The sequence below is a fragment of the Dama dama genome, chromosome 15 (genome assembly GCF_033118175.1).
Source record: "Dama dama isolate Ldn47 chromosome 15, ASM3311817v1, whole genome shotgun sequence".
In the NCBI taxonomy this organism is placed as follows: Eukaryota; Metazoa; Chordata; class Mammalia; order Artiodactyla; family Cervidae; genus Dama; species Dama dama.
This window is the reverse complement of record NC_083695.1, coordinates 60,578,051-60,689,904: the sequence shown is the minus strand read 5'-3', so window position 1 is coordinate 60,689,904 and position 111,854 is coordinate 60,578,051. Positions and strand designations below refer to the sequence as shown.

Here is a 111,854-nt window from a genome sequence, read left to right as displayed (position 1 = left end):
ATCTACGTGGCGCTGCATCCCGCAGGCATCTCAAGGAGGTTGCGCAAACGCCCAGGGCCGTCAGCCTACAACTCCCGGCAGGCAACGCTACCGGGCTCCTCTCGCCCTCGGTGACCGCCGGGTTCCGTAGTACTCTGGGCGTTTTGTCAGTGTTTACGGTTACTCGACCAGATTAGATGTGGGTTGCAGACCCAGGAAATAAAGAATCATGGGCCTGTGCTATACTCGGCTCTGGGAACTTCGCTTTGGGTCCATCCTTAGCCCACAGGAACCTAGATATATTTGTAGTTTCCTAAGTGATGATGTGATGATGGCCAGATGGGGTGGAAATTTAGCAGGCCTCCTTAAGTGTTCCTCTGCTTATTAACCTACCTTCTTCCTCCAAGGAATCGACACATCTACAGCTTAGATGAATGGTCATCTCATCCTGCATAGCCAGTTGTCTACTGATATCTCCTCTCAGATGGCTCACCAGCATCTAAATGAATCTATCCAAAATGGAACTCTTCACCCTAAGCCCCTTACCTCCACCCTGATCTTTCTGGTCTAGACAGGTGGTTCTAATCAGACCTTTGATTCCTTTGTTCTCCTTGTCCAATGCAGACCTGTTGGTTTTATCACTTGTGCCTACCACTGTAGTCCAAGTCTCTTTTATCTCTACCCTGAATGACTCCTTAATAACCTCCTTAACAGGTTTCCCTACTTCTGTTCTTTTCCATTCCCATCTCTTTTGCTTAGCAAAGGGAAGGCACTTTTTAAGAACAGAGCAGACCATGCTCTTCGTGTACTTTTTAACCTTACATTAGCTTTTCATTGTACTTGAGATAAAATCCAAACTTCTTACCATGTCCTCTGTGGTCCTTGTCAAGACGGGGGAAATTTTTAGGATAGGTGAACTATTTTGAGTTCTTATTGCTTGACTAATGATGAAATTGACAAAATACAGGTTAACAGGAGAAAAAAACAACATAAAGTTTAATTGGAACAGAGGGAGTCTCATAGAAATGGGACCTAGGAAGTGGCAAAGCAGGCAGCTTATAACTTTAACAAAGAAGCTATAAATTTGTGAAAAATTGACATGACAGCCTTAGTTTTGGGTGATCAATTAGTGAAGAATCTATAAACAGTTTAGGTTTGGGGTAGCAAATTAAAAGTAACAAGATTTGTTTAACTAGGCTTCTTGCCTGAATTCCCTGTCTCTGGCCAGAGGATGTCCTTTTACCTCCAGATGCGGGGAGTGCGCCTTTCCTGTGAGAGATTATTTCCTTCTCCTAGGGATACAGAGAGTCAAAGAATCCCTCTAGCATTGGCCATTTATTAAGTAATGTTAATTCCAAATTATCAAAATAATATCAAGGGACTGTCTCCTGAGAAATCTGTATGCAGGTCAAGAAGCAACAGTTAGAACCGGACATGGAACAGACTGGTTCCAAACTGGGAAAGGAGTATGTTAAGGCTGTATATTGTCACCCTGCTTATTTAACTTATATGCAGAGTACATCATTCGAAATGCCAGGTTGGATGAAGCACGAGCTGGAATCAAGATTGCCAGGAGAAATATCAATAACATCAGATACGCAAATGACACCACCCTTATGGCAGAAAGCAAAGAAGAACTAAAGAGCCTCTTAATGAAAGTGAAAGAGGAGAGTGAAAAAGTTGGCTTAAAACTCAACATTCACAAAACTAAAATCATGGCATTGGTCCCATCACTTCATGGCAAATAGATGGGGAAACAATGGAAACAGTGACAGACTTTATTTGGGGGGGGGGGGCTCCAAAATTGCTGCAGATGGTGACTGCAGCCATGAAATCAAAAGATGCTTGCTCCTTGGAAGAAAAGCTATGACCAACCTAGACAGCATATTAAAAAGCAGAGACATTACTTTGCCAAACAAGGTCCATTTAGGCAAAGCTATGATTTTTCTAGTAGTCATATATGGATGTGAGAGTTGGACTATAAAGAAAGCTGAGCACCAAAGAATTGATGCTTTTAAACTGTGGTGTTGAAGAAGACTCTCAAGAGTCCCGTGGACAGCAAGGAGACCAAACCAGTCAATCGTAAAGGAAATCAGTCCTGAATATTCACTGGAAGGACTGATGCTGAAGCTAAACTCCAATACTTTGGCCACCTGATGCAAAGAAATGACTCATTGGAAAAGCCCCTGATGCTGGGAAAGATTGAAGGCAGGAGAAGAAGGGAACAACAGAGGATGAGATGATTGGATGGCATCAGTCACTCAATGGATATGAGTTTGAGTAAGCTCTGGGAGATGGTGAAGAACAGGGAAGCCTGGTGTGCTGCAGTCCATGGGGTCACAAAGAGCCAGACACGACTGAGCGACTGGACTGAACTGAACTTTGTGGTACAGTGGTTAAGAATCTGCCTGCCAATGCAGGGGACACAAGTTCAATCCCTGGTCCGGGAAGATTCCACATGCCTCAGAGCAAATAAGTCTGTAGACCACAACTACTGAAGCCCATGTGCCTAGAGCCTACGCTCCACAACAAGAGAAACCATCTCAATGAGAAGCCCACACACTAGAGAGTAGCCCTCGCTCCAGGAAACTAGAGAAAGCCTGCACCCTGCACACACCCGTGTGTGCGCATGTGCCTGCTAAGTTGCTCCAGTCATGTCTGACTCTTTGCAATCCTACGGACTATAGCCTGTCCATGGGATTCTCCAGGCAAGAATACTGGAGTGGGTTGCCCTGCCCTCCTCCAGGGGATCTTCCCAACCCAGAGATGGAACCCAAGTCTCATGCCGCCTGTATTGACAGGCAGGTTCATTACCACTAGCGCCACCTGGGAAGCCCAACAAAGACTCAGTGAAACCCCCAAAATTAATTAATTGATTGATGAAAAATATGGCACCAAGGTACATTTTGGGGCAGCCTACCATGGGCCCCAACACTCTACTGATCTAACCTTGGCCTGCACAAACAGCTCCAGCCATTACCACGTTCCAGAGTTTCTAAGTTCTTTCCTTCAACTATACCTTTGTATTTGTATATCTATACAGCCAGACCTGTACCATCTCCCTACAGCCGTCTAGTTTGGCTCCTTGGATGCCTTACCCATTCTTATCTTTCAAATCTCAGCTCAACTTTCTCTTTAAAAAGGCCTTTCTTGACTATCCTATCTAAATATATAAACATTTCTCCTATAATTTTCTATCTCAAGACCCTCTTTATTTCCTTCATAACTCTTATTACAATCTATAATTACATTACAATATATTGTCTATCTACTTTTCTAGAATGTAAGTTCTGTGATTGTTTTGTTCAATATTGTTTTCCCAGTATCTTGAACGGAGCCTTACACAAAGTAGTCACTAAATAAATGAGTGTGTGCATGCATGCTAAGCTGCTTCAGTCATGTCCGACTCCATGTGACCCTATGGACTGTAGCCCACCAGTCTCCTCTGTCCAATGGGTACTTGAAGGAAATTGCCTAACTTCTCCCAACTTTGGTTTCCTTATCTGCAAAATGGAGGTAATAATGATTACTATTATTGTAAGAATTTAAATAATAACATATATAGGAGAAGGAAATGGCAACCCACTCCAGTAATCTTGCCTGGAGAATTCCATGAACAGAGGAGCCTGGCAGGCTACAGTCCATGGGGTTGCAAAGAGTCAGGCACGACTGAGCAACTATCACTCACACTCATTCTTAGTAGTGCCCTTCCTAAATACCATGGGGAATACAGTAGTTTCTAGAGAAGCACTTTGAGCACTCAAAGCTTTGTTTTCTAACTGTGTTCCTCAGCCACCTGCCTTCCAGTTACTCCTGTGGTTCTAGTGTATATTTTCTGAGAATTAATAGCAATGTTTCGAAGCAAGGTTTCACACTTAACCGTGATTAATATAGTTTATGCCTGCATATGCTCTAGATTTGGAGGATGGTGATACATTTGATAGGAGAGAGTATTTAGATTAGCTATTGTTATATGCATTTTGATACATTTTTAGCTTCTCAATAAAAGGTGATTTCATGCTTCAGTGAATTCTTCACAGATTTTAAAAATAATGTATATGTGTAAATACAAGTATTTTACTAGAAAGTAAATGTCTTTAAGGAATTCCAGATGTATAACATGGCCCCATAACTTTCTTCGTGCATAAGGAGGCTAGATAAATGGTGCTTGATGATAATGTACTCCACCTCCTATTGGAAAATTAACATTATTTACCAAGAAGAAACTAGGGGAGTAGGGGGCAGAGATTTGCATTGCTGAAGAGTCAAAAAACCACTGAAGATAATTTCTACATGCAAGAAGGAAACATGTATATTGAGAGCAAAGAGAAGAATGAGTGAAGGTGCATGATAAAGCTTTTTTTTTATAAAGCTTTTTTTTTAATGGTGAAAACTTAATGGTTCATTACTGTTTCTAGAGTTTAACTTCTAATGGGCAAGCTGGGGATTTTAGGTACAATGATCCAGTTTAGTTTCTCAAAGCCTAACTGCTATAGCCACACTATAGAATCTCTTCCTATTAGGCTGCTACTCCATTGAAAGGTTGCAGCTACCTAGAATTCTTTTTAAGAACAAACTGTGGTTATTTTTAAGTTGTTGCTTTGAGGGAACTGAAGAACCTAATATAGCCCCTGGCCAGTATTGCTCCGAGGTCTCAAGTGTTATTTCTCTGGGAAACTTCGCATAAGGTATAGGAGCTTAAAAGTAGCTTTGTCTTCTTGCCTTAATTCCTAGAAACTATGTACTGGGAATTTTAGGAAATAAACTATGATTTGAGGAATTCAAACACATGGCCTATCTTACTTTCATTTAATTATTTTGAACAACTGAAATCTTGCTAGACGCTGGTTTCTCTGAGTGGGTCTTTGTAGCCAACTGCTTCTTATTCAGTCACCTTTTCAGTAATGGGCTCTCAGATAACCAACTCCTTGGTTCTTGAGACAGCATTCTTTTTCTATTAAGATGTCAGTTCTGTCTTTGAATCCTGACTGGATGTCTCTGTTCTTACATTCTCTTGGCTTTTCTTCTTTGATCCACTTGTCAGTGTTATCACTTGACCTCCTCATGGTTTCCTATTCAAACCAGAGGGAGTTAGGTAGTTGATGACCAACAACTCCTGCCTTGTGGATCACGTTTTATTAAATTCTGCTTTTGCTGAGATACTGAGCATACTTAAATAACAACCCAAACATTTAAGTTTGGATAGGAATGGGTTGGTTTATCAAGTAGGACAGTGTACTTGTCCTTTAGGAGGAAATACTCAAGAGAGTAAAGGAGAAGATGAATGGGAATTTAACTTTACACGGCTTAGGACAACATGACTGACTGAATAAATGAAGCTAAAGTTTCTCCTGGGTCCCAGAATTCAAACCATATTTATAAATGTATAATTCAACTACTGTACGGTTTAAATGGGCTTATTGGGCTAGCCTGGGAAATAATACCGTTTTTACCATTTTCTACAGAGAAAGTATTTTCCAATTTATGCATCAGACAACTCAATGAACTTGTAAAAAACAACCAGTTTTTATGTTGGAACTATCTGTGCAGCAGTTTCTTTACAGTTGTACATAAAGTGTTTTTACTGTAAAATTGAGTTAATGTATACAAATAGACCTTTATGCCATAATAAAGTTACTAGTACTTACTAAAAAAAAAAAAAATATATATATATATATATATATATATATATAAAGTACCTGGCACATGATAAGCCAAAAACAAAAAAATTTCTTCTCCTTTTCTTTCTCATTGGTAAACATCTAAACAATACTTAGGGAATTCCTTGGTGGTCCAATGGTTGGGAATGTGCATTTTTACTGCTGGGGCCTGGTTAGATACCTGGTCCTGGAACTAAATTTCCACAAGCTGGCCTGCATGGCCAAAAACAAAAACAGTGTTTACACTAGCAATCGTTTGAGTTGACGCAAGAAATTCAAGAGTCTCCATTTGGTAATAGTTATAGCTGACATTTATCTAGGGTTCTCATGCGTCAGACTATGAAATACTTTGTGTGCACCATCTTATTTAATCTTCAGGACAACTTTTTGAAGCAGAAACTAGTATTTCTCACTATTTTATGAAAAAGAAGCCAAGTTAGCATATTTTCTATAGTCTACATCTAATAAGTAACAGAGAAGGACTTCAGAATTCTTTCTGAGCCCAAATCCCAGGTTGTTAACTGCTATCTTCCTCACTAATTTACCTCGGTTTTTCGTGTGGTCAGTGTGGTTAGTGTTCTTGCACCCCATTTTCACCATACGCTTATTGAGTTGCTTGTTATGAGCCAGGCATTGTATAAATAGGTTGAATTGTAGTTCCTGCTCTCAAGACCAAACCTAATGGAGATGGCTGGGGTCTTATGGACATTTGTGAGAGTTTTGTTACACTAGGCAGGTTATTTTACACTGTCTCTGTAGAGCTCAACCTACTCAAACTAATCAACGCCTCTCTCTTGAAAATTTGCTCATGTTTAGAAATTATTTTTAATACTCTGAGAATAGTTAACGTAAATTCTACCAATGCAATATCATTGGCCTTGTGCATGTCCTGGCATTTTCTCTTTCAAGAGCCTGTATATTTCCTGTAAAAATTATTTTTAATTGAATTTTATTTCTCTGAAAGTAAAACATGGACATTATTTTAAAAGTTAAATACGTTCTAAAGGGCTTATAACAACAGCAACAAAAAAGCTATTTTCCTGCCTTATCTCACCCCAGTTGCTCCAGACCTCCATGTCAGAAATAACTACTTTCAACTCAACTACTTTTCTAGCATTTACACATATTTCATTTCTGTAAAGAATTTGTATATACTATGACCTTTTGATTAATCAATTTTCAACTTTATTTATTGACTTCCTCTTAACAAAAGATAGAATCTTACCATCCCCTCTGCTTTCCCTTTGCCATACACTCAATATTACAATTTTTCTTAAATCAAAGACCTGTGTTTAGGTTATATGCCTATTCATAGCTGAGCATTCCAATCTAGTGAGATTATGTTTCCTTTGCTTTTTGCCTATCCTAAAGTTAATGTTGCCCAATTTTGTTTGATTAGCTTTCCTTGCCTTCTTAATTCTTCCTATATCCTCTCAGTAAAACTTTCCACCAGTTCAGTCACATTAGAAATCTATCAGTTTCAAATTGAGCTGCTTACTGTCTATGCCTGTACCGGCTGCCATCCTAGGGTTTCCCTTGGTTATTTTCGTTGTTGCTCTTGTTTGGCTCCAATGTGCTGAGCGGCACATTGGAGATCATGTTTCTGGATCTGATCTGTGTACACTTTCTTGGTTTACTCTCTTATTTACTCCTGTAACTTCCTGAGAAACAGTACAGAGGAGATAAATTTCTTGAGAACTTGCTTGTCTGAAAGTGTTTTTATTCTACTCTGACTCATGATTTCTAGGTAAAGTATACATAGAATTCCAGATTCTAAGTAGTTTTATGTCAAGTTTTTTGTTTTTTTGAGGGGGTGTATTTAGCTTCCTACAGCTGCTGTAACAACTCACAGGAAACTTGTTGGTTTTAGAACAGAAACTTATTCTTTCACAATTCCACAGGCCAGAAGTCTGAACAGAGTTTCACTGGGTCAAAATCAAGCTGTCAGTAGGGCCAGACTCTTGCTGGAGGCTCTCCGGGGAGAATCTGTTTGTTGTGCCTTCCAGCCTTCTGGCGGCTGCTAGCTTTCTGTTGCTTGTGGTGCATCACTCCAGTGTACTTCCATGCTTTCTCCTCTATGTGAAATCTCCTTCTGTCTCTCTCTTATAATGATACATGTGATTACGTTTAGGGACTACCTGGGTAATAGTCCAAGATCGCCTCATCTCAAGTTCCTGAACTTAATCACATCTGCAAAGTCCTTTTTCATTTCATACAGTAACATTCAAAAGAATTAGGATGTGAATCTTTGGGGGTACAGTTATTCAACCCACCACAGGAAGGATATCATAAAAGTCCCTTATTTATTCTGATGTTGTTCTGTTAAATGTCTTAGTGCTGATGAGGATTCCAAATTTATATTCTAATGGATTTTTTAAAGAGCTTTGGTTAGCCAATACAAAGATCCCAGATAAGATTAAATGTAGCTATAGTCTGTTTTCTATCAAAAGTAGATTTCTCTTTCTGTGAGCTGCCATATGGGACTCTCTAGCTGTCAGTGGTTTTATTGTATAACCCATTTATATTCATCACAAACATAATCATCTAATATTTGTGTAATTGTCTGGGTTGTATAACTTGAGTTAGATTTTTGTGAGAACTCATAAAACATGGCTAGAGTAGGAGATAGTGATTATTCATTAATTACATTCTCACTAATCACTTCAGAAATAACAATGTTGGGCTTTGAAAAGCTCTTTCACTGATTAATCAATATTTGTTCTATAATCAGTATTTTGTCCACAATCAGTAATTGTTCCACAAATACATTTAAAATCTCAGTGTGGAGCTATTACCTCACATATACTAGGATGGCTATATTTCTTTAGAAATGAATAATAACAAGTGTAAGAATGCGGAGAAATTGGAATCCTCATACACTGCTGGCAGAAATGCAAAATGGTGTGGCCACTTTGCAAAACAGTCTTGCAGTTCCTCAAAAGTTTACACATAGAGTTACTGCATAAATCAGGAATTCCACTTCTAGGTATACACTCAGTAGATTTGAAAACAAATGTCCACATAAAACTGTACACAAATGTTCGATTGCAGTGTTATTCAAAATAGTAAAAAAAAAAAGTGGAAACAACCCACATGTCCATCCATTGATGAATGGATTTTTTTAAAATGTGGTACATCTAAACAATGGAATATTTACTATTCTACAATAAAGAGAAATAAAGTACTGATAGATGTTTCAATACAGGTAAACCTTGAAAAGATTATGCTAAGTGAAAGAAGCTGGACACAAAAGACCACATTTTGTATGATTCCATTTATACAAAATGTTCAGAATAAGAAAGTCCATAAAGACAGAAGGTATATTAGTGGTTACCAGGATCTGAGGGAGGACATAGTGTAGTGATGACTACTGATTGGGTTTCTTTTGGGGGCGATTAAAATATTCTGGAGTTAGATAGTGGTGATGTTTGCACAACCTTGTTAATATACTTGAAACCACTAAATTATACACCTTTAAATGGCAAATGGTATGGTATATAAATTATATCTCAGTAAAAAAATTCTTCAGCATGATTTTTGGTATCTGCAAGAGAAGTACTTCTGCATCTTCTCTGCAGTGATTAATTTTTAAACACAAAATGTGCTTCTGGCAAAAATATGACTCTAGACATAGACTTACATCCTTCACAAAAAAAGAATTTGTTGTGCATCACAGATATAGATTGATTTTTGTTTTGTTTTTTGTCTTTTTGGCTGCACCACACAGCTTGTGGGATTCTAGTTCCCCAACTAGGATTGAACCCAGCCCCCTGGCAGTGAAAGTGTGGAGTCCTAACCACTGGACCACCAGGGAATTCCTTGTAGATTGATTTTTGATCCATGGTTTGTTGAATAGGGAATTCCTTGTAGATTGATTTTTGATCCATGGTTTGTTGAATCCAAAGATGTGAAACCCGTTGATTTGGAGGACCACCTATATCATACCATTTTGTATAAGGAATGTGAACATCTACAGATTTTTATATCCATGAGAGTCCTGGGACCAACACCTGTGAGAACTGATGGATGACTGTATATACCCAAAAACATTGAAAACTTACATCTGCCCAGAAACCTGCAAGTAGATGTTTATACCAGCTTTATTCAAAACTGTCAGAACTTAAAAGCTGACAAGATGTACTTTTAGTAACTGCTATATCCAAAGAAGTTAATACTGTTCAGTGGTAAAAAGACATGAGCTACCAAGCCATGAGAAGACATGGAGGAAATTTAAATATGTGTTTCTAAAAGAAAGAAACCAATTAGAAAAAGCTTCACACTGAATAATTCCAACTATATGACATTCTGGAAAGGCAAAACTATGGAGCCAGTAAAAAGATCAGTGTTGGCCAGGGTTTGGGGGAGGTAGGGATGAATAGGCAGAGCACAGAGGATTTTTAGGGCCGTGAAACTACTTTGTATTATTCTATAATGATGTATACATGTCATTATATTTGTCCAAATCCATAGGATGTCCAACACCAAAAGTGAATTCTAATGTAAACTATGGACTTTGGGTACTAGTGATGTTTCAACGTGGGTTTATCAATTATAATAAATGTACTTCTCTTGTGGGGGATGTTGATAATAGGGCAGACCATGTACATGTATGGGTGGGTGTATTTGGGATATCTTGGAACCTTTCTCTCAATTTTCTTGTGAACTTAAAACTGCTCTCAAAGAATAGCTTTCAAAACTTTTTAAAAAAGTATCTTTGGTCATTTCACAGAGCTTTAACTTTTATCATTAAAATAAAGAAAAGCGTATTAAATAGGCATCCTATTGTCCTAGTGCAAAATTGTATTTTGTTGAAATATAAATCTGTGTTTTGTTCTCTCCGTATTTTCTTCCAAGCAGGGAGCTAGGCCTTTTTGAAGAATAATTTAAGGATGGCAAGTGTTTGCTACTATCTTGGACTTTCTATGTGAAACCTGTTGGAAGTTATTAGTAATCTGGAGAACTTAGAGAGTTTTATATAAACCACCAGCTCACAAACATCTGATTTTCCATAGTAATTAGTTTATACCTATGATTATTACTATAGTTTTTATGTCCTTAAGTTTTACGCTAATAACTATGATAGTGGATATGATTTTACAACCATGATTTTAAGTGGTATAAGAAATATCACATTGTTTTATTTAAATGACATTAAATGTGAGTTCTGCTTCCACCTGGAAACTTCAACCTTGATTACTCTTGCAAGTTCCTCACACAACTCACACTATGCAATGTGCAAAGGCCCAGGGGTTCACACAGAGAAAAACACGTGGGGAGAGCCCTCCACATTTTGATTTATGAGTTACTTCTGATATGTCTGTTGTGCAACTTGCCTCTTAAGACTGGGAACTTTGCTGCTTTGGGGCCACCATTAGGACAAGGGCATTTTTGCTCCAGAACTTTGAAGACAGTGTTTTCTAGGTTCTGCTACTGCTGAGAAGTCTAAAAGTCATTCTGACTCCCAAACATTTGTTGGTGGCTTCTTTTTTCTTTCTCTCTCTCTGGAACCTTAATAATCAGCTCTCTCCCTCCAACGTGCTGAAATTCTGTAATAATCTGACTTGGTATGCGTCTATTTTCACCCACCAAACTGAGCATTTGGTGGATCCTTTCAGTTTGGCAACTCATTTCCTTCAGTTCTGGAAAATAATTTTGACATATTCATTGAACATTTCTACTATGTTTTTTTTTTTCCTGTTCTTTCTTAAATTCCTATATGTGTGTAATAGATTCTCATTACCTAGTGATAACTATTAGTATTTTTTAATGATGATTTTCCTTCTTTCTTTTTTAATACTTATTTATTTACTTTTGGCTGTGCTGTGCTGGGTCTTCGTTGCTGCAAGGGCTTTTCTCTAGCTGTGGTGAGCGGGTGCTCCTCTCTAGCTGTGGGGCTCGGGCTTCTCATTGCGGTGGCTTCTCTTGTTGCGGAGCACAGGCTCTAGAGCGTGTGGCCGTCAGTAGCTGTGGAGCGTGGCCTTAGTTGCCCCGAGGCATGTGGGATCTTTCTGGACCAGGGATCAAACCTCGGTCTCCTCCATTGGCAGGCAGATTCTTTACCACTGAGCCACCAGGGAAGTCCTACTAATATTTTGATATATTTTTTCCAATATCTATACTTATATTTTTAATAATCAAAATCATAGTTAAATATGTAGTTTCACATCCTGAATTTTTATTTAACATAACTTATTCTTCCAAGCTCTAAAATTGTCTTCATAAATATTTTTATTTGTATGACCTTTTAAGGCTCTTGAGCAACATCTATGCTATTCAGAGTGAATAATTTTGGGAGTAATTGACTTTAGCTATCATTTTCTCTTTTTATTCTTTTTAAAATTTTTTTCTTTTCTGTTTTTAGCTATAATTTTCAGTGATTGCCAGAGAGAACAACAACAAAAAAGTCCTGAAATGCTTAAGTATTGATATCTATGGGGTATGAATGCCAAAGAGAACAACAACAAAAAAGTCCTGAAATGCTTAAGTATTGAGTATCTCCAAACCCAAATTTTGGTTACTATTTATAGTGCATTCTAATAGTAGCATCTCAATAGCAAAGATTAGTTGGAAGAGAAAGGGAAAGAAGTTTCCAGTACTCTGACTGTCAAATTCCAGAACATTCCAGACTCCCTCTTGTCTTGAACCTTTGTGATTGATGTTTACACTGTCTAGAGTCTTTTCCCTCATCTGTTTCTATAATTGGCTCCCTCTTACCTTTCAAATCTTAACTTGAATATCACTTCCTCAGAGAATCTTTCCCCAAACTATTCTGTCTAAAGGAGACCCTTAAGCTCTCTAATGAAACCCCATTTCTTTCTTTCTCCACATAGCAAAAGGAGATGTTGAAATTTTACACTTCATGTTTCCCTTTATCAGCTGTACCCCAGGACTTTTCCCCTGGAGATAGAGGGTGTCCCGGAGAATTAGGAAATGCAAAGAGAAAAAACAATATTCAGTATGTGTAATTTTCAAGCTAGGCTCTTAAGGGGAGGCCCTGAGAAGAACCTGAAGTAAGGTAGTAACAGAGGGAGAAACAGGTAACTGCCCCTCCACAACTTTCAACTCCTAAGTGGTACCTTGGACGGACAGAAAGTGATGTAGAAGGAAGAAGCTAATGGAGAAGCTAAACACACTCACATGCACACGTACAGGAGAAAATCTGGTGAAGAGTTAGCCCAAGAAAAGGGCCACAGAAGCTGGCTGTCCATTGGCAGCTACCTATGTAGTCCAAACACTGAACCCCATGCTCTGAGCTTTCATTGAGCATCCACCTAAACTGTCCCATGTGCACACTCAACAGCCCAGGGCATGCATAAACCCTCTTAATATAAATGGTGAGATCTTTGTTATCTTGCTCCACCCAGAGAGGCAGTAGTGATGATGGAGGGAAAGTCCCAGAACTGTTATTTGGATGGCACTGACAGCATGAACTGAGGTGTTGGAGAAGACTCTTGAGAGTCCCTTGGACTTCAGGGAGATCCAACCAGTCCATCCTAAAGGAGATCAGTTCTGGGTGTTCATTGGAAGGACTGACACTGAAGATGAAACTGCAATACTTTGGCCACCTCATGAGAAGAGTTGACTCACTGGAAAAGACCCTGATGCTGGGAGGGACTGGGGGCAGGAGAAGAAGGGGACAACAGAGGATGAGATGGCTGGATGGCATCACTGACTCAATGGACATGAGTTTGGGTAAACTCCAGGAGTTGGTGATGGACAGGGAGGCCTGGCGTACTGCGATTCATGGGGTCGCAAAGAGTTGGACACAACTGAGCGACTGAACTGAACTGAACTGACAGCATGAAGATCCATCGTAGTTACTCTAATATTATTTTAATCACATTATATAGTTATATAAAGTATTAATTTACATGTTTATCTCTCTTACTATAGTATCAACCCCAAAAGAATAGAAACCTGGCTGCTCTTTTCTCTGAGGTATCCTCAACATCTAAAGCAAAGCCTGGGCCTATATTTGTTGAATGGATAAATCAAGAGTACTCTTAACTATAGAAAATATGACATATATTTTTACATTAATATTTCGAGTACTGCACATAAAATAACTCAAACTTACCATTAAGGACTAGCAAATAGGAGTCATTTAGGAAAACTTTTAACAAATTTTTAATTAATAAATCACTGATCTATAAACATTTTAAAAAATTCATATTGCGTTTAGGTATTTTATTACCATACTACTGTACTTAAGACTAATATACATTTATGAAACTCTTTATGATGGAAAATTTTAAACATATACAAAATCAAAGAGAATAGCATTATTATATCCTCCAGACATCTATTATCTTGTTTCAATAATTATCAGTTCCTGACCAAGATTTCCCCTCTTCCCTCATCTTTCACTGAAGATGGAATTATTCTGAATCAAATCCTAGGCATATATTATTTCAGTATGTATCTCAAAGGACTCTATAAGAAAAAAAAAAAAAAAGCTGCTGTGACCGGCCACTAACATAGCCCCCAAAGTAAATTATTTAATATCATGAAAAATCTAGTCAGTGTTCTTAATTTTCTGATTATCTCATAAACATTTATTTTTCACAGTGGGTTTGTTCAAATCAGGATTTAAACAAGAACCAAGCATTTCATTTGGTTAATATGCCTCCTCTTGCTTTTCATTTTTTAAAAAAATTTATTTATTTTTGCTTTCCATTTTTGAAGATCCATTTTTGAAGATCTTATTGAATTGTTGAAGTTTATAAATCATAAGCTAAATTAATTTTTAAAAACTGAACACACTCATGTAAAACACACCCCACAAGCTCCTAGCATTCTTTCTTTCAGTCATTGCAGACCCCAGAGCAACCACTAACCTGATTTCTAATATTACAAATTAGTATTGTCTGGTTTTCAACAGGGCTTGAAAAAGCATGGACTCATATAGTTTATTCTCTTTTTTGTTGTTGTTGTTGTTGTTTTTACTCTTTGGGGGCTGATTTCTTTCATCAGGTTTGTGAAATTCATTCACATCATCCAGTATTCCAAAGTGTGACTATTCTGCAGTTTATTTTTACTATGCATTTTACTGTTGACGGCACTTGGATTGTTCCCAGTTGCGGACTATTAATACTTACGCTACTATGAATATTCTAGTACATGCATCTTCGTGGATATATGTTCACATTTCTGATGAGTATACAGCTAAAGGTGGAATTGCTGGGTCATAACATACACATATGTGTAGCTTTTGTAGATACTAGTGAATGGTTTTCCATGCCTATTTGTCTCATGCTATTAACATATTATCTCAATTACTATAGCTTTTTAAAAAAAAATTTATTTATTTATTTGGCTGCACTAGGTCTTAATTATAGCTTGTGGGATCTTCAGTTTTCATTGCAGCATACAGGAGTTTTTAGTTGCAGCATGTGGGATCTATTTCCCTGACTAGGGCTCCAACCAGGGCCCCCTGCATTACGAGTGCAGAGTCTTAGCCACTGGACCACCAGGGAAGTCCCTATCTCAATTACTATAGCTTAATAGTAACTTTTAATATTTGGTAGTGGGAATTTCCTGACAGTCCAGACATTAGGACTCTGTTCTCACTGCTGAGGGCCTGGGTTCAATCCCTGGTCAAAGAACTAAGATTCCACAAGCCTTGTGGTACAGCAAAAAAAAGAAAAAAGAAGAAAAGAAAAAAATTTGGTAGTGTAAATGTTCCAGATTCTGTTTCAAGATTGGCTTGGGTCTTCCTGGCCCTTTGCATTTTCATTTAAATTTTATAACAGCTTGTCATAGCTCACCAATTCCAACTCCCTTTTAATTCACAGGCTTCTCCTTCCTCTCTTTATTTTGCAATTTATTTGCAAAGAAGAAATAAATCATTTGTTGTGTAATGTTACAAACATTCTAAACTTTGCCAATTGTATCTTTATGGTGTGATTTAACAGATTTGTCCCCTGTTATTTCCTATAAATTGTAGTTACACCTAGAGGCTTAGTAAGATTCAGCAAACATGTATTTGACAAACACTGTGTAAGCATTGTGCTTGCTGCCAGGTGAGATACAAAAATGACTAAGAAATCATTCCCAATCTATTGCTTCTTATACATACGGAAGATTAAGATTCAAGTAAGTGCCTCTAGAGAGTGGTTATTTCCAGTAGGGTATGTGAAGAATGGAACTGAAGGAAAGTTTTGTAAAGGCAATGCCTTTTCAACAGCGGTTGAAAGAGCACTGACAAGTTCATGTTGTTGTAAGCATCAGCTGGGGGTTTCCCAGGTGACTCAGTGGTAAAGAATCTGCCTGCCAATGCAGGAGATGGGAGTTCGATCCTTGGGTTGGGAAAATCCCCTGGAGAAGGAAATGGCAACAACCCACTCCAGCATTCTTGCCTGGGAAACCCCATGGACAGAGGAGCCTGCTGGGCTACAGTCCATGCGGCTGCAAAACAGTCGGACACAACTGAACAACTAAACAACAACCTAGCATCAATTACCTGTGACAGTTGTGTGATTTGGAGTTGGTGAACAGGCAGGGGTAGAGGCTAGAACGATGGAGGTGAATAATGGCCCCCCAAAAGACATGGCTGTGTCCTAAATCCAGTAGCCTGTAAATGTTAACATTATTTGGAAAAAAGTGTCTTTGTAGATGTAGTTAAGGATGAGACAGGATCATCCTGGATTACCTTACTGTGCCCTAAATACAATGACAAATGTCCTATTAAGAGACAAAAGAAGAAAAGACACACACAGGAGAAGGCAATGTAAGGATGCCTATTGGAGTAACAGGGCCTGAAGCCAAGGAGGTTGAAAGAGGCAAAGAACAGACTCTCCCGTAAGACTGTCTGTAGGGAGTGCCGCCCTGCCAACATCTTAATTTTGGCCTTCTGGCCTCCAGACTGTGAGAGAATAAATTTCTGTTGTTTCAAGCCACTAAACTTGTGGTAATTTACCATGGCAGCCACCAGAAACTAAACCAGATGGGCTGGAAGGAGACTGCAACATTGTGACATCGTACCTTACAGCTCTAGGAGGGCTTCCTCCTTTCTGCTACCTCAGTTATCATCCCTCCCGGGTTTACCTTTAGCTGAAACTAAATGGTCAAAAAAGATCCCCAAGAACCTCACTGATGAATTATCCACTTAAGGGATCCTTCCTCCATTCCCCTTAGAAGCAATAATAGGATTCAGGACACTGTTTTTGGCTGCAGTCTCGGGTCTGCCACATCAGGAACCTAAAAGCACTTAAGTTAGGGAAGTGTCTCTGTGTGTGTTTTCAGTCTCTCAGACGCTTCCAACTCTTTGTGATCCCAAGGACTATACCCCACTAGGCTCCTCTGTCCATGGAATTTTTCCAGGCAAGAATTCTGGAGCAGGCAGTCCTTACCTCCTCCAGGGGATCTTCCCCACCCAGAAGATCTTCCCCACCTCTCCTACATCTCCTGCACTGGCAGGATTCTTTTTTTTTTTTTTGGTGGGGGGGGGGGGGGTGCTGGGTCTTCACAGCTGAGCCAGCTTTTCTCTGGGTGCGGGTGGGGGGTGGCGCTACTCTCTAGTTGCAGTCTGCGGTCTTATTGCAGTGGCTTCTCTTGTTGCAGAGCAAGGGGTCTAGGGCACCGTGGGCTCAAGAGTTGCCACCACAGGGCTCTAGAGCACAGACTCGATAGTTGTGGCACTAGGGATTAGTTGCGCCCCAACATTCGTGATCTTCTCCCATCAGGGATGAACCCATTTCTCCTGCATTGGCAGGCGATTCTTTACCACTGGGTCACCTGCGAAGCCCCAAGTTAGGGAATTGCTAACCCTGATTGCGCTTTTCTTAAAAAAAACAACAAAAAAACCTGTAAAATAACGTAAAGGAAAGTTAAATTCATAACAACAATTACATTGTTCTTGGATGCAAAACATCATAAAGTCATCGAGAAAAAAATCTTACAAATAGTGCCTGAAGTACACTGAATACTAGTAGTACTACCCATACTTTATTATTTTTTTTTAATGTAGTAATAGTACAGAATGGTAGTTTTTATTCTGGATTTGTAAATCCAGGAAGGCCTTGTTTTGCGGTGGCCGGTCCCATGTCCACCTAGGTCTCTGAAGGGTTGCTAGTTTCCCAGGGTGGAAACTCCCCTCAGGTCGCGGCCTCTCTCTGGGGGACTCTCGCGTTTAACTTCTCCCCAGTCCCCTAGCCCACAGTCCACGTCCCCATCGCGCTCTAGAGGGAGCCCGCGGGCCGCGCGCCAATCGCCGATTTATTTTGTGGGAGGTCGCCTCGCCGGCGGACCTTGTTCCAACACCTGCACCGCCGGGACCGACAGCCAATGGGGGCGCCTCCGCAAACATGGCCCCTTGTGCCCTCACAGTATTCGTGAGTCCCCTGCCCCCGGCTAACACAGACCAGATACACATAGCCGCCCTCACGCGTGAACCCGGCGTGACCCAGCAGGGTCCCTCCTCGCCCGGGGAAGCCTGGTGGCCCGGCTCCCGCAGCCCCCCGGCTACATTCCGCCCCTCCCGCCAGCCGGTGTCTCGGCCGCCCGCCGTCCACGCCTTGTCGGGCTCCAGGGAAAACCCGGAGAGGCGGCCGCTCGGAGGCTCCCGGGAGGCGGCGCGGCGCGGCAGACTGAGCATGCGCAGTGAGCGAGGCCGGCTCGGCGCAAGAAGGAAGCGTTCGCGGTGATCCCGGCGGCTCCGCTGGGGTATGCGGTACCGGCTAGCGTGGCTGCTGCACCCCGCGCTGCCCAGCACCTTCCGCTCGGTCCTCGGCGCCCGCCTGCCGCCCTCGGAGCGCCTCTGTGGGTAAGCCGAGCGGAGCGCCCGGGCCCTCGGGGCCCGCGGGTCACGGTGGTTTGGAGCTCGGGTTGCAAAGTGGTGATTCAGCACTTAAAGCCGCCGCCGCTGCTTCCCCTCACGCCGCCGATCCCGGCGGCCTGGGGCCCGGGCGGCCGCGCTGAGGCCGTCCGGGGGCCGGAAGGGCTGCTCGCGGGGCGGCAGCGAGGAGCCTTGCCCGGGAGAGAAGGGCGTCCCTCAGGCGGTGAGGACGGACGGAGGCTGTGACCCGGGTCACCCGGCGTGTGTCACAAGTGCGGGGGGCGCGGGGCACGGGCGCGGACAGTCACCTCGGCCCGCTCCCGGCAGCCGCTCCGGGCCGGGCCACTCTCGGGGGAAGTCTGCGTGTGAGGGGCCAGGAACTCGAGGCGGACTGTTCCTGGCCATGGGGCAAAGGATTCGAGTCCGGGGACACCGCTTCTCACCTTCCTCTCAGCCCCGCTTTTTCCTGTGCGGACTGAGTTTCCACTCCCGTTTGGAAATGCCAGCCCTGGGAAGTGTAAAAGTTTGCCTGCCTCCGCCTTAGCGAGCAGCCGAGTGTTGGCTTTCCTGTGGGGGGACTGTGGGAGCCGAGAGACACCCTGGAAGCCTTTACAGTGGCTCCCCCGCTTTACACCTGAGACCACCGAGGCCCAGAGAGATTGTGTGATTTCCCCACAGATGCAGAGCTTGTGGCAAAAACCAGGATTGGGACGCAGGTTTCCGCCATCCGGTGGCGTGCTCTCTCCACATGACTGTTCTGTGTACACTAGAAATTTTCAGCGTTGTAGCGAACGCTGAATAATAACCTTTACTGTGAATAAAGGGGAATTGGCAAAGATGGGCAGTATTGTCTTGCCCTACTTAGATACACTATTTGAACTCCTCCTTTGGTTTGAAAAATACCCTGAATCTACTAAGTGCAGGGCACAGTGATGATCCTCTGTGTAATGAACGTGGCCTGCCTTCAAAGTGGTTGGAATGGATTGAGATGCCACGAGAGTATAGCCAGTAAAAAGGGGTGTACTTGAGAGGGTCAGAAGACTGGGCAGTGTGTTTGAGGATCACGGTTGTGGGGCAAAGATGGGGTGGTCTGGGCTGGCCTTTGAAGGAAAGGTGCGTGGGGATGGGTAATCTTTCCTGGGTGTGCATGTTTGTCTGTGTTGGGAGCACAATGAGCAGATTAGTCAGAGCCTTAAAGAATTTCCTTTGGGGAATCAGGAGGAAACAAGTACTGTGCTATAAAAGTAGGATGATGTTAGCCTGGCCGTTGGATTTGGGTTGGGCTCTTTCTAGTGAATAAAAGGTAGGGAGCCATTAAGAGTTTTTGAGGTGGGAAGGGATCTTAATGAAGACTGCTAGTTTAGGATTTAATTTGGTGGCTGTGTGCAGGATTTTAAGGGAGTTGAAACTGGTTGGGACTTAGTCTTTCCTGCCTGACCTAGGAGAGTAGTAATGGTTCTAAAGGAGGCCAAATGCAAATGAAGAATCTGTGGAACTTTTCCCTCTTCTGTTTCTCACTACACCACAGATTCCACTACAACATACAGAAAGATCCCTGAGTTGAGAGAGGGAAGTGGGGGTGCTGAACGTAGGCAGGGTACGTCCCTGGGCCTCCTACATGTAAGAACACTTCTTTTTTTTTTTTTTTAAGAACACTTCTTAAAATTATTGCTAATAGGTTGTACAGAATTTGTGATTTTTAAAGAAAGCATCAATTTTAAGTTTACACAACTACAAAGTTTGTAAGTTCTACTTATAATTCCATTTTCTTTTTTTTCTCCTCCTGTTCCTCACTTTCACTGATGAAGCCCAGGGCATGAACTTCAAAATAAAGTGGTTCTCAGAGAGGGAAATTGGAGATTCAAAGCACAGTAATTGAGATCATCCATCTAGAAAGTTCTTCACTAAAAATTACTGGCTGAGGCTAGTAAGGAAAATGCAGGTCGAATCAAAGGGGTCATGGTGTAGTTTTAGGAAGGAGCATACTAACATCTGAAGTTACCATATATTTAAATCTTAAGGAAGGTAACCAGTCCTACTTTGCATAATAGGAATGTGTTAAAAGATATGGTTATGTAGCTGTTTACTGGAAGAACTGGGATTTAACCCATGTCTGTATGGTGCCAGAGCATGAGCTCTGAACTGTTATTTTATTCTGCCTCTGAACTGTGGTATTCGAGAAGACTCTTGAGAGTCCCTAGGACAGCAAGCAGATCAAACCAGTCAATCCTAAAGGAAATCAACCCTGAATATTCATTGGAAGGATTGATGCTGAAGCTCCAATACTTTGGCCACCTGATGCAAAGAACTGACTCATTGGAAAAGACCCTGATGCTGGGAAAGATTGAAGGCAGGAGGAGAAGGGGGCAACGGAGGATGAGATGGTTGGATGGCAGCATTGACTCAATGGACATGACTTTGACCGAACTCCAGGAGATAGTGAAGGACAGGGAAGCCTGGTGTGCTGCAGTCCTTGGGGTCTCAAAGAGTCGGACACTACTTAGCAAGTGAACAACAACTGCCAATGTTTGGCCATTTCTTTCCTGTTCTAACCTTTTGAGAAAGAGGTGGTCTTAAGGCATTTGTATAAGATTAATTCATTTAGAAAGCAGCCTTATTTTTCCCGTTGTAGCCATATTGGATAAGTTGGGGCTCTGCCAGATTATCTGACCCTGGGGGAACCTGCAAGTCATAGCCTAGTCACCGGCAACCACTTGAAACACCTGAGCATCAATCATCTCACTTTACCGGTAGCTCTATTTGCATTTCTTTGTTCTACAGGCTTAGGAAACAGTGGTATGCCAGGTGGGACTACCTGTTGAGATTCAGACTTTTAAACCACTTTCAACCAAAACAATGACTTTTTAACAGTTTAAAAGGACAGGATGCCCTTGAATATCTTTAGCCACACACTTTAAAAGTTGCGTTCTACTGTCTGCCTTAAAGGTTAGAGTTGGGCATGGTCTCATTAGGTAGTAATGTGGGGAGCAGAAACTCATTATATGTTTCCTTGAGAATTGGTATCCTTTCCATTTTTTGTTTGGTATTTTAGCTCTCCTAAAGCAGGTACCACAGGCTCAGCCTACCTTTCAGCCAGGATGATAAGGCTAAAGCACGCTCCTTCCATAGCATTAGCTCCTTTAAGGTATGTTGGGTTCTGGAGGCTTGGGTAGGGTATTCCTAATTCAGTTGTTTTTGTCCTCACTCTTTTCTGTCTGTTCAGTCAGCCTTACTTAAATATCAATATTCTGTAGTGATTATTCACTGTGCTCAATGCTGTGGGGATGCAGGGACAGTTGATAAATTCTGTTCTCAAGGAGCATTCAGTCAAATTGGTTTGAGTAGTTTCACTCCTTCATCTCTGACATTTTACTGAACATCTCTACTTTTGTGTTCTGTTCCTTCTTTCAGTTTATTTTGAAAAACAACTCAGTATTATTATAACAGTATTCTTTTAAAATGGTACTTGTAAAATTCTTGTAGAGTTAAAAGCTATAATAGCTTTTGTTCCTCCCAAAGAACTATGTGTTCAATATTTTCTCTTTGCCTGTTAAGAATATGTTACTTAAAAAGAAGTATGACTCACGAGCTGTTCCCTGAGGGGAAGCTATCACACTGCCTGACTTTTATCCCATGAATGAATCAGTGGTATTCCTTCAAAACTGGTTTTCTCTGTTGATTTTCCTAGTTTTGCATATGTTGGTGTTATCATTTCCTTAGTTTAGCTTGAAAATTGGAGTAATCTTTGAATCTCTTTCCCCTTCACTGCCTATTCCCAAGATCAGACTCTCGAATCTTTCATCCTGAAGTTTCTTGGAGTAGATTTTATCATCCATCAGAATCGTAGTTCAGGCCATACTAAATCTTCTGTGACATCTCACAGCTACAAGTTTTATAACTGATTTTTTTCCAGCCTCCTGTCTCTCTATTAGTTGATCCTTATCATCATATTAGTCCTACTAATACACCACTTTTCCCATGCTATTGACTTGTTTAGACACCACCAGTGGTTCTGCCCTATTTCAAGATGAAGTCCAAACTTCTTTTTTTGTTTTAAATCCAAACTTCCTGACCCAGCATTTAGGCATCTCATAAGCTGGCTTTAGCCCAACTTTTCTACCCAGCTTCACTCGTCTCCAGTCAGACTCACTAATTTACTGATTCTTGCACATGACCTGTTCATTCTCATTCTGGAATGCCCTTCCCTCTTTTTTTTCCCCCTCTTTTCTTTATATGACTAAATCTCTCCTCCTTTTTAGACACTATAGAGGTCACACAGTTATCTTTCCTTTTTCAGAACTTAATGATTTTAGGATGTTTTGAAATATTCATTTGACATTTAACCATATACTGCCTCATTTATATACTCTTTTAATTATTTAATATTATACATGTCTGAGTATATAGGATGAAAAAGAACAACAAAATGAATACCTGTGTACTCACCATCCAGTTAAGGAAATTTCAGTAACTTTGAACCCCTCTGTGCTCACCTCCCATGGAGAGATGATGTTATCCTATATTTGGATAATCATTCCTTGATTTTTCTTTATTGTTTTATTAATTTTAATATATTCCTAAACAGTGCATTGTTTAGTGTTGTCTGCTTTTGACCTTTATGGAAAATTTTCTTCTCTGAATTACTTCTTTTCATTTAACATTGTTTCTGAGATTCATTCACATAGATTTATGTGTTCAGTGTTGAAAGACAATCTTCTGTGAATATGTCACTAATTATTTTTCTATTCTGTTGTTGATGGAGATTTGAGTTGTTTCTTTTTTTTAAATTTCCTATCACAAATAATCCATGTGGTAGGCTTAACCCAGTACCCAATCCTCTCTACCTACATTCACTAGGATGCTCATCCAGTCACATGTACATGCTTTGTCCCATTTGTAGCCACTAACCACATGTGCTTATTTAAATGTAAATTAACTAAAATGAACAATTCTGTTCCTTAATCACCCTATCCACATTTCAAGTCATAAGTGTCTTGTGGCTGCCATATGGGGCAGTGCAGATACAGAACATACCCATCATCACAGAAATTTTATGAAACTAACCTGATGTGTATTCGGGCAATTGTCAAATATATATCTCTAGCCAGAACCTCTCCCCTGAATTTCAGATTGAGGTAATAAATTTCCTGCTCGACATTTTCCTTTGGATGTCTGATATACATCCCAAACTGATCATACCCCAAACCTCTCTCCAGATCTTCTACCTCATCACCTGCTTCTGCCACAGTCTTCTCCCTTATCTCAGTTAAAGACATCTCTGCTCTTCCACTTGTTTAGGACCAGCAACTTGGAATCATCCTTAACTACTTTTTTGTTCTATGTCCCTCATCCAGTCAGTCTGTATATCCATATTCAGACTCTTCTCACTGCCTGCACCCTTTTACCCGGATTACTATAATAGCCTCTTAACCAGTTTCCTTGCTTCTGCACTTGCCATTCTACATATAGCCTGCTCTTGTCACCACTGGCAGCATGATCTTTCTGCCAAGTCATATATCTTTGCTAGGGAATATAGAAAAGTGTGTAGTTGATCCCCATTTTGTTCAGATTTAAAGTCCTTTTAATGGTCAAGAAGGGCCTGTGGGGTCTGGCCTTTCGATACCTCTCTGATCTTATTTGCAAAATGTTCTCACCTCATCCAGTCACACCGGCTTCCTTGCTTCACTCCATCTTGCTCAGATTATTTGCACTGTCGTCTTGCCCAGAATGCTTGTGTACCAGTGAGGTGACAGTGGGCTTCACAGAGGAAATGGTATTTGAGCAAATGTTTTTGAAGGAAATATAAAATTTGGATGAACAGAGAGGGGAAAGAGAGAGAATATTTTAGACAGAAGGAATGGTATTAGCAGAGGCTCAGAAGTATATTGTCCAATTCACAATATAATCAAGGGACGATGAGATTTTATCCTAAAGGAAATAGAGAGCTTCAGATCCTTTTGAGTAGTAGAGTGACATATGTAAGCTGTGTTTTTGGATGATTAATCTGGCTGTATTGGGAAGCACAGTTGAAATGCAGGCAGAGATCGACAAAGGATAAAGAAATAGTGCAAATAACAAGGAAAGGAGAGTGTCTGCAGAAGATATGTGTGAAAGAAGATGCAACAACTTTGATTGGGTATGGGAGGAGATGGAGGAATCAAAGAGGCCTAAGAACTTGGGCCTGAGTAACTTTGAAATTAGCTAGGAGGGATCACCATGCATGCTAAGTCACTTCAGTTGTGTCCAACTCTCTGCGACTCCAACTGTAGCCCGCCAGGCTCCCCTGTCCATGGAATTCTCCAGGCAAGAATAATGGAGTGGATTGCTACACCCTCTTCCAAGGCTTCTTCCTGTCCCAGGGATCGAACCTGCGTCTGTTACATCTCCTGCGCTGGCAGCAGGTTCTTTACCACTAGCACCATCTGAGTGGGGCTTCCCAGGTGGCTCAGCGGTAAAGACTCTGCCTGCCAACTAGAAGATGCAGGTTCGATCGTTGTGTCAGGAAGATCCCCTGGAAAAGGAAATGGCAACCCACTCCAGTATTCTTGCCTAGAGAATCCCGTGGACAGAGGAACCTGGTGGGCTACAGTCCATGGGGTCGCAGAGTCGGACATGACTTAGCAACTAACTAAACAACCACCACCACCAGTGTAGGAAAAGCTCTTCTGGAATGATTCAGCTGTAGGCAGTGGGAAAAGTCCAGCCAGATGAGATGTCAGTGCTGCCGGGTGGGTGACTGGTGTTCTAAAGAGGACAGGTTTGTCACGTGCAGCAGCAGAGCATGATAGTGCAGGCAGGTTGACACTTCAAGAGCTGGCTCTGTGGGGAAGTTGAATGACTTGAGGCCCCTCAGGGCTATGGACCAGACTGAGCAGTTCTAAAACCCGGCAAATGATGATCCAGTTTGTAGATCGATAGCTCAGGGAAGAGTTCAATTGAAAAATCATGATGTAGGACTTCTCTGATGATCTAGTGGTTACAACTCTGCACTCCCAGTGCAGAGGGCACAGGTTTGATACCTGGTTGGGGAACTAAGATCCTGCATGCCACACAGGGTGGCCCCTTCCAAAAAAAATAAAATAAAGATTAAAAAAAAATCATAATGATCCTTTGCCCAGCATTACAAGCTACTTTATTTTAGGATGTATAGAGTTACATCTGGGGCCAGGAGCTCTGAAGGAGCAAGAGCCCCTGTAATGGTGTTCCTGGCACATAGTATTGTGTCTTGCTCATAGTAGGAATTCATTATTTGTTGGATGAATTTGACAGGGACCTAGGCTCCTGGAAATAGGAAGCCCTAGTGATAAATGTAATTCAGCTGTTGCTTATAATTTGCTGTTTCTGTCCTCTAAATGTCAATGTAGCCAGTAACTAGTATTTGTGTGTGTGTGTGTGTTTCTTATTATAAAGAAATTAGAGGCTGTAGTGTATTTCCAAGATTTCTTCCTGGTCTGAGTTATTCATAGGGACAAAGTGGCTTCAAAAGGGATAGGACATGAGACAGCACAGTGTGGTGGAAAAGAGCTCTCCCTACAAAGGGTCGGTTCAGCTGGATTCTAGTCTTGGTTTGCCACGAGCTTGGCTGTGTGATTGTGGGTTGCTGGACTGATCATCTTTAAAGTTCCTGCTAACTCCATGAATCTGAGACCTCATGTTGATAAAATCTCTAATCTCTGTTAGAACCTCAGAAGGAATTTTGCCTTGCTCTCTAGCTGTGCCTTGGATCTGAGAATAAGCAGGTTCTCATATCATTTGAAATCATGATGCTGGTATAATTGAATTGCTGGCAGTAGAGATTGTATTGTTTTATGAAGTGATATATAATAAATAATATTCCTTTGACAACTCATCTGATATGTATCAACATTTGTAATCAATTGGTGCTCTTAATTGTTTTAATTGTTTAAGTATCTCTAGTTTCCTTTGTAGTATAACAATAAAGTCTCAATCAAGATCAGTTTATGAGGAATAATAATGCCTTTTTCTGTATGTATTTGTTTTATTTTTAAAATTTTTGTTGAAGTATAGTTGCTTCACAGATAATACTTCTTATTTTGGAGGTTTCTGTCACAGAAATCGAAGTTCACTTGCAATAGTAACTGGATAAAAAATATCCAACAATTCAGTGGCTGGCATAACGGGCTCTGCAACTCGTTTGTTTGTTTGTTTTTTCTGTCTACAAAAGAAAATGGCTTGTGGGGCAAGCCTGGTGTATAGCTGATTTTCTTAAGGAATGAGATTCTGGATTCAGTACTTGAACTGGTGATTTTTTGTTTTTTTTTTTTGAAGAATACATGACATGCTACCTGCATGTTGTTAAACATCAAACATCCTGCCTTTTAAGGAAAAACATAACGAATCTATTTAATACATAGCTAGTTTAAAAAATTTGTATTTATCGAAGTAATACAGGCAGTTTTTAAGAGTTCAGTAGTACTAAAAGGTTTACAGCAAAAACAGCAGTTCCTTTCTCTTACCCTGTCCCTTAATTTCTGCTCCCCATAGGCAACCACATTCAACTCTAAGCTTTTTATTTTGAAATTTATTTTAATATTTTCAAATAATATGCTAATACTGTTACTCTTTGATTTCTTCATTTTAGAAATTATCTGTTGATTTGTTTTTACAATAGATGGAGATTTAATTTTTTTTTTTGGCCCTACCTTGAAGCTTGTGGGATCTTAATTCCCCAACCAGAGATTGAACCTGGACCCTTGGCAGTGAAAGCACAGAGTCCTAACCACTGGACCGCCAGGGAATTCCCTAAATCAAGATTTAACTCTCTTCCCTTATCCATCCTTCTGACAAGTTATATCACAAATTTTGGATATAGTAGTCTTCTGTATTTACATTATTATGACTTGGCAAATAATATTCACTACTGGGCTAAATAGTGTAATCTGATTACATTCTTTTTCTTGTTCATATTTTTTGTCTTTGCGTTTTGTCATTTTTTGGTTACTTATATTTCTGCTTCCCAGTTGCTCCCACAGCCACTTAGTACAATTTCCCACATGACAAAACTTATTAAATGATCTGTTGATTCCATGTTTTCCCCTTGGAGTCTTTCCTTCCAGACGCTTTCCCTTCAGCTGCAGTCTGGACTAGTTTTGCTCCAGGCCTGCAGCAAAGTGGTTGCCTGGAATTTCCCTTTTGTTTCTGTCCTGTACCAAATCTATTTCCTGAATCTCATATTTTGTTCTATCTTGGTTTGCTCCTTCATTCAAAAGATACCTGGAGTATTTAAAACATGTATTCTAGTAACTACTTGAGAAAGAAAGCATGTACAAGATAACTTTTTAAAATATCTAGTGATTTCCTAAACTGAAAAGCATAGACCTGAGTTTTAGTATGAATCTGCCTATCTGTAAAATAAATCTACAGAGATGAGAGAGAGGATCTGAATGGCTTTCACTCTTCCATCTGGAGCTAGAGTTGTAGAATTCTGAATACTTGAGAGTGAAATGATTTTACAGATTATTTAGCAAATGGTTAAAGCAACAAATTTTTGAAGAGACCCTTTGTGGAACTTTGACAAAAAAAGACCTAAAACTTTTGCTTGTTTCTCCTCTCTTTCAGTTGTTCTTCTCAGACTTCCACTATATTTATTTATTTTTTCAGCTTTATTGAGATATAATTGACATACAGCATGGTTTAAGTCTTAGGTATAGAGCATAATGATTTGACTTACATATATCCTGAAATGATTACTACAGTAAGTTTACTGAACATCCATCATTTCATATAAATACAAAATTAAAGAAATAGAAAAGAATATTTTTCTTTGTGATGTGAATGCTTAGAGTTTACTCATAGAACTTTCGCATATAGCATTCAGTTCAGTTCAGTTGCTCAATCATGTCCAACTCTTTGCGACCCCATGAACTGCAGCATGCCAGGCCTCCCTCTCCATCACCAACTCCAGGAGTCCACCCAAACCCATGTCCATTCTGTCGGTCATGCCATCCAACCATCTCATCCTTTGTCATCCCCTTCTCTTCCTGCCCTTAATCTTTCCCAGCATCAGGGTCTTTTCCAATGAGTCAGCTCTCTGCATCAGGTGGCCAAAGTATTGGAGTTTCAGCTTCAACATCAGTCCCTCCAATGAACACCCAGGTCTGATCTCCTTTAGGAAGGACTGGTTGGATCTCCTTGCAATCCAAGGAACTCTCAAGAGTCTTCTCCAACACCACAGTTCAAAAACATCAATTCTTCTGTGCTCAGCTTTCTTTATAGTCCAGCTCTCACATCCATACATGACTACTGGAAAAACCATAGCCTTGACTAGACGGACCTTTGTTGACAAAGTAATGTCTCTGCTTTTTAATTTGCTGTCTAGGTTGGTCATAACTTTCCTTCCAAGGAGCAAGCGTCTTTTTAATTTCATGGCTGCAGTCAGCCTCCACAGTGATTTTGGAGCCCAGAAAAATAAAGTGAGCCACTGTTTACGCTGTTTCCCCATCTATTTGCCATGAAGTGATGGGACCGGATGCCATGATCTTAGTTTTCTGAATGCTGAGCTTTAAGCCGACTTTTTCACTCTCTTTCAGTTTCATCAAGAGGCTCTTTAGTTCTTCTTCACTTTCTGCCATAAGGGTGGTGTCATCTGCATATCTGAGGTTATTGATATTTCTCCCAGCAATCTTGATTCCAGCTTGTGCTTCCTCCAGCCCAGCGTTTCTCATGATGTACTCTGCATATAAAGTTAAATAAGCAGGGTGACAATATGTACTTGATGTACTCCTTTTCCTGTTTGGAACCAGTCTGTTGTTCCATGTCCAGTTCTAACTGTTGCTTCCTGACCTGCATACAGGTTTCTCAAAAGGCAGGTCAGGTGGTCTGGTATTCCCATCTCTTTCAGAATTTTCCACAGTTTTTTTGTAATCCACACAGTCAAAGGCTTTGACATAGTCAGTAAAGCAGAAATAGATGTTTTTCTGGAACTCTCTTTTTCGATGACCCAACAGATGGCAATTTGATCTCTGGTTCCTCTGCCTTTTCTAAAACCAGCTTGAACATCTGGAAGTTCATGGTTCACGTATTGCTGAAGCCTGGCTTGGAGAATTTTGAGCATTACCTTACTCGCGTGTGAGATGAGTGCAGTTGTGCGGTAGTTTGAGCATTCTTGGCATTGCCTTTCTTTGGGATTGGTATGAAAACTGACCTTTTCCAGTCCTGTGGCCACTGCTGAGTTTTCCAAATTTGCTGACATATTGAGTGCGGCACTTTCAGAGCATCATCTTGTAGGATTTGAAATAGCTCAACTGGAATTCCATCACCTCCACTAGCTTTGTAGTGATGCTTCCTAAGGCCCACTTGACTTCACATTCCAGGATGTCTGGCTCTAGGTGAGTGATCACACCATCGTGATTATCTGGGTCATGAAGATCTTTTTTGTACAGCTCTTCTGTGTATTCTTGCCACCTCTTCTTAATATCTTCTGCTTCTGTTAGGTCCATACCATTTCTGTCCTTTATCGAGCCCATCTTTGCATGAAATGTTCCCTTGGTATCTCTCATTTTCTTGAAGAGATCTCTAGTCTTTCCCATTATATTGTTATCCTCTGTTTCTTTGCATTGATTGCTGAGGAAGGCTTTCTTATCTCTCCTTGCTATTCTCTGGAACTCTGCATTCAAATGGGTATATTTTTCCTTTTCTCCTTTGCTTTTCACTTCTCTTCTTTTCACAGCTATTTGTAAGGCTTCCTCAGAGAGCCATTTTGCTTTTTTGTTTCTTTTCCATGGGGATGGTCTTGCTCCCTGTCACCTGTACAATGTCACGAACCTCCGTCCATAGCTCATCAGGCACTCTGTCTATCAGATCTAGTCCCTTAAATCTATTTCTCACTTCCACTGTATAGTCATAAGGGATTTGATTTAGGTCATACCTGAATGGACTAGTGGTTTTCCCCACTTTCTTCAATTTAAGTCTGAATTTGGCAATAAGGAATTTATGCTGTGAGCCACAGTCTGCTCCTAGTCTTATTTTTGCTGACTGTATAGAGCTTCTCCATCTTGGCTGCAAAGGATATAATCAGTCTGATTTCAGTGTTGACCATCTGGTGATGTCAATGTGTAGCATAGAACAGTGTTAATTATATTTATCATGCTGTAAATTATATTCCTAGTACCTATTTTTCTCATAATAGATATGTGTACTTTTTGACTATCTTCATGCAATTCCCCCTTCCCCCATCCCTCTGCCTATAGTTACCACAAATCTGATCTCTTTATCTATGAGTTTGTTTGTTTTTGAAATGTAATTGATCTCCAACACTGTTGCTGTTACACAATATTATAAATTGATATTTCTATACATTTTAAATGATCATCACAGTAAGTGGTTACCATCTCTCATCATACAAAGATAGTACATACTTATTGAATATATTCCCCACACTGTACATTACATATCCATGACTCATTTATTTTACAACTGGGAATTTGTGCCTCTTAATCTCCCTCACTTATCTCTCTTTTTCCCCACCGACCCACTCCCCTCTGGCAACCGCCTATTTGTTCTCTATATCTGTGATTCTGTTTCTGGTTGTTCATTTGTTGTGTTTTTAAGATTCCACATACAAATCAAATCATATAGTAGTATTTGTCTTTCTCTCTGACTTATTTTACTTAACGTAATACTGTCTAGGTCCACCTATGTTGTTGCAAATGACAAGATTTCATTCTTTTTTATATAGTTGAGTGATATTCCATTGTGTGGGATATACACACATATATACATTTATCTCTCATATCTTCTTTATTCATCTATTGATGTGCACTTAGATTACTTCATAACTTGGCTATTGTAAATAGTTTTATAATGAAACGATATATCCAATAAGGGATTAGTATCCAAAATGTACAAAAAACTCATACAATTCAACATCAAAATATACAGCCTGATCAAAAAATGGGCAGAGAATCTAATACTTTTCCAAAGAAGACATAAAGATGGCCAACAAGCACATGAAAAGATGCTGATTGTCACTAGTCACCAGGAATGCAAATCAGAACTACAATGAGCTATCACCTCAGATCTGTCAAGATGACTATTATCAAAAAGACAACAAATAAAAAATGTTAGGATGTGGAGAAAAGAACCCTCGTACACTGTTGGTGGAAATTAAATTGGTGCAGCCACTTTTAGCATCCACCAGTGGATCTTTGCAACACTTATTACTGTACTTAATGGTAATTATTTCCCTCTTTATTTATTAATTAAAATTCTGTGAGAGAGAACTTTCTCCCTCATTTGTTCACTTATTCATTTTTATCAGTATGGATTCACAGATATTTATTTTATTCTATTGGTTAAAATTCACTGCTGCCATTATTTGTTACACAAATTGTTCTAGCTTTGACCATTAGGAGCATCTTTGGGTTGGCTACTGTATACTTTCAATAAGTCCCATCTTTTTTAGAAAACTTCTTTACTTCTGGTTCCACAAGATGTTTCAGGCTCATCTTGTATTTTCTTTGCCCTAGCCCTGAGGTCAACCGCTTGTTTCCTTTTGTTGGAAAATGATGTCTAAGGATCACGATCTGGGCATTAGATGTAGTTACAGTCACTGGGTGTTATTGCTTTTAGTGGATGGTCTAGCTATCCCCATACATACACGTATTTATATTTCTAAATCTGTATGTATCCTAAGTCATGAGTTTGTGTTGGTATCTCTGATTCTAATTTAGTATTACAAAGCTTATTTTAGTCTTTTCTTTTTCCTTATTTAGAATTTCTTCTTCTGACACTGAGTATACTGAATTTCATTATCTACAATTTGTTTACTTATTTGATCAGTTCTGGTATACATATAAGGTACTTTCTTAACCCATACCTCTGTAGGAAACACTTTTGATAACTATATCATAACATTTACTTACAGTTCTTTCTATATTGTATCCAATCAAAATACTATTTCCCAATTAGTTGTTAGTTTATTTCTTTCCCACCCTCTTCAGTATAATTATGTTAATTTTTTATACAGCTAGTTTCTCTCGTATTTTTATTTTATTTAGTATTATTATTTTGCACATTCACATTGACTGATTTAATGGCTTATTTTTTTTAATGGCTTATTTTTATTGTTTTTATTGCAAAATGTATATATATATATTATGACTTACCATTTTAACCATTTTTAAGTGTGCAGTTCAGTGGCACTAACTGTATCACATCAGTCTGATTACTTTGTTTGCAACCATCACAACCCTCCATCTCCAGAACTTTTTCATTTTCCCAAACTGAAACTCTATCCAACAAACTCCCAGTTCCCCCTTCCCCTCAGCCCCTGGTGACCATGATTCTGCCTTCTGTCTCTTGTCTCTGACTACCTTAGATATCACATGTAAGTGGAATCAGACAGTCTTTGTCCTTTTGTGACTAGTTTGCTTCACTTAACATAATGTCTTCAAGATTCATTCATGTTGAGATTCTGTAAACTGTACTTGTCAGAGTCTTGGGAATTCTTGATATTATCACTGCTACTAAGGGGCCCTGAGACGGAGACTCTTGACTTCTCTGCTCCTCTTGAACCAGAGTAGTTTTGTTTTATGAATTCTACATCTATAAGATTTCAGTAGAGGAAAGCATATTTTTAAAAAATAGTTTAAGAATAGTTAAGAATTATGAATTCATAATTATTCACATTATGAATAGTGTTCAAGCCTCTACTTTAATACTTGGTGATCAGGTGCTTCTAACAGGACCTGGTCAGTGAAGACTATATTTTAACTGTTCATTAGTTACATAAGCATCAGTGACTGTCCTTACGCCTTCCACCATTAGACTTAGTTTTGCCTGCTGAGGCAACACAAAGTGGGTTTACTCGTTTTCCTAATAGCCTTGAATATTTGAAGATTGTTTTTATAGACTGGTCATGGTATTGTGAAAGAGTCCATTCTGATACAGATCCTTTGGGCACTGGGCGAGAAAATAGATAATTATTCTTTGGCTTGCATTGCTTTTGGGATTCTGGAACCACAAGACCTGAACTCTGCCATTTACCTCTTTGTGACCTGGTAATCATTATTGTCCTATTCAAGCGCTTTTCCTCAGCAGCAGAATGAGGACAATAATAATAGTTATCTCACAAGTTTTTGGTGAGAATGAAATGAGGAAATGCATGTAGTGTGTATGTCTTCATCATATAGTTCAGTTAATGCGAACTAATGACAATAACAATGCCACCGTTGCTATGAAGAGCAGAAGTGTTATGTATTTATTTTATTTTTGAATGCAACAGCAGGGCTATAATTTCAAAGTTGTAGGCAGCCACCTAGATGGGGCTTGAGGGAGAAGTTTTTTTTTTTTTTTTTTTTTAAGTCTGTATCTAAATAGAATCAGTGTATTAAAAAACAGATATCGCTTTGCAGACAAAGATCCATATTGTCAAAGCTATGGTTTTTCCAGTAGTCATGTGTGGATGTGAGGGCTGGGCCATAAAAAAGGCTGAGCACCGAAGAATTGATGCTTTCGAATTGTGGTGCCAGAGAAGACTCTTGAGAGTCCCTTGGGCTGCAGGATCAAACCAGTCAATCCTACAGGAAGTCAACCCTGAATATTCATTGGAAGGACTGATGCTGAAGCTGAAGCTCCAATACTTTGGCCACCTGATGTGAAGAGTCGACTCACTGGAAAAGGCCTTGATGCTGGAAAAGATTGAAGGCAAAATGAGGAGTGACAGAGGATAAGATGGTTAGATAGCATCATTGATTCAGTGGACATGAATTTGATCAGACTCCAGGAGATAGACAAGGGAGCCTGCTGGGCTATAGTCCATGGGGTCACAAAGGGTCAGACATGACTTAACGACTGAACAACAACAGCAAGCCCGTTCAAGTCCACTGAGTTTTATCTCTTCAAAGATTCTTTCTGTGCTGAGCTGAAAAGGGTTTAATACAAAGAATAAAGATGACTTAATAGTCTACTATTCAGAGATAGGACTTTCCTGGTAGTTCAGATGGTAAAGAATCCACCTGCAGTGCAGGAGACGGTTCAATCCTTGGTTTGGGAAGGTCCCCTCGAGGAGGGCATGGCGTCCCAATCCAGTATTCTTGCCTGGAGAATCCCCATGGATAGAGGAGCCTGGCAGGCTACAGTCCATGGGGTTGCAGAGTCGGACATGACTGAGACTAAGCACATCCATAGATAACCTTACTGAACATTTCTGTGGGTATCATTCCAGGGATTTAGTCACTGTACATAAGTTAAGCTTTTTAACTTAATGGAGTGGTTGAGAAGAACATGGTGTTTTGATGTCTAAAGACTTAGGTTTGAATCTTGGTCTTTTTATTTAATGACTGTGTGGCCCTAGCCAAATAATGGGAATAATGGGATCTACCTAGGGGTTTGTTGAAGGTATAATTCCCATAAAGAATTTGTACTGTATAAAATATTGACTGAGCATCAGGAAGAGACTGTCCCAGTGCCCTGGCTGTGCTCCTTTTAAGGCAGATCCTATTACTTGTGCCTTTTCACGCTGTTCATGGGGTTCAAGTCGGGAAAACAGAACATCAAGACTGTGTATTGTCACCCTGCTTATTTAACTTCTGTGCAGAGTACATCATCCGAAATGCTGGGCTGGATGAAGCACAAGCTGGAATCAAGATTGCCGGGAGAAATATCAATAACGTCAGATATGCAGATGACACCACCCTTATGGCAGAAAGTGAAGAAGAACTAAAGAGCCTCTTGATGAAAGTGAAAGAGAGTGAAAAAGTTGGCTTAAAGCTCAACATTCAGAAAACTAAGATCATGGCATCTGGTCCCATCACTTCATAGCAATAGATGGAGAAACAGTGGGAATAGTGACAGACTTTATTTCGGGGGGCTCCAAAATCACTGCAGATGATGACTGCAGCCATGAAATTAAAAGACACTTGCTCCTTGGAAGAAAAGCTATGACCAACCTCGACAGCATGTGAAAAAGCAGAATTACTTTGCCAACAAAGGTCCGTCTAGTCAAAGCTATGATTTTTCCAGTAGTCATGTATGGATGTGAGAGTTGGACTATAAAGAAACTGAGTGCCGAAGAATTGATGCCTTTGAACTGTGGTGTTGGAGAAGACTCTTGAGAGTCCCTTGGACTGCAAGGAGATCCAACCAGTCCGTCTTACAGGAAATCAACCCTGAATATTCATTGGAGGGACTGATGCTGAAGCTGAAACTCCAATACTTTGGCCACATGATGCAAAGAACTGACTCATTAGAAAAGACCCTGATGCTGGGAAAGATTGAAGATGGGATGAGTAAGGGATGACAGAGGATGAGATGGTTGGATGGCATCACTGACTCAATGGACATGAGTTGGAGTAAGCTCCGGGAGTTGGTGATGGACAGGGAAGCCTGGTGTGCTACAGTCCATGGGTTCACAAAGAGTCGGACACAACTGAGTGACTGAACTGAACTGAATTACTTGTACACTGTTTTGCTCACTCAAGGACAAGGTTTCTACAGACTACTCTCTTTGTCCTGCATAATCAGTTTTCCCCCTCTCTTCATTTAAGCCTTTTCTGATTAGACCTTTAAAAATAAATATGTGAGAGTTTAATGCATAGAGCTTTTTGTGTTTTGATGAGGTTGTCTCCTGGCTTTAAGTGGATTAAATTGGTTGCAGTTACACATTGTTTTTGGATGTTCAAGTCAGAACTATAAACTTGGGTCTTTCATCCTTAGCACTGTTGACATTTTGGGCCGGATAATTTCAACATGAGCATTATGCTGTACATTGTAGAATACTTAGCAGCATCCCTGGATCTATTCACTAGTTGCCAATTGTACCCTCCCACTGTGACAGTTCAGTTATGACACATTGCCAAATGTCTCCTTGGTGAGCAAGTGGTTCTGTTGAGAACCACTGATTATAAACAGTGGCCCGCCTCTAGTGATTATAAAGGGATAATTATTTACCTGTTTTTCTGTGGTCTTATAAAGTGACATCCTATTACCAGGCTGTCAGGGAGATGACAGTATACAACTGGAATTAGCATGAACATCTGTTAAGAATGTTAATAATAATAATATGGTGGTCTATTTGCTTCTTACCACCCTAGGAAAACAATAATGGTGATTTATAAGGTTACAATTTTAGGTGTCTACCATGTACCAGACACTGCCTGAGAGTAGTTTGTTTGTATCTGTTGTACAGGAGAAAACCTGTAAAGGCTGTCCAAGGCTGATGCAGCTGTAGGGGCCTCTGTCAAGTCAGTGCACCCACATGAACATTTCACATGACCCTTGACTGGCAGTATCAGATGAGGCCCCGAAGCCCTGTTTGACCAAAAGAGTTCAGTCGGATCCAGGATCTGAGCAAAGGGGTCATTTGGTAAAGGTGAGGGTATAGAATTACTGAACACTGTCTGGAAGTGGTCACTGAGTCAGTATTAAGCATAGAGAATCATACAAGGCAGAGGACAGGTGAAGCTTTCTGAACCAATATTATCTGAAGAAGGTGGGACTCTTTTTCTGTCAGATTCAGGGTGCACATCTTGGTGGAACTGAGTGCCCCTGAGATACACCACTCTGTGTAGAATGTGAGTGTAGTTTGCTTTCTTTGGAGGGCTGTCTTGAGAGAGTTAGTTACAGGTTATAACTCTTCGTAGATTGATGTGAAGTAATCTTCAGAGAACATGTAGGGATCTCTGAGCCGTCCTTGCAGTTCTGAGATCATGGAGGAGGATGATCCATACGTAAAATTTACATAAAATACGTAAAATGTTCGCTTTATATAGTATCCATTTCTGTTTGTTTTAAATTAAAGAACCCCTCTACTTCAAATCCAGCATTCAAAGTTGTTGTTCAATGTAAATGTTGAAAATTATTGATAGGAGAATTTATTTATTCAAAGTTTAATCATTTTGCTTTTATTTGGATTGCACTTATTGCTTGTTATTATTCATTATTGGGAGTGTCAAGTTTTATTTTAAAATCTTCTCTGGGGTCTAAATTACCGAAAGCTTGCTTTCAAAGCAGACATAGTGAGTAAGGATTTATTAAAAAGTTTAATACATTTTATTGTTGACTCTGTTAACTGATGTTGTGCTTTACCTGGATCTCCTAGTTGTTGTGGCCTCGATGACATCAACAGAAATAATTGTCTCAGGACACACCTGAGAAGGTTCAGGTAATTATTATGTTACAATTAAACATAGTTAATTGTTCAATTGTTAATAGTTCAATACTATTTTTTCTTATGAGCCTTCTTAGTTTAGCACCTGTTCGACATGGCTAGCTACTTTTCAGTCTCCAAGTGGTACTATTTCCAAGGTGACTTTTGGTGATCTTTCTAGCCTTGAGTGATTCATGTATCTCCCTTCTCTTTTATTTTACTGTTTTATGATATTTTAAAAAACCCTGTTTTAGCTTTTAATTGAAATAGAAGTGTTCAGCTTGATGAATTTTAACAAACTGAATATACCTGTATAACCAACATGATCAGCATCTCTGAAGCCCCTCTCATTTTTTCTTCTATTCACTACCCCTTACCCGCAAGGGCAGCCATCATCCTGACATAAAGGCATAGCTTGATGTTACTTCTTGCACTTTAAGTGGGAGAAAAAAGTATTTACTCCTTAGCATCTAACTACATTCACTCAGCCTTGCATTGTGTGCTCAGTTGCTTCTGACTTTTACAACCCCGTGGACTGTATGTAGCCTGCCAGGCTCCTCTGTGCATGGGATTTTCCAGGCAGGAATACTGGGGTAGGTTACCATTTGCTTCTCCAGCATTCCCAACCCAGGAATAGAATCCATGTCTCCTGTGTCTCCTGCATTGGCAGGTGGACTCTTTACCACTGTGCCATCGGGGAAGCCCAACCTTACATTAGTGAGATTCGTTCTTATTTTTTTGTTCTTCATTCTAGATTATTCGTTTTCATTGTTGTATGCTATTGTATTGTGTGAACATACCACAGTTTATCTGTTCATCGCTGATGGACATTTGATCTTTCTAGTTTTGGCTCTTATAGATAGTATTGCCATGAACATATAAATGCATTTCTTTGGGGGCATATATCGAATACATCAATTGTTAGGTCATATTGTCAGTGTATACTACACCATTCTTTGAAAATGGTTATGTCAATTTGCATCCCCACTGGTAGTGTATGAGAGTTTGGGCTACCCTCTGACTTCTCTGTCACTGGTATTTTTTAACTCTCTTCATTTTAGCCAATCTCATTGGTATGTAATGTTATCTTAGAAAATTTCCTGTGGCAAAAATCAGCTGTGAATTTGAGGCATCTGGAGGCTTTAATCTGTCAAACCAAGCTCATGCACGGCCCAAAACCTCGTTTGTTTCTCTTCCCCAAGTAGAGTCCTTCTTGAGTCAAGCATGATCTTTAGACTGCACTCAGAATGAGCAGATACCTCCAGAGAAGAAAGCAGGTGAAGATGCTATGGTTACCTCAGACGGCCCTCCCCTCTGGCAGTTTAGCCAATCCTCACTGCTTCCACAACTCTCCAACATCTTTGGAAATATGATTTTGTAGTTTTTGTGGCTTTTTCTAGTTACTGAAGCTGAATCAGTTTGCTGTGACCTATTATATCCTACCCAGAAAAGGAAGTTGTTAGTAGGTTCTTGGGATTTTCTGTGTGCTCGACTATGTCACCTATAATGTTAGTTTTTTTGCCCCTTTCTTTCTCATCTTTTTTCTCCCCCCTTGCATTATCAGACTGGTCATAATTACCGGTACAGTGTTTAATAGATGAGGTGATAGTGGCATCTTATTGCAGGGATGGTAAATGAATACATTATTTCACCATTGAGTATAATTACTGTAGTTTTTGTTGATTTTTTTTTTAGATGAAGGGATTCTCTTCTATTTCTAGTTTGCTGATGTTTTAAAAAAAATACGTGAATGGCTATTGAAAACTTTTTCTGCCTCTACCAAGATGATTACATGATTTTCTCCTTTTTTCCCCATTCCCATGGCTGAATGTACGCTTCTGAAACATAAGTCACCCATAACCTTACCACATCTACTGTAATATTATTTTCATATTCCCTTTCATCCATGAGACAGTTCTATACAGAGAGACAGCTCTATTTAAACCTGCTGTACATTTAAGCCCACCATATATCTTCTATTTTATTTTTCATTAGCAAAATAGATAACATAGTTCTCAGCCCAGAGACCACTTTGACAGATTGGAACCATTCTTTCAGGCTCCCACCACTACCTATCTCTGTTTTATACAGGGAGGAATGAGTGAAAAACTGAAAAATTTCCTTAAAGCATTATTTTGATCTGTTTTAATTTTTATTTCCTTGTTTTTATTATTTGGATTTTAAGGGAGGAGAATGGGGTCAGGGAGGGGCTGAGTGGGTGGTAACTGGGAGCTGGGGAAGAAAACTCCTTAGGATTTCCTTAAGCATCACCTGCTCCTCCTCTTCCCACGCATCCTCTTTACAGTTCCAGCTTTCCACAGATGAGTTGTGTGAATCCCTTGGGCAAGTCACTTAGTCACTGAGCTTTTGTTTCCTCATCTGGAATTGAAGAGAATAGCCATGAACAGCTGCTGTGACCTGCCACTTAGGGAGAATGGAAAGCTTCAGTGAGCAGTTTGTAAAGCATATCACACTTTCAAAATGAGAGTGGTTGTTAGGAATAGTTTTGTACAGTGGCATCTATCTCACATTTTCTAACAACCTGAAAGCTACCTGTTGAAAGAAGGATGCTTATAACACCCTCAGTCCCCAAACTACAACTGAAAGAAACCTGTAGTTCCCTGAGGCAAGAGGTATAAAATGGAGGTTTTCTTCATTTGCTTAAACCTTCATAAAATTAATTGTTCATAGCTAACCTTGTCACTTTTGGAATGAACAACCATTGACATGTATGTACCAAAACTTGATCCTTGTAAGGAAAGCTATGACAAACCTAGACACCATGTATTAAAAAACAGAGACATCACTTTGCTGACAAAGGTCCATATAGTCATTTTCTAGTAGTCATGAACAGATGTGAGAGTTGGACCATACAGAAGGCTGAGCGCTAAAGAATTGATGCTTTCAAATTGTGGTGCTGGAGAAGACTCTTGAGAGTCCCTTAGACTGCAGGGAGATCAAACCAGTCAATCCTAAAGGAAATCAACCCTGAATGTACACTGGAAGGAGTGATGCTCATGCTGAAGCTCCAATACTTTGGCCACCTGATGCAAAGAGCTGTCTCACTGAAAAGACCCTGATGCTGGGAAAGATTGAAGGCGGGAGGAGAAGGGGATGACAGAGGATGAGATTGTTGGATGGCACCACCAACTTGATGGACATCAGTTTGAGTAAGCTCCGGGAGCTGGTGATGGACAGGGAAGCCTGGAGTGCTGCAGTCCGTGGGGTTGCAAACAGTCAGATATGACTGAGTGACTGAACTGAACAAAACAGAAGATTCATTGATAGGATTTTGTTTATACCCAGGTTTATGATCTCTCTGATGCATGAAGTGAGATACACTGGTCCTGTAACTGAAGAGCCATGGGGTAGATGGTTCCCTGAGATGTTAGTTTTTAGATCAAGTAACATGAATAGTGTTGAGGGGTTATGTGGTTTTATAGTGAGACAGCAAAAACTCATACCACCACTGGCTTGAAATTCTGTCTTAACTAACCTCTGCCTTGAATGGGGAAGAAAGGGTGTTTGTGGGATGGTTCTGATTCCAGACATTTTCTCTCTGGGCACCTCCTCCACATTCAGGAGAGCCAAAGGTAAGCTTCATTTCCGCCTGTGGTTTTGGGAGTGGGTGGATGGATTCCACAGAAGGGAGGTTTTGATTTATAATCTATTAGCCCAATCATTTACCTGTTCAGGTTTATAGGTCATCCATTTAAAAGTTAGTAATGGATCAGGTCTAATTTTAAATATGTCTGGGTCTATGGGACTGGGTAGGGAGCAAACAGCAAAGTAAAATTGCTCAATCTTCTATTAAACTGGCTGTGAAACACATAGAGATATGAGAGAAAAAGACTTTAAAGGGTCATCTGAATAAAAGATTATTTGCATAAAAGTGTTTCTTTTTTATAGGGATTTTTAATTGATCTATTATATTTGGGAATTTATTTTTTTGCAAACCTGCAATTTAGGCCTAAATAATGGTCCATGATCTTGCAGTGGAAGTCCTGGTTATAGTTCTGTTAACATCACAGTTGTTGAATGCCTCACAGTTTTTCTTCAGCACCATTCTTTTGCTCAGGTATTCTGTTCCTCTTGTTTGGCATGCTTCTGCTCACCTGCTGTCTTCCTGTCTTCCATCCTAGAAAGGGTTAGATACCCCTTTTATTATTCCCACAGTGCCCAGGGATAACTTAGTCCATCTAAAAAAATAATGACTTGTTTTCATCTTTGTCATAAGTCTGTGTTCCTTTAGATCAAGGGCTCTGGTATCATCTTTGTGGCCAGCATACATGGTGTGATGTCTGCACCTTAACTGTTTGGACATCAGGACACCGAGGTGGGAGAGGACTGGGAGTTAAGAGCTAAGTCCTAATTGTAACTTTTTGCCCTGTGATCTTGGAAAAGTGATCTTCAATTTCCTTACAAGTAGCTCACCTTGTTATCTTGTTATAATACAGATTCTGGCTCAGTAGGTCTCTGGTGGTTTCCAAAATTTTGCATTTTAACAAGCGCCCAAGAAGAGCTAGTGCTGCCAGTTCAAGAACTGCAGAAAACTAGACAACATCTAATGGCTTTTCCAGCTTTTACCATCTGTAATTTTAGTCATTGTTTTAAATTCTGAACAGAATTGCAAGCTATGCTGTAATTATTAAACATCTCTCTGTCTCCAGTTTATCAGAATGCAAAACACTGGCAATTCTGTGCCTTATTATGAAGTTGTAAGACAATGTCTGTAAAATTGAAGGTAAATTTACTATTCCCAAGATTTTGACTTTGACAGGTTAAAAATATCAAATAGATGTCTGGAAAAGCATTTGAGTTAGCACTAGCGTGTCATCTAAATGTCGATACTTGCTTGCTTGCTCTTTGTTTGATGCATATTGGAGAACACTTGCAATAAATAAAATGCTAATGAGGGAGCTGAAATGGCTAGACATGTGATCTCCTGAGTATAAATACAGAGACAGGCAAGCTGTTGAGGAATTCATCATCAGAGGAGGAGTTCCTGATCATTTCCTTTAGTTCTCCAGAAGGTGAGAATCAAATTATTGTAAGACATATTGATAGAAATGCTGTAGGTAAAAGGCAGATTGTGTCAATTGAATATGGATTGCTGGGGATGGGGCTTGTTTGAAAACATTGCTACTGTTTCTTTTGAGTGTAACTTCCTCAAGAAGTCAGATATTTGACTTGGGAGCATTGCCAGCTTAGAAATTTATAGCTCTGTTGATCTTGTGTACAGATGTTGAAAAGTAGTTGAATTAATTTTGATTTTTTATTTACAGAAAAAATCTACCTCTTCCACACCAGGAGTATTAAACAGGCATAGTTTCAGTGTCCAAATGAGTTATATATGTGCCTGTGATGGGCTCTGATCACTTTTTTCCCCTCTAACAAAATGAAAATCTGGACAAGAGAAATTAAACCCTGAGGAAAGTACAGAATGTAGCATATAGTTGAGGATGGGTATCTTAATTATGATGAAATTTTCACCTCCTACAGAATAAGACAATTTTTCCTACCAAAGTGATCTGTATTTCATTTCCTAACCGTAGTTGCGGATTGAATGGAAGTTTTAAAGCTTATTTATCATCCTCATCATTGCATTTTAATCATTTGTGACCCTTGGTTCCCCTAAACCTAACTAGCTGGGACAAGCATAGTAGAGGGATTTGGTTATAAGTGGTGGCAGTGAAACCAAAATGAATAGCCTTTGGTTTTTGCTCCTGGAATTCCAGCCCTCTTGCTCCTTCTGGTGGAGCTTCATAGGACGGAGCTTAGGCGTTTTCTGTGGTGCACATGGAGCTTTTTTTTACTGTTGCCTTTTAATGCCGTCCTTTTTGCTGGGGGTCTTTTTTTTTGGGGGGGGGGGTCTTAATGGAGGTTGCCTCGTGGCTTATTTAATCTTAAATAAGATTATTTAAATGGAACTCATTTTTGAGGTCGTAATGTATGTTGAACCCAAATTGAAGTTTTTGAAGCCAGCTGTGAACCAGAGGTATTTGCTGCAGTCCAAACAGATTGTCTTTTGGGAAATACCTTAACCAGGATTATTATTGTTACGACCCTCTTTGGAGGCTTTAGCTAGAACATTTTTTTTTACCCTGAGAATTGTTTTTAACAATACAAAACCATTTTTAAAGACTTTACATTTAGACATTTTAATTTGTCTTTGATATTGAACTTAAGTAGCTTATGGCTAATGAAATAGAAAGGAGTTGTTAATATTATATAATATGTGTAATATATAATATTATGCCTTTTCACTTCCAAGTTGCTTTTGAATTTTTCATGGTGGCCTTATGACTCCAAAATGTTCATATTATATTTTGTTTTGTTTTTAAAGAAACTACTTTTTACTGTAAAATACAGCAAGATTATTAATACTATAAAGTACTTTTTTAAAATCAGTATTATATTTTATATATAAAGTGAAAGAGGAGAGTCAAAAAGTTGGCTTAAAACTCAACATTCAGAAAACTAAGATCATGGCATCTGGTCCCATCACTTCATGGCAAGTGGATGGGGAAACAATGGAAACAGTGAGAGACTTTATTTTGGGGGACTCCAAAACCACTGCAGATGGTGACTGCAGCCATGAAATTAAAAGACGCTTTCTCCTTGAAACAAAAGCTATGACCAACCTAGACAGCATGTGAAAAAGCAGAGACATTACTTTGCCAACAAAGGTTCATCTAGTCAAAGCTATGGTTTTTCCGGTAGTCATGTATGCATGTGAGAGTTGGAATGTAAAGAAAGCTGAGTGACAAAGAATTGATGCTTTTGAACTATGGTGTTAGATAAGACTCTTGAGAGTCCCTTGGACTGCAAGGAGATCCAACCTGTCAATCCTAAAGGAAATCAGTCCTGAATATTCATTGGAAAGACTGATGCTGAAGCTGAAACTTCAATACTTTGGCCACCTGATGTGAAGAACTGACTCATTGGAAAAGACCTTGATGCTGGGAAAGATTGGAGGTGGGAGGAGAAGGGGATGACAGAGGATGAGATGGTTGGATGGCATCACCACACAATGGATATGAGTTTGAGTAGGCTCTGGGAACTGGTGGTGGACAGGAAAGCCTGGCGTGCTGAAGTCCACGGGGTTGCAAAGAGTCAGACGCGACTGAGTGACTGAAGTGAACTGAGCTGATGATGTATAGTATTGTGCTCCAGAATTCCAGATACTCTCCTCAAAAGAAGATCTAGGGGACTTTTAAAAATTTTTTATATTGGAGTATAGTTGATTTGCAGTGTTGTGTTAGTTTCAGGTATATAGCAGTGATTCAGTTATACATATATCTATTCTTTTTCAGATCCTTTTCCCATATAGGTTGTTAAAAGCACTAAGTAGAGTTCCTTGTGCTATACCGTAGGTTAGGGGACATTCTTAGTAAGAGTGAACCTCTTTGGTTTATCAGTTATTACCCAGAAGACTAGTTACTGATGATTTCATAGAGAAAGATATTCTGATAAAAGCAAATTAGATTTTCCCTTCCATAATCTCCAGAGATTTCTAACACAAAAAAAATTGAAATTTTATCCAAAATTAGTTGCATGCCTGTTTATGTCCCCTTTGCTTTACCTTTATTATTTTTTTTAGAAATTTTATTTTTTAAACTTTAGTTTTGGCTGTGCTGGGTCATGTTGTGGCTCACAGGTTCTTCGTTGCCATGAGCAGGATTTCTCTAGTTGCAGAGAGTGGGGGCTACTCTCTAGCTGGGGTTCCTTTGTTGTGGAGCACAGTCTCTGGAGCATGGGCTCAGTAGTTGTGGCACACAGGCTTAACTGCCCCAAGGCATGTGGAATCTTCCCGGACCAGGGATGGAATCCAAGTCCCTTGCATTAGCAGGTGGATCCTTAACTACTGGACCAACAGGGAAGTCCTGATTTACCTTTAAATCTGGATGTCTGTCAGTTGTTAAGGGGCAGTTAGATCCATTTCTTTTGTGTTCCGGGTGAAAAGCAAATATGTTAGCACAGGATCATTTTTTTCCTGTGTAGTTTTGGAAAATTGTTTTGCTTCACCTGATTTGTATTTTGACCTGCTAATACAACAGGCTCAATTTTGGTCTCTTAAGCAGTTCCCAGCATAGACAAAAGTAGTGTTTACTCTTAGTCTCAAAAACATACATATTGCAGATTTGGAAAACCCGTTCATTGCACTCACACAAACTTATGGGTGCAGTGAAGGGGTGGGTCCCTTCCCATCACTGTAACTCCAGGGTGGGTCCCTTCCCATCACTGTAACTCCAGCCTTCCTCTAGAAGAAAGGAGAGGACTAGCAGTGAAGGGGAAGTTCTTTGTAAGAGAAATTATCTAACATGTCTGTTACGATCATTGAACTGTTCCTACTGTGGCATTCAACTCTTCACCGGATTACAAAAATTTCTTGGGGTCCTTCCAGCTCTTCGTTTGTTTGTTTTTCTGTGTTTACTTTTGCTGCCTTCATAAGACAACCCAGGTCTCTCATTTTTATTAGGCCTTCAGAGGATTTTTCCCTCAATGGTGGTGTTCCCTAGGTTCTGAGCAAGTGACTGTCAGTCCCGTGAGTTCCAGATCTCCCCTGTCTCTGAACATCATAAGTTTGAGCAGTGTTTTGGTTGACCCAGTAATAATACTTTCTCAATTTATCACCTCACTTACTCTCATAGATACCCTTGAAGTATGTTGGAAAGCAGTTATTGGTATTTAAAAACTTTTCTAGGTCAGCACAGTAATCAGCTTGTGGCCCAATCCTGTCACAAATCCCCATTGATGTGTTCTCCTAGATACAAATGTGGCTCAACAGAAGCAATACTTTTAGCACTTATCTGAAAGAATGATGGTTAAGATGGAGGAGAGGAATGATTATACTCTATAGATAGACTCTAAAGTCTCCTCTAGAGTCTGGATCAAATGGCAGAGTTAGGAAGATCTTGAGCACACCTCCTTCCATGGACACACCAAAACTGCAACTACATGTAGAACAGTTATCTTTGAGAATCACCTAAGGACTAGCAAGAGGGATTTTCAGATTTGTTATGGCGTGCTGCGATTCATGGGGTTGCAGAGTCGGACACGACTGAGCGACTGAACTGAACTGAACTGAACCCCATGGTAGCCACAAACAAAAACCTATAGTATAATACATACACAAAAAATAAAGAGGAAGAAATACAAACATAACTCTAAAGAAAGTCATCAAATCACAAGGGAAAGGAATATGAGAATAAGAAAGGAACAGAGAAGAATTACAAAAACAACCAGAAAACAGTTAACAAAATGGCAATAAGTATATTGCTAAAAATAATTGCTTTAAATGTGAATGAACTAAATGCTCTAATCAAAAGACATAGGATGGCTAAGTGGATATAAAAAAAGACCCCATTTATATGCTGCCTGCAAGAGACTCACTTCAGATTTACACACAGAGACTAAAAGTGAAGGGGTGGGAAAAGATTTTATGCAAATAGAAATGTAAGAAAGCTGGATTAGCAAAACTTACAGTAGACAAAATAGGTTTTTAAACAAAAACTGTTACAAAAGACAAAAAAAGACAGTAAGTCCCCTACATACGAACCTTTAGTTAAGTTTCCAACTTTCAAAGATGTAAACATTCACACATACAGTCACGTAAGTTAGTTCACGGGTCTGGTTTACACTGTCACATGCTTGTATCCTCCACAAGTGGTTTTGCTTTTGTGTACTTTACAGTGTGCGTACTGAGTTGCTTCAGTCATGTGCAACTCTTTGTGACCTTGTGGACTGTAGCCCACTAGTCTCCTCTGTCTATGGGATCCTCCAGGCAAGAATACTGGAGTGGGTTGCCATTCCCTTCTCCAGGGGACCTTCCCGACCCAGGGATTGAACCCAAGTCTCTTATGTCTCTTGCACAGGCAGGCAAGTTCTTTACCACTAGCACCACCTGGGAAGCCCACTGTGTAGTACTGTATAGAGAAAATAAGAACCATTGTTACTCTAAGTTAAAAAAGCAATTCGAACCTTTTTTTCTGCATTGAAAGCTAGAATTATTCATTTTATATTTGGATCTTAGTATAACTTTGGAATTTGAATTTATAACTGAATCTTGAGGTGTGAAACCATGAAGTAAGAAATACTAATGAATCAATGTAAGTAAGAAGTGATGTGCCAGTCATCACAAGACAGGTACAAAGAAATGTGAGCAAAAAACAACAAGTAAGTGTTGGTGAAGATGTGGAGAAAAGGGAATCCTTTGGTGGGCTATAAATTGGAGCATGCACTGTGGAAAACAGCATGGAAGTTTCTCAAAAAATTAAAAGTAGAACTACCATGCAGTCTAGCAAATTCTGGGTATTTATCTAAAGAGTACTAGAACACTGATTTGAAAAATATTGGCAGTCCTATGTTCATTGTGGCGTTATTTGTAGTAACCAAGATATGGAAGTAACCTAAGTGTTCGATGGATGAATGACAAATGGCAAGATTTCATTATTTTTCATGGCTGAGTAATATTCCTCTGTGTGTATGTGTGTGTGAGAGGTGTGTACAGCATGGATGGACCTACAGGAGTATTATGCTAAGTGAAATAAGTCAGACAGGGAAAGACAAATACCATATGATTTCATTTATATGTAGAATCTAAAAACAAATCCAGTGAACAAACAAAGCAGACTCAGAGATACAGAGGGAAAATCCTCGGTTTCTAGCGGAAAGAATGGAGAGGGAGTTGGGCAAAATTGGTGAAGGTGATTAAGAGGTATAAATTTCTAGTCATAAATAAGTCAATGGGAATGTATGGAATATAGTCAGTAATATTTTAAGAACTTTGTCTTGTGACAGATGGTAACTAGACTTATTGTGTGATCAATTTGTAATGAATCACTGTTGTACACCTGAAACTAATATTGTATGTCAGTTGTACTTCGTTGTATACATTTTTTACTCTGATAATATACGGGTTTGCTTGTTACTCCTTGATCATTAAAACAAAAAGAAACCACAATCCAACAATTAATAAGTTTTTTTCTTTTCAGTTTCCAAAAAAAGACTTACTGCAAAATGAATAATCCAGCAATCAAGAGAATAGGAAATCATATCATCAAATCCCATGAAGACAAGCGAGAATACCGCGGACTTGAGCTGGCCAATGGGATCAAAGTACTTCTTGTCAGTGATCCAACAACAGATAAATCATCAGCAGCACTTGATGTGCACATAGGTACAATTTAAAATTGTGAATTAAGCTTTGTGCCATTTCATTGACCTAATGTTTAGTTATTTGGACTCTCCATATTTGTGCAGTGGAGACCTGGCAGTTACCAGATTGATGTATGTTACTGTGTACTGTAGCCCTGTACAGCCTTTGGTAATCTACCGTCGTCTACGTTAAATCACCCTGCCTTTACCAAGCTTCCTTGATGGCTCACATGGTAAACAATCCCCCTACAATGCGGAAGACCTGGGTTCACTCACTGGGTTGGGAAGATCCCCTGGAGGAGGCTTGGCAACCCAGTTCAGTATTCTTGCCTGGAGAATCCCCATGGACAGAAGAACCTGACGGGCTACAGTCCATGGGGTCACAAAGAGTCGGACTCAGCTGAGTGACTAAGCGCACACACACCTTTACCAGGAGGGTCTTATTAGGTTTCTAGCAAAAGTGACTTAGCAGCGAGGAAGTTCATTCCTATCCTTTACAGTAACAGTTCTGCTGACTTTTATTTCATACACACTTGATACAGTAGGAATAGCATATTTCCTAAATTCTTGTGTACACTTTTCTTCCACATTTAATGCTGCTTTAATCAAGTTACTCCTTATCTATGTGTACATTTAGTTTTTTTCCTCTCTGAAACAACTTTTTTTTAAATTCAATGGCATTTTAGAATTGGGAAAATAAGATAATAACCATCATAAGTTGGACAAATGATTATTGCCAAGCACAATTCAGTGTGCCTTGCAAATTGTCATCTAATTTGAAGTCGCTCAACTCTCTTAAGGGAAGTATATATACAAATAGTGACTGAAACAAAATATTTTGCTCAGCCTTTCCCAGCTAGTAGACGTGCTAACTTGTGCTCTTAGCACCACCCTATATTGTCTCCTTCAGTAAAATATAAAAGCTAGAATTTTCTAGCTCTTACAAAACTATGAATTCAGCTCTTTCTCTCAGTGTGATGTGTGAAGACACTACTGTCCAGAGAGGTTAAGCATCTGCTGAAAGTCACCAAGTAACTGATGTCAGTCTGATGACGTCAGATTTTAATTTCTTGGGCTCCAGAATCACTGTGTACGGTGACTGCAGCCATGAAATTGAAAGACACTTGCTTCTTGAAAGGAAAGCAATGACAAACCTAGATAGCATATTAAAAAGCAGAGACATCACTTTGCTGACAAAGGTCCATATAGTCCAGATAGTCAAAGCTATGGTTTTCCAGTAGTCATGTATGGATATTAGAGTTGGACCATAAAGAAACCTGAGTGCTGAAAAATTGATGCTTTGGAATTGTGGTGCTGGAGAAGACTCTTGAGAGTCCCTTGGACAGCAAGGAGATCAATCCTAAAGGAAATCAACCCTGAATATTCATTGGAAGGACTGTTGCTGAAGCTTTAATACTTTGGTCACGTGATGCAAAGAGCCAACTCATTAGAATGATTTCCCTGAGGCTGGAAATAATTGAAGGCAATAGGAGGAGGGGACAGCAGAGGTAAAGATGGTTAGATAGCATCACCGATGAAATGGACATGAATTTGAGCAAAAACTCAGGGAGATAGTGAAGGGTATAGGGGAGCCTGGCATGCTGTAATCCATAGGGTCACAAAGAGTCAGACACAACTGAGCAGCTGAACAATGACAACAAATTGATGTCAAAAGCTAGGGCTAGCATGTAAGTTGTACCATTTAGAGTAGCCTGTACTTAACTTTCTTTGATTATGGTTGGAGTTACCATTGCTGACAGAAGTTCCAAATCACCTGTGATTCATCTGTCCTTGATATCTTTCAACATATAAACAAATGATTTATTATATATATTTTTCCCCTTCTCTTTCAGGTTCGTTGTCAGATCCTCCAAATATTGCTGGCTTAAGTCATTTTTGTGAACATATGTTATTTTTGGGAACAAAGAAATACCCTAAAGAAAATGAATACAGCCAGTTTCTCAGTGAGCATGCAGGAAGTTCAAATGCCTTCACTAGTGGAGAGCATACCAATTACTATTTTGATGTTTCTCATGAACACCTAGAAGGTGCACTAGACAGGTAATGCTGAAAATACCCTGTGAATTATCCCACTTTGTTGAATTATCATGTTAATAACAATACTTAATATTTTTACAAAAATGTCTTCACAGCTTTATAGCTTAACAAGATATTTTAACCAGTATTTTGTTGTTTTGTTTTGTTTTTTAACCAGTACATTTTGACCCCTGGGTTTTATAAATAGAAAATAATAAGTGATGTTATATATTTACTTTGTAGTAGAGGAGAAATAATGGCATGACTTTAAACCAGCTTTCAGGCCTACAAAATGTTTTTTTGACTTATAAAATTTTCACCAGCCTTTCCCATTCTAACTAGTATTGCATATGAAGCATATGATGAAGAATAAACTGTACTCATGTCATGGATATCTTTTCAAACATATTTCTGTTCTAGAACACAAGAACTTAAATATTCTGTTCTCCTTTAGTTCCTCAGTCCTCAAGGATATTTAGTGGATACAGAATGTTTTGACCTGCTGTTTCAACCCTGGGGATATTTTGTGAAAGTATTTTCTGGAGCAGCCTCCATTAGGCTAATTAAATTTCTTGGTCAATTTTCTGAGCGGCTAACAGTATCTAATTTTTCATTATATCAATGATTTGATTCATTGTTTGTTCAATGTGTAATTTTTCCCTTGGTGAATTTTTATAGTTCTCCGTGTTACCAAGAAGGTGTAATTCTGCAGCATTTTTGATGGATTTATAATGAAGTTTGATTTCACAGTTTTTAATTCTCAGCTTTAATTGCTTATTTAAATTAATAGTCATTTTTTTCCCCAAATCTAATAGTTTGAATTTGGTCTGTAGCACAAAGAACATTAACAGAAGAACAAAGGCATGGGTTCAGGATACAGGACTGGGTCCGAGTAGTCTGTTTCTTACTTACTCTAGCTTATGTTTCAGTCTTTAGGCAGCAGCTTTGAGATGTAATCATCTTTTGTATGTATTCCCAGAAGACTTCCATTAATGAGTTCCTTGGGATCATACACCGAATTTAATTTCCTGCTTTACAAATGCCTCAGCAGATGTTCATATAATAGATCTCTGTATGATGGAGGATGTCTGTTACTTGGATCAGAATGGAAAAAAAAAAGCTACTTGTATAGGGCATCTTTTAAAAGTACTGATTATACTTTGTCAGAATCATGGCCCTTTATGTGGCTTTGTCCAGCTATGGTGTGTAGCTATTAGGTACTTTTCCCAGCCTGAGTGTATTGAGGTAGGTGAAAGTGGTTATATGTCCAGAATTATCTGTTTCCATATATCTTTAATTATAGGCTCCAGATAGACAGAGTTTCCCTTTGGATTGGTATGTGTGAAGTACTTAGCACAGGACTGTATTCACTGTGTGCTTAAAATAATACCAAGTGATGGTAACAGCTTCTTTGATGGCTGCACCGCGAGGTGCAGTTGCTGAGAGGTTTATAAACCCAGGAGTCTCTAGGCCCACTGAATAGTAGTCCCATTCAGACAGTCTCTGCTCTCGGCTTTATCTGAATTCTGGATGTTGTTTTTATAAGATGGGGTCTAAAGTTTCTTAAGAAGAATTACTATAGGAAATCATGATTTAAATTGCAACCCGGTGTAGGAGAGTTAATTTATTAACTAAAGGCATCTGAGTTCAGCTTTTGTACTACTATTAAAGAACAGCCTCAGGAAAAATATAATAGGTTACTTATGTTAAAGTTACATGCCATTTTATTTGTCAAACCACTGCTTTCAAATTTTAAAAATTCTCTTAATATTTCATAAAAGTCCATAATTATATCTTAGTCAAAACTACTGTCATGTGTTTTTCATACTATTATTTTCTTCACTAATTATAAAGTTCTTAAAAAGGAAAAATATTCAAATAGAGCCTTTTAAAAATAGGTCACTTAGTTTGTCCTAAAAGTCTTAGTGAAATTGCACTTAAAACTAAATTTAATATTTATTGCCTGAGAACTATCAGCTGCGTTTTCCTTTCTTGGAGAATTAGCCATGTACAACAGAGACTTTTATAGACATCCCAAATTGCAAATCTTAAATAGATTAGATTGCTGTTGTCTTATAAATCTGCCCCACTGTTTTCCAAGTCTGCCCTGACTTTTTATTGTCGTATTGTGATTTATAATAGGAAATACATATTTGGTCTTTGTCCCTTATCCTAGACCATAGCTCCTGAAACTCTTGGAATTTCCTTAGTGTTGAGAGCCATAAAGTTGTATTTTGTTATTTTAATGAAGTGACTTTAGGAAAGTCCCTTGATAATTTGAGGCTAGGGGTTGGTTGCCAGGGGAATCAGCCCTGTATTTAGAGGGTTGGAACTTTCAGTTCACAAGCTGGAGGTTGATTTCAGACACCAGTGCCCAGTGATTTACTCAATTCTGTTGAAGTTTGGAGAGCCTACAGATTGTTGAACACGTGGAGATGTGGGGAGAGTGGCCTACCTAGAGGGCATGGAAGCTCTGTACCCTTCCCATATACCTTGCCTTACGCATCTCTTTCATCTAGTTGTTCCTGAACCGTATCCTTTTTATAATAAATCCAGTAATCTAGTAAGTAAAATGTTTCTCTGAGTCCTGTAGCTGATCTAGAATATTAATTGCACCCAAGGAGGTGGTTGTGGGAGCCTCTGATCTATGATCTATAGTGGTTGATCAGAAGCCCAGGTGACAACCTGGACCTGTGGTTGATGTTTGAAGTTGGGGACAGAGGGTAAGGGGTGAGAGGGAGGGATGAGTCTTGTAGGACCTGTGAGATCTCATGATATCAATTGAGTTGAATTTTAGGATACCCAGCTGGTGAACTGCTTGGTGATATGGTAACAACACATGGGAATTGTCAAAATCAGAGGTTAATCTTTTTATATTTTCACTAATTAGGTAACATCTGGGGTAGAGTTCTCTGAATTTACATATGTATAATATTATTCTTTTCTTATATTACTTAGAACGTATGTTCCTTTTTTCTTGGTAGCAATGGTAGTTTTCTCTGATTCTGTAGAATTCACATTTCCTAAGTTTCAAACATTTTTTAAAACATTTTTCTGAGGCCACTCTTAAAATAACAACTTTCAAATTGTTAATTATGTTTCACACCCTTAGATTTGCACAGTTTTTCCTGTGCCCCTTGTTTGATGAGAGCTGCAAAGACAGAGAGGTGAATGCAGTTGATTCAGAACATGAGAAGAATGTGATGAACGATGCCTGGAGACTCTTTCAGCTGGAAAAAGCTACAGGGAATCCCAAACATCCCTTCAGTAAATTTGGAACAGGTTTGTCAGCAGCGGCTTTAATGCATTAGTTCTCTTTAACCTCATTTAAACCATGGCCTCTTTGCCCAGGATTGTATTTTACAGTTAGGATAGAAGATTGCAGAACTCCTTAGAGTTTAGAGCTGATAAGTGGTTGTTATATCATTGTTCCTCCCTGGTGTTTCTTTCTTTCTTTCCTTTTTTAAATAATTGTTTATTTGCTTGCATCAGGTCTTAGTTGCATCATGCATGAGGATCTTTTGTTAGGGCGAACAGACTCTCTAGTTGTGGTGAGTCGACTCTGAAGCACAGAGACTTTGTTGCTCTGTGGCACGTGGGGTCTTAGTTCCCTGACCAGGGGTCAAACCTGTGTCCCCTGCATTGCAAGGCAGATTGTTAACCCCTGGGCCACTAGGGAAGTCCTGCCCTAGTATTTCTTAAACCATACCCCTATGTGTATGTTGTTTGGCAAGTCTTTGGGGAAACACCTATATTTAACCTAAAAAAAGGGTTAAAGCTTGGGTATTTGAGCTTTATGGAGAAGGTGATAGGTTAATGAGAAGGAAGAGTAACAAAATATGAAACAAGTTTATTGGATAACAAGATATAAAATTAAATTTAGGTTTTAGAAATAGTAAGAATGAAGTGTAATAATTCTTTTAACAGATGAGTAACATTTTGGCTAGTAGTTAAAAAAAAAGGATGTCAATAAGAGTTAGGCTCTTGGCTTTGGATTTTTTTTAATTGAAGTGTAGTCAATGTACAATGTTATATAATTTTCAGGTGTACAACAGAGGGATTCTGGCATTGGACTTTGAATGTAATATATGAAATGATATTCTTGAAATTGTAAAAACAGTGGCTTAACCAGTTATTTAGCCCTCTAGAGGGTACCTCTGGCCATCCCAAACAAATAGGGGTCTAGCTATTTCAGGAGTAGAGCAATTAAAGACTTGTGAGTAGATATTAACCAGCATTTCAAAGAGAGGAGATAATAGAGCTCTTTATTCTGAATAAATAGAATGTCCACTCCAGGGCTTATTGAATCCCCTACTCCCATTGCCTCTGCCTCTACTATCTACAGATAGATAAATGCATGATGTCTGCTCCAGGCCTGACTGTAGAAGACACACAAGGTCCCTGCTCTCTAAGTGCTGCAACATCCTAGTAGAAAATTAGAGATGGGATGACAGGGAGTATCATAAAATAAATTTGGAGATTCCTGATTTTGTAATTGTACCCTTTTTCTTTATTCAGTTTTTCATTAAAAAGTACATCTAAAATATTTAAATAATACAAAACTATGTTTTAAAAAAGCAAAAACAAAAAGTTGCCCTTTTCTTTATTGACTGTTGCCATTCCCACTTTACCAGATGTAATCATTGTGAAAGGTTGCTCTGATTTTTAAAACACTGCTTTGGGGATTATAAAATAGCATAAAAAAATAGATTGTTTAGTGTACTTAAATTTACGCTTATAAGTTTATTTTGGGGACTTTTGAAAAAGACTGTGAAGCCAACTTTCTTTCAGTTTGGATACCAGTCTAATATATCCAGCAGCAGCCAGAGAATTAGCATAGCAAAATAGGAGTCTTTAAAAACTCCAGTTAGAAGCAGCAATACTATATTCTTTAGACCTGTAACACTTGGCACCTTGTATCATTGCTAAGGTGAATATTGTGGTCCTTAAAATGCCTATGTAATGATTAATTTTCTGAAAAGTGGCTTTTATAGAGGACATGAGCATACATAGTATATCAAGAGGGAATATGAATTTAAAAACCAAATTTCAAAATCACTACATCCAATGATTGTTGTCCTTTAAATAGTCCCTTTAGCAGGTTAGGTGCTTCCATCAACAATGCTGCTATTGTCAGAATGTGTTAGAACTCTTTTTTGGGAGTTGCCTCCTTTAAAATGGTCTCACTGGTGATAAATCACAGTCAGTATAATCAGGAAGCAGCCTCAGATCTTCCAGAAATAAATCCAGTGAATAAGGTGAGCAGTATTGCCTCTGGTCACAAACACAAAACAATCTTAAGATATCTTACAGGAAGGTTTCAGGAGTGATAAGTGAAGAAAAACACTGAATGGTCAATTATATAGAGGTGGAGTTTGAGAACATATTTGTTTTCATAACCTCTGACAAGGCTAGGTAGTTAGTCAACAAAGTATGAAGTAATATAAATAGCTGAGAGATGAGTTAGCCAGACTTAGTACAAAAGTACAGAAAATGTGATGTAAGTAATGCAAATACTAAGTTACCTGTCGATTTTAGAAATATAAACTAATGTTGAGCTTTTTTGGAGTAGAGGTTCTGTCCATTATTAAGGTTACAGACAAGTTTGAAAATGTGATAAAACCTGTAATAAATACCCTTACTTAAAGTTATTCTTGCAGAACAGACCTTGTCAGAAATTCATACTTAATTTACGTTTATTATTTTTTAGTAACTTCCGATGATTCTATGAATGTGGCCCATTTTGTCCATCTAGGGAATGTGGTTTATTATTTTAATGTTAATAATTCTTTAAAGCTAGGTGTTTTTAAATGAGCAAAGGTCAAGCATTGTGTGCTTTTAAGAAAACCTTACAACAAAATGCTTGTCCTTAACAGTACTTTTTTTTTCCCATTTATTTTTATTAGTTGGAGGCTAATTACTTTACAATATTGTAGTGGTTTTTGCCATACATTGACATGAATCAGTCGTGGATTTACATGTGTTCCCCATCCCAATCGCCCCTCCTTTAACAGTGCTTTTTCATGTACTGAAAAGTGGTCAGTGGCTTTCAAACTTTTCTTTATACAACCCACAGTACATTTTACTCATGGCGCGTGTAAGCCACTGCAGCAAAAGTTTTACCAAACACTACCTATCTTATATTTTCAGATGTAGTCTGGTACCCTCTGTTATATTCTGTTTTTTAAAAAAAAATTTAGATCTTTCAGTACATTAAATTTATTTCCTCACAATCGAGTGGGTTCCACAGTTTTAAGTAATTCAAAGTGATAGGCAGTCATTTCAGTAGACTCAAGAAAAGCATTTGTTAAAACACCTTCATGAACAAAGTAACAAAAAGGCACTCATTCATGAACAAAACAACAAAAACTCTTTGAGTTGATAAAAGCCTATGTCAAACATCATGATTAATTCTGAAGTTTCAAAGGGATTTCTGTTGAAAGACAAAAACAAAGAAGAATACCTTCTAATCACTTTTTTTGTTCAGCTCTGCTATAGGTACTAGTCATTACAGGAAATCAAGGGAGAAAACAAGTGATAAGTAAGAGGTTGAAAGGAAGAAAGAGAAAACTTCTTGTTTCCATATGATATGATTGCATAAAAAATTCGAGATCTTCAGATCAATCATCAAAAATAAGATAATTCATCACTGTTGCCAAAAGAAGAGAAGCACTAAAACTGCATTCTTGTATCGTGTATGCGTGCTCAGTCGCTCAGTCGTGTCTGACTCTTTTCTGACCCCACGGACTGTAGCCTGCCAGGCTCCTTTGTCCATGGGTTTCTCCAGGCAAGAATACTGGAGTGGGTTACCATGGCCTCCTCTAGATTGAACCTGAGTGTCTTGAGTCTCCTGTATTAGCAGGTGGATTCTTTACCACTAGCGCCACCTGGGAAGCCCCTTTCTTGTATCAATAGTAATCAATTAGAAAAATGCTACAGGAAATATTATTTCATTCATAATATAAAAATAGCTATAAGGTATTTAGAAATAATACTAACAGAGGAGCAAGAAATATATAATGGATATAAAAGAGTGTCTGAGTAAATGGGAAGATAAACCATGTTCATGGATTGGTAAACTCAGTATTACAAGATACATTTCACCCTGAATTTATCTAAATCTAATATAGTGCCATTTGAAAGCCTGAGGGTTTTTTGTTTTTTTTTTTTAATAATCTTATAATCCGATTATAAATTAATAAGAGAGAGTAAAAGGCCAAGAATAACTAAGATAATTTTGAAGAACAACAAAGAAGACACTACTACTACCAGGTACCAAGACTAGTTGTTAGAGTAGTGAAATTGATGCAAAGATACATGAAGATAACAGTAGAACAGATTATGGACCCTAAAAGCATATCCACAAATGTTTGGAAACTTAGACATAAGACAGAGGCACATGACAAATGAGGAAGGAAAGGGTGGACCTTTCAATGACTGGTGCAGGGGTAGCTACTTATTCATGTAGAAATGAATAAAATTAGATCTCATCTCACGCCATGCACAAAAATAAACTCTAGGTTGATTGGGCCTAATTATAGAAAAAAAAACTTTATATAACTTTTAGAAGAAAATATTTTTTTTTTTTTTTTATTAGTTGGAGGCTAATTACTTCACAACATTTCAGTAGGTTTTGTCATACATTGACATGAATCAGCCATAGATTTACACGTATTCCCCATCCCGATCCCCCCTCCCACCTCCCTCTCCACCCGATTCCTCTGGGTCTTCCCAGTGCACCAGGCCCGAGCATTTGTCTCATGCATCCCACCTGGGCTGGTGATCTGTTTCACCATAGATAGTATACATGCTGTTCTTTTGAAACATCCCACCCTCACCTTCTCCCACAGAGTTCAAAAGTCTAGAAGAAAATATTTTTTAAAAAATATTAAGATAGGAAAAGTTCTCAAGCGTACATATCATAAACCATATTTTTAATGGTAAAGCATATATTTAAATATAAATTTGATTACATTAAAACTTAAAATTTCTGTTCAATAGAGACACAAAAAAGACAAGCACATACAGAGTGAAGATTTTTACAAAGCAGTATAGCAGATAAGAACTTTTGTAAGTAAGTAAAAGATAAAAACTTACATAAGTAAGTGAAAGGTAAAAGCAGTTCACTAGAGAAAGAGAAATAGACAAAGGCTAAATTATTTAGAGTCAGTTCCTTTGTTTGAAAATCATTTTTGTAGTTATGTGCTAGATCTGTCTCCATACACATGTCTTCATTAACTCCCTGTGTGATCCGTCTAGCCTCAGACTTCAGCCAGGAATCCCACCTCCCACTAGCAGATTCCTAGGTGGTGTAAAGCTTGTACTCTGATGGTGGGCTACGCTGAGGTTGAATCATTGTTCTACCACTGACCAGCCAAGAGTGGGCCACTTTGTTAACTTCTGTAAACCTCAGTTTCCTCCCATGTCTGGTTAGTGTGAAGTGGTTAGCCAAAAGTCTGGTCCTGATGGTGTTCAGTAAATGAGAGATTCCATAATTACAGTATGATAGAGGATCAGTGGCATAGTGGTAAAGAATCCTCCTGCCAGTGTAGGAGACTCAGGTTCAGTTGCTGGGTCAGGAAGATCCCCTTGGAAGAGGAAATGGCAACCTATTCCAGTAATCTTGCCAAAAAGAATCCCATGGACAGAGAAGCATGGTGGCCTGCAAGTCCATGGGGTCATAAAGAGTCAAACATGGCTGAGCGACAGAGCACACACATACAGCTGTGAAAAAGAGCAAAATTCTGAAAAAGTCTTTGCCATGAGGTGAGGGGCAGCCACAACTTGATGCAGTGGGTTTGATGCAGTGATTGTAGGACAGTGTTATTAGAGAAGTGTTCTCCTGTTCTCTTTTTAAAGCTGAACCAATGGTTGGTGATGACATTCCCTTTGCCCCTTCTTTTGTCACTCACATATACCTTTAGTTACAATTCCATAGTTCCTGATAAATTTTATGCCTTTTCTCTGCCCTGTTGCCTTAAAAAAAATTTTTTTTTTCTCTGCCCCTCCGTGGAATAAAAGCAGAAGCAGTTGAATTTTTAAAAGTTGTTTGGGACAGGAAAGGAAAAATTTAGTTCTGATTATTATTTAGTGATCTGTTTCTCTAAACCTAACCCAGGGAGGTGGGAGAGGAGTTCAGGATGGGGAACACGTGTAAATCCGTGGCTGATTCATGTCAATGTATGGCAAAAACCACTACAATATTGTAAAGTGATTAGCCTCTGACTAATAAAAATAATTGGGAAAAATAAAATAAACCTAACCCAACAGACACTGTGGGAGCAACTGGGTTTAGTCAGTCAGAGAAGGAAATAAAAGAAAAAAATCAGGATGTGGGTGAGGGAAACAAAACAGGCACTCCTTGATGGAATGAAAGACAAAATGGGAGGGCACCTGGAAATAGAGGGTGGCACTGTATTTAGATACAAGTGACGTTTTTCTTTTTTAATTGTTACGTGACAATTATGTTTTGTAGCACATACCACAAAGAGTTTTAGGAATCTGAGTACAGTATTATACATATGCTCAGATTCTCTCTTTCTCTGTTGACAAGTAATTTTTTAAAGGTCTTCTACATGTAAAGTGCATTAGAAAATGCAAAGAAATGTAAATCAATGTCTTTGCACTAAAGATACTTCTAGTTTAGTTGGAGAGGCAAGTCAAACTCAGAATTTCACTGGAGTATAATCTCAGACTTGATTTTCTCTTCTTTTTTCCTCCTTGCCAATTTTTACTGAGTGCTGCAGTAAGCACTTTGCCTGGATTATTTAACTTAATTCTCACAATATCCCCAGTAGGTACATGCCCTTATTATTTCTGTCTTATAGGTGAGTGAACTAAGACTTTAGAGAAGTAATTAAATTGTTTAGGGTCACTCAGCTTTTGATTGCTAGAGCCAGGTCTGATGCCCTTAACCACTGTACTATTCCTCCTGCTTTATGATTGCCTAGAAATAAATTCTCCAGGATCTCAGACGCGGTGCAAGTTGAATTTTCCTGAAGGGTGGGTAGGATTGTCTTAAGCAGAGGAAGAGTCACTCTTAGAAGAAAAGGCAAAGGAACTATTATTTATTGTATGAGCATTAAGTGCCACCCACTGGACAGGCGTTTTACCTAATATGATTTCACTTAACCTTCACCACCGTACTGAAATTTTCATCATCCCATTTGACAGATGCTGAAATTAATACTGACAGAATAAGTAGACCAAAGTTTCATAGCCTTGTGGGGGACACAGGGAGGAGGGAAAAGAGGGAGGCTGGTAATAGAAGTGTCTGTAGGTTATGGGATTCAGTATCAAGTCAACCTGAACTTCAAGTCTGTGTTTCTTGTGATAATGTTAGTGAAAGTGAAAGTCACTCAGTCGTGTCCCATTCTTTGTGACCCCATGGACTATACAGTCCATGAAATTCTCCAGGCCAGAATACTGGAGTGGGTAGCCTTTCCCTTCTCCAGTGGATCTTCCCAACCCAGGAATCGAGATAATGTTAGGTTGACCCCCAAAACCATGATGAAAGGCAAAGACCAATGAGTGAGCCCAGTGTCATTTGGAGAACCTGAGTTAGAGAAGTTTGGCTATAATAAAGGGGATGCTTTTGTAGGAAGGAGTAGGGAAATGGATTAGAACCAAAAAAATATTATGAAATATCAACCAGAAGGTAGTTGAACACCCCATGATACACCGGGATGATTATAATGACACAAAATTTAGACCCCAGTAAAAGTTATTTACTTTTTACTCCTTTTCGTCTCTCCATTCCTTTCTAAGTGAGCAATTTGGAACATATAAAAATAGACAAAATATTGTTAAGAACCCTGCATATACATTACTTTGCCCCTGGCCAGTCCTGTCTGACCCACATTCCCAGTCACCGTCTTACATTGTTTTGAAGAGATCCCAGACATCATATCATTTTACTTGCATATATGTCAATATATGTCTGTAAAGATAATGACTCTTTTTAAAAAAACATGGTAAAAGTACCATTATCATTAATATCACCAATTATGCAGGTACTGTTCAAATTTCTAGTGGTCTCGTGAAAGTTTTAATTTTTAAAATTTATTTGAATTAGGATCCACTTAAGTTTCAAATAGTCTATCGGTTTCAGATAGTCATCTCTCCTCCACTGCCTCCCTTTGACTCCTGGAATTTATTTATTGAAAATCAGGATGTTAGTTGTGTAGAACTTTTCATAGACTAGCTTTTGCTGATTGCATTCCCAGCAGCATAGTTTAATATATTCCTCTTTCTTTTATATTTCCACAAGTTGGCAGTTGGATATAGAAGCCTGATTAGATTCATGTTTATCTGTTTTTTGAAGAAGGCTTCATAGATGGTGATGTGTTCTTTCATCAGGGGACATATAGTGTCTAGTTTGCTCTCTGTTTATGTTGATACAACTGTCCTCAAATGCATCACCTCTGTAATTTTAATTGTTACTTTTCTCATATTGATTTGCTTGAGTGCCACCATAAAAAGAAAATCTCCTTTTCTGCTGTTTGGCTCCCCAGTGGTGCAGTTATAGAAAAAGCAAGATAAATGTTTGATTCGTTCCCTTTATCTACCAGTTTTCAAAATATTGAGTTGGTTTCCTGGCATCATTGAATGATGACTAATTTATTTTTTTTTAGTACCATGATAATTCAGATATAAAAATATTTGATATGATTTAGCCCACTTATTTATTACTCTCCAGGTTTTTCCATGGCTTTTGTTAGTACCTTTTTATTTTTCCCTTGCTAGGAAATGTGCCTATGGAAAACTAGAAATTTAAGTGTCCAGTTACTTTATTGTGGCCTTTAAGAGGCTTTCACTTCAAGTCCCCTTTCTTTAGTAACTCATGTCTTACACTTGCATGTCCTTACCCAGATGCAGAAGAATTGTCCTGTTTAATTTTTTAGGAAAATTCACATATCTCCTAAGACTTTGGTTTCTTCCAGGATTTTTAGAAGATTTCTATAGAAGGAAGAAAGAGCTTTAAAAAAAAATTATAATAATTCCAAGTAACTAACTGTAGATATATTAAACTAACCTTCAGGATCTTGAGTTTTCAGAGAACAGTTCAGAGTTTCATGATTATAACTAATAAATAGACTTTTCCTTGAGAACCTATGAGACATATAGTTGGAGATGACTTTGATTTCTCATATTTCTAAAACTTCAAACTCAGTCTTTCCCACAGAGTATAAGAATTATTTGGCTGGCTTTAGAATTTTCCAGGAAAATACATTCTGTTTACTTGAAAATCAGCACTCATATTCATTAGTATTGAGTTTGTAAGCCTTTTTTAAAAAATAGGATTTATAGTTCTTGTGAAGAACTGGAGAAGGAAATGGCAACCCACTCCATTATTCTTACCTGGGAAATCCCATGGACAGAGGAACCTGGTGGGTTATAGTCCATAGAGTTGCAGTCAGACATGACCGAGTGACTGAGTACACATAGTTCTTGTGATGAAAATACAGAATAGAACTTACTGATCTTACAGTGTACAAAACTCTCTTCAATATCCATTACCACTTTTCATAAACTTCATAGCAACCCAAGTTCCTGTTAAGTAATTATTGTCTGATAGATGGTATGCTGAGTCTTAGCACAGATTATTCATTTAATCCTCATAGCAATCCTATGAGATTGGTTCTCATGATTCTTATTTATGAATAAGAAAAGTGGAGCTTAGAGAGGTTAAGAAACTTGCCTGTGCCTCACAGCTAGGGTCAGGGTTTGACCCTTTTTCTTAACAACTGGGCATGTATCCATGTTGAGATATTTGTAGACTTTTCCAAGGCTGCTTAATTAGAAGAGGATGGAGTCAGGATGAGAAACCCTGAATCTCCCAACCGCCAAGTCAGTGCTCTCTCCTAGCAGGCCCAGAGTGGAAGGTCCCTGTGAGTCAGCAACCCTGACAGCCTCAGTCTTCTGCTGGAGCTTACTCTTATGGTGACAGAGCCAGAAAGGTAGGATTCAAGATTTATATAGCAGCATTTTAAATTTGATAGAAGTGCCCCTGCTGAGTTAGTGCTAAATGAGGACAATATATGTGTAGAGACTGAACTGTTATTTGTTATCCCAGCCATATTCACATTGCTGTCCACATATAGATTCTTAGGCAGAGGAAGGTTATCTGGACCGTTTACCAAGCTTTCTTCCCTACTTTTTTTTTTCTTCCCTACTTTAATGACATGGATCCTATGCTATATTCAGAAGCCAGGAGTCCCTCCTACAATTCAAATCATAACAGAAGTAGCTTCTACTGGTTGTCTATTTTCTGCTATACAACAAGTATGATATTCAATTCTTTAATGTTTTTACAGATTTATTATTTGCCATAAAAGAGATCAGTACAAAAGCTTTGCCCAGGTCATTCTTCACACACTATTGAAGAAATGGAACGTTTCAAGTATGGTTTGAGCGTCTGTTGCACAATTCCCCAACTGCATTTTCCTCCCTGCTCCCAAGAGATAACATTGCTAAGTCATGCATTTATTTCTAAGCAATGTGTTGTATAGTTTTTTAGTTTTATAAAAATGGTATTTTGTAAGTAATCTCTACAACTTGTATTTTTTCATTCCATGTATATTTGTAGGAGTTATCCATATTGGTGAGTGTGTTTCTGATAAATTTTTTTTGCTGCTTTCTGAACAATTTATTGAATACATTACTATTCTTTGTCCTTTTTCCTGTTGATTCAATAGTGCTGCTATAAGCATTCTTACCCATGTTTTCTTGTACACAGAGTTCTCTAGGGTTTTAGGAGTGAAACTCTGGGAGTGGAATTACTGTGTATTAGGATATGTACATCTTTAGACTGCACAGATATTTTCAAATTGTTTTTTATAGTAGTTGATCCAGTTTGCACTCCCTCATGCAGCATCTGAATTCTCATTTCACCACTATGCTTGGTATCATCAGACTTTTATTCTGTTAATTGGTTGTTAAATATTAGTCTTGCACTTTTTTACACCTTTTTTTTTTTTTTAATTTGGTGTAAGTCTACCAATGTCAGGACAGCAGATTGAGCCTAAGGAAGTCTTGTTCAAGGTCATGTAACCAGAAGACGATTGACCCTGGATTAGCTGATAGCTCTGCTCACACCAAAGCCAGTGCTTGTTCCTCTGCATCTCCCTACCTGGGGATGATGCCTCTGATAGTAACAGAGTCTGCTCAGTAATTTAAGTATTCTCTGTGTTATGTCCTGCTTTTCTGTTCATTTCCTCAACTGTTTCTTGAGAACTTCCACTAGCTAGCCTTCTTGTTTTTAAAAAAGATTTTAATAAAAGGGTTAATAAACTTAATAACTAGCCTGACTCTTTGGCCCATTTACTCCTAGTATTCATGTTTTTCTGTCAATGTATTAAGAGCTGACTGTCTGACCCCAAGAGAGTCATAGTGGAGACCATTTCCTCTTTCTAACTCAGGAGCGTCTTAGGATACAGGACTGGCATTCTGGGCTGTGTTCCCAAATGGACCAGAGTTCCCTTCCATCATTACACATTAGAAAGCCTGAAAACATCTAGGTAGCAAATAAATGAATATGTAGATTTCACAGAATGGAATCTTTTTGGCTAAAAGCCACTTTTCAGAGCAAATGTGATTGAGTCTCTATTTAGCCGTTTGGCCAGAGATACAGAATCACTAGATTTTTGTGCCTTAGTTGAGCCAGGTTGCTGTTTACAAAAAAGCTCCTTTGGCTCATTTTTCTTTTAATTTGTTGTTGAACTATTAATATAATAAATATACTGAAAAGTGTGTGTGGCTCTGATAAATTATTGTGGTTATTTTACTTTTGCTGCTATTTGAAAAATCTGTTGAATGAATATGCTGCTCTTATTTATATACAGCTCATTGAATTTTCAAAAACCTCAGCAGACCGTAGACCCAGCACCAGTCAAGAAACAGATTACCAGCACCTTTTTGTACCCATTGGTAGTCATTATCCACCTACCCATTATCCATCTATCCATCACATCTATTCTGACTTTTCATGACTAAGATTAGTTCTGCCTGTTTTTATGTTTTACATAAATGAAATAATACAGTGTTTCTGTGTCTTGTGTCTGGCTTCTCGCATTCAACCTGAAAGTTGTGAAATTCCTCCACACTGTTGCATGTGAACAGTGGATTATTCATTCTTTTTACAGTATAGTATTCTGTTGTGGTCCTCTGGCTCTTTTTACTATGGCATTGTCAGTATTTTTCCAGTGATATATATCTTAGTGTATTCAGGGTATATTCATGCTTTATCTTTGTGTTGGTTTTTGTTTTTTTTTAATCTACATTTTTATGTTTAAAATATTTATTTATTTGGCTGTGCCAGGTTTCAGTTGTGGCACGCAGGATCTTAGATCTTCACTGTGGCATGTGGGATCTAGTTCCCTGACCCAGGATCGAACCTAGGCCCCCTGCATTTTGAGCACAGTCTTAGCCACTGGACCAACAGGGAAGTCCCTATCTCTGTGTTCTTAAATGAACCTAAAGATAAAGGGTAGGGATTAGAATGGTAAGATATTCAGGTATATTAAAATAAAAGCAGAATGAGCTAGAATTAGTCAACCTGAAAGAATTTTAAGTTCTAGACAAAGGCCATATCCTTTGTCTCTATATATTTTGATTTGAGGTTTTAAGAACCAATATATTGACCAGATTGTGAATAGGCACATCAAATCATACTTGACACTGAAAATGTGATTTCTGTCTAACGCTATCACACTTATAGTCTTGAAATAAAACGTGATTTCTCCAAGCTTGGGTGTCCCAGTGTGTCGATTTTAATGCACATATTGTAAGAATCTGTGCTTTGCAGTGTGATTGAGTAATGAAGCTCTAGGGCCTAGTCCCTCTGGAACTGAGGCTTCTGGAACCTTTATTTAGTAAAAAAGGGAGGTATATACTCAAGTTTCACCTTAATATGAGAGAACTTTTAACCATTACCCGGAAACAGAGCTTTTTGTTGTTGTCCTTTTCTTTCTTTCTTTCTCTGAGGAGTTAGGACTCTGGATACTTTTTAGATCATCTGGATTCCTCAGGTAGAATGAGGGGATGTTTTAGGACCTCAGGCAGAGCAGATCTGGAGTGAAACTGGATCTTTCTTGAAACTGAGAGGACTGGTGAAGAACCTGGAAACTTGATTAGCAGGCTGCTGCCAGTGAATATGAGTACATTTGATTGCTTTCTAACTAGAAAAAGGTTACTGAGTACTTGCTGGACTGTTTCTTGCACACTCCACTAGATCTGTTGATTGAAGCATTCAGGGCATGAATCTTGGCTAAGAGTACAATGCAGCTCTTCAAGGATAAGGACTGGATCTGAGAACGCCATCTGGTGGCTCTCTCTGGATCCCAGTTTGGTGAAAGAGATTCTCTAAATGCTAGTTCATTAGCCACTATAATAACCCAAGCCGGAGGGAAACACGTCGAGAATATGTTCTACCAGGAGCCCATTTAGTTGTATAAGTGAGAACAATAAAAGTTACTATACTAGATTTTAAGATATTTCTAGTCAAGATGCCATTTTTAGAGAGATACCAAAATTACTGAAATTCCACCTCCCAGCCTTTAAATGGCAAGATCTTTATTAGAAATGTAGTACTTAGACAGTTGGACTATTTGCTCTTGACACGCACATTTTATCCTAATTGAATTAGTTATTAAATTTCATAATAGATCTCATAGTGGTACTCTGTATACATCGCTTGAGACTTACAAGAATAGCATTGCATCCAATTTTTACCAGTCTAGATCAAATTCATGAGAATTCACATCACAAATTTAATGCTTCAGCCAAGAATAGTACATTTCTTTCCACAAGTAACTTGGCAAGTTCCGAAAAGATCCCTCAGTGACTATGTTCAATTATTTTGGAGCCACCTAGGGAATTGGAAATTAAAGTAAGTGTGAATGGAGGCCATGTGGACCTCATTTTTGTCTTGTAAGTGCTCATAATACCTACCACCTCATAGGAATTTTAAGAACTATAATTTTCATAAAGCACTTCAAGTTCCAGAGGGAAAGCTCTATAGATAAAATTTTATTAGTTTGTTCTATACTGTCCCGTTTATCCAGGTTATGGTCAAACATACTTGACTAATCATTATGAATGTGTTTGTTTGGACTCTGTTCTTTAAGTTTACCTTAAAGCAATGTTAGTAATAATTGTGAAACTTTGAAATTCACATATTTTGCTTTTTCTTAGAAATGTTTTTCATTCCTTTCAGGTAACAAATATACTCTAGAGACTAGACCAAACCAAGAAGGCATTGATGTAAGACAAGAGCTACTGAAATTCCATTCTACTTATTATTCATCGAACTTAATGGCTATTTGCGTTTTAGGTCGAGGTAAGAAATATTAAAATTTTTTCATTGACTTGGGTTATCTGATTTTCCATTCCATTTTCACTTTTTCAAGTATTGGAAGAAAGATATAAGATATTTCCTATTATCTGTTCAGAGGCTTTGCAGATGATCTTCTTGGAGAAAATGTGGAAGGGAATTTGTTTTTAAATCACTTTGTTCTAAAAAGAAGCTTGTTGTTCAGTTGCTCAGTTGTGTCTGACTCTTTGTGACCCCATGGATTGCAGCATGCCAGGCTTCCCTGTCCTTCATCTCCTGGAGCTTGCTCAAACTCAGTCCATTGAGTTGGTGATGCCATCCAACCATCTTGTCCTCTGCCATCCCCATCTTCTCCTGCCTTCAATCTTTCCCAGCAACAGGGTCTTTTCTAATGAATTGGCTCTTCTCATCAGGTGGTCAGAGTATTGGAGCTTTGGCTTAGGTGATTTTAAATGGAGACCTGAAGAAAATACAAATTAATATCGATCGTTGGAAGTTGGAGCTTCCCTGGTGGCTCAGACGGCAAAGCGTCTGCCTGCAATGCAGGAGACCTGGGTTTGATCCCTGGGTTGGGAAGATCCCCTGGAGAAGGAAATGGCAACCCACTCTAGTGCTCTTGCCTGGAAAATCTTATGGACAGAGGAACCTGGTAGGCTACAGTCCATGGGGTTGCAAAGAGTTGGACACAGCTGAGCGACTTCACTTTCACTTTTGGTGCTCTATGCATGTAAAAGCAAGAAAAGGAAGTGTAAAAGATAAGATTGAGAGATTTGACCTTATAAAATTCAGAAAACTAAAAAATGAAAAGGCAGATGATTATAAACTAGGAAAACTATGAGAAAGCAACCAAGGTTTGATTCTAAAAGTGCAAATTAATGATAATATGTTGTTTCCCCTATTAAGTTACCATAATCTTGGTTTGGATTTTGTTTTAACTAATACCCATTATAAAAAGAGGTATTCTTTTGTGTTTGTTGTGTATACAATTTATGCAATTCCTCCACAATTTACAGAGGAGAATTTAAGATGCATCACCCTTAAAAAATACATTTTTACTTTTAGAAGTGCAGTCTAAGGAAATCATCAGAGTTGTTCAAACAGGTGATGTCCAAGGATGTTTCAGTATAGTATTTATTAGTAAAAAGTTAGATGCAAGCTGAATGTTCATTAACAGGACATTGATTAATAGTGATGTTATAGCTATAGCATAGAACATCTTACAGAAAATAGCATCCCTTCTCTCACTTTCTCACCTCCCAGCTGTTTTATTGTTCTTTAAAACATTTATCAAACATTTATCTTTAAAAATTATCACATATTTAATATTTAAAGAAATATTAAACATTCTTTATTATCTGCTGTACCAGAATGTAAGTCACTTGAGAATAGAAACTATTTTGTTCACTGATTTGTCTGGGTTAGTGCTTGGTACGTCATAGGTACTCAGTAAATAAATATTAAATGAATAAATAGTTTTATGACAGTGTATTAATAGCATGGGATAATATTCTTAATGTATTAAATAGAAAACAAAAGCACTCTATAAAAACTCTATGTGCTGTATGATCCCATTTGGGGATTTCTAATAGACGTAAGTGGGAGACATAAGACAGCATAGAAAAACATACCAGAAATGTAATAACGGGCTGTAGTAGTTAAGAACTCACGCTCTAGAGTCTGAGAGCTTGGGTTTGAATTCCTAATACACCACCTACCCAGTGTGTGGCTGTGAGCTAACAAAGTTACTTCTGTTCCCTGCTCTTCATTTTTGCGTTGTTAAAATGGAGGTGGTACCACATATTTGTTGTGAGGTTTATGATATAATGCAGAAAAAGTGCATAGTACCTGGTGAACAGCAAATACTCCATAAATGGTAGCTGTTTGCAGCATTCCATAATCATGAGATTGTAGGAGACTTTTGTTTTCTTCTTTTTTTCTTCTTTTGTTTTTCTAAGTTTTCTAAATTGGCAACTGTTACTTTTGTAGGTAGAAAATAAACTCCTATGTTTACTTTAACTTGATAATAGAATGAGGATATAAAATGGGTCCAAGGAGAAGGCTAAAAAAAAAAAAGTATGTGTTATATTCTATGTTCTTTCTGAAGTTAGGTAAGTCTGTGGAGTGTAAAAACGAAAACATCACTTGGTATTTAGAGCTTAGTCCTGGAAGTAGGTTTCTCAGCGTATTTTTGTTCATGTCCTCCTGAGATAAAACACGTGATTTCAGTAAGCACTTACTGGGCAAGTAATAATGACAACAGATGACTCAGACATGAACCCTGCCCTCAGTGTTCTTGGTTTAGTGGAAGTGACAGAATGAGCATCTGAAAGAAACAAAGAGTTTCTTTGTTCCAGTTTGGTCTCCGGTGTGACTGGTGTGACTGACCTTCTGTGCTCTGCTGAGCGGATTTGATGACAGGTCTGGGAGAGGTGTCCTTACAGTACAGTGGTGTGTGGAAGAAACAGGATCTCTTAGAGGATTAATGGATAATCTGCTCCTTCTTCTAGGAGGAGGGAAGAGGAAGAGTAACCATGTGGCAGAATCTCTGTCACAAAGGGCCAAAAAAGTTTTTCTCTGTTTTCCCATGAGGTCCTCTCTCTCGTTGTGGCAGCACCAATTACCTGGACACTTGACAAATAGGTAGCTGTCAAGTGGAGACCCTAGGATGGCCAAGTCCTGGTAATGTAAAGATGAATGGGACTACTCTCTGGTAGCTCACAGCCTAATGGTGAAGACAGATATTGCTTTATGGCACAGTTGCCTTACCTTTAAAAAGCTACACGGTGAATTTGTGCTTTGAAAAGGAAAGGCATATCCTAGTAGAACCTTGCTGTGAAGGGCCCCACTGTCGTCAGCATTTCAGGTTGACAAATCATTGTTGGCCACCCCCTTTGTTTCCAGTTACATGTCTAATCTGTCTGTTTCTTTATGTCTTTGTGTCAGATGTCTCTGACATCTTTCACGCAAGATACACCCTCTTCACTCCTGAGTTCACTGTCATGTAACGGGCAGCCACGTGCTGGGCCTTCTATTTGGCTCTGGACATTTTAAGGTTCTTCATACAAGCCCAAAAAATTGAAGTAAAAATGCATATGTTTTATAAATAAAGTGCACATACCCACATTCATAGACCTAAAAGAGAACTTCACCATATATATATAGACAATTGTCAAATAGTGATTAAGTGTTTTTTACAGAGTTCATGGAGAAGTTCAAAATGGGTCATAGAATATCAAGGGAAATTTCTTATTTGATTCAAACGCTTCCTGACAGTAATAAGTGATGAATGTTTATACCATTTATAAATAACCTATTTTTGAGGAGACAGAATCAAGGTGAGTGGTTATCTTGTTTATAAAAAGATAACCTTTTCCACTTTTTTTCTTTTTAGAATAATAGTAATACGTGTGCATAGAAAAAAATTTGTCCCAAACAGAAATATATAAAAATGGAAATCAGTTCTTCTTCCTCATCCCACCTTATGAACACTGTGTCCTCTTCAAAGATAGTCACCTTAAATCATTTTTTGTTATACTTCCAAAAGTAGAATTTCTTTGATAGATTTAGATTTATGTATATCTGTTAAAAAATTAAATGAGATTATACTACATGGGACTGAAATCTGCAGTTTTCACTTAACAGAAATTTGAGATATTTTCATGTCAGCCCATACAGATCTCCCTCTCATTGATGACTACCTAAAATTCCAACGTAGAGATGTCTTATAACATGTACACATTGATAGATGTTTCAGTCACTTCCAGTTTTTATTGTTTTTATAAAAACAATACTGCAGTGAACATCTCATCTATATAATTTTATAAACTTTGCAACTACATTTCTCTATAAAAAAGATAGATAGATGATAACATAGAAGAATTTCACACACATGTGGCTATATAATCTTAGGACAATTACAAATCTTTGCTTGAGTTTGACAGAGTGTGATACAGAATCATATGATGTTAGACCTTGGAAGAGACTTGTGATCACCCTACCCAGCTTTCATGTTTCATAGAACCTGGAGTGCTTAACCAGTTTGTCTGAATACTCTGACATAATTTGTTGGTGTTAGAGTTGGGGTTAGAATCAAAGTCCTCTGATCCCCTGACTCAGGATTCTTCTCACCATTTTATACTATTCTCCCTCAAAATCAGTTACTTACAGATACTAACATTTGACCTTTAATAATAGGTTTAGACTGTTAAAAAGTTATTGTTATTGTCTGTCAGCCAGTGGTTTAGTATGTTTCTGTTGGAAATTGTAGGTAAAATAGTCAGTTTCCAAATGCCACTAATTATTTGTTTCTAATGTTTATTTTTAAATTATTTCAAGATAATATTTGTAAAATAGTTTTTTAGACTATAAAGAGGCAGACATTTGTGAGGTATAATTGTCAATATTGCATAACTACAGAAGTTATACAGACTCTGGTAGGGTTTAACTGAATGCTTCAACTTATCAGATGGAGTTTTTAAAAAATTCCTAGGCTTTCCTTTTTGTAGTCCTGAGATTTTTCAGGAGATCCTAAGGTTCTTCCCACCAGCGTTATTGAGATATAATTAAAACATAATATTGTATAAATGTAAGGTACACAACATAGTGATTTTATACATGTACACATATAATCCTAGGGTTTTAAATACTACCCACTAGGTGTTATGATTAGTTTAAGTCCTGTTTCCATTGTCTGTTTTCTTGTAGAATCTTTAGATGACTTGACTAATCTGGTAGTAAAGTTATTTTCTGAAGTAGAGAACAAAAATGTCCCATTGCCAGAATTTCCTGAACATCCTTTCCAAGAAGAACATCTTAAAGTAAGTGCATGTATTGCTAGTATTTTTTTTTTCTGTTTTAAATTTATGCACATAATATATGCCTAGTTTGCCAAAGAGTACATAGAACATTTTAGAGATTTCATTATTTATATGGTTTTTAATATTTGTCTGGGTAGTCAAATGAAATCAGTTTCACATATACTAGAGACATGTATCACCAAAAATGTAACAATATGTTCTGATCTTTTCATGCTAAAAGTAGTTTTGGTAGCTATAACCTTGGCAGACTGTAGAAGCTGGTAAGCAGTGCCAGAAGGCAAGCATCCAAAAGTATTGAGCCACATGGTCCAGAGGACCAAACATGGACCGCATACCAACTGTAATGAAATCCCACTAAGAAAGAGCCCAGGTCATTTATTTCTGTTTGGTCAGTATCATTTTCTCTGACAATTGATTCTGTCCTGAATTTTGGGATTCTTCTGTGAAAATCAGGGTTGTTGTTGTTTGTTTTAAATCAGTATTCTTCATAGTTTGTAAATTCTTTTTTTTTTTTTTTGATAGGACTTGTACATAGCTAATCTTTTGTGGTTTGTTTTTTTCCCCCAGCAACTTTACAAAATAGTACCCATTAAGGATATTAGGAATCTTTATGTGACATTTCCCATACCTGACCTTCAGAAATACTACAAATCAAATCCAGGTCATTATCTCGGTCATCTCATTGGGCACGAAGGCCCTGGAAGTCTGTTATCAGAACTTAAATCAAAGGGTGAGTCTCTTGGGTCCCACCTTCTGAGGGTAGTACCCCATCTCCATCATTTTTTTTTTTTTTTTTTTTTTACTCTGGCTCTCATTTCTCCTAAATATTTCCCTGTGAAGGGATATTTTCAGATGAGACTATTTAGAGTTAATGGGAGAGTGAGGTGATGGTTGTTAGTATGCTTTTTTTTCTTCTTTGGGGTTTTTGTTTTTGTCTTTTTTCATAATTTGTTTTACCCTTTTGGTATTGAGCAGTGAAGTTTAAATATTTCAAAAGATATTGTGGCCCATGTTTTAAATAAGATAGAGGTTAAAAAATGTAAATCTCATATTGTATATTGTTTACCATCTCTATGAAATGAGCTGAAACATTTATCTACTCTTATCCATCAAATCCATCAAAGGGTGTATTAATACTAGGATCAGTCAGTAGATTTCCAAGGTTCCTCTCCACTCAGACTCTGTATATAGCACTTAAGCACAGTAGTCTACTCTTGATTTGGGAAATGATTTGAGGAGTCCCAAGAAAAACTCCCAACCCCTAAAATTCCTTGAATCTTTTGCAGTGCCTGAAACTGCTTTTCTGAACTGATTTTTGCCCAGTCTTTTCTGCAGAATGCCCTTCTAGTCTCTTGGGAATGTATAGAATGAATTTTTTTTTTTAAATTCCTTGTCTTAAAAGAAGACACACAAGCAATCACGTTAATTTCCTTTGACTGTTACAGGCTGGGTAAATACTCTTGTTGGTGGGCAAAAGGAAGGAGCCCGAGGTTTTATGTTTTTTATCATTAATGTGGACTTGACTGAGGAAGGATTATGTAAGTATTGGCCATTTTTGAATGAAAATTGATTTTTTATGATTAACTTTTATTAACTTATTTATGCTCTGGATCTGTTTTTTTGTTGTAAAGCTATAAAGACTTTAATTCATACTGTTTTATCTATTGTAACTTGGCCTCCATTTCATGGGTGATTTTCCCTCCTTAACATCTGATCATTGTTGCACTTCTAAAATGTGTACTTGACTTTTTGTTTGCTCATTTATTACCCCAAAGTCCCTTCTGTCACAAATTCCAGATCTTGGAAGGCCATGTAGGTGGGACCCTAAACCTAGTCACAGGGAGGTGAGAAGTCCATTTCTAAGGTCTTCTACCTACCTGACTTACCTTAGGAGTAAACTCCTTGCTTTGAAGGATTTGAAGACTGAATGGTTTTTAAGTGTGCATTCTTTTTCCAGTACATGTTGAAGATATAATTTTGCACATGTTTCAATACATTCAGAAGTTACGAGCAGAAGGACCTCAAGAATGGGTTTTCCAAGAGTGCAAGGTACTTTTGTTTCACCAAAATTTTTTTTATGGAAAGTTTTCAAGAAACAAGTATATGTGAGTTAATTTAAATGTAAGGCCCAGTGAAATTTTTAAAGTTTTTATTGTTCCTAATTTAAACTCTAAAATTTTGAAATGCATAGTAGCTTTAGTTAAGGCCTAGTCTTAACTAGTCTGATTGGTTACCTGACACATAATTAAGGGTTGAGGCATCAAGTAGCCTCTTTTTAGGAGGAAGAGGAAAGAAACAAATAGATTGCTTTTCTATCCCTGAGAAGAAAGCAAGGAGCTTCTTGAGCTTTTATGTACCAGTGTTTACTCCAGTTCTCTGAAGCTGTATCTAAAATTTGTATTGAACTCTCAAAGAAACAGTGAATTATTATATATATTATTGTGTTCTTAAAAGTGATTTTTATTGTTGTATGTAGGGAAAAGCCTGTCCTTTTCTTTCTTTCTTTCTTTGCATAGAACAAAAGGTATTTGTCTTTTAAATTTTTAAAGACTTCTTTTAAGAGTTTTTTTTTTTTTAACATCTACTTTAAGATCTATTCAAGACTGAAATGTATTTTGTTTAAGGGTGTAATCTCTGTTTGTGAAACTTAGGACAGTAACTTCTAATCAGGCTACAATTCTCTGAGAGGGTCAGTAAAATCATCATCTATGCAACTGATGAATCTCACAGGGTTCCTTGACAGTTTTCCTAATTCTTTGACTAATAGTTTCAACATTTAGCCTATAGAATCATGTTCTATATTTGTTATTTTCATTTGTGTTCTGTACATTTCTAAATGAAGCATAGCCATTTTTTCAGAAAGTGTGATAGTTACATATGGAGGAAAATGGGAGGCAAACCAACCCCCACCACCAAGGAAAAAAGTATTTCTAAATAACAGGTAACTTATGTCTAATTGGATTAACTTTTCATTTTAGGACTTGAATGCTGTTGCTTTTAGGTTTAAAGATAAAGAGAGACCACGGGGTTATACCTCTAAGATTGCCGGAATATTACATGTAAGTTTATTGTTATTTTACTCTATACTTTGGCACGTAGAGTGTTTCAGTGATCCTGTATATGTTACTTTCAGTACTATACAAATCATAAAAATTGAAGCTACAGTGTCAAACTTTAGACTTTGTAGCAACTAGTGAACTCTGATGTGAAGACATATTTAAAATCTTAATTTTCATCATCCTGAAAATCATCATCTGTAATATTTTCATTACATAGACATCATGCTTACTGGCTTTGTTCTACTATGTACTACTTATGTGAAAGCTATAAATCACCCACTTTTTTCTGTTTCTGTTGCTATCACCCTAATATGAGCTACCTTCATTTCTTACCTGTATTACCATCATGGACTCTTACCTGAGCTCCGTGTTTGCTGTCTCCCCAGTTTTAGTGTTTTTTCCCTGCCTCAATGATCTTTTGAAAACCCAAATCAGATTATTTCACTCCTCTGTGTCAAGCCTTTCAGTGGTTTCCCATCAGAGTTGAAATAGATCTAAATTTTTACCTGACCCATAACGATATCTGACTCCAGCCTCTCACTTGACCGAATTCCATATCACTTCCCCTCCCACCTCTCTCATTCCCATTCCACTCCAGCTGTCCTGGCTCTTTGTCTAATCTTTAAGCATTTAGTTTGTTCTTCCCTCTCAGGGCCGTGTCATTTGCTGTTTTTTTCTGCCTGGAGCACTTACAGTCTTTGCATGGCTAGGTTCTTCTCGTTTGGGTCTCCACTCGGATGTCTCTCCTTTAGAGACGCCTTCCCTGACCTCTCAATCATGACCCTGCCCCTTTTAAATTTTCTTTGTAGCATTTTATCAGTATAATGACAGTATTAGTTTGTTTATTGTCCGTCTCCCTCCCAGTTAGAGGCCCCTGGTAGCTCAGACAGCTAAAGTGCCTGCCTACAATGAGGGAAACCTGGGTTCAGTCCCTGGGTTGGGAGGATCTCCTGGAGAAGGAAATGGCAACCCGCTCCAGTATTCTTGCCTGGAAAATCCCATAGACGGAGGATGCTGGTAGGCTGCAGTCCATGGGGTCACAAAGAGTCGAACACGACCGAGTGACTTCACTTTCACTTCACTTTCCTCCCAGTTAGAACATGAGCTCTTTAGAGAGCAGGGACATCATTTGTCTTACCTACCATTGTACCTACGGCAGCACCTAGAACAGTGCCTGGCACAGAGTAGGGTGTTCATTACATACTTGTTGAATGAATGAATCAGTCTGTCTCAGTAATTTGCCCTTACTAAAAAGCATCTTTCACATTATTTTTCTTTAGTAACTGAAAATATAAGGCATTTTTCCTCCATAACAACTTTCTAAATGCTTGTCTGATTTCATTCATAGAAGTTTGAGTAGAAATTCTATTAAAATATGTATACTTTATGTTAAGAATCCTATAGATGTCAGCGTTTAATCACCAAATTTTTTTTATCAACACTCAGTTTTTAGCTAGAGGTATTACTTGTTCTCTGAAAAAATGTACTTTTGTTCTCTATAACGTAGGTGTATTTGGGGATTAACTGTAAAATTATCCCACAATATGAAACTGCTTAAAGTGTGGTAAGAAAGAGAAAAGATTCAGAAATCTTTACAATGAAATAAAATTTAATTGGAGGGAAGCGGGGGTGTAAAATAGAGGATTTTATGTGTTAGAGGTCTGTTTGCTTTAATAAGTTAAACTGTATCATAGCCTTGCACATTTTACTTTTGTATTTATTTTCCTTTTGTATTTATTTTCCTTTTAAAAAGTATTATCCCCTAGAAGAAGTGCTCACAGCTGAATATTTACTGGAAGAATTCAGACCAGATTTAATAGAGATGGTTCTCGATAAACTCAGACCAGAAAATGTCCGGTGAGTCACTCTACAGATGTTACTGTTACATACTAGATTTTCAGTGATAGTTAGAATCTGAAAATTTGAAATTGTGAATAAAATGCTTTTAAACTTTTTATCAAGCATGATTACAAAAGTAGAGAGAATCAGTATAATGATCCAATACCAAACTTTAGCAATCAGTACATGGCTAGCCTTTTTGATCTTTATCCACACTTCTTCACTAACCTTTCCTCCAGTCTTGATTATTTTAAGTCAGTATCTTGAAAACATGAAGATTCTTTTTAAAAAAAAAAAACAACATAATCATAATTTCATTATGAATAAGATATAATAATAGATTGTCTTAACCTGGCTTCATCCTAACTCTAACTCCCAAAATGTCAGCTCATTTGTCTGGTTTTATAAGCAAGTGAGGACACCTTCTGTTTTTTTAAGTGAAAGTAAGGATTACAGTCTCAATGCTTCTGACTGGCTAGTGGTTAATCAGGAAATCAAAAATTGGAGGAGCTGTTAGGCTAACAAATATGTCTATTAGAGGAGGATCAGCCCTAAAGAGCTTATGAGCTACCCCATGATATTTCTGCCTTAAAATTGAATTTCATCTATATTTTCTAAAAGTCAAGAATAAAAGGTATACATTTGATTGGCACATATTTAGCATATTTTATTTTTCTCCCCTTTTGAGCACATATTTCCAGAATTCTGGGAACTTGGTGATTGAATAAATATTTTTTTGGAGCAGTCATTTTACAAATAAAATCAACAATCTGATAGAACTTTTTGAAAAGATCTTCTGACAGAACTGTTCTATCAGTCATTTTCCTAGTTACCATTGTTTGAACTTTTTCAGACATATCCTAGCAACAAACAGTAGAGAGATTAAATTAAAGGAAATACTATTGGTGGTTATACAAAATCAGTACATGTGGTAAAATGACATAAAACTATACACACACATTGTACCAACAACAATTTCCTGGTTTTGATATTATAGGTAAAATGTAACCATTGAGGGAAACTGGGTAAAGAGGCCACAGGACCTCCCTGTACTATTTTTGCAACTTCCTAATTATAGAAGTATGTAACTATATAAAAATAAAACATTAAAAATTTTTTTTAAGTATTTACAATAGCAACAAAGGCATAAAATACTTAGGAATTAATTTAATCAAACAGTGCCAAGAGATATTAAAAACCTTGCTCATAGATGAGGAGACTTGATTTTATTAAAATATCCATCCTCTCCAGTTTGATTCACAGACTCAATGTAATCACAATCGAAGTCCTCATAGGCTTTTTTCCTTAAGCTATTGGTAAGCTGATTCCAGAATTTATATGGATCTACAAAGGACCTAGATTACTTGAAACACTTTTACACAGGAAAAGAAAATTTGGAGGACTAAAACTGCCAGATCTGAAAGCTTACTCTAATGCCATAGTACTTAAGACGATTATAGTACTGTCAAAAAGACAGACAAATAAATCATTGATTTTTGTGCCTAGATTTTTGTGCCTTTTTTCTTCCTCTGTTGTCTATCTTTTAAAAATATGATGTAATATTGTGTACTACTAGTAAGAGGGTAGAATTTATCTAGTTGAATCCCTTGTAAAAAGTGATGAAACTGAAGCCCGGAGACTTGCCTAATTTAGATCTTAACTGTGATTTTGGCAAGATCTCAAAGAAAGAGAGTCATGGTATCAACCAGAATTTGTTTCTGATGGCCAGGTCTGTGCAGTTCCTACCAATTCTTTTTTAAATTCATAACAGTTACCTGTGAAGCCTCTTCTCATTTTTGGCTGTCTTCCCTCTTTTCTGTCTCAGGGATTGTTTGCAAAGGTGTCATGAGAATTCGTCCCTTGGGAATGATACTGCCTTTTAATGTCTATAGTCAAGATTATTTCTGAATGGGTCCCATCAGCAGCGGCAGCTATTCTTTCCTCTGAACACTTCTAAGTGACTGACTTGAACTCAGCAGTCAGCATTCATTCTAGCCCACTGTTTCTTTTTCTTAGTATTGTAAGCTTCAGTATGAAACGAGCGGATCACTTTCTCTCATATTCCCAAGGATCCTGTCAGTACCACGTGCTGTGCTGTGCTTCGTTGCTCAGTTGTGTCAAACTCTTTGCGACTCCATGGTCCGTAGCCCACCAGGTTCCTCTGTCCATGGGGATTCTCCAGGCAAGAATACTGGAGTGGGTTGCCATGCCCTCCTCTGCTAGTACCATATCAGTAGCCAATTCTTTGTAGATGGAATTAAAGAATAGCATTGCCCCCCCAACACACATTTAGGAAAAAACTCATGGAGACTAGGTTGGGTTTTTTTATTAGCATAATTAGATTTCCAGCAGATGGTCTAAGGTGCTGCAGCGTCCGTGCCAGTTTTTCTCAGTTGTCTGCAGTTAAACATACTGTAGCTCTCTGTGGTGTACCTCAGTTATTGTGCTTTTTTTCTCCTAATTGAGGTCCTCTTGTGCTTCCACACTCTGATTTGTAGATTTCTGTATGTTTGACATGTGTCTAAGCTGTCTCTTCTGTTATTTCCCCTTCATAATTTGTTTAAAAATACATATTCTATCATTTTATTTCAGTTTTTAATTCCTCAATGATATGCTAATTCTTGGTCTCTCTTTTTGTTAGGCCAATATTTGGTATTTACCTAGTTTGAGGAGCCTCATGGTAACATTTCACCTGTTACCCATACACTTTACTTTGGTATCTAACTATCCAAATCCCTCAGGATTGTACCTAGTAAATTGTCCTTCTCCCCCCTTTTTAACTTACTCATTAGCCTACATTGTCTGCTTCTTTCTGTGTCATATGGTCGTCCTCCAGAACATTTGGCAGCTTTCCCTGAGTTTTTTTCACTTTCTCGCTCAGAACTGAGTTTAAAGTTTCCTTGTTCCAGAAGGCAAGTCCACTGCTGAATGAATGCCCCAGTCTTCATAAGTTGTAATCAATCCCTTGTTTATTATTCTGATACATGGGGCTGTCATTCAGGGAAATTAGAGCCATCTATGTAATAAACTTTTTCAAAATCAAGCATGTCATGGAAGAGAAGATGGGAATACCACCTCTCTACCATGTAATTCTACTTCCTAACACATTTTTTTAGGTGTCTCCCTAAGAATTAATCCGTTCATTCTTTGAGAAATCAGCAGGGGTGGAGGCAGTTTACATGACTGAGCCTTAGCTGGCTCTGTCATGTATTGAGTGAATGTCCTTAAGAAACATCACATACTCTTCATGTGGCCATGTGAGCTCTGTGTACATTACACGTATCCCTCATAAGGGATTCTCAAATTGCCAACATGGATACAATATCCGAACTCTTTCATCTGTTAGACCCTTGGATTCTTCTGTGTGTTTCTGTGGAACATATTCTTATTTAGCATGTTTTCTAGAACACATAGTGGTCAGTGGCAGCTAGACCAGATCCAGAATACCATAAACTAGAAGATTAAGTCAGTCATTCTAACAGACAGGTGAGTCAGATTTCTTGTAATATTGACCCTGAAGCAAGTGAGAAGGCCAAATCCAGCTAGCCAGGTAGACTATTTTATCTAGAATGAATAAGAAGTAGACTGTGGTTCTGACAGTCAGGCACTGGGGTTGAGGCAGTCCAGTGATGGGCAGATGTTTGGAACACAGAGATTAGGATTCTGAAAATGAATGGGTGTTCAGTAGAGGGGAGCTTTGATTGAAAGGAGTGGACTTTGAGCTGTGATACTGACATTCAGAGACTGGAACCTAACCTCTGGGAGGATAAGTGAGAACAAGCAAGAATAGACATGAACTTAGTTGTCTGAACTGGGACATAAAGAAGTGAAACCAATAACAGGACTGACTACATGGCAAGCCTTCCAAGCTATTGACTTAGCACTCTGTCAACACAATTCAAAAGGGTTGCTCCCAGTCTGTCGTTGAGCCAGCTAGTCAGAGTGAAATGATTCTAACTTTTGACAATTAAAAGGCAGCAACCTTCCCTAGGACAGGAGCTCCACTGGTACAGAGCTTCTTCGGCTTCTTTGCTTATAATCTTCTGACATTTTACCTCTGCCTTCCCTCCCTAAACTATTTTTTTCCCCTTCTCATTTCTCTTCTATGAAGTTCCTACTATCCCATCAGAGAAAGAAATGTTTTTCTTGGTCCTGTCCCCATCTCCCCTGGCAGCAGGAAGGCCAGTGTAAATATAATACATACAGTTAATTGATGGCAGTGTCTGGCAGAAAAAAAAACAAAACAGAGTACAAATTAGCAAGTTACAGTGAAAGAATGTTTTTAGTTTTTTTTGGTTTTCTGAATGAGCCAACAAGTTTTCTAAGCCATTTTTGTAACCTTGGGCCTGAGCTGTTCCTGGGAAGGAGTACTTTGATGTGCTTTTTCTTTTTTCAGATTTTTTTTTTCACATGTAAATCCATGGCTGATTCAATTTGTTGTGCTTTTTCAAAGACTATTTTTCAGCTGACCTTTGTTCCATTTTTTTTTCTCCCCAGCTACTCTTCTTTTAAGATTCTAGTCAATAGCATTCACAACAAGAATCTTCTTTGCAAGCGGTTTTTCACACCCAAAATGATGGGCTATAATCAAAGGGTAACAGAGACTGTGATCAGAGACTGCTGTACATACATAGCCATTTCCCTTAAGCCTCATAGAACACTTGGTCTTAGAAGCCCAACACATTCTTGAACATTTATTCATATTTTCATGAGTCGGATTCTATAAATTTATGTATACAACATGAATTTATAGATATTTTTTTTCCATCTATTTCTAGGGTGGCAATAGTTTCCAAATCTTTTGAAGGAAAGACGGATCGCACAGAAGAGTGGTACGGAACGCAGTACAGACAAGAAGCCATACCAGACGAGGTCATTAAGGTACGGCTCGCCCGTCTGTGAGGGAGCCCGATGCGTGAGGGACACAGGAGCGGGAGGCCCCCGGGTCAGCCAGTTCCCAGCCCAGATTGTGGAGAGCCGTGGCCCAGCGCTGTCTGTGCCCTCCCAGGAGGCGTCAACAGGGAGGAAGAGAGCTGGAGCTTAGGACTTACATGAAGAAATGTCACCACAGCTGTCTTCTCACATGTCTGTCAGACCAGCAGGACGGTTAAACAGACTTCAGCCTTATGCAGTCAAAGATTATTGGAGTTCACAGTCCACAGGGATGCAAAGGCACCAAGACAGGCAGGAAGAGATGGAAATAAGGAACCTGAAAGACAGATGCAAGGGTTTCTGAGAGCTCATGACCTTGCTCTGAACACACATGGGGAGCAGTTTCTGGGATTCATACTGTCTTCACCTTAGGAGGGGCTATATTTTATGCCTCATATTGTATTATTGCTCTTTTCGTCAACATAGGATCATCACAGTTTGTTTCAAAACAGGTATGTGTAGTAAGTAGTATGTTGCTGGTGTTACACATAAGGAGTCAGGATTTTGTTTGTCTTATCTACTTGTCTAGTGCTTTTTCTTTTTTGGTTTTCATTGGCTATGTAGCTTTGAGATTGTGTCCTTTATTCATGGGAAGACATCAGAAAACCTCACTCTAACTAAATACTAGTTAAACTTTAACAATAGACATTTCTTAAAGGTAGCAGGGTAATGACAAAATAGAAAAAAGAAAAAGAAAGACATTACTGATACTTCTCTGACATAGCTACAGCACAGGAGGAAATGACTGAAATCCTTTAGTGTGTGAAAATGTGCATCTTACTAAGCTGTGAGGGTAGGTGATCTCCCATGGGTTAGTGCTGGATGTGAACTAACCCCAAAACAAGAGAAAACCCTGCACCAAATTCTGACCGTGACAAACCTACCCCAAATGGAAATGAAAACAAATTGATCTGGAAGCTCAGCGGTGAAATTACTTGCTGAGTGCTTACCATTCCCTACGATTCAGCTATTCTGGAGACTTAAGTTGCTACTTATAAATAATGTGGTCAATTTCCCTACCATCCCAGTGCCAAAAGATACAGATGCAGGAACCAAAATAGAACTGCAAGAGCTGCACAGCTATGCGACATCAACTGGAGACCAGATTACTGAACCCAGAAGCACTGGCAGTTGGTTGCTTTTTTTTAAGTAATAAAAAGTCTTACAAGTCAGAATTCATCAGTTGTGGCCTGATCAGTCTCACTTAGTTTTTGGAAGTAGCCCATGGAACAGACCCAGCCTGCAGGTTGGGTCAATCCTATTCTACAGTTAAGCTGACTTAAATCTCAGATTTGTCATTAACCTTAGGCTTGAAATACTGGTCCACTTTGGAAATTCACATGGTCATCTGGGAGAGGAGTGGGCCAGGCTTCAGAAGTGAAGTGAAAGAAACCCTCTTTAACCTAGTTTTCAAGCTATACATGCAAGTAACTTAGTATAGCTGAAAGTTAACTCTTAGACTAACCACCTGTTGTCTGGCAGTTGTGGAAGTATGTCTCTGTGCAGGTTATTCTCCATTCTCTAAAGAGCTAGAGCAAATGTGATCTTCATACATTAGCCTCCGCGTTCCATAGTCTCTGATTGTTCCTTCATGTCGGCTGGTCATTTTAGAGATGTGTAAAAAAGAAAGATGGATAGATAAGTGTAAAACATTGATTAGTTCCGGAGATTCCAACTCAAGTTTCATGAAAAGTCATTGCTAGATTTTGTAAGTAGCCTCTACATATGGTGGCAAAGAATGCTGATATTTATTCCCTTATTGTTTCCCTGGATATTAAGCAAAATGAGTGTTTTAAACTCTTAAATCAGATTCTAATCACTTTTGTTTGTGTATTTTTTCACTCTTCATCCAGAAATGGCAAAATGCTGATCTGAATGGGAAATTTAAACTTCCAACGAAGAATGAATTTATCCCTACAAATTTTGAAATTTTGTCATTAGAAAAAGAAGCAACGCCATACCCTTCTCTTATTAAGGTAATATGTTAGAATCAGTGATATTAAAGTTAGGGGACAGACCTATTACATGGAGGGGACTAGAGAGAGGGTTTCTTTCATTTGGTACTATGTTGATTTAGGGGGCTCCCACCCCAGAGATAACAGAAGATTTGCAGAGATAATAACTTAAAAAAAATATTAAAAGGCTAAAAATGTCAAAGCAAACAAAACTGCTGTATGGCACAGAATCTAGGGAATTGTTTGCTTTGCAGAAAATAAAGTAGTAAGTCTGGACTATAATTCGTCTGTTGAAAGATATAACTCAGTGTTGAAAGCCTTTCTTCTGTGTTCACTGAAGACCCAGTAAGGAAGTAGACTTATGCTGCATCATGAAAGTTAAAGATAAGAAAGAATCTCTAAAGCCTGGAAGAGAGCATATCCAGGGGAAGCTGTTGGATTTCCTGCCTTTATAAACAATTCTTTCTCATTTTGAAAGAGTGGCTGTATGAAGTTAGTGGAGTTATAAGTCCGTGGAATGAATGATTGAGAAGGGAGTTTTCTTCCTCCAAATGTTCTTGTCATGTCATTATTTCACACCTTGGGTAGATTATGTGGGAAAATGGATCAAATTATTACAGCACATCCTCTTTTCTAAACTTCAAAACTAACTCTTTATAAACTTACTTCCATAGACAAACATCTTTCTTTCCCTTCAGAAGACCTAACATTAAGTCATTGAGACAAGAGTTAGTGTTTAGGACCATGAAATTTATCTCAAGTAACTAGATTACTAGTGAGATAGTCACTTTTCTTTTAAAAATTATATTTTAATGAGTTAAAGGCTAGGTTATTCAAAGAGAAAGCTTATTTACTTTTCCTAATTTTTTGTGTGTTTTAAATAGGCCATCTTAGGATAAAGTAAGGAGAACACTAAACCATTTATGTCTCTTCTCAGAGTTTCAAAGTAGTTCAAGTGAACTCTAAGACTTTATATAATTTGGTATGAATGAGTGAGTGGAGAGTCGAGGGAGTGGCTTATTTATTCATTCTTGGCTGTATTAGTTATCCATTGCTGTGTAACAAATTATTCTAACATTCAGCAGCTTAAAACCACAAACATTTATTTTTTCTCATGCAGCTTCCAAGAGACAGGAATCTGGAAGTTGCTCTGTTGGGTAGTTCTGGCTCAGGGTCTCCCATGAGAGAGACAGTCAAGCTGTTGGATGGAGCTTTGGTCGACTGAAGGCCCAACTAGGGCTGGAGAAGTCTCTTCCATGTTCAGTTGTGTGGTTTAGGGAAGATCTTAGTTCTTCACTGCATGGGCTTCTCCATAGAGTTGCTTGACACAGCAGCTGGTTTCCCCTAAAATGTGAGATCCAAGAGGGAAAATGAGTGATTGAGATGGGAACCGCAGAGTCTTTTTATAGTCTAATCTCAGAAGTGTCATACCATCACATCTGCCATATTCTGTTGGTCAGACAGAGACCAACCCTAGTCTAGCACAGGAAAGAGGACCACACAAGGGTGTGAATTCCTGCAGGCTGGGATCTATGTGGCCCACCTTGGAGGCTGGCTGCCTCATACCTACCCTCCAAGGACTCTTGCATCTGCCTTCTAACATCGAGAAAGATAGGGACAGGATAGTTGGTATTGATTTCTCTTGTCTGTCTCTTCCTCCACTGGGTCCCCATCTCTTTGCCCCAGGGTGAGATAAGAGGGTAATTTCTCTCTGCTGCTAGAGTTACCAGTCATCTCTCCAGCTTCCCATCTGCTGTCTCTTGGAGAGTGCTTCAGAGCCATGGGACAATAGCCTCTCCAGAACAAAACTCAGCTGTTGCCTCTGTTCTCCTCCTCTTGAAGAGAGATTTGATTGAAGATTTTTGTCAAATGTGCCTATATTTCCCTAAATATATTGTGTTTCCATCACAGGATACAGCTATGAGCAAACTCTGGTTCAAACAAGATGATAAGTTTTTCTTGCCCAAGGCCTGTCTCAACTTTGAATTTTTCAGGTATGTAAAATGAATCTAGCTACAAAGCTTCCTATAAAAATCAATATTTCTAAAAGTTTTCTTTGCTTCCTTAAGTACCTATGTCTGGAAATAAAAGGAGTTAGAATTATTTAGCGTAGACCAGGGAAGGCTGCATCTTCTGTTAAATGGTATTTTAGGAGCCAAGGTTGTTAATTCTTCCTTTCCTTTGAGGAGCACACTCTTCAACTGAAATGATTTATGTTAGCTATTAGGAGGATCTTCCTGACCTTGAGGATTTTGAATCTGGGAAGGCTATAGATTCACCAGAAGTTCACTGAAAAAAAGATTAAATAATCTAGGGTGGTTTTTTGTTGTGGTTTTGGTTTTGTATTCCTAGAGCTTGTCCAGAAAAAAAGGTAGTAGCTACTAAATGATCTTGAGTCTCTTCCAGTCCTTTAATTGTCTGGAGCCCTTAGATGTTGCGTCCTCTATTTCTGACTTGGTAGAAGATGTTTAGTAAAATTTATGAATAATGTTACTGTTGCAGTGATTCCTCAATATAAATCTTTAGTTCATCTCTGTCTTCTTTATTTGTGTGATAATGTTATCATTCAATTCAAATTTTACTCTGTGAGTTTGTACTCTGTAATTTTATATTTCTAAAATTCAGTTGTCTGTGTTTATTTTAAAAAAAAAAAACCCTATCGTCATCTAATAATGTTCACTATGATGATCAACTTTTTCATTAATTTTTGTTTGATTTCCTTGGCATGAAATTAAAGCTGAGATGTGTTTTAAATGTTTGGAAGAGGGAAAAAGAATTTCTAGGTAGAATGTTAGTAGTTCACCAACAAGTATGTTGAGATTGTAGAGATAGCAACATTGTTTATTTATAGCCTGAGATTCATAGATTATCTAGAGCTGCACAGAGATTGTTGCTTTTTGTTTTGTTTTTTAAATATCAAACCTGAACTTTCTGATTATAGCTTACTATTGGCAAAGAATATTACAAAGCTGGTTTTAGTTTTTGATAGTTAAAAGTGATATTTTTTAACACTCTAAGCAGCTTGCCACACTTTGCCATTTGGCTTTTGTGATTTGGCTTCAGAATATCTTTTGAGAGACCATTTGACATTTTCGCATTCTCTAAGCGTCCCAGCGTAGTTCTCAGAATTTAAAATGTCTGCTTCCCACCAGTCCATCTTGGTGTTCTGGTCTCTCTAGAGGTAAACACTGTTAAGTTTCTTGTACATTCTTATAGAAATTTTCTGTTTGTATACATCCTTTTAATCTTTTCAGAAATAGGATAGTATCATGCATACATATAGATTTTAAAACTCTGTGATCCATATTTAAGCACATAACATCTGGTTACAAAATAATATGTTTTAAATGAACAAGTGAACCAGGATTTAAGCATTCCACTTGAATCATGTTCTCTTTTAAAAGTTCATTTAGGACTCTCTCCAGTTCACCAGCAAGGCTGGTGTTTCAGAGCACTTCTTGGGATTGTGTTCTGAGCTTTAGCCCTATGGCTTTGAACTCCCAGATCTGGCTTTGTCTGGCTTTTCACTTCCCCCTAAGGGTGGCTGTGGGGGCAAGCCCTCTTGAGGATTCTCTCTTGTTTTGGTGCTTTTGTTTTTGTGAGCTGTGCCAGTAAGGTTTCTGAACTGCTATTTACCTAAAGAAGGAAATCTGTCATTGTGTATAATAAATAGTTAAAAAACTAAATGACAGAGTACTGTTTAGATTTCCCAGGTAGAGAATGTTTGTATAGCTTTGGGATTTTCTCTTTGATATTAATTTCTCTGGGGCTAAGCGTTTTACCCCTATTTCTACTTCATTATCAGCTTTTGATAAAATTGTTGCTTTGCTCTCAGTGCATTGGTTATATTTACTGTGCTATGGATAAAATGAAACTTAAAATTTGCTGCCAGACAAACGAAGCCAAGAGGCTGCCTCAGGTCCTTTGCACTGGCTGTTTCCTCAGACTGGAAAGTTCTCCACTGAGATATCCCCAGAGCTTGCTCCTTTGCTTCTCAGGCACAGATGTCACCTTATCAGAGAGGCCTTGATTAGCAATTTTATAGAAATTAGTAATCTTCCTGTCCTACCTATCACTCCTTTTCCTCTTACCCTGCATAATTTTTCTCCATAACACCATAACCACCTGATGTATCATATTTAAATGTGTTATTTGCCTCCTCCAACTAGACTCTAAACTCTGTGAGGTCAGGAACTCTGCCTGACTTGTTCCTTCTTTATTCCCAGTACCCAGAGGAGTGCGTAACATTGTAGTAAGAATGTAGTACATGTTGAATGAAGGAATCTTTTACTTCCTTGTCATAAAGGTAAGCAGTGTAACATAGTCAAATGAATAGGTCATTTGATTTAAATCTGAATCCTAATTCTGTTCCTACCAGGCCAGGTGACATGAGGAAAATGATCTTATTTGAGAAATGAAGATTTAAAATTAGGTGATCTCTGCAGTCTTGTGCTCTGTAATTGTTTCCTCTCTCTTGTTGCTGTTTCTCACTTAAAAATTTCCCTGTTTTATTAAAAAAAAATTTCCTATGTTATTATTTTTTTCCTGGTTCTGGCTGCAATTATGTGATGGATATTATTCATTCCTTTACTGACAGTGTTCTAGTCTGTTGGTTTAGGTGGAAACTCAGAGATGCGCTAACATTTTCACAGGTGTCAATTTTTCTCTTTCAAGTCTCAGTTTGTCTCTTTGAAGTTTATGTAATCATAGCACACACAAACTTCTCAGTCTCATCCTTCTGTCCACCGTGGGTATGTATGGCTTGCTTAGAGGAAGAAAGAGGATGTGCAGATGCTGTGTCAGTTCTGTCAGCCATGCCTTCTCCTACCAGCCTAAACGTAGGCATGCATTTTGTCCTGTTCCTACTCCTCACCTACCCAGTGTTTCTAACTTGTCAGTTCTGCCACGCCATCTAGGGTAATAAGCAATTCCTTTTCCCTCTTCACTACTACCAGTACACATGGCACATTTCAAGCTTCTTTGTTAGACATCTTGTTGTTGTTGTTGTTTTTACTCATGAGAAGAGATAGATTCAAGAATTCAAAGCGTATCTTCAGGAAGTTATTTTAACCAGTGTTCAGGCCCTTGATCCATCTCGAAAGGCCATATCACATTGGGAAGTAATAAATCAGCTATTTTACTGTCAACATTTTCTTCCAGCCCATTTGCTTATGTGGACCCCTTGCACTGTAACATGGCCTATTTGTACCTTGAGCTCCTCAAAGACTCACTCAACGAGTATGCATATGCAGCAGAGCTAGCAGGCTTGAGCTATGACCTCCAAAATACCATCTATGGGATGTATGTAAGTACCCACGTCTTAGAGCCTTCCACTCATCAACATTTTTTATATTGATTTGATGGAAGCATTTTTGATTGAGGGTATGAGTTTTAATTTCTTTTTAAAAAATCTTTGTGGCTAATCATATTTTCTTATCATTTAATTTTTAAGTTAGCTCTTAAGTATTCAGCAATATACCATTCATATTATGCAAATTTTCCTTGATTTCTTTTTTTTTAAACATCTTTCATCAGATCATCATATTTTTCTCCTCAAAACAAAATTGGACCCTGATTTAGGTTTAGATCTCACCCATTCTGTATCTGAAGTCTTGGTCTTTGACGATAGAGAATGAAGTCTTCCTGCCATTGTAAAACAGAAGGTTAGCTTATACTGTTTCCCTAGAAATTTAGATCATGAGGCTGCATATTCATACTCTTCGGTCATGTTTCTTCATTACCATGCCACTGCTTGAGGTATCAAAGCATTTCTTTTGTTTTTCTTTTTGTTAGTCGCTACATTTATGCTGATCCTCTCCATTGCAACATGACATACCTGTTTATCAGGTTATTGAAGGATGATTTAAAAGAGTATACATATGCAGCACGCCTCTCAGGTTTGAGCTATGGCATTGCATCAGGAATGAATGCAATACTTGTAAGTAAAATGAAAACCAAAGAAAAGGCGTCACACCGTTGAAGCATTATGTTGAGCTTGGGAAAACTATTAACTTCTGCATTTTAAACCAAGAAGATTGATGGTTTTTTCCTTGCACCTTTTTAATGGTTGGAGAACTCAAGTTAGTGTTAGTTCCACTAACAAACGATTAAGTAAGAGTTTAGTGCATTTTGTGAACATGTTTGTATGCTACATTTATTTGCATGTTCTTCTGCTTAGAACATTTAACATATTAATCCTGAAAGCATGTTGTTCTTCCCATGTATTTGAATATATTAGCATCTGTAAGTGAAAGATACCTATAGTTGCTGTTGTGGTGCTCAGTTTTACTTATAAGCTTCTTTGTTGTTGTTTTTTTTTCTGTTGACAGTAGTAGTAAGTTCCTGTGTTCAAACACATCTGACATTTTTATTTAATTTATTTTGTAGCATTAACTACTTTAAATGTGTTTTAAAATAAGCATTATTAAATGCATCGCAAGAAATAACTAGATCCTTTCTGTTGAAATCATTTCTCTTATGTTTCCAAACTTACACCTCATTTCCAAATTAACACTCCTCTTCTGGCACACATTCATCTTCACTTTTCTTGAAAATGTATTGTATGTTTCCATAAAAACTAAAATGAGAGCATGTGCTGTGTGCTCTAATTCTATACAAAAGGTCTTAGGTTTTTTAAATTTTATTTGCAGTGATTTTTTTTTTTCTTCACACAAGCAACTTTTCTGGTAGTTTCTGTTTAATGTATAAGAATGTATGTAACTTAACCATTCTCAGAGACCAGGGAAATTTGGAGCCCAGAGAACAAAGTAAAGTTCAAATAGGAAAATAATAATCTATGGCTAATTTTTTACTGTTGACTTTTAGTAGCATATTACCATTCAGTTAATCATTTTAATTTGTGACAAAATGGGCTTCCTGCTAGTTGTCAGTCTAGTTCCCACAGTTCATGATGTGCTGTCCATGGTCAGTGACCTTCACTCTTGCTGAGGTTCTTGCCTATCAGTTTTCATCAGGTAGAGACTTCCAGAGATATTCTAGTTGCAGTGTATTCTCTACTGCTGTGGGTGCCACCATGTGGCAACATACAGTAGAAAATAGGCTTTCCCTGCTTTTCAAAATGTTGTGGTTTCAGAGGCTATTATATTATCCTCAGGCAGAATCCAGGCGGTACATACAGGGTGCCCTTACTCCACATCTGTCTTGCCACTAGCTTTTGGTACGTCAGCAGAGCTCCTTAAACAAGCAAGTGGTGTGACGTACGGATCCTTGTTGGGCAGCTCAGAACAGGGAAAGTGGCAAAATGCCACATAATACGAAATTGGGACTGCTTGATTTCCTAAAAGATGATTTTTTTAAATATTTAAATATAAACACTTTGGGGGCATATCCAATAGTTTGCTAGATAATATTCCCCTATGATGTTTACCTTCTTAACACACCTATAAAAACCTTAAGCCTGCCATTCCTTAGAAATTCTTTTAGAACATTAAAGTTCTAAAAGTTCTACATAATGTACATTAAAGTACATTCTATAATTAATGTGATTTAATGAGAACTTGAATTTTGATGATATAGTGTGTGCTGCCATAGTTTGGCACCAGGTAAGTTTTCTTGTTATTGTTTTTGTTTAGGAAAAGCAAAAATATGTTTTTGGGTCTTAGTAAATAAAGATGATTAATGTTATCTTCCTAAATGTTAAACTATATTTATGAGAAAGGAAATTCATTAAACTTGTTTTATTTTTATTTTGATACACCTGGTTTGGGGATTTCCTAAATGTTTAAAAGTCAAATTTAAGTTGTTTCATGTTATTTTTAGACTGTTAATATCCTGAACTCTTTCTGTAGCTCTCGGTGAAAGGTTACAATGACAAGCAGCCAATTTTGCTAAAGAAGATCATTGAGAAAATGGCTACCTTTGAGATTGATGAAAAAAGATTTGAAATTATCAAAGAGGCAGTAAGTTTTCTGAACTTATTTTTATTTTTTTAATTCATCAGGTAATATTGCCATGTTATGAACATTGTTGAGAAAGAGGTGAGGAGGAAAAGAAGCATTCATAACTCTATGTTAGTCATTTCATCCTATCTTTGCTAGATCCTATATTTTTCCCAGAAAGAAAGCCTGGGAGAGTCTGGTGAACACCTGGCCTCCTTCTCTATAGGGCCTAAGAGCTAGGAATGCACTTTCTTTCAGAAGGGAAACTGAGGTAGATCTAGTAGCTTTCAGGGACTCCTTAAAGATTTTAAGATTTCAACCTCCATTTAAGAAGAAGCTTGATTCTACAGGCTGGGACTTCAGCCTGACATGATAGCCTTGTCACATTAGGGCAGACTATTTAGGCTTGATGTATCTGCCACTTAAATTCAACTCATAGCTGGCCCAATAGTGGATATATGGGATGTATAGCTGCTTTAAAAGCCAAACTATGACCTTCATTGTACACCCAGAGAAATTATCATCAATTTTCAACTGAAGATTCAGTACTATATATATATATATATATATATACACACACACATAGCCATGTTTCTTGATTAGGCTTTGGGGATGACGTTGTAGTGAAGAATTAAAGGATGCCAAGAGATGGAGGCCTTGAAAACTGGGGATAGCTTCTGAGGGATGAATGAGGTCCCACAGTGAAGGCTGTACATGTGAAGGAAGTACATGTCAGATGCTGGGGGTAAGGGAGCAGGCTAGACAAAGGAAAAGCATGCTCTTTATTTTAAGGATCAGAGGGGAGTTTGTCTAATCACATAACTTCAAAAAGGAGGAAGAAGCCAATATCCCACATCCCAGTAGCACACAATTTATGCAAATTGAAGTTTGATTATAGCTGCTCTTTAGAAATGATTTTAAAAGGATGGGATAAAATTAACAGACCCCTGTCTTCCCTCACTAGTATATGCGATCTCTTAACAATTTCCGAGCTGAACAGCCTCATCAACACGCCATGTACTACCTCCGCTTGCTGATGACTGAAGTAGCCTGGACTAAAGATGAATTAAAAGAAGCCCTGGATGGTGAGACTCTTTCTGCTTATAGCTTGATGCTTTCTTGATTGTCTTCCTAAAATCATTTTGGTTTATCCTATTACCTACTGTTTATGCTTTCTAATAACTTATAGTTCCATTAAAAAAGCCAGCTGTGTATACTTTCTTTCTTTTCTTTTTTTTTTTTAACAAAAACAGTGGTAGCCTTTGAAGTGGCTTTTGTATTCAGGCAGTTTAACCACATTTGCTTTTTTTCAACATGGACCTACAACAGTTAGTTACTACTGTTCATAGATTTCTGCAAATGACAGTGTTTTGACCCAAGAATTTACCTTGTTAATATTGAAGTTTTCAGAAAAGGAATAAAGGGCTGAGCTTAAAAGAAAAGTCTTATCACATAGAAAGAATGCTTCAGCATCTGTAGATCTGCTCAGTTTGGTTTAAAAGTGGAAATTATGTAAATTAGCCTAAAGAGTCATCTTCTGTTGCTTTTTTCCTAAAATGTTAAATCTAATTTTCAGAGGTTTTGCCTGAAAGTCCTAGATTCCTCAAGGGCAGTGAATTATGCCTTCCGTTTGTTCTTTTTATTTAGTATTTATATTATGCCCTCAGTGTGTGTCTAACGAATGTCTATTCAATGGAATGAAATTACTTCCAGGGTTTTACTGGAAAGAATGTAGACTGATATCATCCTTTATTGTTGTTTTATCTTTTCCACTTCTCAGCATTGTGCTACCAATTAATCTTCCTTCCTACATGCTCAGTAATAAGAAAAAAGAATACTGTTGAATTTTTAATAATCTTTTATGACAAATCTTTACTTATTATGTATCACTGTGCCTTTGATGTCTTCAGTGACAAGTCGGGAGCAAAGTATTGAAGGTCATTATTTTATTGGTTGCCTCAGGCACTGGTTAGGAATATAGATTATAAAGTTGATTAACTAGAACAGCATTTACTGACTGCCTGCTCGGCACCAGGCACCAGACTGCAGGTGCTTGAGATTTAAAAATGATCAGTAAGGTGGGGTTTCTTGGATCAAGGTGCTCCAGTCTATTGGCAAATGTAAGCAGATTATTTTTGTAGCGGCAAAGAGACTGAGTGCTGAGGGGGTCTAGTGAAAGGGCCTTCTAGGGCAGTGCAGTGGAGTGGAACACATATGTACTTTGGAATTAGGTCAAGATTCAAATGCAGCTTTGCAGCTTACTAGCTTAGTGACTTTGGACAAGAAATTTAAATTCTCTTAAGTTTAGTATCTTCACCTTTCTCCCCCGCTTGGCCACTGTGCAGCTTGTGGCCTGACCAGGGATTGAACCTGGGCCCTTGGCAATGAGAGTATGCAGTCCTAACTACTGAACTGCCAAGGAATTCCAGTTTTCTCACCTTTAAAATCAGAAATAATAGCATGTAATTTATAGTTTATAACATCTATAAAATGCCTGATGCATACATACATGGTAAGCACTTGTTAATTCCCTTCCTATGTCTGTCTTTAAATTTTAATCACTAGCATTAGCATCCATTGTAGCATTTATTAGCATAGTGTCCTAACGGAAAAGGGACAACTCTTCTTTACTGAAGTTCAGTTCAGTCGCTCAGTAGTGTCGGACTCTTTGCGACTCCATGAACCTCAGCACGCCAGGCCTCCCTGTCCATCACCAACTCCTGGAGTTTACCCAAACTCATGTCCATTGAATCAGTGATGCCATCTAACCATCTAACACCAAATCAGTGGATAAAAGTTAAGTAAGGACAAGATATTTGTATAGTCTCAAAGTATTTCCTCCAAAATAAGTATTTAAATTATAATGAGAAAAGTAGGCATTGGTGGGGTGGCTTCCCTGGTGGCTTTCCCTAGTTGCTTGAAAAGTATACATTAGTTACTTAATTACAACCAAAAGATTAAAATGGTTCAGGACTTACTGGACAGACATCTGGCACACAACATCATAATGAGGTGGTCAGTGTTTTCATCATCTGTTAGAGCATGTCAGCATCACGTGCCCCCAATGTGAGAAAGACACATTACCTCTCAGGTGTTCTTCCTGCTGCTGCTCCTAAGTCACTTCAGTCGTGTCCGACTCTGTGCAACCCCATAGATGGCAGCCACCAGGCTCCCCTGTCCCTGGGATTCTCCAGGCAAGAACACTAGAGTGGGTTGCCATTTCCTTCTCCAGCGCATGAAAGTGAAAAGTGAAAGTGAAGTCGCTCAGTCGTGTCTGACTCTTAGCGACCTCATGGACTGCAGCCTACCAGGCTCCTCCGTCCATGGGATTTTCCAGGCAAGAGTACTGGAGTGGGGTGCCATTGCCTTCTCTGGGTATTCTTCCTAGGAGTACATAAATCCAATATAATAATTGAGTTATTAAAGCCCAAATAAAGGGCATTCTGTAAAACTGGCAGTACTGCTCAAAAATCTTAAAGGTTATGAAAGACAAAGAGAGACCAAGGCACTGTTAAGGATGGGAGGGAACTAAGGACTCATGACAACTAAATGCAAGGTGGGATCGTGGATTAAATCCTGGAACAGAAAAGGGTTCGGTTCAGTTGCTCAGTTGTGTATGACTCTTTGCGACCATGAACCGCAGCATGCCAGGCCTCCCTGTCCATCACCAACTCCCAGAGTTTACCCAAACTCATGTCGGTTGAGTCAGTGATGCCATCTAACCATCTCACCCTGTGTTGTCCCCTTCTCCTGCCTTTAGTCTTTCCCAAAATCAGGGTCTTTTCAAAAGAGTCAGCTCTTCACATCAGGTGGCCAAAATATTGGAGTTTCAGCCTCAACATCAGTCCTTCCAATGAACACCCAGGACTGATTTCCTTTAGGATGGACTGGTTGGATCTCCTTGCAGTCCAAGGGACTCTCAAGAGTCTTCTCCAACACCACTAATTCAAAAGGGTTACCAGTGGAAAAACTGAAATCCAAATAAAGTAGATTTTTTAGTTAATAGTATTGTCCCAGTGTTAACTTCTTAGATTTGATCAGCATCCTATGGTTGTGAAAAATCTTAACGTTAGAGAAAACTGGGTGAAGGGTATATAGGAACTCCCTATGCTATTTTTGCAACTCTTCTGTAAGTCTCAAATTATCTCAGTTTAAAAAAAAAAAAGACCTCATAGGTAGAGCTTACAATTTCTTACACCTGTTTGCAGATGTCACCCTTCCTCGCCTTAAGGCCTTCATACCTCAACTCCTGTCACGGCTGCATATTGAAGCCCTTCTCCATGGAAATATAACAAAGCAGGTGGGTGATTGAGGTTTTAGTAATCTTTTATGGATCATTGCAACAGAAATTTTACCCTATTTAAGACTACTGAGTAACCACCACAGTGTGCCTATATATACATTAGTGTTGACTCGGCCTTCTCTGCCCTGTGCAGGAAGGTAGGGGAGGGTATACGAAGAGCTGAATGATCCTGGTTAACTGTGGACCTACTTTCACGGCTGCCTTCTCTGTTGTCTGCCTCGTGTGGTCACTGGAGAAAATGGGAATAATGGTCCCTACTCTAGAACAGCAGGACTGTATAGTGGATAAGAGCATATTGTGTGGAATCAGCCTGATTCAAATCCTGACTCAGCTTCAAATCCTGACTCAGCCAGTTACAAGTTATATAATCTTCTGAAAGTGTCTTCATCTCTCTGTGCTCAGTTTCTTTATCAGTATATTATGTACAAGGATTAAAATAAATAGTACATTCCAAGTGTTTAGCACATGGAAAGCTAAACAGAATTTAGAATTCCCATGGTAGTCTGTCTCAAGAGCCCATACTCTCTGCCACTTCACTATTTTGTCTCCAGAACAATATGCCAAGGTTGGGTGCTGTTAAGTGGCTGAGAAAGGATTCTTCCCTGGGTCAGTTTTATTCAGAATAAAGCCTCATGCTTACGTTTTTTGCTTTGCTGTAACCCCAAATATCTGTGGTGAGGGCCATTCACTTAAGACCAACTTTCCATCAGCGATTCCGCTCCAACATCGAGATTGGTGCCGATGATTGTCTGGGTCTCTCTTTCTCCTCACTACCACCTTACTAACTCTGTTGCAAATCAACAAGTTGTTTTTATCTATTTGAGCAGGATCAAATGTACTTAAGGTTTAAAATCCACTTTGATAAAGTTGGTTAGTTTATTTAACACACATGTTGTTTTCATATTGCATGGGCTGCTGTCTAATCAAGATACATTTATGGGTTTGTAATGTGCCATGACCTGCCTTTCTCCACAGGCTGCGTTAGGAATCATGCAGATGGTTGAAGACACCCTTATTGAACATGCTCATACGAAACCGCTTCTTCCGAGTCAGCTCGTTCGGTACAGAGAAGTTCAGCTCCCAGACAGTAAGTGGAAATGTTCTATCTTTGGGAATGGACTGCTTTGACATAATATTGTGTGTGATTACAGGTGGGTTGAAGTCACTTGGATGATAAAATATAATTTTATGGTAAAGATCTGCTGGGACTCTCTACTAATTTATAACTTAAGATAGATAATTCTGCAAGAAAATTATCTACAGGAGGGCCAAAGAGGTGAAATTGGAGGCAGGCCATTATTTTGATGAGAATGATACTGGGAAGTGACTGGTAATTGAGTGTAGAGGAGTGAAGAAGTGAAAAAAAATCACAGAACTAAAGAAGTATTGACTGGGAAGCATGTAATAAAATTTATTTATAAAAAAAAAAGGAAATTAGAATTAGGAGCCCATAGGAATTGACATAAAGAATTGATAATAATATATGGGAGTTTGCAGTGTTGGGTTACTTTTGCATTAACAGTGGTTTCTTTTGATATAGAACTCATTAAGCATTATTTTCAATATTGTTCAGAATTGTATAGTGGAAAGTATATTAGACCAGTGATAAGAAGCATTGGTTTTTTTCCTTAAACTTTTTTTTTAAAAGTAATTGCTTCCTCTTCTGACCTCCCGGCACAGGTTTTCTGAACCTTCCTTCTTTAAGCAACTCAGCACTTCTCTCACATTGGGATTGAAGTGCATCTCCATGTCCCTTGGTAGGCTGTACATTTCTGAAGGGCTGGGGTCTGTGTCTGGCTCACTTGAGCAGCTACTAAAGCGTTACCTCAGGATCTCTTTGTTGAATGTTGCAAGACACCTGAGCACTGTGCCACTATCCTGCATAGCCGGTCATCACAGACCAGGTGATGGCTCATTTTGAACTTAAGCTTCTTCCTTAGTCACTACAGCATGGCAGAGAGGAAGAATCAGGAATTGCCATTCAAAAACCATTGAATGTGGTAATCAGGCAATTACTAAACATTGTATTTGCTCAGTCACATTTACTGCTCATGAAATAGTTATCATAAATCATGGCCATCTGTTTATAACTTTGATGAAGTACTTGATCAGCATATCTCAGCTTTCCATCATGCAACTGTATGTCCTTGGATAAGTTGCTCACTTCTCAGGGTCTCAGTTTCTTCATCTCTAAAGTGAGATGTCAGACTGGGGCATCTCTATGCATTGTACACATATGTATAAATTTGTGAATTGACCTTCAGTGTGGGTGTTGGTAAACAATATTGAATTGAATGCTAAATAGATAATGGTACAACTAGTGGTTTAAAAAATTGTTATGCATGGTTATTAAAGCATAGGTTGTATTTCTATTGAGTTTCTTATAGATATTAGCTAGTTCCCGATGCAGGAGACCCAGGTTTGATCCCTGGTGTCATTCCACACGCCCCAGGGTAACTGAGCCCATGTGCCACAGCTGCTGAGATGGCTTGTCACAACTACTGAAGCCTGCATGCCCTAGTGCCCACACCATGCCACGAAAGAGGCCACCGCAATGAGAAGCCTGCAAACCGCAACCAAGAGTTAGCCCTTGCTCACCACAACCAGAGAAAGTCCTCGAGCAGCAATGAAGACCCAGTGTGGCCAAAAAAATAAATAATTATTTAAAAAAAAAAAAAAGATATTAGCTAGTTCTAATTTAGTGTGTACACTGTATTGTAGATTTCATTAACTATGATCTCAATTAGCATTAAAATTTACTTAGTCATAAAGTGGATCTTTTACAAGTGTTCTGCCCTTTAAAGTCATTGAGTGTTTATGAGGGCCTCCCAAGTACAGATCACTGTATTAGTATTCCCTTGGGTAAGTTGAGTTTCACATTCTTAATGAATTAATTGCAGTTTGGAACTGCCAAAAGACACCAACCAAACTGAACAACTTCATACAGACAAACAAAACAGTAAGTTTGTTTAAAGAAGTTTTTGAACATGTCGCTCTCTTATTGAAACTTCCTAGGAGGATGGTTTGTGTATCAGCAGAGGAATGAAGTCCACAATAACTGCGGCATTGAGATATACTACCAAACCGACATGCAGAGCACCTCAGAGAACATGTTTCTGGAGCTCTTCTGTCAGATCATCTCCGAGCCTTGCTTCAACACCCTGCGCACCAAGGAGCAGCTGGGTGAGTGGGCAGCAGGGCACAGCGGGGCCCCTCACTCCTTGAGGAGTAGCTGTTGTCCTCGAGAATGTGCCCACATGTGCAGCCCCCGTCAGGATGCTTGTGGGGACTCCACTTCTGGAAGATAAGCAGTTACTATCTCAGGGACAGTAGAGCAGTTCTTAAGGAGATGACGTGTGTTTCCATCACATATATATCTATATAGAGGTCATTTTGGGTGGAGGAAATGGATGCTAAGGGCAGGCTGTTGCGGGTGACAAGGTGGGAAACAAGCCATCCAGAGATGCTTAGATTTACTGAATTTTAGGTTCCTTAAGAGGTCAGGTATTTTTTATTCATCTTTGTATCCCAAGCCCGGGGCACATACAAGAAGTCACAGTAAGTGTCTTTTGAGGAAATGTTTCAGGCAGTTTTAGGCACTGTTAAAAGCCTTGGAGATCCTGGAAAATTTGATCAAAAAAAGCAAGCCCCAGTAATGTGCTTTGAATAACCAATGAATCAAAAAAAAAAAAAAAAAAAACAACGGGCTCAATGAATAACCAATGAAAAAGGATTTGGATGAGTCTCTTAAAGTAGCAATCTTTTTTTAAACTTTTAAACTTTTTTAAACTTTTTAAATCTTTTTTTAAACCACCATGATAGATGCTGGACTGAAAAAATGGGTAAGTTTTAGATGGTCTTTCCCTTCTTGGAACTTACAATCTCATCAGGAAGGCAGACCTGTAAGGAATAATTGTAGTACAGTGTGGCAAATGCTACTGAGTGTTCAAACTCTAAAGGCGATGCTGAAGGTAGTGAGGTGTGGTGCAAAGCAGAGGAGGCAAGCCACAAGTGCGTTTAGGAACAATACAGATGGGAGGTAGCAGAGGAGCTCACAATGGGAACATGACCTTCAGTTATTTGGTCTCTAAAGATTTGCAACCTGAATGAAGTTGATCCAGGGGTAGGTTATCTAACAAGAAATGCAATAGTGAAGGCAAGTTCACATAAGGAGCTTGGATGTGAAAGGAAACCAAGCTAGGACAATGGTTAGGGGATGAAATGAGTTCAGCATTTCATAGGGATGAGAATAACTTTAACATGGATTGAAGGGGATTAACTGACAGACAGTGAGGTGCTTGGGAATGTTGAATAATGAATAGGGGTTTGTGACCTCCAGCTTTCCAACTGTTCTTCAGAGAGCTCTTCTGCCCTGTCCTTAGGAACTGAAGATATTTTCATTGCTGATTTCTTCAGAGGTGAATAATATAAAGTCCTAAAGTAGATTGTATTTGCTTTGACAGGATAATTTTTGAAAGATTAAAAGTGACCCATGTCTGAGATGCCATGGTCCTGACTGGCTGGTGTTTGTGTTTCAGGCTATATCGTCTTCAGCGGGCCACGCCGAGCCAACGGTATACAGGGCTTACGGTTTATCATCCAGTCCGAAAAGCCACCTCATTACCTAGAAAGCAGAGTGGAAGCTTTCTTAATTACCATGGAAAAGTCCATAGAGGACATGACAGAAGAGGCCTTCCAAAAACACATCCAAGCATTAGCAATCCGTCGACTAGATAAACCAAAGAAGCTATCTGCAGAGTGTGCTAAATATTGGGGGGAGATCATCTCCCAGCAGTATAATTTTGACAGAGGTAAGGCATGATCAGGGCCCCCATATTCACAGCATGGAAGTGAAACATTTGAGGGCGTTGATGCCATTCTGTGAAATGGTATTCATTTCATAGGTGATGTTTCAGGACAGTTTGGGACGAGGTGGTAGCACTTCTAAAGGACTTATATTTAATGTAACAACAATTTCCTATTAGAAACTTTTTTTCTCTCTCTCTCTAAAACTAGGGCTGAATCTATCTGTATCTCATCACAATGCACTAATAGTAAATCTGATTTCACTTTATTCGGTATGTCTCTGAGACTCTGAGCACAGATATGTAAGCATCTATTTCTCATAGCTCTAAACAGAAAATGTGCAGATTGAATTCTCTTGAGACAAGTGCTGTCCTCGAGGCACCAGGGTTCAAGCATCTGCCTCTAAGGATCTCCCCAGATTTATCAGTGTTTTTAGATTTAGAAGAGCTATACTCCCCAAAATCTCCTGCTTCTCAGGGTCCTTTTCCTTAGAGCAGAGATTAACTTCAGCTACACTCGAAGTCAGAGGGGTTGGGTCGTGTTCTCATTCTGACACAGACAAGCCAAAGATCTCAGCCAGGTTGCCTTTCTGGGGCCTCTGTTTCCTTACCTGTAATTTTTCTAGCAGTTGGATTCACTGTTAATGATGATAGTAACTACCAATTACTGAGCATTTGCCCTGTACCCTGGTATTATGTGATTGTCAGTTAGGTGGTTTTTATACCCAATTTCCAGATGAAGAAACTGAGGCTCAAAAAACCTGAAATGACTAGACCAGGAACCAACAGCTCACCCATAGAGAGCCAGGGTGTCCTCTTACTTTTTACTTGAAATTTTTTCCCTTACTACTTTCTGGAGCAATTGATCACTCAAAAAGATGGATATTTAAGAGTGTTGGAGTGAAGAATATTGTCATTTAGTATAGTATTCTGGGCTGCTTAAAGTGGAAATTTTAATAAATTCTTGTTTGATTTCTTTTTCAGATAATATAGAAGTTGCCTATTTGAAGACACTTACCAAGGAAGATATTATCAAATTCTATAAGGTAAATTCACTTTACATATTTAGACTTTGACCAATAAGAAAATGTTACATGCTTTTTGTTGTGTGTTGCCACTTTGAACCCATTCAGGCAGGATTTATGAAGGCATTTTTATGGATTTAAGTATTTTCAAGACTTATTACTGTTAGGAAAAAGAGACAGTCCCTATTGAACTCAGTATTGTTTTCCTCTCCGTCTGGACCAAGGACTATGGTGGCCCTTCCCCGCTTCCAGACCACCTACTTAGGTTACCCTCTTGTTTTTTCTGTCTGTTCCCCACGCCAACCCACAGAGAGCATTGGTGAGCTTATCATGGAAAGAAAGAGTAAAGAAAACAAATAGAACTTAAGAATCAGATTATTTTCCAATCTCTGCCAACTATACATCTTCTCCACTGATTTAGGTGTCAGTGAGGAGCCTGGTGGGCTACATTCCATGTGGTCGCAGAGAGTCAGAGACAATTGAAGCAACTTAGTATGCACGCTTGGCTCCTTTTAAAAATAAATGACCACTTTCCTTTTTTTTCCAAAGCACTTAACTCCTTTTTTATTTATTTATTTTTTTTGAAATTTAATTCACATACCACACAATCATTTATTTAAAATGTGTAATTCAATGGTTTTTAGTATATTCATAGTCACTCGTTAGTCACAATGTATGACCATAATCACCTAACAAGTTTGAAAAATTTTCTCACCCCTAAAAGAAACCTCAAAGCCTTTAGCAATCGCCTCTCTCCTCTTCTTTCCTTCTGTTAGTTTCAGGTATACACTAAAGTGATTCAGTTATTCTTTTTCATATTCTTTTCCATTACAGGTTAACTGAATGTAGTTCCCTCTGCTATACAGTAGGATCTTAATTGTTTGTCTATTATATATATAGTAATTTATAATTACTGCTAATTCCACACTAGAGATATTGTTGTTTTAAGTGCCTAATAAAGTTTATCAGGAGAAAAGAGAGGTACTGCCATTAAAGTTATCCCAATTCTGCTCTAAGAGGTTTATACTGTCTAAATTTTCCCCACCGTAACAGAATTTATAGAAGGGTAGCATAAATTTTAAATGGGCATAGAATGTGTGTAATAACCATGCTAAGTGCAGATATTAAAAATTTATGTATCAATAGAGCTGTACCTAAAGTGTTACATATATTCTTTGTAATGTACTGGGGCATCTAATTTGTGTAAAATACTTTTATGTCTATTTTTTAGGGCAAGGAACAAAATTCTACTCTATAATTACCATAGTGCCTTAGAATTATACCCTACCTAGTGTCCTTAGCCACATCTCCTGGTTCATACCTGATTTATTAGACACCAGGTTTTTCATCAGGAGTTCAGTCCTGCCTTGTGCTGATTTCTCTGGAAGGGATAGTATCTGCTTTTCAAGGTCATTTTTCAGGGGTATATCTTAGCTGTCAATACAAGAGTCATATTTGCAGTTCTCATTAGAGTGACTTTGTGAAATTAGTTGTGCAGTGAAAGCTAATCATTTCTAATCCCCTGCTGTTGGTGCTGTGTGGGAGAGTAAGGAAAAGCAAATGACTCCTGAGTTGGAAGTGCTCATACTTTCATAGAGGAAATGGTGACTTTGCACCATCTACCCGTTATTACACCTATTCTCCCCCCAGAGCCTGTGCAAAATGAAAAGGCTCCTGGTTTCTGTATGTGCAAACAGATATTCATACAGCCAGTAACACCTCAGCAAGAAGAAAGAAAGTAGCAATTTTAGGTTCAAAATTTGACAGTAAATGACAGGTACCTTTCTCAGCAATGGGATCTGAGCCGTTTTTGACTGTGGAAATGACTGACTGGTCAAGTTACCATCCTAAATGACTCTTGCTCTTCTGCAGTGATAGTCTTTTAAAAAACATATTTTGACAAGAGGGAGGCTAGGCCTGTGAACGGATAGTGCATATCTGGAAAACCTGTGTACCTTTCACTCAGTTTTGCTGTGAACCCAAACTGCTTTAAAAAATAAAATCTATCAAAATATCTGTATATGTGTATGTATGTATGTATGTAATAAAAACACACATTTAAAAAATAAAAACTATATAAGAATCTATTCTGATATATTGGGTTGGCCAAAACATTTGTATGGGTTTTCCCATAACATCTTATGCTTTTCGTGCAGCTCAATATAAGCGCAGGTAGTCTTTGTGTCTGTGGAGAGAGAGGTGCGGTGGGACTGTGAGGGACAGAGTTGGTGTGGGAGCAGGGCTCCCACGTGTCGGCTGCCAGGCAGAAAGCTGTCCCAAGCCCTGCTCAGAACTGCTGGCCTCACTCCGTGGTCTGTGGGGCAGGAGCGGGAGCATATGGCCCCTGAGCACAGACTCAGGGCTCAGCTCCATCACCAGCTAGCTAGCTTTGTGACCCTGGCCAAATTCTGTACGCTTCCGTATTTATGAAATAGAGGTTAATTGGAGTATTCATTGAAATGAGGTATGTAAAGTGATTGGCATTTAGCAGCATTTACTAAATAGTCTCTATTGTTGTTATCACTTTATTAGTAATACGCAACCTTAGGGTTTTTAAATAGTTTAATCAGAATGCTTCAAATAAGAGTATGTTTTCCTCCTTGATATTATAAAGTAAGTACTAATTGTGATTGATTTACTACTTAAGACTGTTACACTTTGTGAGGTTGGTTACTTGTTCTCATTTTGCCTATAAAAGAGGGTGCTCATGTTCAGCACTTTTTGGTTCCTAAGACTTGTATTTTAAGACGTTTATTAGTTACGTGTGTTCAAAAAGAATGATGACCTAATATAACATACTGTGATGTTTCCAGAAGAAATGATGATTTGTCTTTCCTTCTATTATTTGAAATTCTATTTGAAATTATTTGAAATAATATTCTATTATTTGAAACAAATTCTATTTCTAAATTCTATATTCTATTTCTAAATTTTATGTTCTAGATTCTGTATTCTATTCTATATTGAAACAAATTCTATTATTTGAAATTACAAGTGGTACCTGATTATTGAATTTGTGAAAATAACAGTTATAAGGTGACTTTCTTGTCTTAAAAAGTGAGAGTATTTATTACCAAGCTTACACTAAATCACGAACAGGGTTTCCCTAATATACTCGTGTCCTATAAGATACTAATGGGGTACCTGGAAAAAAGAGTTTTGTGACCATGTAAGTTTGAGAATGACTCTTCTTTATTCTCATTCTTGGGGAATCACAGAGCATGTTAGCTTTTTAAAAAATTCTAAGAGGGACTTCCCTGGTGGTCCAGTGGCTAAGATTCTGTACTTCTACTGCAGGGGCTATGGGTTCAGTCCCTAGTTGGGGAACTTAAGATCCTGCATACTATGCAATGCAGCAAAAAAAAAAAAAAAGTTCTAGGAACCCCCGTAGTAAAGATTTATTTAGCCCAATATTTGTTTAGTTTTGATTAACAAAATATTTCCTAAACTGATTTCACTATGGACACTTTTTTTTTTTTTTTGGTACAGAATACCTATAAATGTCTCTTGGGACTCTAGTGTTCCTTAGAATAGAGTTTGCAAGAAAATGCAATTGGTTGGTTTTTAGAAAAATGAGGATTGTCCAAAGTTGGTCAGGAAGTTGAACAGTCTGAAACTGAAGAGGATGTTCTGTAACTGATATAGGTTAAGAGGGCAATGAGGGTTTGGGTGAAAAGAGATCAAGACTTACATCTTTGGGGTGGGTAGGAGTGGGGAGGAGGCTCAGGAGGGAGGGAACATATGTAGATACCTATGGCTGATTCATGTTGATGTATGGCAGAAACCAACACGATATTTTAAAGCAATTATCCTCCAATTAAATAAATTTAAATTAAATAAAGAAAGAATACATCTTTGGAAGCAAACTTTACTCCAGTAAGTAAGATGCTCTCAGATGAGACAAACCTGGGCTGAGCTCCTAAAAGAGGCTGTTCTGCCAGCTTTGCTTTGCAACTTCAGCACGGCTTCCATTGCAGCTGCACAGGACCAGGCTTACAGTAACTGTTCTGTAAATAACTGTGAGTCAGTCTGACTTTGCTGCTAGTCTCTTCCTCTGAGGATACAAAATATTACTTCTGGCTGAGGCATCAGGAGAAGCTTCATCACAACTTGAGTCTTCCTTTTGGAAAAGACATAAATATGGACCTATCATTAAGGGAAGAGGGAGGAGACACTTCCCCACAGGATCCTTCTGCCAGTGTACCACTCCTGGCATTCTTGGTAGTGACTAAAGGGAGTCCCTCCAGGCAGTGTGGTGGAATTGAGAGAACGCGCATACTCACTTCTGACCCCATCCCCTTATGAGCTGTGTGGCTCACCAAGTCGTTACGCCTCTCTGTGTCGCAGAGTCTGAGTCTCTAGAATAGGAATCATGGTGATGCTTAGCTTAAGAGAATCAAGTGGTCTAACACAGGAAAGAGGCTGATACAAGGCGACAGTCAAGAGATGTTATTTCTCTCCTCTCCTGGTAGGGGAGGAGCCGCAGCAGTGCCCTGGTACAGAACCTGGGGAGGTTCCTGGGGAGCGCGCATTGTGGTCATCCCCTACCTAAGCTCAGGCCATTGTCTCTGCACACACCTCAGATCACTGGGTGCAGCCCTGGTCACACCCTGATGAGTCCTAGGCTGGGTTTTTAATCCCAATCCAGGTACTTATTAGTCATAGGAGCATGAACACTCCAGTTTTCTCATCTGTACGATGCCTACCCTCCTAATGTTTGTAGAGTTTAAATGAAATACTGTAAGTGAGGGGAGAGAAAGGGACGCATCTTTTCTGTTTCTGACTGTGTGCAGGATGACTCTTTATGGTCGTAAGACAGCACCTCATTTTAAGTTCCCTAGTGGGGCAAAAGCATGACCTTGCTCTCCTTCCCATCCAGGAAATGTTGGCGGTAGATGCCCCGAGGAGACATAAGGTATCCGTCCATGTTCTTGCCAGAGAAATGGATTCTTGTAAGTACTAAGAAGTGACTTTTTTAAAGGGTGTTTTTCAGCACATGATAGCTATCCCATGCCATAGCCACATCCCTTAGAGAGCACTAGGAAGTAAAGGAGTGCAGAAGGGGAGCTACCTGGAGACAGGATCTGCTCTATCAAGACAAAAGGGAGGGGCAAAGGGAGACGAGACCGTGAAGGGGCGAGCCGGCACCAGATGGCATGGTGCCGAGCTGGCCACAGCTCTGTCAGAGAACACAGCCAGTGCTGGCAGGACATCTCCGAAGGAGCGATATGGAGCCGCTGCATGTGGGGAGGGAGGCGAGCAGTCTATCTGCTCAGTTCTTCCCATTTCCTGTCTCTGACCGGCTTGGCCGATGACTCCCCCGACTTTCTTGGTGGTTCTGCTGGGTCCTTTCGGGTGGCCAGAGCCTCAGGGACCAGTGAGGTCAAAGCTGGGCAGTAAAGCCGCTACAGCCAAGGCTGTTAGAGCACCATGAGGTCCTGAACCATTGCTGGGGACCTTCTGCACGGGAGGCAGGACAAGCTGACAGGCCTTGGGAGCCCACAGCCTGGAAGGATCCGAGAGGACATGAACTGGGCCTGGGGCAGTTTTTTAGTGAGCTGAGTCTGGTTTGGTTTGGTTTGTTTGCTCTTGTGTACAAATAGCGGTGAGTGCAAAGCATTAAACCTTTCTTTTTTTTTTTTAAATAGGTCCTGTGGTTGGAGAGTTCCCATGTCAAAATGATATAAATTTGTCACAAGCACCAGCCTTGCCACAAGTAAGAAACATAAATGTCGTGTTAGCTTGCACTGTTAGAGGACTTCCTACTTAAAAGGAGCTTGTTCACCAGGACACATAAGACCCAGAGGTTTCAGGCCACCAGGTATCGGGGCATGTACTTCAGGTCCCCCTTAAAGGCCAGGTTGCCATTCCTTCACTCTTCAGCTGGGAAAACCAGTGGCTTTGCCCTTGTTGGCCTCATCTACTAGCTTGAACAGTTGTGTTACTCTGCAGTGAGTCATCTCCAGCCACATTTGTCCCCGCATTTTCCTTGGCGCTTGTGAATTTTAATCATTTTGAACAGTTGGCATTTACTTGGAAGAAGAGGAAGCTGGCAATATAAGCAGGCCCTTGCCAGGTGGGCACACTGGCCTCTGCCACTCCACCCAAGCCACAGTCCTGAGCCCTTGGTGTGCCCGACCTTGAGCACCTAGGGGAAGCCAGAAGTCTTCCCTCTAACCCAGAGACCCACTGGGAACTCTCACCATAGGTCTGCATAGACCCTCTGACCCTACTGATCCAGGAAGAGTCAGCAGGTATAATATGTAATACATGGTGCAGAAACTAGTGTGTATATGCAGAAATAAAGTTTATATCCTGTTTAGTCTGCATAAATACACTAAGAGAAAACTTTTTTTTTTTTTGCAGCCTGAAGTGATTCAGAACATGACTGAGTTCAAGCGTGGTTTGCCACTGTTCCCCCTTGTGAAACCGCATATTAACTTCATGGCTGCAAAACTCTGAAGATTCCCCGTGGGCGGGAAAGTGCAAGTGGATGCATTCCTGAGTCTTCCAAGGGCTAGGAAAACCATCTTGGCCACTTTAATAGTTTCTTGTTCACTATTAGAGAGACAGAGGAAAAAAAGAAAAAAAACTTGTCAAATGTCATTATGTAGAAATATTAAAAATCCAGAGTAATTAAATTACAAAATCTTATAGATGTAGAATATTTTTAAAATACATGACTCTTAAATATTTTAAAAGTTTTCATTACTAAGAGAAATGTCCCTTATATAACAATACTTAAAATGATGAATGATATTCCTATAGAATCTTCCTTCCTTATTCTGTAAAATAGTCATTTGTCAGAAGAAAAATGTTAGCTTTTTTCTAAAAGCCTCTAGGTTGACAGAAAAGACTTCAAAACATATAGAAAGGTAATACATTTTTAAAATTGATTCTCAATTTTGCTTTCTACTTAATAGTTTCATGTAAATAATGGAGAACATTACATTTGGCAGATAATGAACAAAGCAATGTAATTTTCTTTTATTAGTGAAATTGCTGATTAAGGCATGGTTTTAATCTTTTTATAAAATTTGAACATGTTTTTTATTCAAACTAGTAAAATGCTGGAAAACTCTAGAACACCCTACTTATTTACAGTGCTAGAAATACAGACTTACCTGACATCAATTTTGTCCCAAACTGAACTTCTCAGGATTACTGTGATTTGTTTCTTTCTGATTGAATTATATTGACATTCTTGTTGTTCATACTTGGTTTGCGGTGTTCCATCAGTGTCACTTTTTTCCCATCAACACATTGCTGTATTTATTTAACAAAGACAAATAGGGTCAACTTCAGATCCCACTGAGTGTGTGACATGCTTTTCCAACATCAGCTATTCTAAATACCTGTAACTTTTTACTATGGTGAAATCACAGTCAGTATATCAACCAAAATATCTGCCCTGTTGTGAATATAAAAGGCAACATGTACAAAGACACCTTTTGGGGGGTACAAAAAGGAAAGCCTTGGATTCTTAAATAGTGTGATCTCCATAGAGACACTAAATCCCTGTTTTGCTCCCAGTCTAATATTGCCTTAAGAGTTGTTTTTTGAATATATAAACACAAACATACAAACACAAAGATGATGACTGGAGTGAGCTTTTAAAAAATATTTTTTCTTCATGAGATACAATTATAGATGAAATTGTTACTGTATATTTAACAGCCATTTTGAAATATTTACTGTTATTAAAACTTAAAAAGAAATTGGAAACACACAGGCACTAGTAACAATAAGTGGTCCTGTTGTTGACTAACTCAGGCGAAGTAAAGAATGGTATTTTCCAGTGACATTTTACTTCCATGTGAGTCGATTTACCAGGACTTCTTTCTGTAGAGTCACGTCTCTTTCACATCTTAAGTTTCACTTTCGCCATTTTTCCAAATAGTCTGAATTTGGGGCAAGAATGATAATCACAACCGTGGAGGCTGCTTTTGAAAGCGGGGCTCCATTTCTACTGTCAGATAAATGTGGTGCTGTAACTGTCTTTTTATCCTTACCTTCAAGAGCTTCCTTGTACGAAGCTTGTCTTTGTCCATCAGAAGGTGTGTGAGTCACCATCACTCCCTTCTGGTTTTATGCATTTGTAGACTATGCAGCTTTTCATCAAACTGCAAATATATATGAGAGGGGTCGAAAATGAGTCCTGAGTGTATAAATCTACCACTGGAAGAGTAAATAACCCACCTAAACCTTTTCTGTGGAAAATTATGTGCTATCGGGTAACTTAGCTCTTTACAAAAAAAGGTAGGGGTGAAATTTGAGTGTCATTTTTGTGAGAAGGTCACGTGAAGAGCTCTGAGAGGCGTCCCAGGTAGTCTCCAGGAAAGTGAGGTCGCTGGTGAGCGTGCTCCAGTGTTGTCTGCTGTACACGTAGGCTCTCCAGCTACTGTTGGCTCACTCAGGCTGACTTACACATTCAGCTCAATAGGTCCAAACTAGTCCACGAGCAATAACAGACTACCTGGACACTGCTCTTTCCTCAGCATAAAGGAGATTTGTGAAACACATTCAGGTGTCAGTTACCCGTGACTTTTTAAAAAGTCTTTTTCACGAGTTGATGTGGAAGAGAGAGCATGTGACACAGTCAGTAGGTGGTGGAGTGCTAGGGTAATCCTGTTTACAATAAATTGCCTGATTTTCACCTCTGCAGTTTGCATTTGTATTATTTTTACAGTTTTCAGTGGCCGATCCTCAACCTGCCTCTCAACATCCCGATTTGACAACGTTTCTTGCTTTTTCATTGTTCCTAATGCAAAAACAGTGGGTTTTTTGGTTTTTTTTTTAAGTGAATCTAGGTAACAGTGACTTACTGTTACCCCTTGAGTCAGTTTCACAATCTTAAGAGCAGATCACTGGTAAAATGGAAATCTTGATGTTAGAGGCTGAACTCCTTGCTGTGTGTGTTGTCATTGACCCCAGATCCAGAAAGATTTGTCCTGAGCATTACAGGGAGAAAAATGTTAAAGGCAGAAAAAATATTTCTCTCCCCTACAGCTAGGTTTCTGCATCTTCCTGCCACATCTCCAGCAAATACCTTGTCCAATCCCTGGCTTCTTACTCCCTGGTCAAAATAATCTTTCTACTCAGGTGGTTACCAGCTGGCTCAACAGGGCTTTTCAAGAGGAAATCTGCTTGTTAGTCAGTTTCCAACCTAG

The 111,854-nt window shown here is 38.6% G+C and overlaps 1 protein-coding gene across 2 annotated transcripts; it reads left to right on the top strand.

The window, feature by feature from the left end:
- The first annotated feature begins 18,218 nt into the window (after positions 1-18,218).
- Positions 18,219-111,340, top strand: IDE (insulin degrading enzyme). Of its 2 annotated transcripts, none has more exons than XM_061162187.1 (25): positions 18,219-18,402; positions 48,520-48,704; positions 50,536-50,743; positions 53,832-54,001; positions 67,935-68,057; positions 72,756-72,868; positions 73,436-73,598; positions 74,314-74,406; positions 74,826-74,917; positions 75,847-75,927; positions 77,681-77,784; positions 82,545-82,647; positions 84,552-84,674; positions 86,565-86,647; positions 90,447-90,591; positions 92,462-92,572; positions 93,516-93,636; positions 96,760-96,851; positions 97,830-97,941; positions 99,870-100,037; positions 101,393-101,665; positions 102,644-102,705; positions 107,564-107,636; positions 108,333-108,400; positions 109,051-111,340. In XM_061162187.1, the coding sequence occupies exons 1-25, from the start codon at positions 18,305-18,307 to the stop codon at positions 109,144-109,146; spliced, it is 3,060 nt and encodes a 1,019-aa protein (XP_061018170.1). In that variant the 5' UTR covers positions 18,219-18,304; the 3' UTR covers positions 109,147-111,340. The 2 variants fall into 2 exon arrangements, with proteins under 2 accessions (XP_061018170.1, XP_061018169.1); XM_061162186.1 differs by lacking the exon at positions 90,447-90,591 and adding an exon at positions 89,814-89,958 and having other exon boundaries at positions 18,220-18,402.
- The last annotated feature ends 514 nt before the right edge of the window (positions 111,341-111,854 follow it).

What these genes read in the sequence shown, in the direction of transcription:
- IDE (XM_061162187.1), top strand. Translation starts at nt 18,305, where the DNA reads ATGCGGTACCGGCTAGCGTGGCTGCTGCACCCCGCGCTGCCCAGCACC. An exon ending in ATCAGAACTTAAATCAAAGG is followed by an intron (nt 73,599 to 74,313) that starts GTGAGTCTCTTG and finishes TGACTGTTACAG; the next exon opens with GCTGGGTAAATACTCTTGTT. An exon ending in CTCAGACCAGAAAATGTCCG is followed by an intron (nt 77,785 to 82,544) that starts GTGAGTCACTCT and finishes ATCTATTTCTAG; the next exon opens with GGTGGCAATAGTTTCCAAAT.